Genomic DNA, 144,179 nt, shown 5'->3' with positions numbered 1-144,179 from the left:
CAAATGTCCCTTCTGAAGGCACATATTTCTGCATGGCAAGACCCCACTGTTATGAAACAATATCATGAGAGTGTGATGCCCGCAGGGGCCTCTTGTCCTCTGTAATTGCTTTTGCTGGTGTTGGCCCATGCAGCTCTCTGTGTCCTGAACAGGACCTGTAATTACCGTCTCAACCAAGGGCCCCACAAAATAAATGGCCATGCCTTCTTCTCCATAGACCTCTGAGGCCTCCCTCCCCTACCTGGTCCCTGACAGATGTCCAGGGATTCCCCTCATCCCATCCTGCCTGAGAAACAAACGGCTCCAAGCTGAAATGTGTTTTTGTTTTGTAGTTTGTTTTGCTCTGTAGAAAATGTCAGGTATTTTTAGAAGTGGCTGAGTTGGCATGCTGGTCCAGTGTGTAGGGCAGATTGCAGAGCACACAAGTCATTAAGATCTTTTAAGATGTTATAACCCAACAATCAATCCCTTCAGCCTTACTACAATATGGCATTGTTTTGATATCTGTATCATTATAGTGGGAATATTGTATTCAGCTGTAATATAATGTTGGTTGTTTTCAGATATTACACAGGATATTTTTGAGTGATGGATCAATAAAAATCCAATACCACAAGGTAATAAAAGGAGTGTGAATATATAAAGTCATGTAATTTTTATGACGTTTCTGAGATTGCATAAAACCTGCAAGTGAAACAAAATGCTGAGGAAATTCTAACAGAATGAGATGAAAGAGTAATATAGTCCTTTGGCGAAGTCCTGTGTCTCTTTAATGGTGACATCCTGGCCCGTATCTGCTGTCCATCCGTCTGTGTTAACGGCTCTTCTGTGTGTCAGTTATTCCATTGCACACAATGCTTGCCATCTGGTTTTTACATCCTATGGAATGGATTTATGTTGGAGTGTCAGGCATAAAGTCAGAGGAGGAGAAAATAAGAATGTGGTTAACCTTCACTCAGGTTAGAATGAGAAATGTTTATACTGCTGCTCCAACTCTCCTACTAACCTTTTGTCTCACTCAATTGCATTTACAAATTATTGTTATTGTCTTGCAAACCTGCAAATAAATTATTGACCGCAGTGAAGTAATTGTGTGTCGAAGAAGGATGTAGCAGTTGTTCTTGGAAGGGTTAGCATCACTGTTTGTGAGTTGAAGTGTCAGTGTGTGTGTTTGTGTGTGTGTGTGTGCATTGGCACCACTCCCTCCCTTCAAAGAGAGTGCCTGATGTAATTTCTTATCACAGGTTGACATTAGATATGGTGGATTAGCTACAACCCTGTGATCACTCTGATTGCAGCTGGCTGCTTCGGTTTATCCAGCAGAAGAAAGTGTTGAGGGTGTGGATGTGAGGTTGTGGTGCTCCAGAAAGAACATGGCACCCAAACACAGTTCGATCTGGTTGGCTTCCCACTTAATCTAGTGAGTCACACTGTCAGACCCTAACCCCCTCACCGTTCCCCTGAGACTGATACACAAAGCTGGAGACGTACTTGTGTTTACCTCCCTAGGATGTAATTAAACATTGGACCACAGGAACTGTATGATTTTTTAAATTGAACCAGGCAAGTCAGTTAAGAACATTCCTGAAGGCCTACCGGGGAACAGTGGGTTAACTGTTCAGGGACAGAATGACAGATTTTTACCTTGTCAGCTTGGGGATTCAATCCAGCAACCTTTCGGTTATTGGCCCAACGCTCTAACCACTAGGCTACCTGCTGCCCCAAACTGTGAGACAAATCTCCAGCGGGCTGTCGCCTCACCCTCCATGCTTCTTGCCACTCAGTATTTTTTAAACGTGGAGAGTTTGTTGACTGTTTATTATTATCCCATCATCATTAGCAGTATTCCTGTGTAACTATATGAGATCGTCTACAATCAAATTGTACAAGGTATACAGATACTTAAATTGTATTTACCACGGTTTATTCCTGTTCCCCAAAACCATACACATAACAATTACATTCATTTAAATAATGGTAATAACAGTAATTACAGTGTAATAACAATGTAATAACATAATTGATTCTACCAGTAGGCCTGTGTCACTCTTGTTTAAGGAACATGTGACAATAAGACCAATCTAAAGACTAAATACTAAGCATAAAACAACAGCTGACATATTAGTGGCAGGTTCTGAAAGTGAGTTAGTACTCAAATTGTTCCATTGTAATACATTATCCATTATTCTTATCAGTAATGGACAAGAAAAAGTTGTCGATTTGATATGGCGGCACTACAGTGTTTCATAATACCTGTTCCTGGTGACATGGCCCAAGGGATGCACAAGCCTGTGCGCACCAAGTAAACAGCGCTCCAGATGAGAACTTAGCCAGAGGAAAGTAGAAACAAATCCTCTGTCCCTAAGCTCGTTAGCCCACCTCTCAACAGAAACGAATTACAATACATTTTGACTTCCAAAAGAATGGGCTCCTGTTGCCCCTGGCAAAAACAATTAGAGAGTGATGGACACCTGTCCATGTCAGACAGCTTTTTTTCAATCCATCTCCAGGGCAAGCTAGTCTTCTGCTGCATCTCTGTCACTACCCTTCCTTTGTCCTTTAAAATCAAGGGAGTAAAAATCAATGGTGCTATATTGTTGCTTTGAATCCACACATAGTGTTGGGATGGTGAGTGCTTTGTGGGGTTGGATGGAGGAAGGGGGAGGGACAGTGAATCTAAGGTATCTGGATAAGATCAATATGAGAGAGAGGGAGAGGGGGGGAATAGTAAAGCTTGATGACTTCAGACACACAGGATGTAATCTTTTTGAAAAGCCCGTAGGTGGGGATTTCCTTTTGGTCCAACTCATTTCACTGTCCATACAAAAAATGTAGTGCACAGACAATAAAATGAGTAAATCATTATAGGAAAAGGATGATTGCTCCTATCTTAGTTTTGCCACTGCTCAACATCTCATTGACATTTCAGTGCACAATGAACAAATAGAGCAATGGGTTCTTTAATTATTAATCATAAACCTCATTGCAGTCTTTGTTGAAGGTAAACTGTACAGATATTTTTTAATTCAGATATATTCCTAAATTGACATTTCAGCTTGAAAGAGCAAAAGAAAAACGTTTTTAACCTCTGTAAGATAAACGGCCAGTTACTTTTTTCCACTTCTGGCTATTGAGGGGCACCACTGCAGAGGGATGGTGTCAGGGGGAAGTCAGGGTTGTGTGCTCTCTCGTTGCTTTTTGAGAAGATAACTTACCTAATCCTGAATCCCAATCAGACCTGGGTTCAAATACAATTTCAAATACCTCAATGACGTTCACATACCCTTCGAGAGTAAATATTCTATTGTTTTTTTTTTAAAGATAAGTAGTTCAATACTGAAATATATTTGGAAAATACACTTGAAAAGCATTGGCATTTATTTGGAAATACTCAAATACACTCCCATGCATTTAACCAAGGTTTTCAAAATATTATTTGAAATAAGTATTTGAAAATACTTTTAAATAGTAGGCTATTTAAAGGAAATTATTTGAAAATAATTTCAAATACTTTCAATAGAAGTAGATGTTGATACGGGCCACATTTTTTGCAAATGAAACAACAACATACTGTTAGCTATCATACTCCCAACATGAAACAGCAGCATACTGTTAGCTATCATACTGTGGCGAACCGCACTAGCATCGAATAGTCCCTGCAATATGCAAATTTTCAGAAACCAATACACGCAGTCAGTTAGGAAAGCAAAGGCTAGCTTTTTCAAACAGAAATTTGCATCCTGTAACTCTAACTCCAAAAAGTTCTGGGACACTGTAAAGTCCATGAAGAATAAGAGTACCTCCTCCCAGCTGCCCACTGCACTGAGGCTAGGACACACTGTCACCACCGATAAATCCACGATAATCGAGAATTTCAATAAGCATTTCTCTACGGCTGGCCATGTTTCCCACCTGGTTACCCCAGCCAACTGGTCCGCATCCCCTGCAGCTACGTGCCCTGCAGCTACTTGCCCAAGCCTCCCCAGCTTCTCCTTCACCTAAATCCATATAGAAGATGTTCTGAAAGAGCTGCAAAACCTGGACCCGTACAAATCAGCTGGGCTAGACAATCTGGACCCTCTCTTTCTGAAATTATCCGCCGCCATTGTTGCAACTCCTATAACCAGTCTGTTCAACCTCTCTTTCGTATCGTCCGAGATTCCTAAAGATTGGAAAGCTGCCGTGGTCATCCCCCTCTTCAAAGGGGGTGACACTCTAGACCACATATGTCAGAGTCAAGGCCCGCGGGCCACATCCGGCCCGCGAGAAGTTTTTTTACGGCCCCTGGGATGATCTTGATTTATTATTAGAACCGGCCCGCAGACCGCAGCAAGCCGGCAGCCCGCAGATCTTTTACACGCACCAATACTACATTTCCCACAATGCAACGGTGACGCACCGAGCAGTAGGCTGCTTCATTTCAATATTTATTGGCACAGCAGTCGTCAGCATCACAGTAAAATTAACTTTCAGATACCCATCAAAAATGGCAAAACGGAAGGTGGACACTGAGAACCGGGGTTTCAAACAAGGTGGGAGTCGGAGTATATGTTCACGGAGGTAGCTGGAAAACCTGTGTGTCTTCTGTGTGGAGAAAGTGTGGCGGTACTGAAAGAGTATAATCTGAGACGACATTATGAAACGAAACACGCGGACAAAAACAAGAATATGGACATGGAACAAAGGCTACAAAAGGCAGAGGAATTAAAACGAGGCCTCAAATCTCGACAGGCTCTGTTCAAAAAAGCCAAATCACAAGGTATTTCAATCCAATTATATTTTAAAAATATTTCAGTTGAGTGGATGATAGAAAATTGCTATTATTGTTTTTTTCTTTGAAGTAAATTTAGCCCACTTTTGCTAAAATAGAAAATATAGGCTACTGATGGTGCCTTGAATACCGGTTTCTTTCATTTAATGTTCATGTTATGGGGATTTTTATATAAAGGAAATTTGTCTTTTGTGTCTGTTGTAAATTAAAGATTACTGACAGAGCCATAAGAAAATATTGCTTTATTTATCTGATCATATTGGAATATATTTGTTAGGTTTTCAGTAGGTTCAATTAGGTTCACTAGACTATATGCGTCATTTAAAAATTTTTCAATGAACATTCGAACAGTCCGGCCCTCGGCTTGTAGCTAAATTTTTTATTTGGCCCTCCGTCCATTTGACTTTGACACCCCTGCTCTAGACCCAAACTGTAAGAGACCTATATCCATCCTGCCCTGCCTTTCTAAAGTCTTCAAAAGCCAAGTTAATAACAAACAGATCATTGACCATTTTGAATCCCACCGTACCTGTGCAGTCCGGTTTCCGAGCTGGTCACGGGTGCACCTCAGTAACGCTCAAGGTACTAAACAATATCATAACCACCATCAATAAAAGACAGTACTGTGCAGCCGTGTTCTTTGACCTGGCCAAGACTTTCGACTCTGTCAATCACTGTATTCTTATCAGCAGACTCAACAGCCTTGGTTTCTCAAATGACTGCCTCGCCTGGCTAACCAACTACTTCTCAGATAGAGTTCAGTGTCTCAAATCGGAGGGCCTGTTGTCTGGACCTCTAGCAGTCTCTATGGGGGCACCACAGGGTTCAATTCGCAGGCCGACTCTTTTCTCTGTCTATATCAACGATGTCTCTCTTGCTGCTGGTGATTCCTTGATTCACCTCTACGCAGACAACACCATTCTGTATACATCTGGCCCTTCCTTGGACACTGTGTTAACAAACTTCCAAACGAGCTTCAATGCGATACAACACAATCCGAGGCCTCCAACTGCTCTTAAACGCTAGTGAAATTATATGCATGCTCTTCAACCGATTGCTGCCCGCACCTGCCCGCCCAACTAGCGTCACTACTCTGGACGGTTCGGACTTAGAATATGTAGACAACTACAAATACCTAGGTGTCTCGCTAGATGTAAACTCTCCTTACAGACTCATATTAAACATCTCCAATCCATAAATAAATGTAGAATCGGCTTCCTATTTCGCAGCAAAGCCTTCACTCACGCTGCCAAGCATACCCTCGTAAAACTGACTATCCTATCGATCCTCGACTTCGGCGATGTCATTTACAAGATAGCCTCCAACACTCTACTCAGCAAACTGAATGCAGTCTATCACCATGCCATCAGTTTTGTCACCAAAGCCCCATGTACCACCCACCACTGTGACCTGAATGCTGTCGTCGGCTGGCCCTTGCTACGTATTCGCCCCAGACCCACTGGCTCCAGGTCATCTATAAGTCTTTGCTAGGTAAAGCTCCGCCTTATCTCAGCTCACTGGTCACCATAATAACACCCACCCGTAGCACACACTCCAGCAGGTATATCTCAGTGGTCTTCCCCAAAGCTAACACCTGTTTTGGCTGCCTTTCCTTACAGTTCTCTGCTGCCAATGACTGGAACGAATTGCAAAAATTGCTGATGTTGGAGACTTTTATCTCACTCACTAACTTTAAGCATCAGCTATCTGTGTAGCGTACCGATCGCTGCAGCTGTACACAGCCCATCTGTAAATAGCCCATCCAACCTCATCCCCATATTGTTTTATTTACCTTTTTTGGTCTTGTGCACACCAGCATTTCCAATATTTCTAGTTGCACATCATCATCTGCACATCTATCACTCCAGTGTTAACTTGCTAAATTGTAATTACTTCGCTACTATGGCCTACTTATTGCCTTACATCCTTATGCCATTTGCACTCACTGTATATAGACTTTTTTATTGTGTTATTGACTGACTGTTTGTTTATTCCAGGTGTTACTCTGTGTTGTTGTTTGTGTTGCCCTGCTTTGCATTATCTTGGCCAGGTCGCAGTTGTAAATGAGAACTTGTTCTCAACTGGCCTACCTGGTTAAATAAAGGTGAAATAAAAAAATAAAAAATAAAATACTCCTAGCATGAAACCACAATATACTGTTAGCAATCATACTCCTAACATGAAACAACAACATACTGTTAGCTATCATACTCCTAACACAGTACTTGGATCCTGGCCTCAAATTATTGCTGTAATATAATCATATAATCGAAAACTAAAACATAATTTCCATAACCTGCAGCTAACAATAAGCATTGCTGTGTGATATTCCGCTGTCGGCAATTACATTTTTGTAAACTTGGCAGAATTTGACTATGTTTCCACACAGTGATCATATTTCCATACAGTAAGTAGGATTACCTTGTTCCTCCATTTAATCAACTAATTCAAGCATGCTGTTGGATCATTCAGCAGTTTCTTCACATCACATCCATTAGGTCCTGCTGGAGTAAAACATCAATATGCCGTATGGACATCTTATTCCTACCAGTACATCAAAACATTATAGAGAAAGTACTTACCACAGCATTGCTTGACTCCAGAGGATCTGTCTTGTAGACTATCAAACAACCATACTAACCCATTAACTAGTCAAAGCCATTCAGACTCATGTCTTGTTCCCTCATGTCGGAAACCGATGAGTAGCGCTCCTCAGGACTTCTAATGTACAGACAATCTTGGCTAACAATGCTATTGCATATTTCCCTCTTTCTTTATTTGCCTGTTTTGTCTACTGAGATCAAATAAACAAATACATCTGTTTCCATATGCATCATGTTCTATATCCCTGTGTGCTCTCATTTCTGTTTTTAGCTTTTGTAACTTTCAAGTCTGGAGAAAGCTCTCTTCCCTTTTTTGCCAGTTCTGTTTCTTCCAGCAACAGTCTCAGAGCAATAATTATCTCTATGATAGAGGGAGTCTTAAGAAGTTCAACAAAGTTGGCAATGGGAGACTCTGTTATGCAGTAACATTGCAGATTCAATGATCATGTACAGTACATAATACAGGTTAGTTATGAGAATCCCATTATGTGGGGTTTTAGACTGGGTTTCTGTATAAGCACTTTGTGACATCTGCTGATGTAAAAAGGGCTTTATAAATATATTTGATTTGTGTTATCGCATTGTGCTAACACTTCTCCCCAAATCAGGCAAAAGTGTGTTTCGAAATATAACGTCCTTTGCTGCACACGCTAATGTTAACAATAGACAACAACTTGTTTTGTCTCTTAGACGATGGAAACATGCATTCCTCTGTCCTTTTCAACAAAGTGTTGAGATCTGCAGAGCCCCAGACTCCAGCCTCGTGGCAGCTTCATGAGAAGCTTTATTTCTAGACGTCAAACAACAGGAAGGAAAAATTGGGCCAATTCTACCTGGCAAGATGTGCAGGAGTGAAGACACACGCTCAGTAGAGTGTAAACAGAGCAAGAGGAATGGCCAGAAAGAATGTTATGAGAGAGAGGGAAATAGAGGGAGAATGGGGTCTCTCGGTGTTATAGTCCAAAACATTTCCTTAGCCCTGAGCCAGTGAGAGTGCCCTATATGCCTCCCGATGTCTAAGGCAAGGGGAGAGTAGAGAGGGGATTCAATGAGATTTACTATGTAGGTCAGCCCTTCTATCTCACAAGTAGAAAGTCTGGGATAGCGGTTCTGTGGAGCTCTCTAGCATGGAACATGTGCACCTCTGTGAATTGTTACAGTTTGCTGTTTACAGTTTAACTGGAAAGAAAAAGAGGCATAACATCACCTTACGAACAAAATGAGTGTTGGATTCAGGTCATTTAATACATTTCATTGAGTGCAGAGAAGTCAAATTACAATTCCGATTTTATTGTTTTGATATGATTTATTTGACTATTTTGAAATACAACCACACGTGGATAGAGTACAATGTCTTTAACATCATTGAGGATAACATGAAAACAGTTTAAAAAATGTATTTCAACTAAATCTACACAAGGTTATATATAACATGAAAACAAAATACATTATAAATTCATCTCATCTATAGGGAGGAAACCGTAAAAGGAATACAATAGATTACGTTAATTGAAAGCAATTATACTTTCTTTAAGCATTGCCTATAAACCTTTCCTTAAAGTTTATCTTAAAACTCCCTAGTGGATTTTATATGGTTGAACATGATTCCTAAGGTTAAAGACACATGAGGCTTGTCCTGCAACTCGTTCAGTTTTCATTTTCATGGTATTTGTAGTTAGTATAATCCGTCATTGGGAGATATTTGTTTTGTCTCCTAAAACCTCTGTGTCAAACCTTTTTCATCTCTCTAACCTCTCTGGTAGACTTCCAATATTATACCCACCCTGAGAAATACTACCATTAAAATGCAAGTATCATGGAGGCATCCAAACAGAGGCATATTTAGGGGGCGATATCTGTATATAGAGATTATTGAATCATTTATTTGGCAAATCCAATCTTGAGACTGCAGGGGACGCCTGCAAGCCGCGTGATGAGACCATGACTTAACAGGCTTAGGAAGCGATGCTGTGGAGAAGGCCTCTGCTGCTTCTCATTAGACCAGGGTATTGAGAAACGGATCTGGCTCTGAGTTCATTAGCGTACACACACCACAATTATTGTTACACATGGACCCTATAATAACCTCACCTTCACACACGGAAGTATTTATCAAGCGAAGAAGGGAAATGAATGGTCCGTCTCATATACACCTTTGATTTCAGTCCTCTGATTATGAAGGCCATTAGAAGGAAATAGTATTTTGTGCAATTAAATAAATGGTTCAGAGATAATCACCTGGACCCTTGAGCTATCTCCCATTGATGTGGGTGAAATATGCATATGGAGAAGGTGGAAGCTCTGGAGGTTACCCCCTCTAATTAAAGGAACATGTCCACAGTGAATCTGCTGTCATGGCAACCACATGATATATAGTGAATTTAATGGTCCAGTCAGAAACCTATGAAGGATTCTCATGGGTATGACATTAAATAATACAGTAGGCCTTGACAGAAACAAAAACAACAAAGAAATAGAAAACATAGATTCTCCCACCCAGGTCACACCCTGACCTAACCAAACATAGAGAATAAATAAGGATCTCTAAGGTCAGGGCGTGACATTACCCACCCCCCCCAAAGGTGCGGAGTCCGGCCGCAAACTTGAACCTATAGGGGAGGGTCCAGCTGGGCATCTACTCTTGGTGGGTGCTCCGGTGCTTGATGTAGACCCCGCCCCGCTTTAGGCTCCCCCACTTTGGTGGTGCCTCCGATGCAGGGATCGTCACCGGGAAATTCGGACCGTAGATCATCGCCGGAGGCTCTGGACTGCAGACCGCCGCTGGGGGCTCTAGACTGCAGACCGCCGCTGGGGGCTCTAGACTGCAGACCGCCGCTGGGGGCTCTAGACTGCAGACCGCCGCTGGGGGCTCTGGACTGCGGATCGCCACTGGAGTCTCCGGACTGGGGACCGCCGCTGGGGGCTCTGGACTGCAGACCGCCGCTGGGGGCTCTGGACTGCAGACAGCCGCTGGGGGCTCTGGACTGCAGACCGCCGATGGAGTCTCCGGACCGCCGACCGTTGCTGGAGGCTCCGGACTGTGGACCGTCGCTGGAGGCTCCGGACCGTCGCTGGAGGCTCCGGACTGTGGACCGTCGCTGCAGGCTCCTTGCTGTGGATCATCACTGGGCGTGACACACTGTCCTTTGTGAATATTTGTCTTACATTTCTCCTGAAACAGCTTTGTTACTAGTCTAAAATTCCACAGTAAGTTACAAGCATCAGATCTAGGCGTCCCACAACTCTCCCACACTGGTTTATTTTTCTTGTTGCAAAATTATATCAATAAATAATGCCAGCGATATCAGCGAGTGTGACAGAAATGGAAATGAGATTTGGGTTCCCGCTGCCTGCCACACATCGCTGTGGGTTGGGTCTTCCAGGAAGTTATTTTTGAAGCAAATTTGGGTCACGACTTGCAAGGTGTTATTTTTAAGTATCGTCCTGTTTAGCTAACGTCTGCGAGCTACAATAAATGTAACCGTGCTTTGCGTGATTTGCATGTATAAAGGAAAGCAGAGGAGGGAGAATCAATGTGCTCTGTTGCTCTTATCTTTCCTTCTCATGTTTCCCTGAAATGCTCCTCGTTTCTAGGACAGCGGCTGGAGCAAGCCAGACATCTCCAGTCTCGGCTAGTTTCTCTCTGTGATGGGATGAAGCATACAGTATTAAAAGCTATTCTGTACCTCTGTACTAACCCTCTCTCTCCCTGGCCTGCAGACTGAACTAGATTGGTTGACTGGATGTTTCTATTGCATTGTGCTTCACACCATCATGCTGTTATTGATTTCTAAGCTCCCTGGTGCACCTCCTGTTGTCTGCTTAATGTCGATACTCACTCTCATACTAAAACCATTGTCTGGCGCACCACACTTAAGGAGAAGGCAGCTGTATTCCATGTTATAAACTGGGTGGTTCGAGCTCTAAATGCTGATTGGTTGACAGCTGTGGTATATCAGGTATACCACGGGTATGAAAAAAACATGTATTTTTACTGCTCTAATTACATTGATAACCAATTTATAATAGCAATAAGGCATCTCGATGTGTCAATGCATCGTGCGTCGTGCCTAAGAACTTCGATGCGTCGTGCCTAAGAACTTCGATGCGTCGTGCCTAAGAACAGCCCTTAGCCGTGGTATGATGGCCATATAGCACACCTCCTCGTACCTTATTGGTTAATAATAGCATTTCATTTGGACATATTGTCTAGCACTGGTTACACATTGGTGGAGAAAATACTCCCAACCAAGGCTTGGACGTCTCATGTTTGGATTTCGGTTTCATTATGGAGTTACAGAGTCCAATTACTGACTTTTATTGGATTATGAGACTGCATTCTCAATCCTTTTGGAGGAATTATCACAGATATGTGTGAGAGAACTAAATAACATTTTGTCTGTCATACATCATAGTGGGTAATAATGAGAAAAGCACAAATTAAATGTAGTAATTGTTGGGCTTACATTATAATTTACTTCCCAAAACCCTAACTGAAAACACTGACATATTTAACAATTCAGCTCAACCTGTTCTGACATCCCTATCCAAGTCTGCCATTAGATTCTCACTGCTTATTGGCCTCATACACCACATCTTTCTATCCTAATATTTTATCCCAGTTTGTTTCTAGATGCTGTCAGACTTTACCATGGTAACACTGTTAGAGTGAAAAATGTCATCCAATCACAGTCCAAACTCGATTGGTAAATTGTAAATTCCATTTACACCGAGATCAAATATTTATAAACAGTATTGCTTTCCTATTGCCAAGAAAAATATCAAATTAGAAACCATATTGGCAAGGACTGCCAATATTTGTTTTTCATGCTATAGTAGATTTCATTTGTGGCATTTTAATTATATATTCATGAGCGTTAACAGCAGCCTTTGTTGGAGTCCCAATCCTGATGTGCATGAAGGTCTCACCTTTCTTTTACGTCATACGTTCAATAATTTGCTCACCGAATCACACACTCTCAGTTCAATGAGCATCCCTTAGGTTCAGTGAGAAAAATGTGCTCCTTGGAGCACGACTTTCAAGTTCACACAATGTTCCAACATTTCCTTGTTTTATTTTTTGCAAGCTGGAGGAACAACGATTTGTGAATTCACCAATCACAAACAGCATGTGACAGTGGATATTCCAGCACAGTGGCCAGATATGTAAAAAATCTGGGAATGATTTGCTGGCTCCTCAATGCCAAGCAGAGTGATCTGCAAGTATAATGGTTCATTTCTATCCAAAGAAGGGAACAATTTAATGAATTTAAAGAACCCATTTAGTACTAAAGCATTTGGATGGGAGCGTCCATCATTCGGCGGACTATTCCTGATGCTCTTGTCTGTTTGACCATGATGCTGCTATAGTGTTGCCTGAAATGGATCCAATTAGAATAATCTCATTGGAAGGCGAAGCGTTTTGTTGGCCATGCATGTGATTCTTTCCTAAGGCGTGAGCGTGCTCCTTATAGTCAAACAAGCTCAAGGTGAATCTCACTTCCAGTAGTGTTTCATGGTGCAGTTGAAAGTGATTCATGTTTGCTCTGGACAAGCAGTATTTCACTGAGCCCTCCTCCCACTCAATCCCTATCTGTTGAAGCTCATTAAACATCACTGTTTTCCCCATCGGCACGGGAACCGTACAGACTGCATACGTCCTGCAGGAGCCGTGTGTGTTGTGTTCCAAAGGCATCACTGTAGCTGAGGAGGCACTTCCTCAGGGCACATTGGTCTGTTTGCTGTGGCCATGAGCTGTGTGTGTGTGTGTGTGTGTGTGTGTGTGTGTGTGTGTGTGTGTGTGTGTGTGTGTGTGTGTGTGTGTGTGTGTGTGTGTGTGTGTGTGTGTGTGTGTGTGTGTGTGTGTGTGTGTGTGTGTGTGTGTGTGTGTGTGTGTGTGTGTGTGTGTGTGTGTGTGTGTGTGTGTGTGTGTGTGTGTGTGTGTGTGTGTGTGTGTGTGTGTGTGTGTGTGTGTGTGTGTGTGTGTGTATTTACTATTATTATGGGAAACTGCCCAAAGGAACAGGAGAAAGGCAGGGAGGGCAGCTATTTTTACCAGCTCGTGCTCTGCCTTGATCCTCACTCCTCCCTTCCTCCTCTCCTCCTTCCCTCCCTTCATCCTTTCCTCCTTCCTCTCCTCCTTCCCCTCCTCCTCCCTCCCATCCTCCTCCCTCCGACACCTCCTTTTTAAAGCAAGGTGTGCCCGTGCCCTGTGGTGCCATGTGCTGGCCAGGCATGCCTGCAACATCTCTCTCTCTACCCCCTGTTGTCTCTGCATCCATGTCCACTCCAGGTTTGATGTAATGCTAAAGCACCAGGTGCCAGCGTCCCTGCCTTTCCTCTTTCATTTTCCTCATCATCCAGCATGGACGGGAACATAAAAGGCTAGGGGAAACACTGTTCTACGCGATACGAGCTATTTTAGGGCAGCACTTTTAATCAGATCAAATCAAATGTTATTGGTCACATACACATGGTTAGCAGATGTTATTGCGAGTGTAGCGAAATGCTTGTGCTTCTAGTTCCGACAGTGTAGCAATACCTAACAAGTAATATAACAATTCCACCCAATACACACAAATCTAAGTAAAGGAATGGAATATACACATGTAAATATATGGATGAGCAATTACCGAGCGGCATTGGCAAGATGCAGCAGACGGTATAAAATACAGTTTATACATATGAGATGAGTAATGCAAGATATGTAAACATTATTAAAGTGGTATTATTAAAGTGACTAGCGATCCATTTACTAAAGTGGCCTCAGCAGGCTCTCTTTGTTAATGATGGCTGTTTGACAGTCTGATGGCTTTGAGATTGAATCCCTTTTTCAGTCTCTTGGTCCCAGCTTTGACGCACCTGTACTGACCTCACCTTCTGGATGGTAGTGGGGTGAACAGGCAGTTGCTCAGGTGGTTGTTGTCCTTGATGATCTTTTTAGCCTTCCTGTGACATCGGGTGGTGTAGGTGTCCTGGAGGGCAGGTTGTTTTCCCTCGGTGATGCGATGTGCAGTCTGCACCACCCTTTGAAGAGCCCTGCGGTTGTTGACGATGCAGTTGCCGTATCTGGCCGTGATACAGCATGACAGGATGCTCTCAATTGTTTTAGGTGACAAGCCAAATTTCTTCAGCCTCCTGAGGTTGAAGAGGCGGTGTTGCTGTCTGTGTAGATGGACCATTTCAGTTTGTCCGTGATGTGTACGCAGAGGAACTTAAAACTTTACACCTTCTCCACTGCTGTCCTGTCGATGTGGACAGGGGTTTGCTCCCTCTGCTGTTTCCTGAAGTCCACAATCATCTTCTTTGTTTTGTTGATGTTGAGTGAGAGGTTGTTTTCCTGACACCACACTCCGAGTGCCCTCAGCTCCTCCCTATAGGCTGTCTCGTCGTTGTTGGTAATAAAGCCTACTACTGTTGTGTTGTCTGCAAACTTGATGTTTGAGTTGGAGGCCTGCATGGCCACGCATTCATGGGTGAACAGGGAGTACAAGAGGGGGCTGAGCACGCACCCTTGTGGGGTCCCAGTGTTGAAGATCAGCGAAGTGGAGATATAGGGCAGCCCGTCAGGAAGTCCAGGACCCAATTGCACAGGGCGGGGTTGAGACCCAGGGCCTCAAGCTTAATTATGAGCTTGGAGGGTACTATGGTGTTGAATGCTGAGCTGTAGTCAATGAACAGCATTCTTACATAGGTATTCTTCTTGTCCAGATGGGATAGGACAGTGTGATGGTGATGGTGATGGCATCGTCTGTGGACCTATTGGGGCAGTACGCAAATTGAAGTGGGTCTAGGGTGACAAGTAAGGTGGAGGTGATATAATCCTTGACTAGTCTCTCAAAGCACTTCACAATGACAGAAGTGAGTGCTACGGAGCGATAGTCATTTAGTTCAGTTACCTTTACCTTCTTGGGTAGAGGAACAATGGTGGTCATCTTGAAGCATGTGGGGACAGCAGACTGGGATAGGGAGAGATTGAATATGTCCGTAAACACACCAACCAGCTGGTCTGCGAATGCTCTGAGGACATGGCTAGGGATGCCTTAGTGGCCGGCAGCCTTGCGAGGGTTAACATGTTTAAATGTCTTACTCACGTCGGCCACGGAGAAAGAGAGCTCACAGTCCTTGGTAGCGGGCCGTGCAATAGATGGTATAAAATACAGTATATACAGTTGAAGTAGGAAGTTTACATACACTTAGGTTGGAGTCATTAAAAATCGTTTTTCAACCACTCCACAAATTTCTTGTTAACAAACTATAGTTTTGGCAAGTCGGTTAGGACATCTACTTTTGTAATTGTTTACAATTGTTTACAGACAGATAATTTCACTTATAATTCACTGTATCACAATTCCAGTGGTTCAGAAGTTTACATATAGTAAGTTGACTGTGCCTTTAAACAGCTTGGACAATTCCAGAAAATTATGTCATGGCTTTAGAAGCTTCTGATAGGCTAATTGACATCCTTTGAGTCAATTGGAGGTGTACCTGTGGATGTATGTCACGCCCTGGCCATAGAGAGGTTTTTATTCTCTACTTTGGTTAGGCCAGGGTGTGACTAGGGTGGGCATTCTATGTTCATGTTTCTATGTTTTCTATTTCTTTGTGTTTGGCTAGGTATGGTTCTCAATCAGGGACAGCTGTCTATTGTTGTCTCTGATTGGGAATCATACTTAGGTAGCTTTTTTCCCTCCTTCTGTGTGTGCAGGTAGTTGGCACAACGAAGCTGTTCGGTCGTTGTATTCTTTATTGTTTTTTGTTTTTTTCTAAAAAGTTTCACTCCATTATTAAATTATGTGGAACTCAAAGAACGCTGCTCCTTGGTCTCATCCTTTGGATGACACCCGTTACAATGTATTTCAAGGCCTACCTTCAAACTCAGTGCCTCTTTGCTTGTTATCATGGGAAAATCAAAAGAAATCAGCCAAGACCTCAGAAAAAAACTGGAGACCTCCAGAAGTCTGGTTCATCCTTGGGAGCAATTTCCAAACGCCTGAAGGTACCACGTTCATCTGTACAAACAATAGTACGCAAGTATAAATACCATGGGATCTCGCAGCCGGCATACCGCTCAGGAAGGAGACGCGTTCTGTCTCCTAAAGATGAACGTACTTTGGTGCGAAAAGTGCAAATCAATCCCAGAACAACAGCAAAGGACCATGTGAAGATTCTGGAAGAAACAAGTACAAAAGTATCTATATCCACAGTCCTACATCGACATAACCTGAAAGGCCGCTCAGCACGGAAGACGCCACTGCTCAAAAACCGCCATAAAAAAGCCAGACTACGGTTTGCAACTGAACATGGGGACAAATATCATACTTTTTGGAGAAATGTCCTCTGGTCTGAGGAATCAAAAATAGAACTGTTTGGCCATAATGGCCATTGTTATGTTTGTAGGAAAAGGGGGAAACTTGCAAGCCGAAGAACACCATCCCAATCGTGTAGCACTGGGGTGGCAGCATCATGTTGTGGGGGTGCTTTGCTGCAGAAGGGACTGGTGCACCTCACAAAAATAGATGGCATCATGAGGTAGGAAATTTATGTGGGTATATTGAAGCAACATGTCAAGACATCAGTCAAGTTAAAGCTTGGTCGCAAATGGGTCTTCCAAATGGACAATGACCACAAGCATACTTCCAAAATTGTGGCAAAATGGCTTAAGGACAACAAAGTCAAGGTATTGTAGTGGCCATCGCAAAGCCCTAACGTCAATCCTATAGAACTGGGCAGAACTGAAAAAGCATGTGTAAGCAACGAGGCCCATAAACCTGACTCAGTTACACCAGCTCTGTCAGGAGGAGTGGGCCAAAAATCACCCAACTTATTGTGGGAAGCTTGTGGAAGGCTACCTGAAATGTTTGACCCAAGTTAAAGGCAATGCTACCAAATACTAATTGAGTGCATGTAAACTTCTGACCCACTGGGAATGTGATGTAAGGAATAAAAGCTGAAATAAATCCTTCTCTCTACTATTATTCTGACATTTCAGTTTCTTAAAATAAAGTGGTGATCCTAACAAACATAAAACAGGCAATTGTTACTTGGATTAAATGTCAGGAATTGAGAAAAACTGAGTTTAAATGTATTTGGCTAAAGTGTATGTAAACTTCCGACTTCAGCAGTACATATGAGATGAGTAATGCAAGATATGTAAACATTATTAAAGTGACTATTGATCATTTTATTAAAGTTTACAATGATTTCAAATCTGTATGTAGGCAGCAGCCAGCCTCTGTGTTAGTGGTTGCTGTTTAACAGTCTGATGGCCTTGAGATCGAAGCTATTTATCATGTCCTTTAATTCAGCTCAGGCTGTAACACTGTTAAGCAAATGGACGCTGTTTCTTGGCTTTTAAATAGCTTCTTGCACAGAATATGCAAAAATCCATTCATACAGTCAGTGATATATAGTCCTCATTCACATTGCAGTGCTAATGCAGGAGAGAGACATTTCTCCCCTCCTCTGCAGGAGCCAAAAGGTAGTGTGGTTGACTGAGAACTTGAGCTTAGCTTTCGCTCTCTCTCCATCTCTCTATCTGTCTCTCTCTCGCTCTCTGTCTCGTTCTCGCTCTTTCATTCATTTGCTTGACTTGGGTTTATCTATCCTATGCCTCCTTTCTCCCTCTTGCTTTATGTCTTTATTTGCTCTCCTCTTTCTCTCTCTACCAACCATGTCCTTTCTTGCAGCCCAGAAAAGAGGCAAAAACCTTGTTCTAAAGCTCTGATCTAAAGCCCTGATCTCTCTTCTACCCCATTTCAGCCCTCTCCCTGAGACTTAAAGTTATTATCTTAGAAATCTGCAGATAACGTAATGTCATTATTACCTTGATCAAACTGTTTTGGGTGTGTTTCTGAAATAAACAATGACTTGGGAATGATATGACTGAGCTTGTTCTTCAACCAGTGTATTATTTTTAGTGTTGGATGTGACAGGTATAATTATGCCGCCCATATGCTATTTTCTTATTTGTGCTTTGACGGGAGCAGAGAGGTCATTGCGCTAAATATGTTCAGTGGTTCAAGTTAACTGTGCTGTCAAGGCTACCACATGAAGACTGTGAACTTGGTGCATTACACATCATTTTCTATGTTTGTTGTTTTGCCAGCCACAGCCTGGGCCTTAATGTGGACCATTCCCTTCGACATGCTAAAGAATTGTTTATGGCTCTGAACTCACAATTACCCTACGAAAAGCAATATCGGAGCAAGCAGTTGTAACTTGACTAATCTTTTCAACTTAATATAATTTATTTGGTGGCTCCTCCATACTGCATTGCCAAGTGATCAAAATAAGTATTCTCCGATCTCCCATGGCAGCAACTTCTGCAGTGCCGTTTGCCAAACCCTCTCCCAAGCCTGGTGGCATGAGGAGTGGCAGGCAGATATTATCTAGACGGTAACAGAGGATGTCTCCACAGAGGGGAGGATGGAAAGAGAGAGAGAGAGAGAGAGAGAGAGAGAGAGAGAGGAGGGGGGGAGACTGCAGAGCTGGCATTGTGCCAAGAAATCCATCTTGTGGGCTCACAAATCAGTTTGTACCAGCGGTTCAGATTCCAGAACCTGCCTTGAAATAAAACAGCAGTAGTCATAAGGTTGGAACCCAAAGATTAGAGGGAAATTGAACACACCCAACTGAGGAAACGTAATCAACTGGTTGCTATTAGATAATGTAAAGTTTGTCTAATAAATCCTTAGCAGCTTATCCATGACATGATACTGAGATACAGTTCAATCACACATCAATGACAATCATTACCAGGTCAAGAGTTCCAGTCAATACAAAATGAATGTACCAATGTTTCTCATCCTGTGGATCTAGTGTGGTGTGGGATTCATTCAGTGGGTAGAGTACTGGACGTATTCAAGGTATGTCATAAAGTATGCTTGTTACCTGTCTGTGTGATGTTGAGATGCTATGTTCATCAAGTGTGCAGCAACCGTGGCTCAAGGCACAATAATGAGCTGTGTGATATTTGGTGGGTGGCCCTCCTGACTAAAGCTTTGTGACAGGTTGCATGCTACGTTGTAATTTCCTTGTTAAGAAACTTGAGTTCAATGTCTAACCAAATTAGATGTTTGAATATATCATGTACCATAATTAATTGGGTAGTAAATGTAATGTGTTTTAGCGAATGCGTACAGCCCACCTTGTGCTTTATACAGTGTGCAGCATGAATCACCTCTGTAACAAATAGCAATGCTGTCTAGTTCACATGTCCTTTATCAATGGACAAGCCAGTTCAAGGCATTACAACATGATTACAACGTAATAGCTGTACTATGTATGTGCGCAGTGCATTCAATGGTTCTGCATAAAAATATGATTTGTAATTCCATATTATCACACCTTTACTTCTCAGTTGTAACAAAGATAAACATGACTGGCATCACCCCTATAGATTCCGATTATTTGCCACTTTATCTACTTGTCCTTCAATCCGAGTCTCAAGATTCCTTTCCTCAATAAGATTAGTGGTAGCTAGTTCCGAAAGCACTTTCCTGCTCTTCCTGAATTAAACGTGATTGACTTATGGAAGGACCAAGCTGCCATTATCATATTTATTACTTGTGGAATTTGAATACATGCATACCAAGTTTACTTCTCCATCTCCAAGTCAGCAAGCAATTCCCCAGAGGCAAGAGGTTAGCCTCACTCCTTCTGCCTGGCTATTCTTCCCAAGAACAGACATCAAATCATTATGAATGGTAGAATAGAAGCTTTCATTGTACGTGCAGCCTACATGGAGAAGTTCCATCAGGAAAGATCAGGAACCTCATGAACAAACTGGGGTGTGAAAAAGGAGGTTGAAAGTCAGGATGGCACTAGACTGACACCTCACATGCCTTGGACTGAAGTTATTTGATTTACTCCAGCGTCCAGCAAGATACCCCCAGGGCATTGCTGCTAAACGTCCTGATTTCTTCAGGGTGGAAAATCTATAGAGATTTCTATTTTTACTTTAGTTATAAATGAAACCTGTACACAGCCCAAAGGTCAGAGCTGGCTGAGATGGAAGGGGTTTTGTGTCTCTGGCCATGGACTGTAAATCAAAACGATGATCATCTGAGATCAATTTTATAATCCATATGCAGTTAAAGTCGGCTGCTCCCTTTTGGAAATATGAAACAGGACACCGTTATACTCATAATCAACGACACACAAAATCAGATAATTAATATGACATTATTTATTACACAGCTAAAAAAAACAATATATATTTTTGTTTCGTATAAGTGGAGACCAAAATAAACAAAACTGTGACCATCCTACTGTAATCCATTGCCTGTATGTCTTTGAATAAGACACACCTTAAACAGTTTGTGTAATGTTAGTCCTGCTGGGCCTTGAGGATTTAGCGGAGAAAGGGGGACAACACCAGGAGGTTTGGTGACTTCATGAATGAAAGGATCAATTGATTGATTTGTTTAAATGCCTGGATGGTAGTTGCATGTGGATGTCTGCTGTGCCCCCAGCATGATTTACAGACACCCGTGGACAATGTTAAACAGTGCTAACACATACGCCTCACAGCTTTGACTGGGAGGAGGAAACTAGAGCCAAGCAACCTTTGGTATTTATCTAAAAGCCAATGCGTATAATTGTCCAGTAGCTACATTCCAAGAGACAATGTCACAGCACAGAGAAATCCATGGCTCCTTTAACCTCTGATGAGAACAGAGTCTATTTTTAGAGCTCTGCTGATATTTTAGAGTAAACCAGGCTCACTGAGGCATGGAGGTATAGGCTTTGTATTAGAGTGCATTAAGGAACATGTGAAGGAAGGCATATGATCATCCATATCAAAAAAGAATCCCTGCATGCAGGATTTTCTAGGTTACAGTGTTACATTGTCAGGATAAAGGGTATCATCTTTGTGATACATTTTTCATGTCTTGTCATTCTTCTTTGGTAAGGGCTTGTCAAAGAAATGATCTTGCTTGGCCGGACACTGCGTCAATTACGCCTCAGTCCATGGTTGCTCTGGAAAATAGCCGGGACTTTAGATTAGTTTGCAGCTAGAGGCAAGGAATTTTCTCTGACCAATAAATTCTCCCTCGTTGAAAATATTTTTTTTATTTTCTGATTTGGAAGGTTATTCGGCCCCAAAGCATTACCATCGTAATCCCATATCTTTTCTTTTTTTTGATTGTTCCAAAAATGTACGGTACATTTATCCTTCGGCTCTGTGTGTCCCCTTTTTTATATTGTGAGAGGCATTGACTCTGTATTGGAATGTGGAGGTTTTACTTAAGAGGACTAACCGTAAATGTCCTTCACATGGTAGATTATGTTCGCTTTTAATGATGAAAACACCTCTTCATCCCTTCCAATAAAAAATGCAGTGGTTTTGCCAATTTTGCAAGGGACAGATGATAACATAATTTGTTTCCACTCTTGCAATTATTGAGTTGACCTTGGGTGATGCCTTGTGTTATCTCCAAACTCTGCCTTAATCAAGTGACAGTGTATGAGCCTGAAGAAAGATTTCCCATGAACATCAAGCTGCTCTCCTCATCTCCATCTACTGCATACCCATACATTTAAACAAGAGCATCTGGAGCATATATACAGTACATTCGGAAAATACTCAGACCCCTTGACTTTTTCCAAATTTTGTTACGTTACAGCCTTAGTCTAAAATGTATTACATTGTTTTTTTCCCCTCATCAATCTACAAACATTACCCCATAATGGCAAAAACAGGTTTTAAAAAATTTAGCAAATTTATTAAACATAAAAAAACGAAATATTTCATTAACATAAGTATTCAGACCCTTTACTCAGCACTTTGTTGAATCACCGTTGGCAGCAATTACAGCCTTGAGTCTTCTTGCGTATGACGCTATAAGCTTGGCACACCTGTATTTGGGGAGTTTCTCCTATTTCCTCTGCAGATCCTCTCAAGCTCTGTCAGGTTGGATAGGGAGCGTCGCTGCACAGCTTAATTCAGGTCTCTCCAGTCTGAGCTTGCCACAGTCTGAGGTCCTGAGAGATCTGGAGCAGGTTTTCTCTGTACTTTGCACCGTACATCTTTCAGTCGATCCTGACTAGTCTTCAAGTCCCTGCCGCTGAAAATCATGGGATGGTGCCAGGTTTCTTCCAGACGTGATGATTGGCATTCAGGCCAAAGAGCTCAATCATGGTTCCATCAGAACAGAATCTTGTTGGTCTGAGAGTCCTTTAGATGCCCTTTGGCAAACTCCAACTGGACTGGCATGTCTTTTACTGAGGGGTGTCTTCATTGCGGCCATAAATGCCTATTTGGTGGAGCGCTGCAGAGATGGTTGTCCTTCTGGAAGATTATCCTATCTCCACAGAGGTCACTCATCTGGTTCTTGGTCACCTCTCTGACCAAGGCCCTTCTCCCCCAATTGCTCAGTTTGGCCGGGCGCCCAGCGCTAGGAAGAGTCTTGGTGGTTCCAAACTTTGTCCATTTAAGAATGATGGAGGCACTGTGTTCTTAGGGACCTTCAATGCTGCAGCAATATTTTTATACCCTTCCCCAGATCTGTGCCTCGACACAGTCTTAGAACTCTACGGACAATTCCATCGACCTCATGGCTTGGTTTTTGTTCTGACATGCACCGTCAACTGTGGGACCTTACATATACAGGTGTGTGCCTTTCCAAATCATGTCCAATCAATTGAATTTACCACAGATGGACTCCAATCAACTTGCAGAAACATCTCAAGGATGATCAATGGAAACAGGATGCGTCTGACCTCCATTTCGAGCCTCATAGCAAATGGTCTGAATACTTATGTAAATAAGATATTTCCGTTTTTTTTTTGTTTTTTTTATCCGTTTTTTTTTTCATTATGGGGTATTCTGTGTAGACTGATGAGGATTCTTTTTGTTTAATCCATTTTAGAATAACGCTGTAACGTAACAAAATGTGAAAAAAGGGAAGGGGTCTGCATACTTTCCGAATGCACTGTAGAAGTAATTCTGTAAAAAATGTAATCTCACCCACCATGACCCAATGGACACTGTGAGCCTATAGACTTACAATATAGGGGTAGGGGATTCACATAACAGATATAAAAGGGACTTTCACCTTTACCAGGCTTAGTGCTGTGGTGAACATCAGCAGAGTTAGGTCCCCTCATGTAGCAGCATGATTGATGTAGACCTGTGGAGAACTGATGCGTTCCCCCCCACCTGACATATGATGCAATTTTATTTTTTATTTTTTTATTTCACATTTATTTAACCAGGTAGGCCAGTTGAAAACAATATCTCATTTACAACTGTGAGGTGTCCAAGATAAAGCAAATCAGTGTTACAAAAAACAACACAGTTACACATGGGATAAACAAAAGTACAGTGAATAACACAATTGAAAAATCTATATACCGTGTGTGCAAATGGAGTAAGGAGGTAAAGCCGTAAATAGGCCATAGTAGCGAAGTAATGACAATTTAGCAAATTAACACTGGAGTGATAGATGTGGCGATGATGATGTGCAAGTAGACATACTGGTGTGCAAAAGAGCAAAAAAAGTAAATAAAAACAATATATGGGGATGAGGTAGGTAGTTGGATGGGCTATTTACAGATAGGCAGTGTACAGCTGCAGCGATCGGTAAGCTGCTCAGATAGCTGATGCCGATTGGCTGATATAGCCGTGGTATATCACACTGTATGCCACGGGTATGACGAAACATTTGTTTTTACTGCTCTAATTAAGTTGCTAACCAGTTTGATGGGCTACTATGGCCTAAAAAAGTAAATAAAAACAATATGGGGATGAGGTAGGTAGTTGGATGGGCTATTTACAGATGGGCAGTGCACAGCTGCAGCGATAGCTGATGCTTAAAGTTAGTGAGGGAGATAAAAGTCTCCAACTTCAGCGATTTTTGCAATTTGTTCCAGTCATTGGCAGCAGAGAACTGGAAGGAAAGGCGGCCAAAGGAGGTTTTAGCTTTGGGGATGACCAGTGAGACATACCTGCTGGAGCGCGTGCTACGGGTGGGTGTTGTTATGGTGACCAGTGAGCTGAGATAAGGTGGAGCTTTATCTAGCAAAGACTTATAGATGACCTGGAGCCAGTGGGTCTGGCGATGAATATCTAGCGAGGGTCAGCCGAAGAGAGCATACAGGTCACAGTGGTGGGTGGTACATGGGGCTTTGGTGACAAAACGGATGGCAAGGTGATAGACTGCATCCAGTTTGTTGCTGGAGTAGAGTGTTGGAGGCTATCTTGTAAATGACATCGCTGAAGTCGAGGACCAATAGGATAGTCCGTTTTACGAAGATATGTTTGGCAGTGTGAGTGAAGGAGGCTTTGATGTGAAATAGGAAGCCGATTCTAGATTTAATTCTGGATTGGAGATGTTTAATATGAGTCTGTAAGGAGAGTTACAGTCTAGCCAGACACCTAGGTATTTGTAGTTGTCCACATATTCAGTCAGAACTGTCCAGAGTAGTGATGTTAGTCGGGCGGGCGGGTACGGGCAGCGATCGGTTGAAGAGCATGCATTTAATTTCACTAGTGTTTAAGAGCAGTTGGAGGCCACTGAAGGAGTATTGTATGGCATTGAAGCTCGTTTGGAGGTTTGGTAACACAGTGTCCAAAGAAGGGCCAGATGTATACAGAATGGTGTCGTCTGCGTAGAGGTGGATAAGAGAATCACCAGCAGCAAGAGAGACATCATTGATATGTACAGAGAAAAGAGAGCCTGAGAATTGAACCCTGTGGTACCCCCATAGAGACTGTCAGAGGTCCGGACAACAGGCCCTCTGATTTGACACACTGAACTCTATCTGAGAAGTAGTTGGTGAACCAGGCGAGGCAGGCATTTGAGAAACCAGTTGAGTCTGCCAATAAGAATACGGTGATTGACAGAGCCTTGGCCAGGTCGATGAAGACGGCTGCAAAATACTGTCTTTTATCGATGGTGGTTATGATATTGTTTAGTACCTTGAGCGTTGCTGAGCTGCACCTGTGACCAGCTCGGAAACCGAATTGCACAGAGGAGAAGGTACGGTGGGATTCAAAATGGTCAGTGATCTGTTTGTTAACTTGGCCTTTGAAGACTTTAGAAAGGCAGGGCAGGATGGATATAGCTTTGTAACAGTTTGGGTCTATAGTGTCACCCCGTTTGAAGAGGGGATGACCGCTGCAGTGTTCCAATCTTTAGGAATCCCGGACAATACGAAAGAAAGGTTGAAGAGACTAGTAATAGGGGTTGCAATAATGGCTGCTGATAATTTCAGAAAGAGAGGGTCCAGATCATCTAGCCCAGCTGATTTGTACGGGTCCAGGTTTTGCAGCTCTTTCAGAACATCTGCTATCTGGATTTGGGTGAAGGAGAAGCTGGGGAGGCTTGGGCAAGTATCTGCCAGGGGTGCAAATTTCTGTTTGAAAGAGCTAGCCTTTGCTTTCCTAGCTGACTGTGTGTATTGGTTCCTGACTTCCCTAAAAAGTTGCATATCGCAGGGACTATTCGATGCTAGTGCCGTACGCCACATGTGCTGGTCGAGGGCAGTCAGGTTTGAAGTGAACCCTGGGCTATATCTGTTCATAGTTCTACATTTTTTGAAAGGGGCATGCATATTTAAGATGGTGAGGAAATTACTTTTAAAAAACAACCGGCATCCTCCCTTCCAGGATACCCAGGCCAGGTCGATTAGAAAGGCCTGCTCACATAAGTGTTTTAGGGAGCGTTTGACAGTGATGAGGGGTGGTTGTTTGACCGGGGACACATAAAGGATGCAGGCAATGAGGCAGTGATCACTGAGATCCTGACTGAAAACAGCAGAGGTGTATTTGGAGGGCAAGTTGGTCAGAATAATATCTATGGGAGTGCCCATGTTTACGGATTTAGGGTTGTACCTGGTGGGTTCCTTGATAATTTATGTGAGATTGAGGGCATCTAGCTTAGATTGTAGGATGGCTGGGGTGTTAAGCATATCCAAGTTTAGGTCACCTAACAGAATGAACTCTGAAAATAGATGGGTGGCAATCAATTCACATATGGTGTCCAGGGCACAGCTGTGAGCTGAGGGTGGTCTATAACAGGCGGCAACAGTGAGAGGCTTTTTTCTGGAGATATTCATTTTTTAAATTCGAAGCTCGAACTGTTTGGGCATTGACCTGGAAAGTATGACCGAACTTTGCAGGCTATCTCTGCAGTAGATTGCAACTCCTCCCCCTTTGCCAGTTCTATCTTGACAGAAAATGTTGTAGTTGGGGATGGAAATCTCAGAATTTTTGGTGGCCTTCCTAAGCCAGGATTCAGACAAGGCAAGGACATCAGGGTTGGCGGAGTGTGTTAAAGCAATGAGTAAAACAAACTTAGGGAGGAGGCTTCTGGTGTTATCATGCATGAAACCACCCCTTTTACAGTTACAGCAGTCAACAAATGAGAGCCTCTGGTGACAAACAGGGCCTGGGGCAACCTCTACATCACCCGAGGAACAGAGGAGGAGTAGGATGAGGGTACGGCTAAAGGCTATCAAAACTTGTCGTCTAGTGCATTGGGGACAGAGAATAAAAGGAGCAAATTTCTGGGTGTGGTAGAATAGATTCAGGGCATAATGTACAGACAGGGGTATGGTAGGGTGCGGGTACAGTGAAGGTAGATGCATTGAGTGATGATAAGAGAGGTACCTTTTTTTACCTCTATTTAACTAGGCAAGTCAGTTAAGAACAAATTCTTATTTTCAATGATGGCCTAGGAACAGTGGGTTAACTGCCTGTTCAGGGGCAGAATGGCAGATTTGCACCTTGTTAGCTTGGGGGTTTGAACTTGCAACCTACTGATTACTAGGCCAATGCTCTAACCACTAGGCTACGCTGCCGCTACGCTGAGGCATGTTGAGTGGTGCTAGGGGCTCCACAGTCAAATAAAACAATGATAACTACCCTAAACAACAGTGTACAAGGTGTATTGACATAAGAGAGACACATAAGGCGAGGCATAAAGCAATCACAGGTGTTAATTGGGAGAGCTAGCTCAGACAATAACGGGTAGGACAACAACAGTTTATCAGCTCAGACAACAACAACAGATAAAATGGCAATGAATGGGCAGAGAAGATCAGTTAACTACACACAGGGCCTGAGTTTGAGGCTGGGGCCGAGAGATAAACAAAATAAACAAAATGGAGTACCATGATTAATGAACAGTCCAGCAGGCATCAGCTATGTAACCAGGTGATCATAGGGTCCAGTGAACAGCAAAAGATGAAACAGGGAAGCCGTTGGGTAGTTGTTACACCACTAGCAAGCGGGAGACACAGCGTTCCTAAAGTTAGCAGGCCGATGCTAGCAGAAGCATCTTCACCGACGTCCGGCAAAGGCCGGTTGAGGGCACATCGGACGGAATTACGTCGGCAGACCAGTCATGATGGATCGGTGGGACTCCGTGTCAACAAAGGGTCCAGGCCAATTGGCAAAAGAGGTATTGTAACTGGAGTCATTTTGTTTGCTAGCCGGGAGATGCGCCTGGCTCAAGGTTAACTGGAGCTAGTTTCGGGAAGGTCCAGAGCTTACGGCAAGAATCCGGTGATGTAGTGGCTTCTAGTCGTGTTAGTGAAGAGTCCGGGAGGCATCAGCTCACATCCCTCACTTCCCATTCCCTAGATAGGGAACACTTCATCAAGGGAGGGGTGGTGGGATTGGAGAAGGAGAGGGGAGGTGGCATGACATCAGCTACTCTTCCTGGGATCTACATCATCATCCATGACCACCATTCACATGCATAGGCCTTAAAATGCAATGGAATCAATGCCAAGGAACGCATTCAAAGTGGGTTTAAATCCCAGGCTAATCAGCTAATTCATGCGGTTAAAGAAAGTATCCCAATTGGTGTCTTAGGATCCTCAAATGTCTTAATAGATACATAAAGATTGTTTTCTCTTTTTCCATTAACCACTTTTGCAGGGGGAAGGGTATGGGACAGGGTTGCAATCTGGTACAGTTTCTCTTTGGGAGAAACTTCCTTCCGTCAAAAGAGGCTGCCCCTGTGGAATAGAGACGAAATTAAAAACAACAAAAAACAACAGTGGCTCTTTGGGGAGTGGAGAGGAGATACTGAGCCAGGCGAGAATTCATTAGCACCCATTTGCATCTCTTAGTGTTGTAAACGGGCTATGCTAACATCGTAACATAGTTTGCAGTATATCAGTCGATATCTCTGAATTAATGGTTCACAAAAAAGTAAGGACAATTTCCTAATATTGAGTTGCAACCCCAGCTTTTGCCATCACAAACAGCCTCAATTAATCAGGGCATGGGACTCTATAAGGTGTCGAAAGCATTCCACAGGGATGCTGGCCTATGTTGACTCCAATGACTCCCACAGTTGTGTCAAGTTGGCTGGATGTCTTTTGGTTGGTATACAATTCTTGATACACACGGGAAACTGTTGAGCGTAAAAACCCAGCAGCATTGCAGTTCTTGACACAAACCGGTGTGCCTGGCACATACTACCATACCCCGTTCAAAGGCACTTAAATCTTGCCCATTCACCCTCTAAATGGCACAGATGCACAATCCATGTCTCAATTCTCTCACGGCTTAAAAAAAATCATTCTTTAACCTGTTTCCTCCCCTTAATCTACAGTGATTGAAGTGGATTTAACAAGTAACATCAATAAAGGATTTTAGCTTACACCTGGATTCATGGAAAGAGCCGGTGTCCTTAATGTTTCATACACTCAGTGTATATCCAAACAATCCGTTCCCCAGGTAGGCCGTCATTGTAAATAAGAATTTGTTCATAACTGACTTGCCTAGTTAAATAAAGGTTAAATGTAAAATGTTTAAAAAATGCAGCAATAGTATAAGCAGTATCACACAACACCTTTGAGAGGTATTTTTTTGCACACACAAACATCCACACAAAGGTAAAAACAAAAAAAAAAAAATTAAATTAGGCTAAATGTATTTATTTGAGTAATTATGAATATTTTTGAATAAGTTATGCTTTCTGGCTATAAGAGATTGCATTTTCCTGTGCCTAGTGGTGCTGAAAATACCAAGCAATGTTGGGGAAAGCAAAACTTAATGTTGTGTGCATTGTAGTGGAAATTATTTTGAAAGAGATTGATCTGTTTACCTTGAATGCACCAGGCATTATACCATCCAGTGCAGAGGAGGTTGGTGGGAGGAGCTTTAGGAAGACAGGCTCATTGTAATGGCTTGAATGGAATTAATAGAATGGAGTCAAACTTGGTTTCCATTATATGTTTGATGTACTTGATACGGTTCCATTTATTCCATTCCAGCCACGACAATGAGCCTGCCTGCCTTCCTAAAGCTCCTCCCACCAGCCTCCTCTGACACGGTGGTATATTTTACCTCTCCAAGATACAACCATGAGATTCATCATAAACAGTGATCAAATTCGGCCTTTTTGACGATAATCTTCTGACTGATCCCTTTTGATCCATTCAAGCAGCTTACGAATGCAAAACAAAACATTGGTTCCAAGTTTGGCTCTTGATTCTGATTCAGTCATTTCCCTTTTCTTTAATCAGTGCATGATAAACATGTTCCGATTTTTCGCTCCCTCTCTGATTCTCTACCATGATGAAAGCTTCATGAATAAATTGAAAAGCAGACTCAGAGTAACATCTGCTTTTGAAGTCATTGGTCCTTTAACTGCAAGGAGTGTGCACTGTTCCCCAAATAAGATATGGGAATAACAAATGACAGAGAGAGAGAGAGAGAGAGAGAGTGAGTGAGTGAGTGAGTGAGTGAGTGAGTGAGTGAGTGAGTGAGTGAGTGAGTGAGTGAGTGAGTGAGTGAGTGAGAGACAGGGTGAGAGAGAGAGTGCGAGAGAGAGAGAGAGAGAGAGAGAGAGAGAGAGAGAGAGGGAGAGAGAGAGCCAAACATTCACTAACCCTACATAGCAGTAATTGTGGAGCAATGAACATGCATCTGAACAATCACTTTTCCTCTTGCCATGACAACATCATGTTGAGAGAGGCAGTAACAAAGGACCTTTTGGAAGAGAATGCATTCATTTGATTGGATTAAAATATGCTGCCTGCATGTGGATGTGAGCATCACTAAAGGCCTGGCTGTGTTCTACTACACAGGAGGGAATGCGCTTTACTGAGCTATAACCGAACATTCAATGTGGATCAATAGGCCGAGTGGCCAATGCTGACTCGGGATGCTGACCATAAATCTCCCAGGGACACCCTCTTCCTCATTAAATTATAAAAGATCTATGAGCCGTGAAACACTGACGGTGAAGGATCCCAGCGGTGCCTAAAAATAGAGACCAACAAAAGAGATTTTCAGTCCATATTGTTACTCAAGAATCCTTTTAAGTTTGTCTACAGAGCTCATGTACATCTGTGGCGCGTCAGCTTGTCAAGAAAATGCTTACACCTCTGTGTGATGTCACGACCACGGACATATGGTGTAAGAGCGACCAGGGAACACTCGACAGGTACGTTCCTGAGGTCCGAGCTGCAGCTCAATGCTTGTTATATTCAAATTGAAAATCCACTGCAGTACATAAGTTAGGAGTGCTCGGAACTAAAACGGAAGCCATGTTGTGTCTGAAGCTTTTAAAAAAATCATGGACCTTGCACTTATGGAGATTACATTTTCATGTGGTAAAATAAAAAGAGTCCCAACACATCACCATCATAATTTTTAAAGGGGTTTGTTCCCACAAATGGAATCCTAATGCCAAAAGTTATGCCTCATACAATACCGGCTCTGGGGGAATGAACGCAAGGACAGAACGTGGCACATTGTAATGCTAGCTCACCAATCAGTGTTGACAAGGACCTGTTTCCACACTAGTGAGTTTTCAGGGCCTGTATAAATATCAGCCATCTGCGAGACCATCTGCATTAGGGTGCTATATCATGCACTAAGGCTAAGCCACCAAACATAGACAAGTTTGCTTCCATGGCGAGGTCTGCTCCCCATTTGTGATGGATGACCTGCTGCATGACCATTAGTGTCTACCTCGCAATGTTTCATCTAACTGCATTACATTTTACTATTACAGGAGCAATTAGGGTTAACTGCCTTGCTTAAGGGCACACTGACAGATTGTTCACCTAGTTTGCTCAGGGATTCCAATTGTGTCTAAATAGGACACATTTATGAATACAAAAACCGTATCCGTTTGTTTAAAATATGACAAAACTACACATGCTATAGCACATGGACAGAGTGAGACAAAGAAAGGCACTTCTTCATACCTCTCCTGGCACATTGGCTTGATGTAGATGAAGGGGAAGGGGGGGGGGGGGCATTGTTTCAAGCTATCTAGATATTGTGATGGAAATGAATGGGGGTCTTGTGCTCAGAGAGCCACTTCAGAGAGAATCAGCAGTGAGGGGAGTGGAGTGGCTGGCCTGGTGGACACTGGAGACCCCAGACCTGTGTGTTATTTAAATAGATTGTTCAGAGACAGAGGGGGGATTCATCTCAATGAGACACTTTGCTCCTTTGTTTATTTACCTCATGGGATGCACAGTCATACATTCTACATCCAGGGAAACCATGAATGGTTACATAAATATTATCTGGATGTGAACTATGCCTCATGGATAATGGACACTACAAGCCAATAGTTATGTAGACAGAAAAATGTTAGAATGTTGTGTTAAGTAGTGACATTTGTTGCAATTGTTTATAAATGCAAATATACAGTACATTGAATATATAGTACCAGTCAAAAGTTTGGACACGCCTACTCATTCAAGGGTTTTTCTTTGTTTTTAGTATTTTCAACATTGTAGAATAATAGTGAAGACATCAAACATATGAAATAACACATGGAATCATGACGTAACCTATTTTTTTCTAAACAAATCCAAATATATTTTAGATTTTTCAAAGTAGCCACCCTTTGCCTTGATGACAGCTTGGCACACTCTTGGCATTCTCTCAAACCAGCTTCACCATCACACCTCCTCCTCCATGCTTCACAGTGGGACTCACACATGTGGAGATCATCCATTCACCTTCTCTGCATCTCACAAAGACACGGCAGTTGGAACAAAAAATATCAAATTTGGACTCATCAGACCAAAGGACAGATTTTCACTGGTCTAATGTCCATTGCTCATGTTTCTTGGCCCAAGCAAGTCTCTTCTTATTATTGGTGTTCTTTGGTAGTGGTTTCTTTGCAGCAATTCGACCATGAAGGCCTGATTCATGCAGTCTCCTCTGAACAGTTGATGTTGATGTCTGTTACTTGAACTCTGTGAAGCATGTATTTGGGCTACAATTTGAGGTGCAGTTAACTGTAATGAATTTATCCTCTGCAGCAAAGGTAACTCTGGGTCTTCCTTTCCTGTGGCGGTCCTCATGAGAACCAGTTTCATCATAACACCTGATGGTTTTTGCGACTGCTCTAGAAGAAACTTTCAAAGTACTTGAAATGTTATGGATTTACTACCTTCATGTCTTAAAGTAATGATGGACTGTCGTTTCTCTTTGCTTATTTGAGCTGTTCTTGCCATAATAGGGACAGGGTATTTTACCAAATAGGGCTATCCTCTGTATACAACCCCTATCTTGTCATAACACAACTGATTGGCTCAAATGCAAAAAGAAGGAAGAAATTAACAATGCACACCTGTTAATTGAAATGCATTCCAGGTGACTACCTCATGAAGCTGGTTGAGAGAATGCCAAAAGTGTTCAAAGTTGTCATCAAGTCAAAGGGTGGCTACTTTGAACAATATAAAATAAAACATATATTTTGATTTGTTTAACACTTTTTTGGTTACTACATGATTCCATATGTGTTATTTATTCGTTTTGATGTCTTCACTATTATTCTACAATGTAGACAATAGTAAAAATGAGTAGAATGAGTGAATGAGTAGGTATGTCAAAACGTTTTACTGGTACTGTATATATTGAAAAAAAATAAGGAATTCCAGTCATTTATTATCCATTTCAATCTTTCCCAACATGTTACTTTTTCACTGCGCTGTCTCCCAATTTATTCCATACAGTATACACTATTGTAAAAAATAATGCAAGAACATTAACATTTTCTTTAAAGCACTGAAAAATAGTAACCTATTACATAAACATTTTCATGCAGACATCTGTAGGGGGAAACATTGTTAACCTTTTTTTGCACTGCTAACGAAGTGGCCACCAAGTAGCCACCTCACAGTCAGACCAGCCCAAGATGCCTTTGTGGTCATACGAGGCGATGTGAGCACTTCAGACTCTAGAGGTCTCCGTCCAGCATGCAGCAACATCCACCTATCCAGATTCTGCCCCTCACGTTCTAGTGCAGTGGACAACCGTATAGGAGAAGACCGCTCAGAGCCACGGAGACAGAGGGAACCTGAAGGATGCACGCCTCCCGAACGACAGAAAGAACGGGAACTTTGATTTGACGCGAGGCTGATAAAATTACGATAATATAGAGCTGCATTCCTTAGTGAAGGGATGCATTGACATTTCGAGTGTTCAAAAATGATGTCCTTGGTTCCCTTCTCATTGTAGATTATATTTAATGTATCTCTCCTATTTCTGATGTGCTACTTCATTGTGACTGTACACTTGGGTCACCCGCATGAATTTTAAGGCAGCCGGAGCGCATTGTTTCCAGCTTCGTTTCATGGGATTTCCAGTCGTGTCGGGTGCCGTGATGTCTGCAACATTTCGCTCTTTGTTTCTGGGTAAGTGAGTTCCCAATCGATAAGTATTTAATCGGGTTTTTGTTATGAATTATTATGATTTATATAGAGACGTTATATAAATTTGTATTGTTCACAAAACATGTACCATAGCTAACAGCGCTCTATTGTGTGTAATTTTATCCAGAATTATATCAAAATTAGCCTAAAAATTATGTAACAAACTATTCATAATTGTTTATCTCGCGTTCTTTTTGAATAGCCTAGATCACTTTGACAAATTAGCCATTTTGTCACGTAAAATCAAAAGTAAATGAGATGAGACGTAATTGCCATAAATTGGCTAATTCAAGTGAAGAATTAGTGTTAAGAAAAAAAAGTTCACTTCGTTTAAAAAAAGAAACCCTTACAATGTGAATTGAAAGCTGTGTTAATGATCATTGTACAAAGGCTACACTTCAGGCATTCACTTGACTGGTGCTGGACAAAGACTGTATGTAGTCTGAGTGTATTCTAGGCTATTCATTAGGCTATTCATTGTCTGTTAATGGCAGATTAAACACAACTGCTTCTTATCAGAAAGCACAAAGACAGGGCACGCCACATATAATCCGAATCACAAACTAATGTGCTGTGACACCGATTGGCAAACAGATATTTCTAATAGACCACGACGGGTGGTGAGCGAGCGGCTCGGCTGGTGCCCTTATGAAGAATGAGGAAGCCGGATATCGCATGCCCGCGTGTGCCGGGGTCAGAGCTCGTAAGAGTGGTGCAAAGCAAACGTTGAAGATTCTCGGGCTTGTCTCCTTTGGTTAAATTCCAAAATTCCGTCCATCGTTGTGATGGTGCATTCCATAACAATTGTTATGTCTATTGACAGTTTGTTAGCTATAGCCTTCTGTGTGTAGCCTAATGTGTCCAGCAAACTTAGACCTGTAATATACTGTGTATTTTATTTGCAATAGCACATTGGATGTTAAATTGTTAAATTGGGCCCTAAAGTCTTCTTTTGTCCAAATTCAATGCAACGTCCACAATTCTTGCAGTAACCTCACAATGTCTAAATTGCACTGAGGTTTCTAAAAATTCAGGAAATACCATAGCTAGAGCTTTCCATGTTCAAAGTACAGTAGCTATGCCCGAATGAGGTCTCAGTAGCCTGCGCTGCAAGGATGGGCGTATGAGTGAGGCAGACAAATGATGTGGGTTGCCGTCCATTGACCGACTTAAATAGTTGGACTGAGGATGGGACACGCCATAGCACTTTAAGCCACTCTGTCACTGGGATAATGAGGATCATCATATAACCACTGTGTTCATTTTCTATAGCCTATAGGCTGGGGATCACTGGGTTGGCAGTCTAGACATGCAATAATAGCTTTAGTGAACTGTATTATCAGCTATTCATTTTTTTAGCTGGTGGTGATGATGGTGGTGGTGATGATAGTGATGATGATGATGGTTATGGTGATGATGATGATGACGATGATAGTGGTGATGATGATGGTGGTGGTGGTGAGGATGATGATTATGATTGTGGTGTGGTGGTTTTGGTGGTGGTGATGTTGAGTATGATGGAATTGGTACACTATATATACAAAAGTATGTGGACACCCATTCATATTAGTGGATTTGGCTATTTCAGCCACACCCGTTGCTGACAGGTGTATAAAATCGAGCACACAGCCATGCAATCTCAATAGACGGACATTGGCAGTAGAATGGCCTTACTAAAGAGCTCAATGACTTTCAACATGGCACCGTCACAGGATGCCAGCTTTCCAACAATTCAGTTCGTAAAATTTCTTCCCTGCTAGAGCTTCCCTGGTCAACTGTGAGTGCTGTTATTGTGAAATGGAAACATCTAGGATCAACAACGGCCCAGCTGCAAAGAGGTAGGCCACACATGCTCACAGAATGGGACTGCCGAATGCTGAAGCACGTAGCGCATAAAAATCATCTGTCCTCGTTTGCAACACTCACTACCGAGTTCCAAACTGCCTCATGAAGCAACGTCAGCACAATAACTGTTCATCGGGAGCTTCATAAAATGGGTTTCCATGGAAGAGCAGCCTCACACAAGCCTAAGATCACCATGCTCAATGCCATGCATCGGCTGGAGATGTGTAAAGCTCGCTGCCATTGGAACCTGAGCAGTGGAAAGCTATTTTTCATGGTTCAGGCCCCTTAGTTCCAGGGAAGGGAAATCTTAACGCTACAGCATACAATGACTTTCTAGAGGATTCTGTGCTTCCAACTTTGTGGCAACAGTTTGTGGAAGGCCATTTTCCTGTTTCAGCATGACAATGCCCCTGCGCACAAAGCGAGGTGCATACAGAAATGGTTTGTAGAGATCAGTGTGGAAGAACTTAACTGGCCTGTACAGAGACCTAACCTCAACCCCATCAAACACCTTTGGGATGATTTGGAATTAGACTGCAATGAATTAGACTGCAGGCCAGGCCTAATCACCGAAAATCAATACCCGACCTCACTAACGCTCTTGTGGCTAAATGGAAGCAAGTCCCCGCAACAATGTTCCAAAATCTAGTGGAAAGCCTTCTGTTATAGCAGGAAAGAGAGACCAACTCCATTATTTTGGAATGATGTTCGACAAGCAGATGTCCACATACTTTTGTTCATGTTGTGTATTATTGTTTGTATTTGGCAGATTAGTGTAGTGCTGATGTTATCATCAGATGGCATACATGTAGTGGTTACATATCCCTCTGTGTGGTCTTTCATAATGTAAAACCAGGTTGAAGGACATTTCCCTTATAATTATGAACAGATCAACACAGAGGCTGAGCTAAGAGAGAAGAGCTTATTCTATTATGGAATGATCAATACTCATTAATAGAGCTCATTTCCTTTTAATTTGTCTTTGGCCTTGGAAGTCCTGAGACATTCTTAATTTAATATCTGTGGGAGATGTAATATCCAGTGTTCCCTTTATAGATAAGTACCGCAATTAAACACCACAGAAAACCTCAACTGCCTCTATCAAGGCATACATCACAAAATGAACAGCATAGTAGAAGGTCAAATAATGTGGTAAAGCCCTTAAAACTGCTGGAAGTAGAACCAGAGTAACCAAACCAAAGTAGTGGAGCTTAATGATGGATTGCCTGCCTGTCCTTCCCTCAGCAAAATATGGTATTGAATGGAAAATGTTAAATGACTGTCCATGAAGTAATAACAGATTGTAATTCACTTGACAGAAATGTAATGGGAAAAATGAGTAGCCTTTCCGTTCGAGTTATTCATTTCCAACCCCCAAACGCCCTCATTTCAAATGGAGCTTATGCGCTATGATATTTAGCAGTCTTGCATCTATGCTGCACTATTTGAGTTACATCCTCACGTCTAATCACTGTTCATCTGATCCACTATGTATGGAGATAGATACTAGGTTTAAAATGGGTTTCTGTTCCCGTTCTATATTTAGCAAGTCTCCAGGGGTGGACAAAGGATCTCTCAAATGTGGAGATGACAGGAGCCTCCAGAGCCAGAGGTTATGAAGTGACATCTCGATGTGTTTGCTCCTAAATCACACTCCCACACATACTAACCCCCCCTATCTCACACTAATACAAACACACAGCCATTTAAAAAAAATCAGATGACCATAGAAAGCATTAAGGCTGTACTTCTAGTTATTGCATATTTAGTCAGTATTCATCGAAAAGGGGCTGTATTCAATCAAATCAGATGTTATTAGTCACATGCGCCGATTACAACAGGTGTAGACCTTACAGTGAAATGCTTACTTACGAGCCCCTAACCAACAATGCAGGTTAAAAAAAAGAAATAATAATAATATTAAGAAGAAGAAGAAGAAATAAAAGTAACAAGTAGTTAAAGAGCAGCAGTAAAATAGCAATAGCGAGACTATATATAGGGGGGGGTTAGCGGTACGGAGTCAATGTGCGGGGGCACCGGTTAGTCAATGTATCAAATTTATTTATAAAGCCCTTCTTACATCAGCTGATGTCACAAAATGCTATAAAGAAACCCAGCCTAAAACCCCAAACAGCAAGCAATGTAGGTGTAAAAACACGGTGGCTAGGAAAAACTCCCTAGAAAGGCCAGAACCTAGGAAGAAACCTAGAGAGGAACCAGGCTATGAGGGGTGGCCAGTCCTCTTCTGGCTGTGCCGGGTGGAGATTATAACAGAACATGGACAAGATGTTCAAATGTTCATAGATGACCAGCACGGTCAAATAATAATAATCACAGTAACAGCACCTCAGGAGTAAATGTCAGTTGGCTTTTCATAGCCGATCATTCAGAGTATCTCTACCACTCTTGCTGTCTCTAGAGAGTTGAAAACAGCAGGTCTGGGACACGGTAGCACGTCCAGTGAACAGGTCAGGGTTCCATAGACCCAGGCAGGACAGTTGAAACTGGAGCAGCAGCATAACCAGGTGGACTGGTGACAGCAAGGAGTTATCAGAGGCATGGTCCTAGGGCTCAGGTCCTCAGAGAGAAAAAAGAGAGAAAGAAAGAGAGAGAGAGAGAGAAAGCGAGAGAGAGAGAAAAGGAGAGGGAGAGAATTAGAAAGAGCATACTTACATTCACACAGGACACCGGATAAGACAGGAGAAATACTCCAGTTATAACAGACTGACCCTAGCCCCCCGACACATAAACTACTGCAGCATAAATACTGGAGGCTAAGACAGGAGGGGTCAGGAGACACTGTGGCCCCATCCGATGATGCCCCCGGACAGGGCTAAACAGGTAGGATATAACCCCACCCATTTTACCAAAGCAAAGCCCCCACACCACTAGAGGGATATCTTCAACCACCAACTTACTATCCTGAGACAAGGCCGAGTATAGCCCACAAAGATCTCCCCCACGGCACGAACCCAAGGGGGGGCGTGACTGGAAATTATGCCAAAAAACAAGTCAACTAATCCTCCGAGGTAACTGAGGTAATATGTACATGTAGGTAGATCATTAAAGTGTCTATGCATAGATGATAACAACAGAGAGTAGCAGCAGAGTAAAAGAGGGGGGGAGCAATGCAAATAGTCTGGGTAGGCATTTGATTAGATGTTCAGGAGTCTTAGGCTTGGGGGTAAAAGCTGTTTAGAAGCCTCTTGGACCTAGACTTGGTGCTCCGGTATCACTTGCCTTACGGTAGGAGAGAGAACAGTCTATGACTAGGATGTCGTGAGTCCTTGACAATTTTTAGGGCCTTCGTCAGACACTGCCTGATATAGAGGCCCTGGATGGCTGGAAGCTTTGCCCCAGTGATGCACTGGGCTGTACGCACAACCCTCTGTAATGCCTTGCGATTGGAGGCCGAGCAGTTGCCATATCAAGTAGTGAGTGATGCAACCAGTCAGGATGCTCTCAATGGTGCAGCTGTAGAACCTTTTGAGAATCTGAGAACCCATGCCAAATGTTTTCAGTCTCCTGGGGGGGAATAGGCTTTGTCATGCCCTCTTCACAACTGCCTTGATGTGCTTGGACCGTGTTAGTTTGTTGGTGATGTGGATACCAAGGAACTTGAAGCTCTCAACCTGCTCCACGACAGCCCTGTTGATGAGAATGGGGGCGTGCTCGGTCCTCTTTTTCCTGTAGTCCACAATCATCTCCTTTGTCTTGATCACGTTGAGGGAGAGGTTGTTGTCCTGGCACCACACGGCCAGGTCTCTGAACTCCTCTCTATAGGCTGTCTCGTCGTTGTTGGTGATCAGGCCTACCATTGTTGTGTCATCGGCAACCTTAATGATGGTGTTGGAGTCGTACTTGGCCGTGCAGGATGTGACTGAACACGCACCCCTTAGGGGCCCCTGTGTTGAGGATCAGTGTGGCGGATGTGTTGTTACCTACACTTACCACCTGGGGGTGGCCCATCAGGAAGTCCAGGATCCAGTTGCAGAGGAAGGTCTTTAGTCCCAGGGTCCTTAGCTTATTGATGAGCTTTGAGGGCACTATGGTGTTGAATGCTGAGCTGTAGTCAATGAATAGCATTCTCACATAGATGCTCCTTTTGTCCAGGTGGGAAAGGACAGTGTGGAGTGCAATAGAGATTGCATCATCTGTGGATCTGTTAGGGTGGTATGCAAATCAGAGTGGGTCTAGGGTTTCTGGGATAATGGTGTTGATGTGAGCCATGACCGCCTTTTAAAGCACTTCATGGAAACAGACATGAGTGCTGCGGGTTGGTAGTAATTTAGGCAGGTTACCTTAGTGTTCTTGGGCACAGGGACTATGGTGGTCTGCTTGAAACATGTTGTTATTACAGACTCAGACAGGGAGAGGTTGAAAATGTCAGTGAAGACACTTGCCAGTTGGTCAGCGCATGCTCGCAGTACACGTCTTGGTAATCCATCTGGCCCTGCGGCATTGTGAATGTTGACCTGTTTTATGGTCTTACTCACATCGGCTATGGAGAGCGTGATCACACAGTCTTCCGGAACAGCTGGTGCTCTCATGCATGTTTCAGTGTTATTTTCCTTGAAGCGAGCATAGAAGTAGTTTAGCTCGTCTGGTAGGCTCGTGTCACTGGAAAGCTCTCGGCTGTGCTTCCCTTTGTAGTCTGAAATGACGAGAGTCAGAGCCGGTGTAGTACAATTCGATCTTAGTCCTGTATTGACGCTTTGCCTGTTTGATGGTTCTTCGGAGGGCATAGCGGGATTTCTTATAAGCTTCCGGGTTAGAGTCCCGCTCCTTAAAAGCAGCAGCTCTAGCCTTTAGCTCAATGCGGATGTTGCCTGTAATCCATGGCTTCTGGTTTGGGTATGTACGCACAGTGGTTCCTTCTTTAAAAGTTGCAGCGTACAGCGGTGCAGCTTGCATGGTGCGGTAGAATTCTATGGCACGTTATTTAAGTGTAAACCAGTGGTACCATTAATGCTAGTTAGTGCTAGTTTGACCACCAAAGAATATCTTTGAGAGGCATTTGATAGCCTTCAATAATGGCTGTACTAGAGAATGCGGGCAAGCGGGAGACCGGGGTTCAATTTCCCGACGGGGAGGAAGGAGTAGGCTGTCCTTGTAACATGTGAATTTGTTCTTAATTGATTCCATATGTGTTATTTCATAGTTGTGGTACAATGTAGAAAATAGTGAAAATAAAGAAAATCCCTGGAATGAGTAGGTGTGTCCAAACTTTTGACTGGTACTTGCTTAATTAATTAGATTCATATTATGGTGTTTTTATTCCAAGAATAACTAAAACCCTCTGGGTTTCTTTTAGGATGGAACGGAAAATAGTACAGTACTGAATCCCCATGTAGCGCACAGGGAGGAAGGAATAGGCTGTCCTTGTAAATAAGAATTTGTTCTTAACTGACTTGCCTAGTAAAATAAAGGTTACACGAAGAGCATAACATTTCTGCACTCTAATTCTAGTCTAACCAATACCCATGCGGAGATTAAGTGAAAATAAAAATCTCAATAATTTATCAAGACCAGTCCCCATGCTTGTCTCAGAGCAGTGTGAAACGGTGCTAAAAAAGTTGTAGGCTTTTGCTTCAAATCATACTGCCTCTAACTTCAATATGCTCTTCAAATAAATAAGACATGCGCAACTTTTAACAGCACATTACTCAACATTAGTGAGACTCATGTCGCCTACGGTAGGCCTACAGTATATCGAAAAATATGACGTGACTCTCCACCAATAATTACATATAAAGGATTGGAAGATTGGAGCATATTTCTGTAATTCAGTGATATTTATTCCCATAGTAATTTGTTATGAATCCATAACTAAATAAACATTATACATCTGAAAGAGTATTTTTGTAATTCTTTTATTAATGAAAGCATAAAGATGCCATTATTAGTTACATTGTTTGAACGTGCAGACTGGAACTAAGAACAGAACCCCTTCCTCCCTTCCCTATGGCTAGGTCAGTCTTCTGTGTGTGGCTCTGTGGCCCATCCCGTGCCCCCTGCCCTCGTGTCTTGCGTGCTTTCAGTGGATACAGCTCAAGAACTGCAAGGCAGTCCCATTGTGCGCCACTCCGGAGCCATGACCAATATATATTATCCTGCTAATAACAGGGTTAATAATATATCTATGAGAATTTCCAATGAGCTTTTATATCATTCTAAATTAATAATAATAATAATCGCTTTGTTTAAAAAATAACAATATTTTGGAGATTATTTTGTTTTCCAAAAACGTAAAATGAGCGAGAAAAAGGCCATTCTTGAACATGGGGTGAGATATTGTTACTAATTTGTAAATAAAGCCTGTTTGTTATTTATCAAATCAAATCAAATCAAATTTTATTTGTCACATACACATGGTTAGCAGATGTTAATGCGAGTGTAGCGAAATGCTTGTGCTTCTAGTTCCGACAATGCAGTAATAACCAACAAGTAATCTAACTAACAATTCCTAAACTACTGTCTTATACACAGTGTAAGGGGATAAAGAATATGTACATAAGGATATATGAATGAGTGATGGTACAGAGCAGCATAGGCAAGATACAGTAGATGGTATCGAGTACAGTATATACATATGAGATGAGTATGTAAACAAAGTGGCATAGTTAAAGTGGCTAGTGATACATGTATTACATAAGGATGCAGTCGATGATATAGAGTACAGTATATACGTATGCATATGAGATAAATAATGTAGGGTAAGTAACATTATATAAGGTAGCATTGTTTAAAGTGCCTAGTGATATATTTACATCATTTCCCATCAATTCCCATTATTAAAGTGGCTGGAGTTGAGTCAGTGTCAGTGTGTTGGCAGCAGCCACTCAATGTTAGTGGTGGCTGTTTAACAGTCTGATGGCCTTGAGATAGAAGCTGTTTTTCAGTCTCCCGGTCCCAGCTTTGATGCACCTGTACTGACCTCGCCTTCTGGATGATAGCGGGGTGAACAGGCAGTGGCTCGGGTAGTTGATGTCCTTGATGATCTTTATGGCCTTCCTGTAACATCGGGTGGTGTAGGTGTCCTGGAGGGCAGGTAGTTTGCCCCCGGTGATGCGTTGTGCAGACCTCACTACCCTCTGGAGAGCCTTACGGTTGAGGGCGGAGCAGTTGCCGTACCAGGCGGTGATACAGCCCGCCAGGATGCTCTCGATTGTGCATCTGTAGAAGTTTGTGAGTGCTTTTGGTGACAAGCCAAATTTTTTCAGCCTCCTGAGGTTGAAGAGGCGCTGCTGCGCCTTCTTCACAATGCTGTCTGTGTGAGTGGACCAATTCAGTTTGTCTGTGATGTGTATGCCGAGGAACTTAAAACTTGCTACTCTCTCCACTACTGTTCCATCGATGTGGATAGGGGGGTGTTCTTTCTGCTGTTTCCTGAAGTCCACAATCATCTCCTTAGTTTTGTTGACGTTGAGTGTGAGGTTATTTTCCTGACACCACACTCCGAGGGCCCTCACCTCCTCCCTGTAGGCCGTCTCGTCGTTGTTGGTAATCAAGCCTACCACTGTTGTGTCGTCCGCAAACTTGATGATTGAGTTGGAGGCATGCGTGGCCACGCAGTCGTGGGTGAACAGGGAGTACAGGAGAGGGCTCAGAACGCACCCTTGTGGGGCCCCAGTGTTGAGGATCAGCGGGGAGGAGATGTTGTTACCTACCCTCACCACCTGGGGGCGGCCCGTCATGAAGTCCAGTACCCAGTTGCACAGGGCTGGGTCGAGACCCAGGGTCTTGAGCTTGATGACGAGCTTGGAGGGTACTATGGTGTTGAATGCCGAGCTGTAGTCGATGAACAGCATTCTCACATAGGTATTCCTCTTGTCCAGATGGGTTAGGGCAGTGTGCAGTGTGGTTGAGATTGCATCGTCTGTGGACCTATTTGGCCGGTAAGCAAATTGGAGTGGGTCTAGGGTGTCAGGTAGGGTAGAGGTGATATGGTCCTTGACTAGTCTCTCAAAGCACTTCATGATGACGGAAGTGAGTGCTACGGGGCGGTAGTCGTTTAGCTCAGTTACCTTAGCTTTCTTGGGAACAGGAACAATGGTGGCCCTCTTGAAGCATATGGGAACAGCAGACTGGTATAGGGATTGATTGAATATCTCCGTAAACACACCAGCCAGCTGGTCTGCGCATGCTCTGAGGGCGCGGCTGGGGATGCCGTCTGGGCCTGCAGCCTTGCGAGGGTTAACACGTTTAAATGTTTTACTCACCTCGGCTGCAGTGAAGGAGAGTCCGCATGTTTTCGTTGCAGGCCGTGTCAGTGGCACTGTATTGTCCTCAAAGCGGGCAAAAAAGTTATTTAGTCTGCCTGGGAGCAAGACATCCTGGTCCGTGACTGGGCTGGATTTCTTCCTGTAGTCCGTGATTGACTGTAGACCCTGCCACATGCCTCTTGTGTCTGAGCCGTTGAATTGGGATTCTACTTTGTCTCTGTACTGACGCTTAGCTTGTTTGATAGCCTTACGGAGGGAATAGCTGCATTGTTTGTATTCAGTCATGTTACCAGACACCTTGCCCTGATTGAAAGCAGTGGTTCGCGCTTTCAGTTTCACGCGAATGCTGCCATCAATCCAAGGTTTCTGGTTAGGGAATGTTTTAATCGTTGCTATGGGAACGACATCTTCAACGCACGTTCTAATGAACTCGCACACCGAATCAGCGTATTCGTCAATGTTGTTATCTGACGCAATACGAAACATGTCCCAGTCCACGTGATGGAAGCAGTCTTGGAGTGTGGAGTCAGCTTGGTCGGACCAGCGTTGGACAGACCTCAGCGTGGGAGCTTCTTTTTTTAGCTTTTGTCTGTATGCAGGTATCAGCAAAATGGAGTCGTGGACAGCTTTTCCGAAAGGGGGGCGGGGCAGGGCCTTATATGCGTTGCGGAAGTTAGAGTAACAGTGATCCAAGGTTTTTCCGCCCCTGGTTTGCGCAATCGATATGCTGATAAAATTTAGGGAGTCTTGTTTTCAGATTAGCCTTGTTAAAATCCCCAACAACAATGAATGCAGCCTCCGGATAAATGGTTTCCAGTTTGCAAAGAGTTAAATAAAGTTTGTTCAGAGCCATCGATGTGTCTGCTTGGGGGGGGATATATACGGCTGTGATTATAATCGAAGAGAATTCTCTTGGTAGATAATGCGGTCTACATTTGATTGTGAGGAATTCTAAATCAGGTGAACGGAAGGCTTTGAGTTCCTGTATGTTTCTTTCATCGCACCATGCCTCGTTAGCCATAAGGCATACACCCCCACCCCTCTTCTTACCAGAAAGGTGTTTGTTTCTGTCGGCGCGATGCGTGGAGAAACCCGTTGGCTGCACCGCTTCGGATAGCGTCTCTCCAGTGAGCCATGTTTCCGTGAAGCACAGAACGTTACAGTCTCTGATGTCCATCTGGTATGCTACCCTTGCTCGGATTTCATCAACCTTGTTGTCAAGAGACTGGACATTGGCAAGAAGAATGCTAGGAAGTGGGGCACGATGTGCCCGTCTCCGTAGTCTGACCAGAAGACCGCCTCGTTTCCCTCTTTTTCGGAGTCGTTTTTTTGGGTCGCTGCATGCGATCCATTCCATTGTCCTGTTTGTAAGGCAGAACACAGGATCCGCGTTGCGAAAAACATATTCTTGGTCGTACTGATGGTGAGTTGACGCTGATCTTATATACAGTAGTTCTTCTCGGCTGTATGTAATGAAACCTAAGATGACCTGGGGTACTAATGTAAGAAATAACACGTAAAAAAACAAAAAACTGCATAGTTTCCTAGGAACGCAAAGCGAGGCGGCCATCTCTGTCGGCGCCGGAAGTACGTTGATTTATTTCTGTTTTTAGAGCCAGAGAAACCAAAAACCTAGTTATCTCATGGGTCTCCCAGTCAAGGGTATTGAACCAGCATCTGCAGCAACACAGCTTGTACTGCCATGCAGTGTCTTAGACCATTGCGCCGCAAAGGCGCTGTACAACGTCACTGGTCGGGAGTGGGCTACAGTACTACAGTAAGAGAAAAATAAGACGTTAGTGTAACAACAGTTTTAGTAAGTAATACTGAAGTCGTGCACAATTGTCAGTCTCTATTTAGGTTTATGTCGCCCATTCATTGTCAGTTAGAGACACAGTAGGACCCAAAAGCATAATCAAAGCTCTAACTGCTCCTTGCGCTGGTCTGGAGCAATGAACTGGTGACGCAGGGTACTGTACTAAACCACAAATTACCTCTAAGTCCTGCGGTGTAAACTCACAATTTTTAAAGGAGGAACCACTGTGGGGTCACTGTGGGGACGTCATCATCGATGCACTTATTGATGAAGCCAATGACTGATGTGATGTACTCCTCAATGCAATCAGAGGAATTCCGGAACATACTCCAGTCTGTGCTAACAAAACAGTCCTGTAGCTTAGCATCTGCTTCATCTGACCACTTTTTTATTGATCGTCGAGTCACTGATGCTTCCTGCTTTAATTTCTGCAATTAAGCAGGAATCAGGAGGATAGAATTATGGTCAGATTTGCCAAATGTAAGGCGAGGGAGAGCTTTGTATGCATCCCTGTGTGTGGAGTAAAGGTGGTCCAGAGTTTTTTTCCCTCTGTTTGCACATGCTGATAGAAATTTTGGTAAGACTGATTTAAGTTTCCCTGCAATCAAGTCCCCGGCCACTAGGAGCACCGCCTCTGGGTGAGCATTTTCCTGTTTGTTTATGGCCCAATACAGCTCAATGAGTGTGGTCTTAGTGCCAGCATCAGTCTGTGGTGGTATGTAGAGAGCTACAAAAAATACAGATGAAAACTTGAGGTAGATAGTGTGATCTACAGCTTATCATGAGATACTCTAACTCGGACAAGCAAAACCTATAGACTTTCTTAGATATTGTGCACAAGCTGTTATTTACAAAAATACATAGTCCGCCTCCCCTTGTCTTACAAGACGCCCCTGTTCTATCCTGCCGATACAGCGTATAACCAGCCAGCTGTATGTTTATAATGTCGTCATTCAGCCACAACTTCGTGAAGCATAAGATATTACAGTTGTGAATGTTTGTTTGGTAGTTTAATCTTCCGCATAGGTCATCGACTTTATTTTCCAAAGATTGCACGTTTGCTAGCAGAATGGAAGGCATTTGCGGTTTATTCGATTGCCTACGAATTCTCAGAAGGCACCCCGCCCCATTTCCTCCACGCAAATGACGGGGATCTGGGTGTGTTCCCGGGAAAGCAGTATGTCATTCACGTCGGGCTCGTCGGACTCGTTGAAGGAAAAAAAGTATTCTGCAAGTTTGTGATGAGTAATCCTAGTTCTGATGTCCAGAAGTTATTTTCTGTCATAAGAGACAGTAGCAGCAACATTATGTACAACATAAGTTATAAACAACGCAAAGAAACAACAAAAAAACACAATTGGATAGGAACACGTAAAACGTCAGCCTTCTTCTCCGCCGCCATCTAATCCGTATCACAGAAGTTCAGCGTTACAGCGTGATTGAAATTTAAAGATAATGTTCCCGCATTAGCAGAGACTGCATTCACTTAAACGCTGCATGCATATGTCTGCTCAATCGGAAATTACCTTTACATTTCTTTACATTGCACAATCTGTAATGCTTCAGCCCTAGATACTGATTTTCATCAACATGATTTGACATTCATTTTCCATAAAGCCTACATTTTGTTTTGGTTTTTAGGGTTGGGTTTCACTTGGCAGTTTTGAATTTGTGGGACAAAAATCACATGGTATTTAACAGGCTTGGCCTGGACTCTTGGCTGGACAGTGCTTTGGACATTCTTGTGGTGTTTGAGGGAGGAAATGATCTTGATTGTTTGACTTATTAATCCTTTTGGAAGTCGCCGTAATACAAACAGAAAGTACACTATGAATTACTTGCACCTTTGGCATCAATAGCAAAGAGAGAACAGATATGATTTGCCTCCAAGGCTGTGTTTTGCTTTGGCAAAACATTAAATAATAGTGAATCCAAATATTTCAAGCTCTTGGCTGCAGAGATACACAAAGGATGGAAGAACCTTTTAGAAGACATGTGAGCACACATCTGATGATCAGCCTATTGAGAAGATGTTCGAGCACAAAGGTCTGTCACTATTAGAACTATACACCCATATCGCTAACAAACACTGATTTGCTTTTCTTGCAGTTTTTGTGTTACTAGATTCCTATGGCATTTTTTTCTGCTGAAAGAACATTATTTAATGAATTGAGGTGCTTTTAGGAAGGTTTTTCCATCCAGAGCAAGCCTAGGGCCCGATTCAATCAGATCCGCTTTAGCCGACATCCGAATTGTGTTTGTTTTAGCAGTGTCAGAGGTGGAACTTTGTTAGAGCTGTCAAATCCACAAGCAGCTCTGTGGGTTAAGGCCAGTTGCGGATCACTGCCATTGGATGCAATGAAACCACACCTGACTAGAAGTTCCTGCATCCGCTTTACAAGTTCAAACACTCTAATTAACTTATAGGCATAAATCCCCACATCCAAATGAACATAAAAACATGCATTAGTCTAACATCAATGGTTTGACATTTTTATCAGTCATTATTTCTACCATCGATAGAGCCTACACTTTCTAACGCCATTTTGAACTTCTAATGCAGTAGGGATAATAAGGAAGGGAGTGGTTTGTGACACACAAGAGCAGCCGCTCCACGATTTGTCAGCTCATACCCCAGTTACACCTCCAACACCATCAACACATCAGCTATGTAGATCCTCCCAACTCTGGTTCACGTTGGTTAGTGCTTGATCTGATTGAATCCAGTTCCTACTTCTGTGTTTTGAATGAGAGTGACTTTAGGTGAAATAGTGCCTATTTTATACCTGTTCTTGCTCTCTCTGTGGAACATATCCACTGTGTGTATTTTTTTACACTCAAAGACATCCTCGGTACAAGTAAAGGTCATTCTGGTGGGATGAAATTGTATATTTCAGCATGACAGATTTCCTCTCTTTTTCTAAATCCTGCCTATTTTAACTCCCAGTGTCTCTCACCATCTAATTTGCATCAATACACTACATTGATGTTGGACATCAATTTCACCATTGATCAATGTTTTTTCAAAATGTATGACTCAAATACAGTATGTCTTCGTTTGAAATACGATGTAGCATTGACATGGGCCACAAACGTCTGGACAGGTAGCTTTGTGGTTAGAGGGTGGCAGGTAGCCTGGTGGTTAGAGCATTGGGTCAGTGAACAAATGTTTACTAGATCAAATCCCTGAGCTGACAAGGTAAAAATCTGTTGTTCTGCCCCTGAACAAGGCAGTTAACCCACTGTTTCTAGAATTTGTTCTTAACTGACTTGCCTAGTTAAATAAAAAACAGTACTGGATTTGTGTTGTTTTCTGACCTATGAATCTCAGCCGCTATTGAACCTTCACTGACAAAATGACTTCCAGATTCTTTTGGAATACATGAACAGGAACTGCCTAGTTCACTTTATGGCTAACTTTTGACAGATGTTCTGGAGAGGGTCAGATTCAAGTTAACTCAAGCCACCTGTATAGTACAGTAGGCTACGTTCATTCTTGAATACCAAGCTCTTCTTTCTATGTTATCTATCAAGCATTGCAGACCTTTCATTTTGGGTTCATAAATGGGGTTCAAACATAAGAGTGCCCTGCGGCTTTCTCTAATCTCTGCCGCCATGGTCATTTACGAGCAAAGGTTTGAATTTCTGCACTATTTGCTGCAGTAAATAACCATGAAAGTCAATGGAGCAAGGACAATTATTGCTTCTTTTCAGAAAGGCTTTGCCGCTAGTAAACATAAACAGTTTGATGAGGGTCTCTTTGATTGGACGCAGAGATCTGAGGGTGAACAAGACAAATACTGATGTTTTCTGCCCTGATCTACAAAGGGCATGGTGCTGCCTTGCGGTGATTCACCTCACTAAAGCCATGGTATGATATTTTTGAAATTGCAGATAGATTGTGTGTTCTATCAATTTAATTATTCGCATAATTTCTAATCCCTGTTATTTTCTCTATATTTTTTCCATCTACCCTACCATCCCTACCCTGATTGGAATAAACTAATGGATAACAATACTTCTACTGCTACTTGTAGTATTTTATCTTACATGTGCGGTACATGTACTTAAATAATTTTAGATATATTTCTAATTTCTTGTTTCTGTAAATTCACCCACAGTGGCCAATCCACCATTAATTCTGATCTTAACTCCAACCCTCTGATGTCCAGAGATGATGCCATTTTGCTATTTCCTTTTGCAACACATCCCTCCATTTTACTATTATGTCTTACAGGGATCCTGAACCTCCCTATTTGTAAAATGTTTATTGTACTTTACCCAAGAGTATAATGATATTTCCCATTGACTGATTGTGGTTTTTCAGATCACCTGGTAAATTATTGTTGCACATCAGTGCTTGACACTGTTGTACTTTATTTAACCAGGCAAGTCAGTTAAGAACAAATTCTTATTTTCAATGACGGTCTGAGAACAGTGGGTTAACTGCCTGTTCAGGGGCAGAATAACAGATTTGTACCTTGTCAGCTCGGGGGTTTGAACTCACAACCTTCTGGTTACTAGTCCAACACTCTAACCACTAGGCTACCCTGCCGCCCCATCTCCAATTGATACCTAGTGTATGGGTCAATTGATACCTAGTGTATGGGTCAATTTATACCTAGTGTATGGGTCAAGTGAATAGAGATTGATCAAAATCAACACTTCTTTTGAATAGCATTTAAAATGATTCAATTATCATCATTCATTGTTGGGATGCTATCATTCCAAGCTCACTGCTCTGTTTTGCTTCTCTCAAGCATGCTCTGCCTAAGTGAAAACTGTCAGCCAGAATAAGGCTGGCACGCTTGTCTACTCTGAGCAGAACATGATCTGTGTTCTCTCTTTGGAAACTAGGTATATCTGTTTTCAGAGAGGCTGAGTGATCCGACGCAAGTACAGGAAAATAAATAGCTTCAACCCCCCCAAAAAATCCCTGTACCAAAGGTGTCTTTCAATTTCAAGCAGCTTAGCATACTGCTTACATCAATGACACAAAAAGAATAACAAGTGCTTACCAATGTATTTTAGATGTGGTTTGCCTCCATTGAAAAGAATGGAATTGTCATTCTGTACGTTCGTTCCTTGGCTGAAATTGCCCAAACCTTTTTCTCAGAGGCTGCCGTGAGCGTTTCCTCTGTGTCAAATGCTCAAGCCTCGTGTCACCTGAACGACCATTAGCTTGAGCTGAGGTGATCACGCTGCAAGGCTGAGATGATGAGTTGTGATTTGACTGTTTTATGTTATTCGTCAAATGTGCAAGACCTTGCAAAATATGCAGGGAATTGTTGATTTTGCTCCAAAAAATCTGTAAGGATAAACTGATTATTATGTCCAAATAGAGGCTTTGATGTTCAAAATGCTTGATATGACTGAAGATCTGAATCATTTGGGAATATTGCTCTCAGAAGAATAGGTTCTCACTATAAAGCACTCCATGATAGGGATTATCAGCTAGGACAAGTTTTTCTTCGCTATTTAAGTGCTAATATTGTCACCCATCAGACTTTTCTTGATTTAATCTTGTCTTTGCATATAGTACATAATATATGTGTGAAATTTGTTTTGATTTAGAGTGGACCATTACCAAGCACCTGTATCGAAACAGGGGCAGGGGAAAGACATGTATGCACTTAAATAGCGAATGGAGGGCGCTATTCCAGTGGTGGTTCATTTTCATTCCAGTCTGTTGCAATGAGAAGCAATGTGCTTAATATTAGGAACGTTTAGAAATAAATATAGTAGGCTTAGCCTATAGAACGCTAATGGGATCATTCTCTTTTTAATAGAGGCCATGAGCTCATGGGCTCTCATGAAGGGTTTGATTCGATTTTGGATTACATTTGCATTGGTGTCAGAGGGATTAGAGGGACAATAGAGTGCTGAATACCAGACAGTTAGCAAGTTTGGTAGGTTACTGACGACCATCAGCAGCACCAGAGCTTGGAGATGCCTAATTGCCGTGACTAATGGGTCACGTGGAATTTGACTGCCGTGATGACCCATGAACGGCGGTGTGGCGGTAATACGATCACCATAACAGCCCTAACTAAGGATGGACTTCTTCTCCCACATATGACGTTAAGAAATTGATTACAGATTTTTTTTTTATATCAACCCATGATGCAAAAGCATATTTCACAAGGCAATGGCAACCCTGTTGTTTTTTCTCTCTCTCTTTGTGGAATGGGAGCCAACTGAGAGAACGGGGGAAATGTTCCACATCTGACTATTTAGACGCCTGCTGTTCCTTTCAATTTGAAACAGTCTATTAGCTCTGCTAGCAGGCCACTCCATTAGGTGTTCTGAACCCACGTGCTCCATTGTCTCACTCCATTTCCCTCTTGCTGCTCTCCCCCAAGAGTTAGTGCCAGTAATCAGCCTCCTGTTCTTCTTGCATTCATCTTCACCCCCATTGGTCGTCACCACTCCATCCGGAAAAGATCCAAAGATGGAGGGGTTTTGCAGGGGGTATTTGGTGACCAGTTATTAGTGCATTTAAAAGTAAGGAAGAAGGAATGGGTAACCTGCATGTAGCATCAACAACTTGAGCACCATTTGTCTTCTTACCGGAGTCCAAGTCCCTATTTGATTTGGAGGGGTTTTAAAATCTGAAGTTTATTCATGGTTCAATACTTTTGTTTTATGTCTGTAATTAATTGATCAATAACATAACGTCCTGTAATTCAGATAGGTTGCAATTATTTTATTTGAATCATGAAACTGGCTTTATATGATAAACACATATACTGATGCTGATTAATTTATAACTAAGGATAAATGCATTGGTCATCACGACTGCAGATCTTTTATTGCTATTCAGTACAACTAACTGTAGAATGCAATATTTAGGTCCCAAGGTAGTGGCTTGTTTTTATCTTGTACTAGAGGCGTCATGATGGATGGTATAATTATCAAGCAACAATGCCAGGCACTTGGCTGTTCATACCACAGCAAAAACATTGTAAACTTGATATTGCTGATCAATCGCTAGGCTGCCTGCAATTAAGTGTGTAATGCTGCTGATTACACTAGCCTGCAGTGTGTCACACTAACAGTGACTCAGCCTTTAGACACTGAGAGGTGAGATGCACTCAATGGAAGAAGTTTATGTTTGCATAGGAGATTAAGTCACTTATTCAAGTGCTTAGGCCAGGGGTGTCAAACTCATTTTGTCCCGGGGGCCTCATTCGGTAAGGGGGCGCTTAAAATTGGTTAGATTTCCTCGCTCCCAGAATTAGTAAAAATGTTTCCTCTATCCATCCTTTTTGGAATTTTCGATGCTCCCTGACTGTCTAGGTTTCATTTCGGTGAATATTAACGAGCTGGACAGAGTAAAGAAACTACACACTTTCAATTTGGATTTTGGAATTTTGTTTGTATTTTTTAAGTATTTTTTTTTTTACAAATAATGGAATGTATGTTTGGCACCCATGGCTTAGAGTTAGACCATGGTGAGTGTACAGTAGATTGCCCTCCCTGCTGAAAAAGCCATTTTTTCCTCCCTTCCTGTGAAACTGTTCCAGAACAGATGGCATCACCACCTTTACTTTTACGAGTCGTTAGACTTGACTTGTTGATGAAATGGAGCCTTTCCGCTTTACTGCCCATGCAGATGTGTAGCTCTATGGTTTGATGTTATCCACCCTGTAGCATGGTGCTGTGCAGCAATAGCGATGTAATACAATGCCCAAACACCTACGAGCATTACATTTACAGGCTTCAGATATTGCCTTTCCAAAGAGGGCACATTATGTTTTCCCATGACTGAGATGGCAGCAGCACCAAGACCTGTGCTCTGATAAAAGTGTAATGTGGAGTTGTTATCCTGTACGCCTGAAATACACACACACACATTAACACTCCTTCTCTCAGACACACACACACGCACACACACACACACACACACACACACACACACACACACACACACACACACACACACACACACACACACACACACACACACACACACACACACACACACACACTCCTGCCCTGGGATCGTGTGGCTCATGGTACGGTTGTGCTCCTGCGTCTGAGGATGCTTCTAATACACTGGGGAGTGGCAAATTAATGCCATCTACTTCCCTGTTCCCGGATGGACCAAGCTGCTACTTACATTTCCTGCAGATGCTACCATTTTCACTCCATTGTTTAGTCATCTTCTGCCCCTCCTGTGTCTCTTCTTGATTCTTTACCATGGTCCTCCTCCAGCCTAACTGTAGCTCACTACGCCACCAGAGAAGACACGGCTTAGGACTGTGTTTAAAATGCTTGTCATCGTTTTGTGTTTTTGTCAAAACTGTCACATTTAATGTATCCCATGTTGGTGCTGGACAGTTTGCTTCTGAATGAGATGTTCCTTTTCAAATATTTGTTCATTTCAGAGCAAAGGTTCAGTTGGGAGCAAATAGAACATGACGGGCACGGCTTGTCTTTTTTATATTAAATGTGAGGTTTTTAGCAGTACACATCATTTTATTGTCTGTGTCATTTCTGAAAGGGAAATCTGGGGTGTTAGCATTTGGCATGATTTGCCGTCTGGGTTCCAGAGTTGCTGTGGAAGAGGAATAGCAACGTTTGCAAAATCATGCTCTTAAAATAATTAAAGTTGGCAATGATGACTGTGTATTCTAGACTAGTCCAAGCTGAAATAGTACAGCAATGGGAAGTACTGTACCATCAAATGTATGCTATGTTATACATTTCTTTTAAATGGCATTGGGTTAGAATATAGAATACGAAGATGTGATTAAATGGATTGCAAATAGAGAATAAGGACATGCCTCATCTCCTTGGTTACTGGACCCAATTTAAAATTAAAATTAAAACATTTTCCCTATCTGCACTCTTGGGAAAAAAAGGTGCTATCTAGAACCTGAAAGGGTTCTTCGGCTGTCCCCATTGAAGAACGATTTTTGGTTCCAGGTAGAACTCTTTTCGGTTCCATGTAAAACCCTTTCCACTGAAGGTTCTACATAAAGCTGTGGCGGTCACAACATTTCGCCGGTGATTGTCAAGCAAATAACTGTCGGTCTCACGGTAAGTGACCATTAATTAACATTAACACATTTAGCATCTCCTGGCTTCCACACATAGCCAACAAGCCATTTTAAAAAGTCTAATAAATCCATGTAATTTAGTCTACACCTTCACAATAAGTCCATTATTTATTTTAGACAGGTCTAAAGAAGCATGATATGAAGAAAATGTAGTCTATTTCAGAAGAAAACAATGGCATACCCTGAGTTGTCCTTATGTTAGGTCCAGATGTGGCTATGCCAAATGGCTGTGGCATACACTAGTTCATTTAGCAGACAAGATTTGCTTATTATTCTGTTGCATTATTTTGTTTTATGAAGAATAGAATTGAACAAATCTGAAAAAGAATATAAATATTTTCTCCAAACGATTTGAGGAATTGCGCACATGCTATTCTGTGTTGAGCGGTTAACAAAGAAATAGGTACTCCTATATCCTTCATTTAGAGTTATGAATGTAACTTCAGTTGTTCTACAAACGTTGAGCTATATGTTTAGATTTATTTTATTTTTAACACATTGTAAAGGCTGCATGATGAGACTAATGATGATTTGAAAAAAGTTGCATGAGTTCTGGGTTGTTGTTTTTTTGCGCAGGCTGTACACACTTCAATAGTCTCTCATTCACAATTTGACAAGCACCTGATAATGACTCGAATTTCACGGCGGCATCCCCTTGGTGGCCGTAATGCACCCTAAAAAAAACTCATGCCTTTTGCGGCCCAGAGTGCTTTAGCATATTCTAAACATAGTCTGGGACAGTTGTGGGATGCGATAGATCCCAAATTAATACAACCACTAGCATCAAATAACCTTTTTTATGCATTGTGGCTGACGCAACAGATCAGAACGTTTAGCTTAAAATGTTGATAACTACTTCACATTAGAAGCGCAGCAATGTGTACATGGTAGTAGGCTATAAGCGTGAACGTTACATTAGCAGAAAAAAACATTATCAAAAGTGAACGCAAATGCAATTATGCATGTAATGCTTTTTTATAAAGGTGCATTTTTATTGTGAAAATGATCTTCCCCAAACTCATGCGCTGCTTATATATTGTTTGCTGTTTGTAAATTAAATTAACTTTAAGAAGCTATTTGGCCACTTTAGTTATGATACAAACCTTATTAAAACATATAGGCATATGGGCTAGGCTACATGAGGTGTGCGGCTATGATTCGAAAAAGTTTTTTTTTTTAAGTCATTTTTCCTTATGCTCGGCATCATTCACAAGTGATGATATATAATCCACAAGTGATTGTGTATTAGTGGCTAATATTGTCACCCATCAGATTATTCTTGATTTAATCTTGTCTTTACAAATACTAAATTATATATGTGTGACATTTGTTTTGATTTAGAATGGACCATTATCATGCACCTGTATCGAAACAGGGACAGCAGGAAAAAATACATGTCATCTATGCACTTAAATAGCGAATGGAGGACGCTTTCCCCCGTGGTTTATTTTCATGCCAGCCAGGTAGGCTATACTCCTGTTGTAAATATAAGCCATGTGCTTAACATTAGGAAAGTTGAGAAATAAATATAGTAGGCCTAGCCTATAGAAAGCTGATAGGATCCTCCTATTTTTATTAGCGGCCATCACTCTGTTTTCTCCCGAAATTGCATAGCCTTTGCATAGAAATGTTGCGCAACATGAGCTCATGGGCTCTCATGAAGTGTTTGATTAGATGTTTGAATGATTTTGCATTGATGTCGGAGTGATTAGAGGGACAATAGAGTGCTGAGTACCAGGCAGTTAGCAAGTTTGGTAGGCTACTAATTACCAGCAGCAGCATCAGAGCTTGTAATTATGCCTAATTACCGTGACTAATCGGTCACGTGGAATTTGACTGCCTCCATAACTCGTGGCGGTAATACGGTCACCGCAACTGCCCCATTCTACATGGAACCCAAAAGGGTTCCTCTATGGGGATAGCTGAATAACCCTTTTGGAACCCTTTTTCTTTCCAAAAAAAATGTAGAGGAGAAGACACTATGTACCCTATTAGCCTTTCCTCTTGGATGCACGCTTGGCATTGAACATTGTGGAAGAGCCGACTCGTCACTAGCCCTTTTGCTAATCAGGTAATTAAGTCTAACCTGTCGTAGTGCGGCACTGGGCTGAGTGTAGGGCCGAGAACTCATCTGCAGTCTCAGCAAACACCAAGCGTCTCATGCCCCCTGGCTGAAAACAGAAGGCCTGTTTGGTGGGATTCACTCCCCATCCATCCCCCTTCCACTCCTCCCTTCTTCTGTGGCCATCCCTCTCCAATGTGACCCTCACTCATCGCTTCAGATCACAAGCAGAGTCAGGCCACATTGAAGCCTTTGGTGTCCAGCTAGTAGCTTCATAGAATCACGTTGTCCATTATTGATGCTTGTGCGCTTCCTGGTTGGCGATGGGATATGAAACAGTACATGGTCTTATAGTGTTGCTTCAGAGTGTTGACTGCTACTGCTGACCTGACCTGATTATAACATGGTGCAGCAGCAGCGTTTTCCTGTCCTGGCGCCTCGGCCGTTTGTGGAGTATTTACCATGTTTCCTTTAGTCCATGAGTTATTCATGCCACCAAAAGCTCCTCCTCAGGGAGGGGACCTTGTGCTGCAGCAGTGTGGATGGAGGGATCCTACTGCAGCTGGAGGTAGCGTGGTGCGAGGGTGCTTGTTTCTACTTTACCTCCCTCTCATATGACGCTCATAAATTAAACAAGGCCCACCTCTCCTTCACCTGCTCACTCATTACTAGATAATCCTGTGTGTTAGTGTATGTGTACAGTATGTCTATGTGTGTGTGTGTGTGTGCATGCGTACGTGTGCATCATGTGTTTGTTTAGATTGCATCTTCCTAGTGTGTTATGGGGATGTCTGTTAAAACATGTAAATTCATTCACCTCAAGGCTGTTTTGCTTATTCCCAGGCTAACGTTGATTGTTTAAAATCATTATTAGTGACATCAGTTAGCATGCTTTTTCCTCCTCTATAGCTTATTACTGCTGTGTCATGTACAGAATTAGAGCCTAAGTTAATGTGTTTAAAGGCAGTGATAATGGCAAGGCTTACGGCTGCTCGGAAAGGGATTACTGGACATCGTTTTCTGTCTTCAAATAGCTGGTTTATCCGTCAGATTACTTTCTTCTTCTCTGGTAATGAATCACTGGTGTTGCCTGACAGACAGCATGAAAGAAAACGTCTCACTCTGCGGAGAAGGAAGACTGCTGCTCATTAGCGCTGGAAAGGTATACTGCACCGCACAGTGCAGAGAGAGAGAGGAGACGTCCTGGAAGATTTGCTTGAAGTCTCTGAAGTCTCCACTTTCACGGCCAGTTGGCTAATGATTGATCAGAAACATTTGAGAAGCGATCCATATGTGATTTGTAATGATAGTGTTTGTGTGGACGTACAGGAATGCCCTCATGCATATACTAAAGCAATTGTACATGAGAGGGTGTGCTAAATGACTTTTTTTTAGCATGGCTGTGCTGCAGATATAGGTACGAGGCAGAGCAGAGTACAGTAGCTCAGCACAGCCGTGCTAAAAAAGTAGGTTTGCACAACCTCGAGTGTAAAATTGCTTTTCTCCAATGGGTTACCAATGAAATAAAACACATTATTTTGATCAATGTATTCATAGGCTATGTAATGGTTTTCTTCTGGGGAAAGAGAGGCAGACCAAAATGCAGCATGGTTAGTTTTGTACCTCTTTAATAAAGATGAAAACAAGAAACAGTACAAAACAAGAAACAGTACAAAACAAGAAACAGTACAAAACAAGAAACAGTACAAAACAAGAAACAGTACAAAACAAGAAACAGTACAAAACAAGAAACAGTACAAAACAAGAAACAGTACAAAACAAGAAACAGTACAAAACAAGAAACAGCCCTATCTTGTGCAGACAAACAAAGAGACAGGAACAATCACCCACACGAGACCTAAAGAATATGGCTGCCTAAATATGGTTCCCAATCAGAGACAACGATAAACACCTGCCTCTGATTGAGAACCACTCTTGGCAACCATAGACTTACCTAGAGTACTACTCTAACCACAATACCATAACTACAAACAACCCCAGACAAAACAAACCACATAATTCCCCATGTCACACCCTGGCCTCACTAAAATACTAACGAAAACCCAGAATACTAAGGCCAGGGCGTGACAGGCTACTATTTTATCTCTCAATGAAAATATTGGCCTAGTCCCGACACATTCTATAGGATAGGTTGCCAGAGACGTGACACAGTCGTTAAGTCTTTTTGTTCTATATGGGCGCAACCCAGTCATTCATTCTAAATGTTCCATTGCCTTGCTGTCTGGCAACACTCTTATCCCTTGCTTGCTAGCTATCCAACTACGGCTAACACAGTCATGTTAAACCGTGCAGCTAGAATAATAGCAAAGTAGCTGCATTTCATTTGACTAGTTTTTCAATTGATTTTTCATTGTATATACAGTATCCATAAAAATGCTCATTATGCTGATTCATGGTTTCGTACTGGCTGAGAAAAGATGTCCGTCTCGTCCTGACACGTTAATTCTCAATATGACAGTGGATTTCAAATTTCAATATTGAAGCAATGTTGCAAATGTCGAGAGACAGACAACAACATTTGTACAAACCCCTGTTGTTGCACACCAAATGTTAGGCTAGAAGCAAGGGGAAATAATGTCTAGATGTTTTTTACAGTGGAGATCAAGTTAATTCATTGGCTGACTGACCTGATGGACACTGGATGCACATGAAATTCTCAGGTGGAACAGAAAACAAGATGCCCATTTTTGCATCATAGCGTTATGTGTTTTTTAGTATGGCTTATGATGCATCTCAACTAATCACAATGCTTGTTTTGACCAACCCGTTGTAGAAAGTAGATGGATGTACATGTATAAAACAACATGTTCAGTTGATTCTGTTTTGTAGAGAAAAGTCTATCAAGTCTATCAAATGGCAGTCCCTTTGTTTAGGGTTTCCACATCCTCTCCAGTTCTGAGAACAAACCCACTAAAGGGTGACTTATTGTGTGTCAAGATCCATCTGCAGATCACGTGACCGGATCAATAGCCAGAAACCACTCCTGCGAGCGATTGGCGCCTGTGAGGCAGCTGGATTGGGGGGTATCAGTTACAGGTCACCTGGAGGGTAAACTGACAAGACCTTACGAAAGTGCCCTGTGAGCAATGGCCGAACGCGTCTGCTCTGTCATTGGCCGAGCGGAGTGACACCAGATCCAGAAGGAGACGTGCTTGACAGCACAGCAGCATGTTGAAGGATAAGTAATTCCCTCCCTTGCAGACATAATCCTTTCCTCCAAATGCACTGCTTACAGGACCTTTATAAAGACATTAGACTGGAGAAATGACTCCGTATTCAATATGCAACCCACGTAGCATGGCAGGATGAGACAGTGGTTTCTTACTTCCCTTGTTAGAGGAAATGTATTGAGTGTGCACCCTGAGGACTCACATCCCAATGTAATGCTGTCTGATGTTGCAGGCAGTGGCACTCTGCTTATGGCTGGAGCTGCACTGTGTTGTGTGTTTCAGGAGGCTAGCTAACGAGTGCTCACCAATAGCCCACGGTAACTGCACTGGTTGTTGGATTGTCTTGAGCATGCTTTATCTGAAGGCATGTCAATAGCTCCGGTATACCCCAGCCTATTCATCAACTAACTAATTAGCACCATTTTGTAATGAGGTTTTTGTCTGGTCTCCGTTACCTCTGAGGAGAAGCCATACAGTTTGAGGGTGCATCAGTGGTTAATGAAGAGGGTTTATTCTAGCACTGCACTATCAGTATGACCCAGTTGCCTCACTAGTATGTCACTCTCATTCTATCTCCCATCCTCTCCTTCAGACCATCCTCCCACCAAGCTAAACACCTCCTGCAATTGATTTCACAGAACATTTGTGCAGGAGGGAGGGGGAAGGCAGTTAACATTTGTGCAGGAGGTGGTGGGCCAGTTAACACATCCTGTCTTGGGGGCGGACATTTTGATTTATCACGCCATGCATCATCTTTGGAATGCATTAGCATGCCTGGCCAATGGCGAGGCTACATGGGTTTTCAAAACCACCATTATTTCAACTTAGATCTTTCAGCAGCACGGTATTGAGATCTGTTAAAGTAATACAGTATATCTTCCCTACATGTATCATTCTTTTCACTGACGTATTCTAATTGGATTAGGGAGAAATAAGCAATGATGCCTTTTTATACATCCCAAATGTCTCCCTGTGTGCCGTTTGAATGGAACTGAAGGATGAATGTTTCACTCAGCTGACCCTACCAGACCATTCATCTTAATGTTTAGAGTGTAGCCACCACATACTCTCAGCCTTGGTGGACTACAAGTCATCATAGCCAGTATCTCTGTGTGTTGTGCAGCAACAGAAACACTACACACGCAGAGCCATAGTCCATCAATCTATGGGACACTGTCATTTCTTTCCACCTGTATTGTTTTTGTTTCACGCCTCACCCCTCCCTCATCTTTCAACGACCTGTTTTTACTGTCCTTTACCACTCTCTGAGTAATGGAACTGGCGATGTACGTCTAGAGCATCATGGACATGTAGCCACTGCAGGGTGTGAGGGTTAAGGGTACGGGCTATGTACGGCTAGAGCATCATGAACATGTAGCCACTGCAGGGTGTGATGGTTAAGGATACTGGCTATGTACGGCTAGAGCATCATGGACATGTAGCCACTGCAGGGTGTGATGGATGACCACTCAACCATGTGCATCCTGCTCACCAGAGGCAGCTTATAAATTATGCTCTGAAGTAGGGTTGGGTCTGGGGTAGACGAGGGGTTAAGTTGGGTTGGGTTGGGTTGGGTTGGCTGCAGTGTGTGTGTGTGTGTGTGTGTGTGTGTGTGTGTGTGTGTGTGTGTGTGTGTGTGTGTGTATGCGTGCGTGTGCGTGTGTGTGTGTGTGTGTGTGTGTGGGTGTGTGCACGCTGGGCCACAGTGGAGGGAGGCAGCACGACTCATCCATCATGTTTCCCCTTGGCCTATGGTGCCCTCAGAGGAGTGCGGCGCTGTCACGGTGACATTGGGCTCATTTTCGACCAGAAAAATGTAGAGTACACAACAAACGCCGCAGCCCACACACCCCAGCTCCACCTGAACCGCCTCAGACACCACATTAATAATCCCTGTCTTAGTGGGTCTGGTTCTCAGTCTCTTCTTTGTGGCTGCATGTCCGCCGGGACAGATTGCTAATCAGAGATGTGTGAGGGTCTCCTTTGTCCTCCGTTTAGACACCGCTTCAGGTGAGCTGTCCGCCGTTTAGACACCGCTTCAGGTGGGCTGTCCACCGTTTAGACACCGCTTCAGGTGGGCTGTCCGCCGTTTAGACACCGCTTCAGGTGAGCTGTCCACCGTTTAGACACCGCTTCAGGTGAGCTGTCCGCCGTTTAGACACCGCTTCAGGTGAGCTGTCCACCGTTTAGACACCGCTTCAGGTGGGCTGTCCGCCGTTTAGACACCGCTTCAGGTGATCTGTCCACCGTTTAGACACCGCTTCAGGTGATCTGTCCACCGTTTAGACACCGCTTCAGATGGGCTGTCCGCCGTTTAGACACCGCTTCAGGTGAGCTGTCCGCCGTTTAGACACCGCTTCAGGTGGGCTGTCCACCGTTTAGACACCGCTTCAGGTGGGCTGTCCGCCGTTTAGACACCGCTTCAGGTGAGCTGTCCACCGTTTAGACACCGCTTCAGGTGGGCTGTCCGCCGTTTAGACACCGCTTCAGGTGATCTGTCCACCGTTTAGACACCGCTTCAGGTGAGCTACTCCCTCAGATAACCTTGGGCCTGACTGAGAAAGGCTGAGGAGGGAGGACAGGATTAGGGTTGTTTATGAACACGGCACATTCCCCCCTTGTCTCCCCCTCACCCCCCTGCTTGCAAATGTAACGGGTGAGTCAGCATGAGCTATCCAATCAATCTGTTTATGCTCGCCTCTGAGGGGACAATGTGAGCGCAGTGCTGCCTGCCGACTGACTGCTGCTTCGTGACTCAGTAGCTTGCCAGTCCCTCCCCAACCTCAGTATGTGTGTGTATATGTGTGCTTGTGTGTATATGTGTGCTTGCGTGCATACATGTGTGCGTATTTGTATGTTTGCATTCTGGGTGTATCTGTGTGTGTGTGTGGGAGAGAACATAACTTCCATCAGAAGCTGCTGTACCAGGAGAGAGAGATAGATAGTTGTCAAGGTCAGGTGACATGTTGGGTAATGAATATACAATTCACTCGTCCCCGGGAGAGAGGGAACGGAGAGACGAGGAAGATGGAGAGGTGTGTGTATAGGAGGAAGGAAGTGAACACTACCTGGTCCCAGGCTTTATGGAGAGTGGTGTTGGGTCTGTTACCCTCTCTGTGACTGTTACTCTTCTACGTCACTGGGCCTGTCATATACAGTATCTCCGGTTCTTGTACCACTCCATGGACAACCTTTGAAGTGGGCCCTGCTAGGATAAACAACCCCCCTCCCCAGCTCCCCCTCTGCCATTATGGAATGCCAGTCACCACATTTTAAGGTCATTCCTACAGAAACAGCACATCACACTGCTATCATCCATCTCCTGCATTTCTGGATGGGACGTATATGGGGGTAAGGTGTTGGTCGGTGGACAAAGGAAGGGAAGCGGGGATGAATTCACAGCACGTTTGCCCTGCCACTGCCCCGTGGCTGTAGTTATTTACAGTCCCTCATCGTCCCTACCCCCATCCCGCCTCACACACATACACATACTGTACGTACACAGACACATACACACACACATACTGACGAACACACACACATACTGACGAACACACATACATTGGCACACAGTAACCAGTCCCCAATCAGACGATTTTACAGTAACGTATACGCTATCCCCATCCAACTGACGTGAAATAACAGCACACCAATCCCAGTCCCTACTGAAGTGACACACGCGTCAACAGAGTGAAACAATGTCCTTCACTGTCCCAAGTCAGCATGTTCCTCTCTGTTCTGTTCTTTTGTTTTGAAACGGACAGATCTGTTTCCAACAGCATGGTTCATTTAGAAGATGCTTGTGCATGGTGATTGATTGTTCCCTTGTCACCAGAAATCCATTGTCATCCATCGTCTTCATCACTGACCTCATTCCTCCATTTGCCTTTAGCTCCCGGTCCAGTGACCTCAGGTTTCATTGAAGTGAGGATAAATGTGTACGCATGTTATTAATTGTGTTCTGTATTAAACAGAACCCATGGCAGTATTGTATTTCATACGGCCCCAGGAATAACTTCAACTGACTTCCTTCCTTCGTATGAATCAATAGTATGGGCCCTAAGAAATGTTATGCGATTCAGTTTACAAAGGATATGAGTTCTTGAATACACCAACCGTAGCCATAATGGACATCCCACTGCAGATAAAATGTTGCTGTTCCCGCTTTTGTAGCTGTTGTGGATGCCGCATACTTTTGTTTTCAGTGAAAGTGGATTCCTTTAAATTCAGTGTTCGCTGCACCAGAGGCTTTTGATGTGTACAAGTATCTTGCTCTTTTACCTGACATAGCTGAGAGGGTTTGTACTGTACTGTATTGCATCTTATCCTACTGTAGCCTGTCACCGTGAAGCTATTTTGAATAGCACATTTCAATAATTCTGTCACTGGAAAACTCGAGTCTTTCTCTGCTGCATGGCATAAGTCCTCGACTTCCCCTAATCCCTATTATGGTTGAGAAGCGAAGGTCATTGTCAAAGTGGATGAGTGATTCAGTTAATCCACTTGTTTAGTGAATCCGATTTACCTCATTTTCCAATCTAAGAAACAATGTTCCAGTACAAAGACATAAAAATGATAGTAGTGCAGAAAGGAGGCCCAGGCTCAAAAGAATTATGTTATCTGGCTGCATTATCTGCACCCCTTCTCCTGTGTGTCCTAGTTATAGCAACCCAGTGGATTTTAAATGAATATATTCAAAGCTATCTGTGTCATGCATGTGAGACAGACAGACAGACAGACAGACAGACAGACAGACAGACAGACAGACAGACAGACAGACAGACAGACAGACAGACAGACAGACAGACAGACAGACAGACAGACAGAGAGACTTTTGGGGTGGCAGGTAGCCTAGTGGTTAGAGTGTTGGGCCAGTAACAAGAAGGTTGCTAGATCAAATCCCTGAGCTGACAAGGTAAAAATCTGCCCCTGAACAAGGCAGTTAACCCACTGTTCCTAGGCTGTTGTTGTAAATAAGAATTTGTTCTTAACTGACTTGCATAGTTACATTTTTAAAAATAAGTCAAGCTCATAATCATCAGGGGGGCAACACCTAATGTCTGGTTCTGTGTAAATTGCCTGACAACCTGATGTTTCTGGATTCTACTGACCTGCTGGGGGTGCCTTAAACAGTAGACATCTAAAAACCATGTCAGTCTTCTCTCGCTGATATGGTTGTTTTGCTATGTTATGGTTCTTCTCTTGCCACATGTTGTTCTCTTGATTATAGTGTTGCAGGTCTTTTGGACTCCATCGGTGGTGCCGTATGAGTGTGTTTGATTCGGATGTGGTGTGAGAGGAAGGCTAGTTGCTGGCTGTATCAGAGAGAGTTCACCAGTGGAGGCTACTGAGGGGAGGACGGCTCATAATAATGGCTGGAATGGAGTCAATGAAATGGTATCAACCACATCAACCACGTCTTTGATGTGTTTGATGCCATGTTATTGACTCCATTCCAGCCATTATTTTGAGCCGTCCTCCCCTCAGCAGCCTCCACTAGAGTTCACCATTAAAATACCTTTCTCTTTCTTTCTTATCTGTTGTTCTCAATCTCACATGTCCTCGACTGACAGCCGAGATACTTTGTTTTCTGCCCTGCCTCTGGAGATTGTGTAAAGCACAGTCATCTCACTGGGGGTATCACGTAAACTGCCGAAGTTCATTCCCTTTCTCTATGTATTTTTTTCTCTCTTCTTCTCCACCACCCAGGGTTTCCTCCTGTCAGTTTCAAACGCAGAATGGAACTCACTAATCAAGCTCAGTCCTCTGAACTCTAGTTGACTCCAGCTCATTTGAGGGGGAAAAAGAAATAAAGAAAGTGAAGTCCTTGGTCTTCCAGAAATCCTGGTTGGTGGATTTCTGACTTCTTGCTTATTCCCTCCTGATTCCAGGTATCCTGGTTGGTGGATTTCTGATTTCTTGCTTATTCCCTCCTGATTCCAGGTATCCTGGTTGGTGGATTTCTGATTTCTTGCTTATTCCATCATGATTCTGGGAATCCTGGTTGGTGGATTTCTGATTTCTTGCTTATTCCATCATGATTCTGGGAATCCTGGTTGGTGGATTTCTGATTTCTTGCTTATTCCCTCCTGATTCCGGGAATCCTGGTTGGTGTATTTCTGATTTCTTGCTTATTCCCTCCTGATTCTGGGAATCCTGGTTGGTGGATTTCTGATTTCTTGCTTATTCCATCATGATTCCGGGAATCCTGGTTGGTGGATTTCTGATTTCTTGCTTATTCCCTCCTGATTCCGGGAATCCTGGTTGGTGTATTTCTGATTTCTTGCTTATTCCCTCCTGATTCTGGGAATCCTGGTTGGTGGATTTCTGATTTCTTGCTTATTCCATCATGATTCCGGGAATCCTGGTTGGTGGATTTCTGATTTCTTGCTTATTCCATCATGATTCCGGGAATCCTGGTTGGTGGATTTCTGATTTCTTGCTTATTCCATCATGATTCCGGGAATCCTGGTTGGTGGATTTCTGATTTCTTGCTTATTCCCTCCTGATTCCGGGAATCCTGGTTGGTGTATTTCTGATTTCTTGCTTATTCCCTCCTGATTCTGGGAATCCTGGTTGGTGGATTTCTGATTTCTTGCTTATTCCATCATGATTCCGGGAATCCTGGTTGGTGGATTTCTGATTTCTTGCTTATTCCATCATGATTCCGGGAATCCTGGTTGGTGGATTTCTGATTTCTTGCTTATTCCATCATGATTCCGGGAATCCTGGTTGGTGGATTTCTGATTTCTTGCTTATTCCCTCCTGATTCTGGGAATCCTCCAACTGGGATTTTGTGAAAACCAGGGAATTGATTGATTGTTCCTGGAATTTTGCAACCCTCAGCATACCCAATCTAAATACTTCATGATCCACATCCTTTAGATGACTCTTTAGCGGGGAAGTTATTTTCCCGCACTCATTAACACTCTTTCTCTCTCGCTGGGGTTTAACAAATCCCACGGTCGCATCCGTCATAATTAAGTCCTAAATGAGTTATTGCCTAGCATTTCATTAGGAAAAGGTGGACGCCAGCAACAACTTAATTACATGTCATTCCCCCACTTTATTATTTTCTGAAGGACCATTTGTAATGATGAAGAGATAGAGAGGGAACTGTCTAGTGGGGGAGAGAGAGATGATGCTTATCACTTTAGTTCTCATGGCACCAGCCAAATGTTGCCTTGTGGGGAGACGTAGTTCAGAGCACCCTCTCGCAGACTCTGCGTGATCGCTGTGTGCTACACTGGGATGTACGTGCTAATGAAATGCTACAGATGTAGGATCTTAATTTGAGACATTTTGCTACAGCAGGAAAATAATCCTGCAGCAACAGGACATCTGAATTATTATGTGGATTATAATTAATAGATTATTTTTTTATTTAGGCAAATCAGTTAAGAACAAATTCTTATTTATGATGACAGCCTACCAGGGAAAAGTGGGTTAACTGCCTTGTTCAGTGGTAGAACACAGATTTGTACCTAGTCAGCTCCAGGATTCCATCCAGAAACCTTTCGCTTACTGGCCCAACACTCTAACCACTAGGCTACCCGCCGCCCCAGGGGTTGATACATTTTTTGTAAGGAAAAATAAAGTCCGAAATGACAAACTTTAGAAGTCTTTTTAAAACTCGAATACACTTCAAGTTTTCATTTCCTGCTTTCCAGGAAAATTCTCATTAACAAACGAGTGATCAAAAGGAAGATCCTACATCTGTTCTTAACAGCCCTTAATGGATTAACTGTTAAAATGCATTGTCTGCCTGCCCATTTCTTTGTGTTAGTTCACTGTTAACAGCCTGGGTGACCTCATTCAGTCTGTCTTATTTAAATTCCCTTTGATCCTCACTCGTACTAACCATCTCAGGTACATCAGGGATGGCTGGGAGTTTGAGTTCCTAAAGTAGTGAGATAGTGAGAAATTCCAACCCCTGGGGGATTATTTAAAAGTAGCTTTTTTTCTAATGATGTGTTCCAGAGCTGTTATGCTATAGGTCTGGTCACACCATTTTTATATTCCTTTTTCTTTACCTTCAAGTAACTCACCAAGCAGCCAGACTGTCTCAGTCCTCCTCTAGACTGCATGATCAGTGTCTGCTTGGAGACCTACCTGCCCATTCAAATGATCTCCTTGGAGCTTGGGCGCAATGACCCATTTGAGCAGGAGACACTCCCCTATTACTCTGAAATTGAACTTGGCACACCTCAGCTAGTCCTGATGGCCACAGGCAGGGCAGGCCTCCTCTCATTGGTACAGTAAATTGCTTTTAAGAGTGTTCATCTGCACTAAATGAGTCTATCTGGGCACTTGAGCTGTTTCACCTGCTTTCCAATCATTTACAGCCTCTATTTGGTTTAGTCTCTATTTACAAAAGAGATTGTCACAAAGTTCTGTAAGGTTTGCCAGGGAAAATTCAAGGAGGTAAACTAATAAATAAAGTAGCATTTCTCCTGATTCAGGCTAATAAGAAAAATACTCTGCATCAGAATTTCAGGGACTGAGAGAACCATTGATAGTCTATAGGACACATTTATTTAACATTTTTTTAACTAGGCAAGTCAGTAAAGAACAAATTCTTATTTTACAATGACGGCCGACCTTGGCTAAACCCTCCCGTAACCCGACCCGGACGACGCTGGGCCAATTGTGCGCCACCCTATGTAAATGCCAATCACAGCCGGTTGTGATCCAGCCAGGGATCAAACCAGGGTCTGTAGTGACGCATCCAGCACAGAGATGCATTGTCTTAGACCGCTACGCCACTCGGGAGCCCAATAACTAATAGACAAAGGCTCCCACACTGTTTTATGATGTTTCTTCCTATCCTGTTCTCTGGAGGAAAGGGAGGGAGAGGGATTGAAGCTGGCTCAGCCTGAGGTGTGTGCTAAGTGCTCTGTCACTGTTTCATGAGGACAGGAGGAGATCAGCTGAGGCTCCAAACATAGTTAGAATCTTCACTCTCATCAGAGAGGACCATACACCTCCTCCATCTCTCTCATCCCCTCTTTCCCTCTCTTTTTATCTCTCCATCTCTGTCTTTCTAGCTCTCGCTATCTCTCTCTCTCTCTTAATTAATAATTTTCTCTCTAGCTCTTTCTCTAATAAGAAGTATTATTATACTGTACCAAGAAATACTGTTATTATTCCTGTAAGTGTAATTCCTGTTATTATGAAACCAATGTCATAAATAATATAATGGAGATATGCATTTGCACATGTACATGAACTCAGCAAAAAAAGAAACATCCTCTCACTGTCAACTGCGTTTATTTTCAGCAAACTTAACATGTGTAAACATTTGTATGAACATAAGATTCAACAAATGAGACATAAACTGAACAAGTTCCACAGACATGTGACTATGAGAAATGGAATAATGTGTCCCGGAACAAAGGGTGTGGTCAAAATCAAAAGTAACAGTCAGTATCTGGTGTGGCCACCAGCTGCTTTAAGTACTGCAGTGCATCTCCTCCTCATGGACTGCACCAGATTTGCCAGTTCTTGCTGTGAGATGTTACCCAACTTTTCCACCAATGCACCTGCAAGTTCCCGGTCATTTCTGGGTGGAATGGCCTTAGCCCTCACCCTCCGATCCAACAGGCTCTTCGCTGGCCATGGCAGAACACTGACATTCCTATCTTGCAAGAAATCACGCACAGAACGAGCAGTATGGCAGTCATGTCAGGATGAGCCTGCAGGAAGGGTACCACATGAGGGAGGAGGATGTCTTCCCTGTAATGCACAGCGTTGAGATTGCCTGAAATTACAACAAGCTCAGTCCGATGATGCTGTGACACACCGCCCCAGACCATGACAGACCCTCCACCTCCAAATCGATCCCGCTCCATAGTACAGGACTGGCAAAAAGTGCTCTTCACTGTCGTGGTTTTGTCTCACCAGGGGTGCAGGTGTTGTTACACGTGGTCTGCCACTGTGAGGACGATCAGCTGTCCGCCCTGTCTCTCTGTAGCGCTGTCTTAGGCATCTCACAGTACGGACATTGAAATGTATTTCCCTGGCCACATCTGCAGTCCTCATGCCTCCTTGCAGCATGCCTAAGGCACATTCATACAGAAGGACCCTGGGCATCTTTCTTTTGGTGTTTTTCAGAGTCAGTAGAAAGGCCTCTTTAGTGTCCGAAGTTTTCCTAATTGTGACCTTAATTGCCTACCCTCTGTAAGCTGTTAGTGTCTTAACGACCATTCCACAGGTGCATGCATGTTCATTAATTGTTTATGGTTCATTGAACAAGCATGGGAAACAGTGTTTAAACCCTTTACAATGGATTTTTACAGATTATCTTTGAAGGACAGGGTCCTGAAAAAGGGACGTTTATTTTTTTGCTGAGTTGATATGTTTGTGAATCAACTCATATTAGCTTCTCTCTGTCACATTCTGATGAGTTGCTCTCTGTTTCTGGTCATTGTAACGATGGCGTGGTACATGAGAAAGACCCATTAAGGGGCCTCCCGGGTGGCGCAGTGGTTAACTTCTTGCGTCGAGCAATCCCGGATCCGGGATCCTATTTATAGCCTCAAGCTCATTAGCATAACGCAATGTTAACTATTCTTGAAAATCGCAAATGAAATGAAATAAATATATTTGCTCTCAAGCTTAGACTTTTGTTAACCTCTTGAAACTCTAGGGGCGCTATATCATTTTTGGATAAAAAGACGTTCCCGTTTTAAGCGCAATATTTTGTCACAAAAATATGCTCGACTATGCATATAATTGGTAGCTTTGGAAAGAAAACACTCTGACGTTTCCAGAACTGCAAAGATATTTTCTGTGCGTGCCCTAGAACGTGAGCTACAGGCAAAACCAAGATGAAATGAGCAGGATTTTTGAGGCTCCGTTTTCCATTGTCTCCTTATATGGCTGTGAATGCGAGAGGAATGAGTCTGCCCTTTCTGTCGTTTCCCCAAGGTGTCTGCAGCATTGTGATGTATTTGTAGGCATATCATTGGAAGATTGACCATAAGAGACCACATTTACCAGGTGTCCGCCCGGTGTCCTGCGCCGAAATTGGTGCGCAAAAGTCAGCTGCAAGTATTTTTCCATGGAATTCAGAGAAGAAAGCAGGCTTCCACGAACGATATATCAATGAAGAGATATGTGAAAAAACACCTTGAGGATTGATTCCAAACAACGTTTGCCATGTTTCGGTCGATATTATGGAGTTAATTCGGAAAAAGTTTGACGTTGTTGGTGACTGAATTTTCGGTTCGTTTCAGTAGCCAAATGTGATGTACAAAACGGAGCGATTTCTCCTACACAAAGATACTTTCAGGAAAAACTGAACATTTGCTATGTAACTGAGAGTCTCCTCATTGAAAACATCCGAAGCTCTTCAAAGGTAAATGATTTTATTTATTTGGTTATCTGGTTTTTGTGAAAATGTTGCGTGCTAAATGCTACTCAAAATGCTAAGCTAGCTTAGCATACTCTTACACAAATTAGTGAATAGCGATGGTTCAAAAGCATATTTTGAAAATCTGAGATGACAGTGTTGTTAAGAAAAGGCTAAGCTTTAGAGCAGGCGCATTATTTTCATTTTATTACAGGTTTTTTTCATAGCCAAACGTGAACAAAACGGAGCGATTTGTCCTACACAAATAATATTTTTGGGAAAAACTGAACATTTGCTATCTAACTGAGAGTCTCCTCATTGAAAACATCTGAAGTTCTTCAAAGGTAAATTATTTTATTTGAATTATTTCTTGTTTTTGTGAAAATGTTGCTGGCTGAATTCTAGGCTTATAGCTATGTTAGCAATCAATACTCTTACACAAATGCTTGTTTAGCTATGGTTGAAAAGCATATTTTGAAAATCTGAGATGACAGTGTTCTTAACAAAAGTCTAAGCTTGAGAGCAAATATATTTATTTCATTTCATTTGCGATTTTCATGAATAGTTAACGTTGCGTTATGCTAATGAGCTTGAGGCTATAAATAGAATCCCGGATCCGGGATTGCGCGACGCAACAGGTTAACAACACTGTCATCTCAGATTTTCAAAATATGCTTTTCAACCATAGCTGAACAAGCATTTGTGTAAGAGTATTGATAGCTAGCATAGCTATAAGCCTAGAATTCAGCCAGCAACATTTTCATTAGCATAACGTAACGTTAACTATTTATGAAAATCGCAAATGAAATGAAATGAATGTGCTAGCTCTCAAGCTTAGCCTTTTCTTAACAACACTGTCATCTCAGATTTTCAAAATGTGCTTTTGAACCATAGCAAAACAAGCATTTGTGTAAGAGTATTGATAGCTAGCGTAGCATTTAGCGGGCAACATTTGCACAAAAACCAGAAAAGGATTCAAATAAAATCATTTACCTCTGAAGAACTTTGGATGTTTTCAATGAGGAGACTCTCAATTACATAGCAAATGTTCAGTTTTTCCTGAAAGATTCTTTGTGTAGGAGAAATCGCTTCGTTTTGTACATCACGTTTGGGTACAAAAACCCCCAGAAAATTCATCAAGAAGTCATCAAAACGGCGAACTGTTTTCCAAATTAACTCCATAATATTGACTGAAACACGGCAAACGCTGTTTAGAATCAATCCTCAAGGTGTTTTTCATATATCTCTTCATTGATATATCGTTCGTCACAAATACGTCACAATGCTGCAGACACCTTGGGGAAACGATAGATCGGGCAGGCTCATTCCTTGCGCATTCACAGCCATATAAGGAGACAATGAAAAACAGAGCCTCAAAAATCCTGCTCATTTCCTGTTTGAAGTTTCATCTTGGTTTCGCCTGTAGCATCAGTTCTGGGGCACTCACAGGCAATATCTTTGCAATTTTGGAAACGTCATAGTGTTCTCTTTCCAAAGCTGTCAATTATATGCATAGTCGAGCATCTTTTTGTGACAAAATATTGTGCTTAAAACGGGCACGTTTTTTTTATCCAATAATGAAATAGCGCCCCCATAGATGTAAGAGGTTAAGGGCGCTGTACTGCAGCGCCAGCTGTGCCATCAGAGTCCCTAGGTTTGCACCCAGGGACTCTCTCAGGCTAAATATTAGAAATCTAAAAAACATGTCTGACAGTCTTCAGTCTCTTAAAGGCTGACATGATTGTTTTTCCATGCCATGGTGTAGAGTGGCAAGTATCCTAATGGTTTGAGCGCTGGTTTTGAAATGTCACTAGTTTGAAGACCATACACCTCCTCTATCTCTCTTTCCCTTTCCCTCTCTCTATCGCCTCCCAGGTGGCGCAGTGGTTAAGGGCGCTGTACTGCAGCGCCAGCTGCGCCACCAGAGACTCTGGGTTCGCGCCCAGGCTTGTAACCGGCCACGACCGGGAGGTCCGTGGGGCGACGCACAATTGGCCTAGCGTCGTCCGGGTTAGGGAGGGTTTGGCCGGTAGGGAAATCCTTGTCTCATTGCACACCAGTGACTCCTGTGGCGGGCAGGGCGCAGTGCACGCTAACCAAGGTTGCCAGGTGCACGGTGTTTCCTCCGAAACATTGGTGCGGCTGGCTTCCGGGTTGGATGCGCGCTGTGTAAAGAAGCAGTGCGGCTTGGTTGGGTTGTGTATCGGAGGACGCATGACTTTCAACTTTCGTCTCTCCCGAGCCCGTACGGGAGTTGTAGCGATGAGACAAGATAGTAGCTACTAAACAATTGGATACCATGAAATTGGGGAGAAAAAGGGGTAAAAAATAAAGCAGATGTTAATGCGCGTGTAGCGAAATGCTTGTATAGCTGCTATTCGCTAATCACAACAAAGCTGTTGGAAACACTGAACATGAAGTAAATGAGTGTCTCAAGACAATCTACAGTGTCTCTCCCAATGTGAATCCTCTGGCTGGTAATCAACATTTCACACTGCTGGATGTTCCCAGTGCTTAAACAGGTCTGTCTGTCTTACTCAGCTCAAACTATCTATACTATCCTCTGTGACAGCTGAAATTTAATGTGAATCCCCATGAGCTCCAAATACTGGAGTTACTTTGACACAATTGTGACAATTACAACTAAACTGAACAAGAATATACATTTTACATTCAACAATTACAAAGACGGTTCTGGGTGGGCCTGGGAAGCCAAAATGATTTTTTTCCCACAAAAGGGCTTCATTACAGACATAAATATTCTCAGCACCGCCTCAGAAGATCCCGCAGGTGAAGAAGCTGTATGTGGAAGACCTGGGCTGGCGTGGTTACAGCACAGTTGGATGTGAGCACAGTTGGATGTACTGCGAAATTCTCTAAAACAACATAAAAATGTACAAAAATAGATTTCACCTTTATTTAACCAGGTACCCTAGTTAAGAACAAGTTCTTATTTACAACTGTGACCTGGCCAAGATAAAGCAAAGCAGTGCGACAAAAACAACAACACAGAGTTAGTTACACATGGGATAAGCAAACGTACAGTCAATAACACAATAGAAAAATATATGTACAGTGTGTGCAAATGTAGTAAGATTACGGAGGTAAGGCAATAAATAGGCCATGGTGGCAAAATAATTACAATTTAGCATTAACACTGGAGTGATAGATGTGCAGATGATAATGTGCAAGTAGAGATACTGGGTTACAAAAGAGCAACAAATAAATAACAATATGGGGATGAGGTAGTTGTGCTATTTACAGATGGGCTGTGTACAGGTACAGTGATCGGTAAGCTGCTCTGACAGCTGATGATTAAAGTTAGTGAGGGAGATATGTCTCCAGCTCCAGTGATTTTTGCAATTTGTTCCAGTCATTGGCAGCAGAGAACTGTAAGGAAAGACAGCTAAAGCAGGTGTTGGCTTTGGGGATGACCAGTGAAATATACCTGCTGGAGTGCGTGCTACGGTGAGCGTTGCTATGGTGACCTGTGAGCTGTGATAAGGCAGGGCTTTACCTAGCAAAGAGTTATAGATGACCTGGAGCCAGTGGGTTTGGCGACGAATATGTAGCGAGGGCCAGCCAACGAGAGCATGCAGATCGCAGTGGTGGGTAGTATATGGGGCTTTGGTGACAAAACAGATGGCACTGTGATAGACTACATCCAATTTGCTGAGTAGAGTGTTGGAGGCTATATTGAAATGACATTGCCGAAGTCAAGGATTGGTAGGATCGTCAGTTTTACGAGGGTATGTTTGGCAGCATGAGTGAAGGAGGCTTTGTTGCGAAATAGGAACCCGAGTCTAAATTAAATTTTGGATTGGAGATGCTTAATGTGAGTCTGGAAGGAGAGTTGACAGTCTAACCAGACACCTAGGTATTTGTGGTTGTCCAAATAAGTTAGAACCATCCAGAGTAGTGATGCTCGGCGGCAGAAATGAACATTAGGATATCTGGAAACGCTCCCTCAAAACTGTGACATCTGTGGCATTGTGTTGTGTGACAAAACTGCACATTTTAAAGTGGCCTTTTATTGTCCCTAGCACAAGGTGCACCTATGTTATGATCATGCTGATTAATCAGCTTCTTGATATGTCACAACTGTCAGGTGGATGGAGTATCTTCGCGACTGAGAAATGCTCACTAACAGGGATGTAAACAGATTTGTGCACAAAATTAGAGAGAAATACGCTTTTTGTGTTTACGAAATATTTCTGGGATTTTTTTCCTCAGCTCATTAAACATGGGACCAACACTATACATTTTGTGTTTATATTTTTGATCAGCGTAATATGCCACTTGCAGTCATAAATGGATGGATCTTTATTTATTATTCACATGAACCTCATAAAAGACTCATTCAGTATAACATTTGGCTCCAGTGAACATTTCTATTTTCTACCATGATATTTTTTTCACATTCTTTGGTCTGTTCCATGGACATGGTTAGAAATAAAGCCTTCACAGAGCCACCCTGTTCTGGTGTTATAGGGTGGGGAGTTAGTTTGTGAGTCTGCATCCACCAATCCCTATGACTGTCTGGTTACAGTAAACGGGAGGCCTGGGTTCTTGGGATCTGGTTTCATAGTGCGGTTTGGACTCCAGATGTCCACAGATGCATAGGCATAGGCGGGTCCCTGCTCCCAGATGTGAGAAAGCTTGGCACGACACATACTGTTTTCTCCTTGGTATGATACAGTGTGGATGCCTCACCATCCTCAGCCTCAGTCCTACAGTACACCCAGCCCCAGCAGTGCAGTCAGCAGCAAGATGCCAGAGCGACCAAACACTGATTACATTACTAAACTCTTTCACTCCTCCTCTCTTCCTCACCATAGCCTGCTCTTTACAACAGAGCACTCTTAAAAATAAAGCAGTTGTCTGAAAAGAAAGCAACACCAGTTAGTCTAAATTGTGCTTTTTTTCTACATGTTTAGTACAGTAAACAAGCTTTGCTGAATGTAATGACAGAAAAGTTGTTAGCTAGCTAATTACGCCAATTAGCAATCATTGTTTTGATTACGTCTCTTCCTGATCATTTATTATAATGACATTCAGTTGCTCTGTGATTATAATTATCACCCCAAGTGTGTTTTCCAGTGGTCCTGATTGCCTTGGTCCCATTTCATTTGGAGAGCAGACCATGGATGAGCTGAGGCCTCACAGATCATCATGTGATTGAGAGTCCCTGATCAATGAGGGAACAGGGAAAATGTCTACTGTCTCCATCCATCACACCCCCATATCCCAAGATGACTGAGTCTCTCGGCCTCAGATAGCTCATCCTATGTTTATGTGCTTGGCTAAGGAAATATCATCCTGATAGGGGTCAACCGGATGGTCTCTCCACCTGACCCTATGGACCCATGTGACCAAGCCCCCTGCTGAAATAATGAAGGAGGGCCTGTTAGCGTGACGGGGAGCACCCATGTGTCCCTCAGGCTGATTAAAACATGATGCTCTGTATTTACTGCCACAAGCCAAGGAGGCGCAACACAGGGGGCTCTAAACTCCCACACCCCATCGCATTACTGCCTTGTGGGGGGTTGAGCTAAGGACCAAGATGGCTGCTGCTTCTCTCCACCTCTGAAGGTGTATTTATATTGATCCCCATTAGTTTCTGACAAGGCAGCAGCTACTATTCCTGGGGTCCAGCAACATTAAGGCAGTTATATACAATTTAAAATACTACTATGACACTTTTCACAACACATTGTGTTCCCTCAGGCCACCACTCTATTACCACATACAGTATCTGCCATACAAAATCCATGTGTACATGTGTGTAGACTGTGTGTCTTATCATATGTATCTGTGTCTGTGGCTGTGTGTGTGTGTCTCTTCACAGTCCTCTCTGTTCCATAAGGTGTATTTTTATGTTTTCTTTAAAATCTGATTCTACTGCTTGTATCAGTTACCTGATGTGGAATAGAGTCCATGTACTGTAGCCATGGTTCTATGTAGTACTGTGTGCCTCCCATAATCTGTTATTGACTTGGGGATTGTGAAGAGACCTCTGGTGGCATGTCTTGTGGGGTATGCATGGGTTTCTGAGCTGTGTGCTATTAGTTTAAACAGAGATCTCGGTGCATTCAGCATGTCAACACTTCTTACAAAAACAAGTAATGATGAAGTCAATCTCTCCTCCACTTTGTGCCATGCAAGATCTACATGCATGTTATTAATGTTAGCTCTCCGTGTACCCCCAAGGGCCAGCCATGCTGCCCTGTTCTGGGCCAATTGTCATTTTCCAAGGTCCCTCTTTGTGGCACCTGAACACATGACTGAAAAGTAGTCAAGGTGCGACAAAACGAGGGTGACAAAACCTGCCTTGTTGATGGTGTTGTTAAAAAGGCAGACTTCTCCCCATCTTAGCTACTGTTGTATCAATATGTTTTGACCATGACAGTTTACAATCCAGGGTTACTCCAAGCAGTTTAGTCACCTCAACTTGCTCAATTTCCACATTATTTACGTATTACAAGATTTAGTTAAGGTTTAGGGTTTAGTGAATGATTGGTCCCCAATACAATGCTTTTAGTTAAAAAAATATTTAGGACTAATTTATTCCTTGCCACCCATTCTGAAACTAATTCAAACTCTTTGTTAAGTGTTGCAGGGATTTCACTTGCTGTAGTAGCTGTTGAGTATAGTGTTGAGTCATCCACATATATTGACACACTGGCTTTACTCAAAGCATGTCTTTGGTAAAGACTGAGAAAAGTAAGTGGCCTAGACACCTGCCCTAAAATGCCAAAAGCCGCACTGAAATCTAACAAAAACGATCCCACAATCTATTTATCATCAATTTCTCTCAGCCAATCATCAGTCATTTCTGTAAGTGCTGTGCTTGTTGAATGTCCTTCCCTATAAGCGTGCTGAAAGTATGTTTACAGTAAAATAGCACTGTATCTGGTCAAACACAATTTTCCCAAAGGTTTACTGAGGGTTGGTAACAGGCTGATTTGTCAGCTATTTGAGCCAGTAAAGGGGGCTTTACCATTCTTGGGTAGCGGAATGACTTTTGCTTTCCTCCAGGCCTGATGGCACACACTTTCTAGCAGGATTAGATTGAAGATATGGCAAATAGGATATGGCAATATCATTCGCTATTATCCTCAGTCATTTTCCATCCAAGTTGTCAGACCCCAGAGGCTTGTCATTGTTGATAGACAACAATACTTTTGTCACTTCTTCCACAATCACTTTATGGAATTCTAAATTACAATGATTGTCTTTCACAATTCGATCAGTTATACGTGGATGTGTAGTGTCAGCGTTTATTGCTGGCATGTCATGGTTAAGTTTGCTAATCTTGCCAATGAAAAATCATTAAAGTAATTGGCAATATCAGTGGGTTTTGTGATGAATGAGCCATCTGGTTTTAGGAATTTTTAAATTCCTCATCAATCCAAGGGGATTTAACAGTTTTACAGTTATTTTCTTAATGGTTGTATGCGTAGAAGTAAATGAAATAAGCAATTTCATAAATGTGTCAAGTGCGACGTTTGGTTGCTCCTCATTACACACCATATTCTTTACATCAACAACATAGGAATCACTACAAAACTTATTGTATGACCACTTATACACTATATTAGGCCCAGCCTTTGGAACTTTGGTTTTCCTAGATATGGCTACTATTTTGTGATCACTGCATGATCAATACATGTTGATGACTTCAATCCTGTGCTGTTTGTACTGTAACTACCCTGGTAGGTTGACTGATAACCTCAACCAGGTTGCAGGCACTGGTTACAGTTGAAACAGTGGGCAGCTTGATGAAAGCCAGTCAATATTTAAATCACCCAGAAAATACACCTCTCTGTTGATACGTTATCCAGATACTGACTGTTAGGACTTGGTGTCAACCCTGGCAGAGTGGTGTCTAGGATTGGTGATGGTGAGTGTTTTTGTATCGTGAGATGTATGGTTAGTGTGTCTGTCTGTGTGTGTGCACTAGTTTGTGTGTGTGTGTGTGTGTGTGTGTGTGTGTGTGTGTGTGCGTGTGCGTGTGTGTGTGTGTGTGTGTGTGTGTGTGTGTGTGTGTGTGTGTGTGTGTGTGTGTGTGTGTGTGGGTGTGGGTGTGTGTGTGTGCCTGCCTCCCTGCCTGTGTGTGCTTGTGTGTGTATACTCACTGTGTCACTGCAGCTGAAGGCTTGTCACTGATAGTGGCCCTGCTGTGAAGTGAAGGTCACTGTACTCTGTGGCTTTCATCTGGCTCTCTCCGAGGGACACCTCTGTGCATGTCAGCTAATGAGACAGGGGAGAGAGAGGTAGGAGGGGGAGAGAGAGAGAGAGGTAGGAGGGGGAGAGAGAGAGGGGTAGGAGGGGGAGAGAGGGAGAGGTAGGAGAGGGAGAGAGGGAGAGTTAGGAGGGGGAGAGAGAGAGAGGTAGGAGGGGGAGAGAGAGAGAGGTAGGAGGGGGAGAGAGAGAGAGGTAGGAGGGGGAGAGAGAGAGGTAGGAGGGGGAGAGAGGGAGAGGAAGGGAAGAAGTAGTCAGGGGTGCGGTAGAGATTACTGCAACAAACAAGAAGATGGAAAGAAGAGTGGGTGCAGAAATTTGGGAGTCATATGGAGTGTGGTTGCAGAGTGAAGGCCTATCCAAGGCACAGTGGGAGAGGCCTCCTGCAGTCTCACCTACCATGGCTCACAGCACTGCTTCTATCCCACCGAGCCTGCTGCTCTCTCACTGCACACTCCTACAGCAGGGAGAGAGAGAGAGCTCCCAGACATCGTCAGGAATGATGGATTGGGGGTGGGGGTGCACTGCAGTGGATATGACAGATGGAACATGCATTATTTTCCCGGTGGGTTTGGCTTGGGCTAAAATGTATACCGCGAGCACAGTATGGAAAAGCCTCCAGTCTGTAGGATGTTTTAGTGGTTGTTTTTTACCACTGAATCACAACCAGCAATTCATACGGTATGAATTACGTCATGTCAGGGGCAGCAAGAAAGAGGTTGGCAGACAGACAACAGTTTACACAGCCATAGACGGTTGTTAGGTAGGCAGGAGGTTTGGATATAGGCACTGTTTTAGAAATCTGGTCGAGTGTGCTAACTCAGTCAGCACACACAGACCAGGCAGATCTTGGCTTCAACGTGTGCCTAAAACTGACATTGGTTACAGGACTATATCCCAGATTTAGGCTTCAACATGTACATAAGGTCAGTCTCCATGGCAGAAACACAGTTTGGCTGCCCTAATGTTGATACATGACTCATCAGCCCTGTGACATCATTACACAAGCTTAGCCCCTGCTGTCATTCATTTACATACAGTATGCATATGGAACTCCAGCCACAATCCACCATTTCCATTTAATTTTCCTCATGTTATGTGTGGTTTGTTTAACAGCTTAATTTACATAGTCATTAATGGACAAAACCCTCAAGCTGGTCACACGTCAATTCCCAATGCTTTCATAACATTTTACTTTGTGCATAAATCAATAGGCTTGACCATAATTCCCATGACTAGTTAAAAATAGTTCTAAACGCCCTCCATTAAAGGATGTCAGTTGTGATGTGCATGTACACTGTATATAGCAGTAGATATAGCTCTCTTCATTCATTTAAAATGAGCCCGTTATGACTCACTGGAACCACAGTGGAGACTGGAGTCTTATTGTACACTGAAATGGAACCTGTTGGACAATGTATGCAGAGCATATACAGTGGATAAGGCCTAATCATAGCAAGGAATAGTGTTGTACCAATTTCAATTTACAGAAATACTCATAATAAACATTGATAAAGGATACAATTGTTACGCATGGAACTTTAGATAAACTTCTCCTTAACCAGTTGCGACGAGCAAACCTGTATCCGGGAGCGTAATCATAGCCTCAAACGCATTAGCATAACGCAACGGACATAAATACTCCTAGAAACTTTTCCTATTCATGAAAATCGCAAATGAAACGAAATAAATATATTCAAACACAAGCTTAGCCTTTTGTTAACAACACTGTCATCTCATTTTTCCCAAATATGCGTTACAGCCAAGCATATTTTATGCTAGACATGTCAGGACCCGGTTTCGAACCTGGGTCTCCGGAGTGAGAAACAGTCACTTAACCAACTGAGCCACGAATAGACAGCAGAACCCAGAAGATGAGGCAGACACAGCAGTACTTAAGACGGTGAATTTAATAAAGAAAAAATCCTAAAATACAAAAATGGCAAATCCAAAAGGTGGAAGGTAAAACACAAAAGAACTCAAAAGAAACTCACCAAAAATAAACAAAAACAAAAAAACAGAATACCACAAGAACGTCACCCGGAATCGACAAGAGCACACAGAACACTAGGGCAGGGTGCTAACATACAAACACAGAGCACAGAACAGAGGGAAACTAAGGGTTTAAATACACTCAGGGGAAACGAGACACAGGTGCAAATAATAATGGGGAACAAGGGAAAAACATAAGGACAAAAAGCACAATGGGGGCATCTAGTGACCAACAACTGGAACAACCCTGGCCAAATCCTGACAGAATCCCCCCCCTAGGAACGACTCCTGACATTCCCACCAGCTCTCTCAGGGTGGAGGACCCTGAACTGACGAATGAGGTCAGGGTCCAGGATGTCTTTGGCAGGAACCCAGGAGCGCTCCTCAGGACCGTAGCCTTCCCAGTCCACCAGATACTGCCAGGACCGCTGCACCCGGCGGGAATCCAGTATCCGGTGGACGGTATAAGCCGGCTGGCCTCCAATGACACGAGGCGGAGGGGGAGGTCTGTCTGCCGGGACAAGGGGAGAAAAAACAACAGGTTTTAACAAAGACACATGAAATGTGGGATTAATCTTAAGGGATCTGGGTAAGTGTAGGCGATAAGAAACTGGGTTAACTCTCCTGGCAACCTTGAAGGGACCGATGTATTTTTGGGACAGCTTGCGAGACTCCACCCGTAGAGGTAAGTCTCTTGTGGAGAGCCAGACTCTCTGGCCGGGGCGCAGGGTAGGCCCGGGACGGCGACGTCTGTTGGCTTGTTGTTGATACCTCTGTGAGGAACGCATCAGATTAAGACGGGTCTTCCTCCACATAAGCCGACAGCGTCTGACGAACCTCAAGGCTGAAGGCACTCTGACTTCTGCCTCCTGGTCCGGGAACAATGGAGGAGCATAGCCAAACTGACACTCGTGCGGGGACATACCAGTGGAGGAGGAGCGCAAGGTGTTGTGCGCGTATTCGGCCCAAACAATAAAGGATGACCATGTGGACGGGTTGTCACGAGTCATACATCGGAGGGTGGTTTCCAGCTCTTGATTCATCCTCTCTGTTTGGCCGTTGGACTCCGGATGGTACCCTGAAGATAGACTGGCAGAAGCCCCCATGAGTTGGCAGAAGGCCTTCCAAAACCTTGAGGCGAACTGGGGACCTCTGTCAGAAACCACATCTTGAGGAATGCCGAAGACTCGGAACACATGATTAATTACCAACTCAGCCGTTTCCTTGGCAGAAGGTAACTTAGTCAGAGGGACGAACCTGGCCGCCTTTGAAAACCTGTCGATTATGACTAGGATAGTAGTATTGCCATGGGATGGAGGAAGTCCAGTAATAAAGTCCAATGAGATATGGGACCAGGGTCTGTGGGGAACAGGTAAAGGGTGAAGGAGTCCTTGAGGGCGGAGGTGAGAAGATTTGCCCTGGCAGCACACGGGGCAGGCATTGACGAAAGTGGCAACGTCTTCTCTTATGGTAGGCCACCAGAACTTACGCTGGATGAACTCCAAGGTGCGACCTACGCCCGGATGACAGGTGAGGCGAGAGGAGTGCCCCCACAGAAGGACCTGAGTCCTCACTGCCTTGGGGACAAACAACCGATTGGCAGGGCCTCCTTTAGGGTCCGGTTCGCTAGCTTGAGCACGTCTCACGGTATCCTCAACTTGCCACGAGATCGGAGCCACAATCTTAGCAGCAGGAAGGACAGTCATGTCCGTGTCATCTCGAATGGCAGGAGCGTAGACTCGGGACAGGGCATCCGGTTTGAGATTCTTCGACCCGGGCCGATAGGTGAGGATAAACTGGAATCGATTGAAGAAAAGAGACCATCTAGCTTGTCTAGAGTTCAATCGCTTCGCCTGCTGGATATACTCCAGATTTTTGTGGTCCGTAAGCACTTGAAACGGGTGAGAAGCCCCCTCGAGCCAGTGTCTCCATTCCTTCAATGCCATCTTAACCGCTAGGAGTTCACGATCCCCCACATCGTAGTTCCTCTCAGTCGGGGTAAGCCGGTGTGAGAAGAAAGCGCACGGATGAAGCTTCTTGTCTTCACCCCTCTGAGACAGGACAGCTCCAACACCAACCTCTGATGCGTCTACCTCCACCACAAATGGTTCATCCGTAGTCGGTAGTATCAGGATGGGAGCAGAGAGGATGCGCTGCTTGAGTCCTTGGAAGGCCGTCTCAGCTTCTCTTCCCCAAAAAAACCTTGCATTGCCACCTTTGGTTAAAGCTGAGAGAGGAGCTGCCACCAAACTGAAGTTCTTGATGAACTTGCGGTAAAAGTTTGTGAAGCCCAGGAAACGCTGAACATCCTTAACGGATTTGGGGTGGGCCAATCCGCTACCGCCCTACCTTCCTAGGGTCCATTTGGATTCGACCGGGTTCCACTACAAATCCCAGGAATTGTACTCGGGATGAATGGAATTCACATTTTCCGGCTTAACGTACAGATGGCTGTCCAGGAGGCGTTTGAGTACTTGTCTGACATGCTTAGTGTGTTCTTGAAGGGAGCTCGAAAAGATGAGGATGTCATCCAAGTAAACGAACACAAATATGTTAAGCATATCCCTAAGCACATCGTTTATGAGCGCTTGGAACACCGCTGGGGCGTTGGTCAGGCCGAAGGGCATCACCAAGTATTCATAGTGACCAGTAGGCGTGTTGAAAGCGGTCTTCCACTCGTCACCAGGTCTGATCCGCACAAGATGGTATGCGTTCCGCAGGTCAAGCTTAGTGAAAACAACTGCTTCCTGGAGCAGCTCGAAGGCTGTGGCCATAAGGGGTAGCGGGTAACGGTTACGGACGGTTATGTCATTGAGTCCCCGGTAGTCGATGCAAGGACGTAACCCACCGTCTTTCTTGGCCACAAAGAAAAACCCTGCTCCCGCCGGGGAGGTTGATGGACGCATGAGGCCTGCTTCCAGAGAGTCCTTGATGTAGGTATCCATAGCAGCTCGTTCGGGTGGAGATAGGGAAAAGATCCGACCCCTGGGGGGCAAGTGCCCGGAAACAGGTCGATGGGGCAATCGTAAGATCTATGGGGTGGTAGCATGGTGGCCCTCTGTTTGCTAAACACCAGTTTGAGGTCATGGTAACACTCGGGAACTCGGGTCAGGTCGATGGATTCTAAAGACTCGGGAGTAGAACTCTGGGAATTCTGGAAAATACAAGTAGCTTGGCACGTAGGACCCCACTGCTTGATAGTGCCCACAGACCAGTCGATGTGAGGGTTATGGCTGTGAAGCCAGGGGTATCCAAGGACGAGAGGGAACTCGGAACAGGAGATCAAATGAAAGTTCATCAATTCCTGGTGTTGCGAAACTGAAAGTCTCAAGGAGGTAGTGACATGAGTGACAAGTCCAGATCCCAAAGGGCTTCCATCCAATGTAGTAACCCTCATGGGGTCACTTAGAAGTTCAGAGGGAACGCCATTCTCCTTCGCCCAGACACCATCCATGAAGTTACCTGCGGCTCCAGAGTCTACCAAGGCTTGAAGGTGAAGCTTGTGGTTGTCCCAGGAGAGGGTGACTGGAATGAGCAGACGGGAGTTGGACGGATGGGAGGAGGTTATGTTTCCCGTTACAGTTCCCCCGGTCTGTACGGGACAGAGCGTTTCCCTGGAGCCCGGGACACGTGGAACGGAAATGGCCCGGTTTGCCGCAATATAGACAGCGTCGCTCCCTCATCCGGCGGTCTCTCTCAGCCTGGGAGATGCGTCCAATCTGCATGGGTTCCGGTGGAGCCAGTGATGATAAAGGTGGGGACTCGGAGCTGGGACTGATAGGAGCTAGAGGTCTACGGTTGAGTTCTCTCTCTCTCAGACGCTGGTCAATGCGTGAGGCCAACTTGATCAGGGACTCGAGATTGTCCGGTGGTTCCCGAGTGGCCAGTTCATCTTGGATAGTGTCGGAAAGGCCTTTCAGAAAGCACACCGTGAGCGCCTCGTTGTTCCAGCCACTCGCTGCTGCCACCGTGCGGAACTGGATGGCATAGTCCGTCACGCTGCGCCAACCTTGATGGAGAGTCAGGAGCTGTTTGGCTGAGTCAGAACCACTGCTTGGGCCTTGAAACACTCGTTTGAATTCCTCAGCAAAGGCAGAGTAGCTGGCACAGCAGGAACTATGGGCATCCCACACAGCAGTAGCCCAGGCCAGGGCTTTTTCCGACAGCAGGGTGATGATATATGCGATCTTAGACCGGTCGGTGGGAAACGACGAGGGTTGCAGCTCAAAGGAGAGAGAACATTGAGTGAGAAACCCTTTACAAGCACTTGGATCACCTGAGAACCGTTGGGGAGGTGGAAGACGAGGTTCAGCCAGGGGGTTAACTGCCATGGGTACGTGAACTTGAGGTACTGGGACGGGAACTGTTGCCGGGGTAAGTCGATCAGATATTTGCTTAATGGAAGTCAGCATCTCCGACAGAAGATGAGAATGTCTAGCCATTAAGGCCTCTTGCTGAACCAGGGCGGCTTCGTGGCGTTGGACAGTCTCCTGGTGGTGGGACAGCGTGGCAAAAAGGTCCTGGGAACTGGCTGCCTCTGGGTTCATTTTTGGCTCTGTGTTTCTGTCAGGACCCGGTTTCGAACCTGGGTCTCCGGAGTGAGAAACAGTCACTTAACCAACTGAGCCACGAATAGACAGCAGAACCCAGAAGATGAGGCAGACACAGCAGTACTTAAGACGGTGAATTTAATAAAGAAAAAATCCTAAAATACAAAAATGGCAAATCCAAAAGGTGGAAGGTAAAACACAAAAGAACTCAAAAGAAACTCACCAAAAATAAACAAAAACAAAAAAACAGAATACCACAAGAACGTCACCCGGAATCGACAAGAGCACACAGAACACTAGGGCAGGGTGCTAACATACAAACACAGAGCACAGAACAGAGGGAAACTAAGGGTTTAAATACACTCAGGGGAAACGAGACACAGGTGCAAATAATAATGGGGAACAAGGGAAAAACATAAGGACAAAAAGCACAATGGGGGCATCTAGTGACCAACAACTGGAACAACCCTGGCCAAATCCTGACAAGACAAGCATTTGTGTAAGTTTGAGCATAATGCTATGCTATGCTCTGCTGGCAGCAGGCAACATTTTCACGAAAATAAGAAAAGCAACCAAATTAAATAATTTACCTTTGAAGAACTTCAGATGCTTTCACTCAGGAGACTCCCAGTTAGATAGCAAATGTTCCATTTTTCCAAAAAGGTTATTTTTGTTGGCGAAAACGCTCCTGTTTCTTCACCATGCTTGGCTGAGAAATCGAACAAAAAATGCTACAACTATAACGCCAAAATTTTCTAAATTAGCAAAATTTTCAAAATTTTCTAAATAAGCATAGTCGAGCATCTTTTCGTGACAAAAAATCTTGTTAAAAACCTCTTGAAACTCCCCATCCCGGATCCGGGATCATGACTAAAGCCTCAGGCTCATTAGCATAACGCAACGTTAACGATTTCTGAAAATCGCAAATAAAATGAAAATAATGCGCCTGCTCTCAAGCTTAGCCTTTTCTTAACAACACTGTCATCTCAGATTTTCAAAATATGCTTTTGAACCATAGCAATTGACTAATTTGTGTAAGAGTATGCTAAGCTAGCTTAGCATTTTGAGTAGCATTTAGCACGCAACATTTTCACAAAAACCAGATAACCAAATAAATAAAATCATTTACCTTTGAAGAGCATCGGATGTTTTCAATGAGGAGACTCTCAGTTACATACCAAATGCGCAGTTTTTCCTGAAAGCGTCTGTGTGTAGGAGAAATCGCTCCGTTTTGTACATCACATTTGGCTACCGAAACGAACCGAAAATTCAGTCACCTACAACGTCAAACTTTTTCCGAATTAACTCCATAATATCGACCGAAACATGGCAAACGTTGTTTGGAATCAATCCTCAAGGTGTTTTTTCACATATCTCTTCATTGATATATCGTTCGTGGAAGCCTGCATTCTTCTCTGAATTCTGTGGAAAAATACTTGCAGCTGACTTTTGCGCACCAATTTCGGCGCAGGACACCGGGCGGACACCTGGTAAATGTGGTCTCTTATGGTCAATCTTCCAATGATATGCCTACAAATACGTCACAATGCTGCAGACACCTTGGGGAAACGACAGAAAGGGCAGACTTACTCCTCTCGCATTCACAGCCATATAAGGAGACAATGGAAAACAGAGCCTCAAAAATCCTGCTCATTTCCTGGATGCCGTCTCATCTTGGTTTTGCCTGAAGCTCACGTTCTAGGGCACGCACAGAAAATATCTTTGCAGTTCTGGAAACGTCAGTGTTTTCTTTCCAAAGCTACCAATTATATGCATAGTCGAGCATCTTTTTGTGACAAAATATCTTGTTTAAAACGGGAACGTTTTTCATCCAAAAATGAAATTAGGCCCCTAGAGTTTCAACAGGTTAAAACGGGAACGTTTTTCATCCAAAAATTAAAATATCGCCTCTAAATCCAACTGGTTAATGCAACCGCTGTGTAAGATTTTTTTTAAACCATGCTATAATCTGAGTACTGCGTTCAGAGACCAAAACAAGCCATACGGATATCCGCCATGTTGTCAGTCCAATTGCGTAATGGCTTGTGGTCAAAACCTGTCAGGTTTTGGCTCTGATTCCCCCATCATCGAACAAGTCTCTGAAACCACCGTCACCTCATTTGTTCCTTCCCATCCGTCGCTCCCAGTCACAAACAACACTACCATTTTACTGGGCCAATTAAAAGGCAGTGACATTCAAGCATGGGAGACGGAGTGACATTAAGATTAATTTCTGATAAAAACCCAGTGACATTACTCTGCTGATCAGCCGGCGAGCACATAGGCACGCTTGTACCTACTGGCCAGGAGCACTGTTACAGCATACAAATCCACTGCTGGGGACCCGTTCTCAATATGAAGCCCTTCGAATGTCATTAGACATTTTTATTCCATGCTTTTGGCAATTAAGCTGCTTTTCATAAAGTGAAAGGGAGGGATGGTCTCTTGTGCTTACCTCAGCAGCGATTATTATTCAGTATGGTTTGATATACCGAGCAGGCGAGTCTCTCTCTCTCTCTCTTTCTCTCTCTCTCATCCACATTCATGTAGAAATCCGTCCCCCTTTGTGTTTGAGTGACAGGGGACCAAGCTTGTCATGAAGGACATCTAGGGGAGGAAGGACATTGTGGCTAGAAGGTTGCGCTATGGAGTCTGTAGCACTTCGCTAAGGGCAGCCTTACAGCTCCAGTTGCCTCCGTACTCATGTGTGTGTGTATGTTTGTGCATGCGTGCGTGTGTGTGAGCGTACGTGTGTGTGCGCCCTCCTAAAACCCTACTCCATGCAAATATCCACTGCTCATTAAATCATACAGGGCATTTCTCCTTCTCATCTAAACCAGACCCATAATCAGCATGCACTCCCACCCTGAACCTCCCCAACTACTGTATGTCTGCATTAAGAACCATGCACACATCTCAGACAGAATGAACTCCTGCACCTGCCTGACCTCCCCTCCACCCCCTACTAGAGGAGTCTCTCGCGCAGAGCAACTTGTGTCGCAGCACATCACTAGAATGCAGGTGGGGCTAATAGAAATATTAGAGTGAGAAAGATGGTGAAGGTTTTTTTCTGAGTTGACCAGATTAGACCAAACTAATCCGCCCGACGATTGGGAATATAAATTGTGCGCAGAGCCTGTGTGATTGACCATGGTGGGATAAATAAGCTTGGAGCAGAGCAGGCCGGTCTGAAACAGATCCTGCTAACTCCAGCGCCGCCTGGCTCGCCTCTACTCAAATATGCTGGCTAGCTGCTCCAGCTGAAGACATGGACCGGGCCACTGCATGGCATCTGGGCCAGAACCGAAGCTGATTGAATCAGTTCTTGTTTATTGGATGCCTGGGAGAATATTGTTATTGCCCTGGCTTTGGCCCATCCATGCATGGCAAGTGCATTATTCCCCTCCAACAAACAGTCGCCTTGCAGTTTGTGTTGTAGTGTGTGTTCTGTGTGTGCACTGTGGGCTTGTCCACATCAAGGCAAAAGGGGTGGGTGGAGAAGGTTTGGAGGAAGAAACGGTTGAAGGATGTGGGTTGAGATGAATTGAAGAAAGAACGAACTGCAGGCTCCTGAAAACATTCCCTCACACTTTTCCCCCCAGAACCCTCCACTCTACCCTACCTGCATCACCCCCAATGCAGCAAAGAAGCCAGACAGGGATGGTGAATCTGGTTTGAGATGGTCATGTTCCACACAAAGGGAGTAGTATGAGAGTGAAGTGTACCACCACTAGTGATACAGTGCCTCTTAGACTGGGATGGGTGGATGGCAGTCAGACAGACAGCATGACAAAGTCTCTTTATACTGTCTCACTTTGTCTGCCTCCAGAACTCACTCTAGTTCTGAATAGGAGGATGCTACAGTTCACTGTTTGACACAATCGTCTTTGAAAGCTACGTTGGACAATGATAGGATGCCAAATCGTTGTGTTATAGGCTTTAGTACATATTCTCTGTGATGTTTTATATGACCAGATGATGATGGGATCAGGCTCTCACCGGTTCACTGTGTTGTGAAGTCATGACACCACGATGTACTCATCACACCCAGAAAGCAAAGCCCACAGTCTGCTGCTGTGGGATAGGGCTTATCTGGCACGGACATGGTCAAATGCAGAATTATATCAAATGGATGCCATGTTGTTATTATGTTTTACGAATATGGAGTACTTGAGTCTAGATATGTGTGTGATGCTGCATGACGCAGGGCGGCATATAAATGGCATATAAATCAACTCCTGCCCCTTGAACTCAAGTCAGCTCACAGAAACATAAAGGACATACAGTCCCAGATCAGCAGTCGTTTGTCCCTTTTAGAACAGATAATATTCTATTCTAACGTGGTTGCTGCCCTTCAAAAACATGTCAACGGTATTATTTGGGGTAATGGTTTTCATTTTCCTGCTTGAAATCCGATTTGTCAGCAGGGGACAGAGAAAAAGTAGTCATTTTCAGATAAATTTGAGATCCACTTTTTATTTATTTGTTAGGAGGGTAAAAATGGGAGAGGAGGAGAGAAAGAATTGCTTCACTGAGTGAGCAGAACGTTCTGTATAGTGTGGCGCATAGTGAGGCTGTTCTTAACCTCTGTGTAGGATCCAAACGCCAAAGAGCCAAACGTCTTTCATTAATCTTGAGACAAAGTCCCTGCATCAGCAGAACCGCAGACTCCACGGCCGAGTGAGGATCATAACGAAAACTTTGAGAAGAAATACAGCAAGAACCCCACCCGCCTCAACAGTAGCTATCCCTCCTCTGCTCCTTGCTCCCTTTTTAATTAAGAAGAAGAAATTACCCTAAGGGTTGATGCATAAGAGACAAACACTTAGCATGTCTGGCCTTATATAAGATTCTACATTCTGTTGCCTAAAATAAATCAATTTATTCAGACCTCCAGGGTACACTTTTTCATGGCTAAAAGGGTCCTGTGTTGATTCTAGTTTAGCTGCCACACCACTTAAGCACTCATCTAGGGCTGTGTGGCTGTATTTAAACGAAGGAATAGGAGGTATGAATTTATATAACATACCAAGAGAGGGAGGAAAGGGGTAAGACGGCTTGACAAGAGAGAAGAGGGAGAAAGCTCTAATTTCAGTCTCTGAAAAAGCAAAAATGTAAGCTTTTGCCAAATGCTAAATTAATATCTAGAGTCCTCTGACATATCCTCAGATACTGTACCTTCTTGCACATGAATCATAATTGATACCCATTTGAAATTAGAGAGAGATAGAGGAGAAGGAGAGAGAGGGAGAAGGAGAGAGAGAGAGTGGGTAGGGAGGCTGTGTTCCTTTGTGTTGCTCACTCTGTCTCCCGTGGTGATGTCATAGGGGATCAAGTCAGGGAGGCTGATGATTCACACAGATAGATGAGGAAGCCAATAGGGACAGGGGAAGACCCAGGAGAGATAGGAGACAGGAGAGGAGTGGATAGCAGCAGCAGCTCCCTCCCTGCCACATGAAGGGAGCCAGTTGATTAGGAGGAGGAGAATAATAACCTTAGCCTGCATGTGTATTGTGTCAAGGCTGGCTGAGTTTAATAGGGGACTCACAGCAGGTAAACCACAACTAACTAAACTCACACTGCATCACTAGGAGCACATGTTCAACCACAGAACTATCATGTCCTGTGCCAGGTTTACCCCATTGTTCTGCTTTTGTTATTGTTTGTGTTTGCAGTGCTGGGTATTTTGTCATCTAAGTGGTTCGCTCTCTACTGGCTGAACTGTCTCCGGAATGTATTACGTCTGTTCAGTAGGTCCAGTGTCTTTTTAATGGCTCTTTTAATTAACTAACTGTAAAATGTTAGTCTCGTCAGAGAGGATGCCCAAGCATGCCATTTAGCCCAGGGTAATTAGATCAACCTCTTGTTGCCCAAGCAAACACAGATTAAACATTTCGTATGAATTAAATAGGACTTTCTTTACTCGAGCATAGCGCAGGGCAGCAGCCAGCGAAGCTGCCACAATTCTTTCAGCAGTAACATAGCTGAAATGTCATGGGGATATGGAGTGTGTTTGGCGTTGGGTTGTGAGTGTGGCCAACCAGCTACATGTCAGAGGGAACAGGGATGGATCCTGGAGCAGTGTCTGGAAAATAGTATGCTACATTACCTCGCTCAGGAGGGCCTTTGTGAACAACCAATGAAAGCAGACCCTTAATCACTCACACACACCCTCTGCCCTGAACACGCACACACTCACACTCATACTCACACACACACAGTCTGAACACATGAACTGGGTGAGACAGAGAAACAGGGACACGTGGCACGTTTAGCAGAGTCCTCCGCTGGCCAACAGAAAATCACCTCCAAGCTGGAAAAACAAGCCTTGTGCAGTTTGTTTGTTTTTTCTCTTTCTTCCCCAGTCCCCTAACCACAGTCAAACACCCTCCAAGTTGCTCAAATTCTCTGTGCTGAGCACATCCTATGTCCTGGACAACTGGAACATGGACTTTATACCACATTGCTGTAAAACATTCAAATTTGAGGGAAAGGCATGAGTTATCGTATATTTATTGCATTTCATTTGACTTACAAGTCTTACATGTTACACAGACAGTAGTTGCAGACAGGGGTATTAATGTGTCATTTTAAAAACTCAACTATGCAATTATAATAAACTCTAAGATATAATTAGTAACTCCAGCAATTGTGGTTCTGTGTCAGTTATTTTCACTCTTTTCACATGATCCATATAAACTCCTGGATTAGACAGGGATGTTTCTAGTCCTCGCTTTCTCCCATAATGTTGCAGTTTGCGCTCATTTTCTTTGGCACCATCGGTTGCCACTTTCCACCCCATGGCTTACTTTACTGTATCGCACAACTTTATTTCACACAAAAACACAACGTAAGGTGACAAACCCCTTTTAGACAGAATCTAATTTCATTACATTCATCAGCGCTCCCATCTAACTGAAAAGTCTGAATCAGGGTCGATCAATTATTTTGTCTGAAGGAAATTCGGAGTGCATTCTTGATGTGTCTGGAAAGAACTCCTGAGACTACGGCGACGAATCAGAGAGACTGTAGGTCTGCCCTTTACCCTGTTGTCGCATTGAGCCCACGCCCTGCTCTGAGCACTGAGCTGAGCTCTCAGCCTTGGCCCAACGAGCCCCGCATCTCGTTTAATCAGGCTTTGGGGAGTGAAATATGGGCCTGGCAAGCCTGCTGCACCAAAGTCCCATTCATCTGGTTTCAATCTCCTCTCCTCCCTCGGATGTGGCCGCATGGGAATTCCTTATCTGGCTGACGGGCCGGGAGGGGCCACCCCGCACTGAGACTGAATGGGCTGAGCAGCCCAAAGGCCAGCCTTATTTATTGGGGGAGTGTGTGAGAGCTGTGAAGCTTTTGCCACATATGGATGCATGGGGACCTCTGCTCTGCTTTGCTGCTGACCCCTAGTGATGGGAGAAGGTTTTTGGCCTTTCCTGGAGCTCCATCTTTAAAGGGCTTTTTAGGCATGTTGTTAACTGGTGCTGTAAGATACCTGGTTGCATCACATGCATTATTTTAGTGGATATCTAGTATATGGCACATTACAAATGGACAAAGTACAGTAATGATTCTAAATAGTTTACTATTGATAGGCTGCTCTATTAGGCCTACTGAAATGCTGTATTGTTTTCGTATGCCAGCATTTAGTAAGTAAAGAGATGCCTGTACTTTATATGTGAGTGATTGTGTATTCTGTGTACTCATGAGACAGTGTGTGTATGTGTGTCTAGCAGGCACTCACTGTCAGTCTGCTCCATTGGACCTGAGTAGCCAGCAGCACAGATGGTAACCTGGGCCATTAGTGATCCTCTGAGCATAAATGGGACCTTTCCTGGAAGCTCTGGCTCCTGTTTGCCCTCCACAGCAACAGGAGCACTTTGTCTTTGTCAGATACCTCACAAATCAACACATTTCACAAGCCGTGAAAGTTGCCATGGCACCTCTTCACCTCAGGGGATATCAAATCAAATCAAGCTTTATTTCTACAGCACATTTCAGACATGGAATGCAGCACAATGTGCTTCACAGGAAAAAACAATGAAAAACAATGAAAATAAAAATGTGTATATTTACTACACAACCAACATAAGAAGATAAAAAAAATAAAGAATAACAATAAAAACTGAAAGATTAAAAAGCACCCTAAGGAAAAGCAAAGCTAAAAAGGTGTGTTTTAAGATCTGTTTTAAATATGTCCACAGTTTCGGCCCCCTTCAGGGACAGGCTATTCCAGAGGCTGTGGGCATAGTAACTAAAATCTGCCTCCCCATGCCTCTTGGTCCTAGGCTTTGGGATAGTTAAAAGGCAAGTTCCAGAGGACTTGAGGGACCTACTGGGTACATAACTTAAAAGCATGTCTGACATGTATTGGGGTGCACAATCGTGGATTAATTTAAAAAACAATTGAAGAATCTTAAAATTAATTATAAAACTCACAGGCAGCCAATGCAGAGACCTTAAAACTAGTGTAATGTGTGCTCTCTGTCTTGGTCAGTACCCAGGATACAGTGGAGGCTGGTGGGAGGAGCTATAGGAGGACGGGCTCATTGTAATGGGTGGAATGATATAAATGGAACGGTATCATACACATCAAAGATATGGAAACCACGTTTGACTCCGTTCCATGTATACCATTCCAGCCATTACAATGAGCCCGTCCTCCTATAGCTCCTCCCACCAGCCTCCACTGCCGTGCTGCAACATTCTGTATGTTTTACAGTTGACCAATGGCTCTCTTGGGTAGACCAGACAGGAGAACATTACAGTAGTCATGTGTGACTCAAGCCTGCTTGTAATAAAAGCCTGAATGAGTCTCTCTGTATCAGCCTGAGAGAGAAATGGCCGCACCTTGGCAATGTTCCTCACGGCGGTAAAAAGCTATTTTGGTTACGTGTGCGATTCAAAATTGAGTTCAAAATCTAAAATAGCACCTAGGTTTTTTACCTGGTGTTTTGTCTTTATTGGCCTTGAATTAAAATATGCGGGCAGATTATTTCTCTGTGCTTTAGCTAAAACAATAAGTACCTCGATCTTGTCTTGATTTAGCTGGAGAAAGTTGTGAGCCATCCAAGTATTTAAATCACTAATACAGTCTAATAATATATCAAGTTGTGTAGCAAACTCATCACGTGGAGGAAAGCTCGTATAGGTTTGCCTTGGTAGGATTTATCAGGCCATCAATGTCGAGAAGAGCACTCTCAAATTATTCTGATTATTAGTCATCAAGTTAGAAAAATGGAGATGGGTCCCTCGACGTGCCCTTCCCAGTCATCAGACAGGATGGATAGGGTGACTCCACTCACATGCAGCAACAGCAGCATCCTGTATACACTTCTGGTTTCATGTGTCGTGTATTTGTTATGTTCTGCTTAGTCGATCAAGTAAAAGGATGAATCAGATGCATACCATAATTCTGGATACAGTGCGAATATGTTACTCTTGCTGGCGAGCCAGCAGACTCGGATGAAGGGGAGGGAGTTAGTGTCCCGTCTGTTTTCAATTAGCTTGTTAAATGTACAACATGGAACTCACTCTGCTCTGTTGTTGTTCAGATCCTATTCTTCCATGGACAACAGCCCAGCTCTTCAGTGCCTTTGCTCAGATACGCTCCGTCTCACACTGGGTGAACTCAAGGGCTTCGACAGTGACAAACAGTGGCAGTGGACAAACTAATGGAATTAAATGTGTTGAGAGGAGAGGGACCAGGAAAGTATCAGCAACATACTCAGGCCACAAAATGTAGCATGTCCAAACCCAGGCCGTTTTAGACCATCTAAAGTCATGTTTTAGCATTAGCATGTCCAAACCCAGGCCATTGTACACCATCTAAAGCCATGCTTTAGCGTTAGCATGTCCAAACCCAGGCCGTTTTACACCATCTAAAGCCATGCTTTAGCGTTAGCATGTCCAAACCCAGGCCGTTTTACACCATCTAAAGCCATGCTTTAGCGTTAGCATGTCCAAACCCAGGCCGTTTTACACCATCTAAAGCCATGCTTTAGCGTTAGCATGTCCAAACCCAGGCCGTTTTACACCATATAAAGTCATGTTTTAGCGTTAGCATGTCCAAACCCAGGCCGTTTTACACCATCTAAAGCCATGCTTTAGCGTTAGTATGTTCAAACCCAGGCCGTTTTACACCATCTAAAGCCATGCTTTAGCGTTATCATGTCCAAACCCAGGCCGTTTTACACCATCTAGAGCCACAATTTAGTACAGCTCTAAATATAGTCCAGGCTTTGATGTTGTTTTGAAACAGCACTGTTTTCACGTACCACCACTAACCTTTGTATATACTCGTGTGTTTTATTGTCTTACTTGTAAAAGGAGTTAGAGAGACTCCTTTAAAACATCATCATCGAAATATTGAATTGCATTTAATAAAAGTTAATGGTACAATACAAATGCAGACAGCATTTGATGTTTTTTATTGGTCGTACTGTATGCTGATATAGAGCATCCATCACCACAGAGACTGGGCAACCACCATGCATTCCACTTCTTGGTCATCCACCTCGTCAACTCTATTTTCCACCTAATTGACATAAAAAATTGCAGATTGCTGCTAAATGGACTTGGCAGCACCGTAGCATATTATTGATCTTCGGAGGTCAATGCACAAGTCCAGGCAGCACCGACAATGTGAGCGGAGTTCACCAGCAGACAGCCACAAATGGAGATTAGATTCATAAATAACAGGGAAATAAACATTGTCCATTTTGTGTCCTGGATAATGGAGAGACTTGCACACAGGTGCCTGTTGTTCCAGGTGAAGTAGTATACAAAAAGGTTATTGATATGGGTACTGTGGCAATTCTGTTTGATCTCAGTGCTTCTCTATCTGTCTGTCCATAGCATAATTTAGTTTCTATCACACCAATACCCAACATGACAGCTCCTGTTTATCAGCAGCAGGTGAGGCAGTAATAAACAGTTCTTTAATTCATAAGGCCAGCTTCCAATTTGACTGCACCATCTGTTTTGATGGCAGGGTCAAGCCGAGCCTGAACCCCATGGAGGCACATGTATGACTGTTTTTCTTTTTCTAGGTATCGTTTCTTGTTTCTTCTCAAGCTAACTGTTACAGTATATATTTCCTTTCTGTTTACACAATCCTGGAAAATAACCTTTCTGTTTGCCAAGAAAAATAACTTAATACCACTCAAAGCGAAACATAGGTCAGGCTCAGAAAACAATAGTTTTGCTGAATTCTTGGAGAAACTTTCCAAGTGCTTGATAAAAATAAATGTTTTCCTAATAGAGGTAAATTCATATTTTCTATGAAAATACATGTCATTTCTTAACAGGATGTAGAATTGTTTTCTTTGAATATCACGAATTGCTGAGTCTTTCAATTATTGCCATTGTTTTTCATCCTCACTTATTGTTTACACAACCACCTCACTGGACAAATGATTTTCAGCAAAGTTTTCTAATGTTTTTATGGAAACGGCAAAAAGTGGTCTATTCTAGCCTGTTTGGAAATGTCTAACCTTGTCAAGGGATTTCAGTCCCCTGTCCATGAAATATGGATACTCTGCACTGTACTCGGTGGGGGTGGGGCATTGGAGGCTAGTAAAGTTTGTGCAGGGGCGTGTGTGTGTGTGCATGTCTCTCTGTCTTAGTGTGAACACACACCACAACCACATGTGAAGCAAACACAGAGAGAGAGAGAGAGAGAGAGAGAGAGAGAGAGAGAGAGAGAGATGACCAGCACATTAGTCAAATCTTTTTGAGGAGTAAGTCTACACCTCTCTCTCTTTCTATCATTCTCTGTCCTGGGAAGAGAGAACTATGCACATATTGTATGTAGACACTCTGGTCATGCGTAGCAAAGCGAATGCACACACATGCTGGTTTATTTTGGAGCGGCCAGATGTGGGGAGGATATATTGCCACAGCAAAGCAGAGGGTCTTTCTCCAAGCCCCACAATGCAGCTGACGCATGTAATCTTGCGCAAGCCAGACCATTTGATATTTGGGAGGCTTGTTTATTTAGAACACATCATGGAAATGGGAGGTCCTTTACATGGTATTATTTCAACCTGAAAATAACCCCTTAAAAGGTTTAACACCATACAGACTTCGGCGATTATCCTGTGAGGGAGCCTGGAGTCTCTTAAAATGCATTGGCATAATTAAAATGTAAATGGAGAACATCCATTCCAAATGATGAATTGGGTTTGAATTAAAACTCAACCAATGACTTTCAGTGGTGTCTTTGTGTTTGGGCCCTTTTAAGTCCTGTGCCTCTCTTTCCACTCTATCATATGTTGGAGCTGTGGTTTTACTGAGCCACATAAAGATAAAGGGAGGAAGGAGGAAGTGGGGCAGCGGTGGCTGCTTACTGGAACGTCTCGAGTACCACATGTGGTACACTCTGGAGCCCTGGTCGTTTAAGCTAACGGCTAAGCGGCTGATGGAACATCCATAGGATCTTGGATAACACCCGTGCATACAGTATGATTGGAATTTGGAAGATGTAAGCAGGTTTTAGTGACTTGGCGTTCCTTTGGGAAAAGTTGTAATTAGCTTTTTTTTGCTGAGAGAGTTTATCGAAAACTTTTGGGGAATTAAAAGCCCTTGGCATGAAACCAATTTAGCATCTATTTTGGGATTCTGTCAGTGGGATGGCGTCCATTTTTCGCTTGATGTGACATAGATGACAAGCCCCCGAAATAGATGCTAATGAAGGCAACAAGCGAGCTTGAGGTGAAAACGTACCACAGTGTCCTACATTCTTCAGACCGTAGTAGAATTTCATCTCCCATTCCGTATTTCCCATAGGCCCTCTCCCTTTACCTGTTCCTCTCTTCCAGGTCCAACAGATGATCCTGGAAGTGATTCCATTCCTTCTTTGCACTCGCCTGCTCCAGCCAGGCTCTTAGGAATCCATCATTGCAGACGAGTGCAGACACGACAGGGCCCTCATTTTAAACGTTTTTCCTTTCAAGCCCCGGCTCTCTCTCTCCATGCTTGAAGTGGCCCTGATCTTTAATAGTGCTGCAAGTGGCATGGAGAAAAGTTCCATGTCAGCAGGAGGGGTGTTGGTCACCGAGCGCAATGCAGGGAAGGATTATGGGTACTTTATCCCTCCAAAAAGCAGCCTCCAGTTAGAGAAAACACAGCCCTCTTTGATTCCACAGGAGGAAAATATTCATGACTTGGACCAAGAATTAGGGAGTGCCCGCGACACGTGCAATTTAATGTTTGGGCATGATCTCTACGTTTAAAAAGATTTACCCCCTTCAGAAGAACTAATTAAAAAGAGCCTGTATAAGAGGCAGTATAAATAAAGGAGTCTCTTTGAGAGCTCTGACGAGGGTTGTTTTTGTAGCCTGTCAGTTTGTACTACCGTCTCAGAGCATGGCTCTTGTCTGGGGAGCCATCAGAGATGTGAGGATTTCAGTGTTTCATGCCTTCCGTCTCTCTGGAAAGCCTCAGAGATGGCAGTAAAAGAGAGAGCATATGCTTTACCTCCCTCTGTGCCCATCTCTGTGATAACTCTGTTTCCCTGCGAAGAAAGCACCAATATACTGTATTTACCATTTGTATAGCCACTGCAACAGGAGGTCAACAAACCCACTGTGATGCAGTGTTCATTTCATTGATCTTTCTAAAAACCCAAGCTGCACCTCTGGCTGTGACCTCTGAATATTTCAATGTTTTCCATCATCTGAATGTTTCTCCAGCCCAACTAAAACCAGCTGTATGTCAGCTGTCACTTCTGATGCACTTCATACATATTGGTCAGAACATAGAGAAAAGCCAAATACAGTGCACCTGGTAACCTAGGAGGCTATTGTCTATGTCCCAGCCCAGTGTTCTCTGAGTAGTTCTCCCCTCTGTTCTCTCCTCCTGCCAGTGGAGCCTGTCAGTGGCGCAAGCTAAAACGTTTAGTATAGAGTGGCAGTGCTGAGAGATGAATGCTGCAGGCCTCTCTCCCTGTCTGGACCCATACCTTGTGTGGAGCAGCTGGTAACTCCTATGCAATTTGAAACTCCATATGCCCCACAACTGCTATACTCTAATTCACATGTCTGCACAGAGGCATTGATTTACCGTCAACATGAGATAGCCTTGTTTTTCCGTTATGCATATAGAGGAGTATGGAAGGGCATTTCTGAGACAGCATATGTTCACATAAAGCATGCAGCACACATATACTGTTCACTCTCACACACAGATGCACTCTTATTACAAAGACAAATACTGTACATATTCTCTAAAGGACTCTAAAGGAGTTAGTTCTGCATCCTCCACTTTTCCCCACTGCTTGTTCCTATAGCTAAGGTAAGATTAAAGCTCATTGTGGCCTTTTCCTCCTCTTCTTTTTCCTCCACTGATCTCTTCAGTCTTAAGAGCCAGAGGTCAGGAGCTTTAGCGGTGCTGAGGCCCCAACCAAGCCAATGTGCTGATGGGATGTGGAGCTTGACTTTGGTAAATGTGAAAGATCTGGGACCGCTGCCTGCCTGCATCCCACTGGCTGCTCTATAATAAGATTGTACCATTCTGTGGGGAGGTGGATTTACTGGAGCACAACTCCCCCTAGGGCATTTTTATAGAAATTGGATCCTCCACTACAGTCACCCCAGCTCTCCCTCATTCGCTCTGTCTCTCACTCTTTCTGTCTCGCTCTGTTTCTCTGTCTTTCTCTCTGTTCCTCTCTCTGTTCCTCTCTCTGTTCCTTTCTCTGTCTCTCTGTCTCTCTGTTTCTGTCTCTGTTTCTCTTATCTCTCTGTCTCTCTCTGTTTCCCTGTCTCTTTGTCTCTGTCTCACTGTCTCTCTCTGTTTCTCTGTCTCTTTGTCTCTCTGTCTTGCTGTCTCTGTCTCTCTCTGTTTCTCTGTCTCTCTCTCTGTTTCCCTGTCTCTTTGTCTCTCTGTCTCGCTGTCTCTCTGTCTCTCTCTGTTTCCCTGTCTCTGTCTCTTTGTCTCTCTGTCTTGCTGTCTCTGTCTCTCTCTGTATCTCTGTCTCGCTCTGTTTCTGTCTCTCTGTCTCTCTCTCTGTCTCTCTCGGTCTCTCTCTCTCTCTCTTTGTCTCTCTCTGTCTCTCTGTCTCTCTCTGTCTCTGTCTCCCTGTCTCTCTCTCTGTTTCTCTGTCTCTCTGTTTCTGTCTCTCTGTCTCTCTCTGTTTCGGTCTCTCTGTCTCTCTCTCTGTCTTTCTTTAGCCCTTTTCTTTGCAAGCTCCATCAAAAATGACAATGTGCAGCCACGTTGATCACAGTCCAGAGAGTAGAGGAAATTAGGGGGGGGGGGGTGTCTAGTCAGAGCCAGAAGTTATTAATAACATAGTTATCTTATCGCAAAATACCTCTTTGACTTACGGCTCTCAGTTTAGATGGCCTCCTTAACATGGCATTTCCCAGGGCCCTATGGAATGTCAAGAAGATGTGAATGAATAGATGCCTCGTGATCAGACATGGGTTCAAGTACCTGTGTATTAGAGTATCTGGTATTTAAAATACTTTTTTTGTGTATTTGACTATTTTCAAATACACAGCCCAAAACAAGTAATTGTATTTGATTACTTGAATGGTTATTTGTAAAAAAAAAAAAAAAATAGTATTGTATTTCAAATACATTGACTCAAATATACTCCCATGCAATTAACCCAGAAATTTGAAAATAGTATTTGAAAAAATTATTTGAAAATATTGTAACATAATTTCCAAGTGGATTTTCAAATATTTTAAAATATTCAACCACACCACTGGGCAAAGACATCAATTCAACATCTATTCCACATTGGTTCAACGTAATTTCATTGAAATTATGTGGAAATAACGTTGATTCAACCAGTGTGTGCCCAGTGTGACTTTTCTTTATAAATATATTTGAATACTTACTTTGAATGTATGTGAAAGTATTCGAGATATTTGAAATAGTATTTGAACCAAGGTCTGCTCATGATGGAACATGTTTCGAGTTTTGTCATGCCTGACTGTAGGTAATGTCTTAGACTATTTACAATGTCACAAGTATGCATAGTAATTCAACCATTTTTTTGCTTCTGTTGCCAGAAAGCTGGTTAGCAAGCTGCCCACCAGTTCTAGTTTGTATGGAAACGACCAAGTCAAACAGTATTATGCCAAGTTTTTATTTTGCAAAGGTAGCAGCCGCCAAAGGAGCAATTATGCTAGCAGAGCTTAAATGCGCCAAAGCCACAGGCCTGGATAATATTCCAGCAAGGTTTCTTAGAGATTCTGCTGAGCAAATTGCCCCTTGCATTACGCATATCGTTAATCTCTCTCTTGAACAAGGCATCTTTACCAAGGACATGAAACAAGCTAAAGTTATACCTCTGTATAAGAAGGGGATAAAGTCTGACCCTGGAAATTGTAGGCCTGTATCTATCCTCATTATTACATTAAAGATCCTGGAGAGAGTTGTACATGAACAAATGTATGAATATGCCAAACTAAGTCTAATGTATGATTTTCAGTTGGGATTTAGAAAAACATACTCCACTGATACTTTACCTGACTGACTTCCTCAGGAAAGAGTTTGATGAGAGAAATCTTTGTGGAATGGTACCCCCTCATCCTGGGGGGGAGCATGGCCAATAAAGTGCTAGGGAAGGTTCATTCCGGGACCAAGTTTCTGGCTAGAAAGTCCAAGCAGCTTGATAAGGACTCCGTGAGAGTGCTAGCCACTGACCTGATTCAATTCCATTTTGATTACGCAAATACTTCCTGGTTTGGGGTCTTGTCTAATCTTCTGAAGGGGAAGCACCAGATTGCCCAGAATGAGCTGATCAGGACAGTATTGAAGGTGAGTCCACGTACTCACATAGGCAGGAGCTGCTTTCAGGAACTCAACTGGCTGCCTATTGAGGCTAGGGTGTCCCAGATTAGACTGAGTCTGGTTTCCAGGTGTATTTATGGTTCTGCACCCAGATATCTGACTGATTACCTTCCCCATGTTAGGGATGTACAAAACCACAGCACCAGATCAGGTGTTGCTAATTTGTGCTTAAACAAATTCAGGAGTAAATGCTGGGAAAGGTACTGTCTTGTATACTGGAGCCTCAGGGTGGAATGCCTTAAAAATAAAGTTAAAAACTGTTTGATGTCTTCAGTGCCCATTTGAATGTACCCGACGATGTAACTGCAATGATGAGATAGATGTTGTTCTTCTTTGTTTTTACGCTTTATTATCTCGCTGCCATACTCTGTCTCTTGTCTCAAGAGGACCACAGTGGATATTTGTGTGTCATCCTCAATGATTTTACTGATGTGCGTGTATGACTTCTTCAAGTTTTATTTGTACTTGTTCTTTTAAATGGTTGAATTAATTCACTCAATTAAAGTATGCTGAAACATCCCACTATATTAAAACCATTGAAAGCCAATGTCATAAAACTACAGACTACTGGATGTTCCTATACAGAGTCACCATAGTCTGCTGTGACACCCCGGTATGCCGCATACTGGGCATCTCACAAATGCTGGTTCCCATTGGTCCAAACTGCCACAGCTGTGCACACTGTGAATGAGGCCAATCCAAATTTGAGTGCAAATAGATTTCAAGGCAGGCTTATTTTGGACCACTTTGTTATCCATTCCACAGCACAAAATCCCCTCTCCAAGACCATAAACTGTGATGTAAAAGCTGACTGTAATGTCACTATAAAGACATTGACATCTTTGTCATGTTGTTGGCTGAAAGTTAGATAATTTCATATGTCGTAAATCTATTGACAGGTGATGAAGTACAGCCTACTTCCAAACCCAAACTGTCTTTATTGGCTCATCGTGCTTGATGGAAGGTTGTTGAGAGTTGGCAAAAGGAGTGAACGATATACAGCACAGTTAATTGCACATACAACACACAAACTTCCATATACCCCCTTTGATAACTAGCCCTACTTGTATTGCTCAAATGCAATACTCTCCCCTGCCTGTTAGTCCTCTGTCAAAGAGAGGGAGCAGGGAGGCGTGGGCGGGCTGGCGGTGGAGAGGTGAGCCTACTAGCTGTTATCAGGCCAAGCACACAGAGCAGGGAGTTCAGCCCTGGGGTGACGAGTGTGGGGCACTGATTAGACAGCACGGCTTAAACAGGCCTTGTCTAGCAGCGGGTACTGGGCTCCCAACGGAATATCACCGGGCCCCAACACTCACACTCTCTCGGACACACACACTCCAGCCAACCTCCTCTTACCTCCTCCTCCTTAAAGTGATTAGGAGCTATGCTGAGAGGATACCCAGTGTCCTCTGTGCTGGCTGGATCCTTCTCTTCTAGGCTTCTCTCCATAACTTCCATCCAAAGTAATATCTGTGGGGAGCCCACAAGATGAATGGCTCTGCAAATGCTGCATTAAAAAGTCATGAACGGGGACACCTTCGGGGGTGCTGGGAGCTCCTTGGCTGGGAAGAGGTGGCCCTTTTTTCTGCTGAGTAGTGATTTGAGCAGAGCAGGGGAGCGCAAGAGCAGTAGGAGGACCTCAGTAATGTGTCCTGTCAACAGGGTCGTATTCAGCGAACTGAGGGCCCTGATGTACTGTACTATGGCTTCCTCTCCTGTGTTGCTGGGTGCCAGTCAGTGAGTGCATCTGGGGTTGTGTCTAAGTGGTGACTCAGATGGATGTGAGTGATTGGCGTGGAGCCCAGGGTTATTGCAGCAGGGAAATGTGAAGTGAAGGAAACTTAAAGAGCTGCACACAAAGTTCACAGAGTAATGATGTCATCACTGTGAGTCAGTCAACCAAATCTGAATAAGCGGTTTACAGTTAGGATACCTTCCTCCCCGTACCAAATCAAATCAAATTTGATTTGTCACGTGCTGAATACAACTGGTGTAGACTTTACCATGAACTGCTGGCTTACGACTCGTAAGTTGTCACCCATCTCCAACGGCACCATCTTTAACACAAACTTACACCAAGTCACATGTTTTATAGGGCAGACCAGCGACCATTCTCATTGGCGCTGACAGCTCATACGTGTGCTGTTCCTGAGGGGGTGGCAACTGAATAAGAAGAAAGGTGCCTATGACTGATGCATTGACCACATTAGGTGATCCATGGAACATTGACAACGTCATCGAGGGTGATAGGGCACAAAAGCATTCTTTCAACGAGTCGCTGTCTGTTGAATCACTCAAGCCCAGACATAACTCACTCTGGGCTAGGCAACAGGCCATACAGTGTTTGTGTAAGTATGTATACCACACTGTATATTTAGTGATTTTTTGAAACACTCAGCACCTAATCAGCAACATACCACAGAGTAATGAAAAGGAGATAATATAATGTTTACATGACCAGGATTTATGGCATCCGAACAAGCATTTGGATAACTTTATTTAAAGCTATTTGAAGCCAGGCTCTTAGCCCGCTCTCTGCAGTGACTAAATTAAATGTGATAGTTAGGTTAATGCTGAGGCACCAAAAATATCTCTCGCATTTGAGCGAGTAAACCCAGTGGGGGTGTGGAGCCTGTGCATTGTTTTCCCTATGCCGTGTCTACCAGGTGGAAGGAGTCGTATGTCCCCTTGGCCCCCCTACGGCCCCCCTAAGCTTCATCCCTCTGCAAATCCCCCCGACGCCTCTCCCTAATTCCCCTCAAGCCAGTGGGGCTGTCCAGCATCCTCCAATAAATTAGCCCAGCGGCCCCCGCTGCGTAATAGGCCCTAACAGTCTGGCTTCTGGACAGGGGCCGAGTCACAAGCCCCATGTATGCTACTGACTGAACCTAGTTTAACCCATACCCTGTCCTACAGCAAAGAACCTGACAGCAAGGTCGGCTTGGGAGATATTGACTGGTTATAGTCTTTGTCTCATTGTGGTTTGGATGGTTTTTATTGTTTTATTCTGTTTCTTGTACATATTATGTCCTAGTAATTCTGATTCTGTTTCCTATCTCACTAGGTTTTTTTACTCCAGCTATATTCTGCCTGTGGCTGCTGTCTGGCGGTGTATCTGGTTCTAGTTGTCTGACAGTGTCTCTGTTCTCTCTCTCTCCAGCGCTGCTGAGCCTCCTGACGGCTGGCGCCCAGACAGAAATGAAGAGAGTTGTTGGAGACAACGCCACCCTGCCGTGCCACCATCAGTTCTGGCAGTCCAACGCGCAGTTGCTCGACATCGAGTGGCTACTGCAGAAGCCCAACTCCAAGCAGAGAGTGGTGAGGAAGCTGCTCTCTCTCTTTCTCTCTCTCCTGTCTTTCTTTGTCATTGTCTCTCTTTCCTTCCTTCCTTCTCTCTCTCTTTCTTCTCACTCCTTTTCTCTATACCCCCCCAATATCTTTGTTGCAACCAATATGGTATCATTTGAATAGCTTTTTCAAAGGCACACTTACACAACACAATGTTCCTCCAATTTGTTTCCTTCCCATCTCAACCGTTTTCTACTTCCTGCAGTTTACTCTTACTCTCTCCCAATTCCTCTATCCTCTATTTATTTAATCTGCTCAGGGTTTTTTTCATAGGCTTTTTCAGATTCCCTGAAGTATTACAATGTCGACAGAGATACAGTAGTAAACAAATGACTGTGGCTGAACGTCCACCAGAGACACAGTTAATAAATAAAGCCTATACATCCTACCAGCTGTGAAAATAGAATACCTAGACCTTCCAGTCCCTGACAATTGAATTAGACCATATCAATACTGCCAGCTCTTAATAGGATAAAAATGGATCCATCCTATCACCTACCTTGAATCATTTACACGAGTCTAAAAACAGCCCTAATCTAATTACTTGTGTTGTAGCTCTCAGAAGATGTTAGAGTATCAGTTTCTGTTTTGATTTGTTCCTGTTTTTTCTTTCTGATAACAGTAAGACCATGGCATCTCAACAGTACTCGTCAGAACAAAGAGATTTCTTCTCTCTTTGGAAGTCATTCGTTAACACACTGATCTGTTGATTAGCAGTGAGAGATTTGGTTCCACAAGAAAATGGAGACAGGACAAAGGGGAGGAGGGAGAGAAGGGAGGCAGGAGAGAAGGGAGGAGCGAGAGAAGGGAGGAGGGAGAGAAGGGATGCAGGAGAGCAGGGAGGAGCGAGAGAAGGGAGGAGCGAGAGAAGGGAGGAGGGAGAGAAGGGAGGCAGGAGAGAATGGAGGAGCGAGAGAAGGGAGGAGGGAGAGAAGGAAGGCAGGAGAGAAGGGAGGAGCGAGAGAAGGGAGGAGCGAGAGAAGGGAGGAGGGAAAGAAGGGAGGCGGGTGAGAAGGGCAGCGGGTGAGAAAGGAAGAAGGGAGTAGGGAAAGAAGGGAGAAGGGAAGAAGGGAGTAGGGGGAGAAGGGAGGAGGGAGAGAAGGGGAGAAGAGAGTAGGGAAAGAAGGGAGAAGTGACGAAGGAAGTAGGGAGAGAAGGGAGGTGGGAGAGAAGGGAGGAGGGAGAGAAGGGGAGAAGAGAGTAGGGAAAGAAGGGAGAAGGGAAGAAGGGAGGTGGGAGAGAAGGGAGGTGGGAGAGAAGGGAGGAGAGAGAGAAGGGGAGAAGAGAGTAGGGACAGAAGGGAGAAGGGATGAAGGGAGTAGGGAGAGAAGGGAGGAGGGAGAGAAGGGAGGAGAGAGAGAAGGGAGTAGGGAGAGAAGGGAGGAGGGAGGAGGGGGAGGAGGGAGCAGGGAGAGAAAGGAAGAAAATGGAAAACAAATGTAACACTTTTATTCCTCTGAAGGGACTGGCACATTGCATTGACTATTTAACGGGGAGATAACATTGAAGGCACCATTAATTAAAATCAAATGTCTGATAATTTGGTTAGGAATGAGACTGTGCCTGTGGCGGAATGAATAACTAATTATTTTATTTCCACTGAAAGGCCGTGTTGAAATGGAAAAGAGCAGCTTGTCAACATTTAGCCTCTGTTGCCGAGCGTACAGGCTACATGTGTCAGGAGCACCGAGGGGAGAGAAAGCCTGAGCAAGGGCAGAGTTCACTTGTGCTAACCTGGGGATGCGTATGCTAATGATAATGGTGGTAACCACCCATAGGCCCATATACTGAGGCCCTTCACAGACACAGAAACAAACAAAAATTTGACCAACTGGGGACATTTTGTTAGTCCCCACCAGGGTTGGGGAGTAACAGATTACAAAAATCTAGTAGCTGTAATCCGTTACATTACAGCAAAAATACCAGCAATAATAAAGTAATCAGATTACAGATACTTTTGAAAAACTAGATGATTACTTCGAGGATTACTTTTAAATTCAGAAATTTGGGAACAAAAATCTTTGACACTTCTCGGTTTTCTCAATGACATTCAAATCAGTTTGTTCACCTGAGTGAGTCTGACCACAAGTCAGAGACCACTATGATGACACACCAAATGTGGTTTATGGATTGTGGGAAAAGAGCAGGAATAGGCTTTTGTAGGCTACAGCCAAGCTGTGTCTTCCAATGGTGTGACTGCTGTCGACATCCAAAGATTATCCAACTTGAATAAACACTTGGAGGTAAGGATGACAGCAGTGTTGTAGTCTACGGCAATACGGATATCACTTATTATTGATATCTACATAGCGCATTGATGTAAATCACACTGCTACTCTCTGATTTAGCTATTTGAGCTTTACAGATTGTGATTGTTATGGATGGCTGTTCACAGTTCAGAGTGAAAGAAAAGCAGCCAACGGGTGCTCAGCATATTTGGGCACTCCTTGGAAAATCATTTCAGGTGAAGCTCGTTGAAGGAATGCCAAGAGTTTGCAAAGCTGTCATCAAGGCAAAGGGTGGCTACATTGAAGAATCTCAAATATATTTTGATTTGTTTAACACTTTTTTGGTTACCACATGATTCCATATGTGTTATGTCATAGTTTTGATGTCTTCACTATTATTCTACAGTGTAGAAAATAGTACAAATAAGGTAAAACCCTTGAATGAGTAGGTGTGTCCAAACTTTTGATTGGTACTGTCTATTAAGGTAAAGATATAATTTAATGTAGTGGAAAGGGATGGGTTAGAAGAAACCAACATAACCAACCCATAAAGTAAAATGTAACATCTTATAGGGCCAGCTATGTAAACTTTAACATGGATTTATCCTGCAATAGATGTCGTTCAATTGGTAACATATATTTTTGTATTTTTCTAATGCCTCTTAAGGGGAAAGTAATCTAAAAGTAACAGAATGTAATCAGATAATGTTACTGAGTTTGGGTAATCAAAAAGTTACATTACTGATTACAATTTTGGACAGCTATTTAGTAACTGTAGCGAATTACATTTAGAAAGTCACCTACCCAACCTTGATCCCCAAAAGGTCAAATGCTATTTCTAGGGGGTTTAGGGTTAAGGGTAGAATTAGTGTTAGAATTAGATTCAGGGTTATATTTAGGGTTCGGGTTAAGATTAGGTTTTGTGGTTAGGGTTAGGGTAAGGGTTAGAGTTAGGGTTAGGGGAAATTATTTTGAATAGGACAGAATTTTGTCTCCACACGGTTAGTTGTACAAGACTGTGTGTGTGTGTGTTTGTGTGTGTGTATACTGTAAATGGCCAGTTGTCACCTGCAAGCACAGCAGGTAAACCCAGCTCCTGTGGCACTGATGTGCTGTGGCAACAGCATTTAGCAGTCACCATCTGCAGGCTCTCAGTTGCCCTGAGTAATAGGCTGCTGTGACAGCTGTGTTTGATAGTGTTGTTGTAGTGTGTGTGTGTGTTTACAAGGGAGAGAGAAAAAAGACAAAGACAGGGTACATGTCTGTAATGTATGTGTATGTGTCTTTATGAGCAAGCAGTGTCCAATGCATGTGTAAATCCAGATACAGATCTGATGTCTTTACATATGTCTCTGCATTACAGCTCTCTCAGTGTGTCTCATTGTCTCTCTCCCCAACCCAGATCATTACGTTTTTCGGTGGCCAGGTGTACACCAATGAGGTGACCAGCGAGGCCAGTCGTCTGTCTTTCGCAGGGGACTACCTAAAGGGAGACGCCTCCCTGCTCCTCAGTGACCTACAGCTGACGGACTCTGGAGAGTACTACTGCAAGGTCAAAACGGGGGGAAAGTACCACTGGAGCCAGGTTAACCTCATAGTGCTGGGTGAGTCTGCTCTCCAGCTCTGTCTCTCACACACGCTAATCAATAGGGAATTAGCAGGCACATTTCCTCTCTCATGCTAACTGATCTAATGATTCAATTTGATTTAGACGGAGTGATTCGATTTAGATTTTTTTGTTTGGCCTTGTTTCTCTGTTGCGAGGGTCTCTGAGATGTGTGGTTGTTGAGGCATATACAGTAGAAGTAACATATCATATATAATATACTAAACTCAGAAAAAAAAGAAACGTCCCTTTCTCAGGACCTTGTCTTTCAAAGATAATTCATAAAAATCCAAATAACTTCACAGATCTTCATTGTAAAGGGTTTAAACACTGTTTCCCATGCTTGTTCAATGAACCATAAATAATTAATGAACATCCACCTGCGGAATGGTCTTTAAGACACTAACAGCTTACAGACAGCAGGCAATTAAGGTCACAGTTATGAAAACTTAGGACACTAAAGAGGCCTTTCTACTGACTCTGAAACACACCAAAAGAAAGATGCCCAGGGTCCCTGCTCATCTGCATGAACGTGCCTAAGGCATGCTTCAAGGAGCCATGAGGACTGCAGATGTAGCCAGGGCAATAAATTGCAATGTCCGTACTGTGAGATGCCTAAGACAGCGCTACAGGTAGACAGGGCGGACAGCTGATCTTTCTCGCAGCGGCAGACTACGTATAACAACACATGCACAGGATTGGTACATCCGAACATCACACCTGCAGGACAGGTACAGGATGGCAACAACAACTGCCCGAGTTACACCAGGAATGCACCATCCCTCCATCAGTGCTCAGGCTGTCCACAATAGGCTGAGAGAGGCTGGACTGAGGGCTTGTAGGCCTGTTGTAAGGCAAGTCCCCACCAGACATCACCGGCAACAACGTCGCCTATGGGCACAAACCCACCGTCGCTGGACCAAACAGGACTGGCAAAAAGTGCTCTTCACAGACGAGTTGCGGTTTTGTCTCACCAGGGGTGATGGTTCGCGTTTTTTGTCGAAGGAAGGAGCGTTACACCGAAGCCTGTACTCTGGAGCGGGATCGATTTGGAGGTGGAGGGTCTGTCATGTTCTGGGGCGGTGTGTCACAGTATCATCGGACGGAGCTTGTTGTCATTTCAGACAATCTCAACGCTGTGCGGTACAGGGAAGACATCCTCCTCCCTCATGTGGTATCCTTCCTGCAGGCTCATCCTGACATGACCCTCATCCTGACATGACCCCCAGCATGATAATGCCACCAGCCATACTGCTTGTTCTGAGGGCTAGGGCCATTCCCCACAGAAATGTCCGGGATCTTGCAGGTGCCTTGGTGGAATAGTGGGGTAACATCTCACATCAAGAACTGGCAAATCTGGTGAGGTTCATGAGGAGGAGATGCACTGCAGTACTTAATGCAGCTGGTGTTAAGTTTGCTGAAAATAAACGCAGTTGACAGTGAGAGGCCGTTTCTTTTTTTGCTGAGTTCATGTCTAGAAATGACATTGGGAATTGACCTCGTCAGCTTGAAACAGATGATGCAGAATTTAGTTGTTAAAGCGGAAGTTCACCCATTTTTACAAGTGGCCTTATTTTCACTTTTTCCGTGCTTGTAGTTGACACCCCAAACCATTTTTCATATTTTGTTTTGTTACAGAGAAAATTGATTGTTACATTTTGCTGAGTCAAATGCAGTATGAAAATGTGTTTAAGCAGGTTATAAAATGCTCCAAATCCACTTATATTACATCAGAATCTCATTCTGGATAACACCTCTGTACTCAATTTCAGAAAATGTTTTCCACTGTCCCATAAATCCATATTTGCATATTTTTGTTGTTGTTAACAGCATCATTCAAACATGGATTTATTGCATGGTGGAAAGACAATCCCAAATTGAGTGCAGAAACATTATCCAGAATGAGATTCTAGTGTAATATGAGGTGGTTTGGAGTGTTTTCGAGCATTTTATAACATGTTTTAAACACATTTTCATAATGCATTGTAGTCTATGGCAAGTGATGACTGTGACAAACAATTTTCTCTGTAACAAAACACTTTTTAAAAAACTGTTTGGGAGGGGGTCAGCTACAAGCACAGAAAGAGTGAAAATGTGTGAACTTCCCCTTTAAACATTCGGAAAAAAAGTTGCTACCATGATAAGAAAATACTTTTTCTGTCATTATATGGCAGACAAGCTCTTTATGATGATTTAATATGTGTTATATCTGTTTTTAATGATTAAACACCAGACAGAGTTCTGAGCCGTAATTCAGCTCTCATAAGTATGATGGCAAAGCCAGTTGGGCTGCTTTAGCAGAGGCAAAGACGCCATTGTTGTTTTATTCTCTGTTCGGTTTAGTTTCTTCATTGCCCCAATACACAGAGGCTTGGCGGATCTATTTTAAATGGTTTCATTTTAACTGTCTCTGTGGTAAATGTGTCTCTGTATATCATCGAATAGACAAACAGCTTTGAAGGACAGACATGCAAATGGAGAGCAGCAATACCACAAAGCCGTCTAGTAGTCCAATGGGGGAAGTGAGATCATTCTCAATGTCAGAAACTATGCAATTTATTAAAACATCATGGGAGATTAGTTCAACCGGCGGCTATTGGTTCTTTAATGGAACAGTCTCTTAATCCTTTCTCTCTTTTCTCTCTTTTCTCTCTCTCCTCCATAAAGACATTTCATTGAGTTAACGCTTAGATTTTTACAAATTGCCATCAGCTTTGCAGTGACACTTTCGATTTTGAGAGACGAACATTTGCATTTTTCTTTCGCAGTCCCAATGTTAATATAATGGGTTGGCAGAGGAGCTGGCTGCTGGCTGGGTCTGGGCCTGGGCCTCTGTGTCAGTGTGTGTCCTCGCTCTGGCTGCTCCTGTTGCAGAGAGTGCGGCCTAACTGGCCCTGACAGAGCTGTGAGATGAACGGCAGAATCCCCGGCGCTCTCCTCAGCCCCCTTATTATACCCCTTACTGAGTGTGTGAGCAGCATGTTCACCAGGCCGGTTAGACTGGAAGGGAAGGGATGGAGGGAAAGGATGGACGGATGGAAGGAGGAAGAGATTGAGGAATGGGTTGAGGGATAGAGGGATGGGTTGAGGGATGGAGGGAGAGATATAGGGAGGACTGGAGCAGCTGCTGTGAAGCAGCCATAGAGCTTAGAGCAGGGCTGGCCATCTAGTGACCTCCAGGAGCACTATGCTGTCTGTGTGGGTGGACCATTTCAGTTTGTCCGTGATGTGTACGCCACTACTGTCCCGTCGATGTGGATAGGGGGGTGCTCCCTCTGCTTTTTCCTGAAGTCCACGATCATCTCCTTTGTTTTGTTGATGTTGAGTGTGAGGTTATTTTCCTGACACCACACTCCGAGTGCCATCACCTCCTCCCTGTAAGCTGTCTCGTCGTTGTTGGTAATCAAGCCAAACTTGATGATTGATTTGGAGGCGTGCATGGCCACACACAGCGCTCTCTCCTGACCTGTCTCTGTTTGCAGGCTTTCAAAACCAACTCACAGTCACTTATTGATCTTGGCCTGGGCCTTTAATACTACTCTTAATCACAGAATTGGCTTCCATGAGAAACAAACAAGCTATTGTTACACTCAATAATCTTTTTTGTAATAATTCACATTTACACATGCTGCTACAGTATGTCATACTCTGGGCTAAACAGCATATTATATGAATGAATCATTATCCATATTAGGTACCATCCTGTTTTCTTTTTTGTATAATAGTGTTATTTGTCATGTTATGTAACTACTGTTCTGTTGTTTCTACAGTGAAGCCCTCTAAGCCACGATGCTGGATGGACGGCAGGCTGTTAGAGGGCAGTGACGTTAAACTGAGCTGCAAATCCAGTGACGGCTCAGACCCTATCAAATACAATTGGGGGAGGGTGCTGGATAAGGGAAAGAGTGTTGGGAAACTCCCCCTACTGGCACTGAGAGGTAAGTAGATTGTCCACAAGTACACATGTGTATGTGTAACACGGGTCCCCTAAATAGGATATTACATAGTATAGGTTACTTTGATGCTAGTGTTTCCCAGAAGAAATTTGATCCCCAAACACCTAAATTCCGGTCTGCCTCCGAAACAGCAAAATGTAATGGAGAGTCAATACAACACGACAAAACTTCCTCCATTCTTCATCCACTTCAAGACCAGGGTTCCCCAACTGGTGGCCGAATTTGGCCAGCAGGCGATTTTATTTGGCACCCCAAGTTTAAAAAAATCTATATATAAACATGTAAAAAAATGGGGACATAAATGACTGTAAAAACACCAGCAAATCAGCTCCAAGCGATATTTATTTAGAACATTTGTCCAAAAGTATTCCCACGCATAATAGAGGGATATATGTGATCGTATACAAATGTAAGCAAGGTTTTATATCTGTTTGGGCTTCTTGCGGTAAATTTGCATTCTAAAAATTATTAGTAATTATGCTCCCGAACCCGAACCCGAACAACAAGCCTTCATTACATTTCATTTTTACCACCTATTTTCCCCACTCAACTCGCATTAGCCACGGCACGTGCCAATGCCAAAAGCCTAGAAGTTAATGATCTCCATTAAACAACACCTGTACAGTCTAATTAGTTTTCAGTGGGCGATAAAACGAATCGTCATGGGCCATTATTTATTGGTAGTGGTGAATGGTAATATTACGTGGCTGTTGTGACGGGATGACTAAACGACTCTTAACCCAGTCCAGCTCAATCGTTCTCTCAGACGAACTCTTTTAACTCCCCCTAAATTCCCCCAGTGTCTATGGGCCCGCACTTCAATCACCAGAGCTACCCTTGAGTCTGAGTATACTCAATCTCTCAGAGGCCAAGATCAACATTTGCGAGTTCATCTCCTGCTCTGTCCCACAAAGTGTGATACATCAGAGCTGACACACTATTACAGACAGGAATGGTTAGCCCAAAACAGACCTGAGTCAGATCCAACGAGGCTCAACACTCATCAATACAATTCACCTCAATACTAGATTATCATAGAATGGAGTGGATCAGAGCTAAGTAGACTTTGATATGAAGTACAGTACATCACTGCAAGGATTTACTACATGCTGTTAATCAAATTACTCTTCAAGGTCATGCTAACTGTAATTGTAATGTAAATACATGTACAAACTGCACCACAGACAAATTAAATCAAATTGTGTTGGTCACATACACATGGTTAGCAGATGTTAATGCAAGTGTAGCGAAATGCTTGTGCTTCGAGTTCCGACCGTGCAGTAATATCTAGAATATGTACATATAAATTATATGGATGAGTGATGGCCGTGCGGCATAGGCAAGATGCAGTAGATGGTATAGAGTACAGTATATACATATGAGATGAGTAATGTATGGTATGTAAACATTATATAAAGTGGCATTGTTTAAAGTGACTAGTACATTTATTATATCACATTTTTAATTATTAAAGTGGCTAGAGATTGAGTCAGTATGTTGGCAGCAGCCACTCAATGTTAGTGATGGCTGTTTAACAGTCTGATGGCCTTGAGATAAAAGCTGTTTTTCAGTCTCTCTGTCCCAGCTTTGATGCACCTGTACTGACCTCACCTTCTGGATGATAGCGGGGTGAACAGGCAGTGGCTCGGTTGGTTGTTGTCCTTGATGATCGCTTTGGCCTTCCTGTGACACCAGATGGTGTAGGTGTCCTGGAGGGCAGGTAGTTTGCCTCCGGTGATGCATTGTCCAGACCTCACTACCCTCTGCACAGCTTTGCGGTTGTGGGCGGAGCAGTTGCCGTACCAGGAGGTGATACAGCCCGACAGGATGCTCTCGATTGTGCATCTGTAAAAGTTTGAGGGTATTTTTGGTGACAAGCCAAATTTCTTCAGTCTCCTGAGGTTGAAGAGGCGCTGTTGTGCCTTCTTCACTACGCTGTCTGTGTGGGTGGACCATTTCAGTTTGTCCGTGATGTGTACACCACTACTGTCCCGTCGATGTGGATAGGGGGTGCTCCCTCTGCTTTTTCCTTAAGTCCACGATCATCTCCTTTGTTTTGTTGATGTTGAGTGTGAGGTTATTTTCCTGACACCACACTCCGAGTGCCATCACCTCCTCCCTGTAGGCTGTCTCGTCGTTGTTGGTAATCCAGCCAAACTTGATGATTGATTTGGAGGCGTGCATGGCCACACAGTCATGGGTGAACAGGGTGTACAGGAGAGGGCTGAGAACGCACCCTTGTGGGGCCCCAGTGTTGAGGATCAGTGAGGTGGAGATGTTGTTTCCTACGATGAACAGCATTCTTACATAGGTATTCCTCTTGTCCATATGTGTTAGGGCAGTGTGCAGTTTGATTGCGATTGCGATAGTCGTTTAGGTCAGTTACCTTAGCTTTCTCGGGAACTGGAACAATGGCGGCCCTCTTGAAGCATGTGGGAACAGCAGACTGGGATAGGGATTGATTGAATATGTCAGTAAACACACCAGCCAGCTGGTCTGCGCATGCTCTGAGGACGGGGCTAGGGTTGCCGAGGGTTAACACGTTTAAATGTTTTACTCATGTTGGCCGCGGTGAAGGAGTCCTCAAAGCGAGCAAAGAAGTTGTTTAATTTGTCTGGGAGAAAGTTGCCATGTCCGCGACGGGGCTGGTTTTCTTTTTGTAATCCGTGATTGTAGACCCTGCCACATACGTCTCATGTCTGAACCGTTGAATTGTGACTCTACTTTGTCTCTATACTGACGCTTAGCTTGTTTGATTGCCTTGTGGAGGGAATAGCTACACTGTTTTGTATTCGGTCATGTTTCTGGTCGCCTTGCCATGATTGAAAGCAGTGGCTCGCGCTTTCAGTTTTGTGCGAATGCTGCCATCAATCCACGGTTTCTGTTTGGGGAAGGTTTTAATTGTCACCGTGGGTACAACATCACCGATGCACTTGCTAATAAACTATATCACCGAATCAGCATATACATCAATGTTGTTGTCTGAGGCTATCCGGTCCTCTCAGATTTCCCTGGTTGAGCAGGTTCTTAAATCACAGCCTATCTATCTCTCCTACAGATCTGAAGAATCCAGAGATCGTCACCCTGCGGAACCTGACGAAGGACAGTACGGGTTTCTACAAGTGCACCGCCAGCAATGATGTGGGCGAGGAGAACTGCATCATCGAGGTCACCATGCAGTGTGAGTAGCAAAAGCTGCTCTCCCACTCCGCACCACACCGTGCTACAATGGTGATGAATGACTGTAGTTTCCAACAGCACCTGAAAATTGGTTTCCCCTCCCTCCCTCCCCTCTGCCTCAGTAAACCAACACTGGGGACGTTACCGTTTAAACATTGGCCATTGGTCATCAGCTTCACCCAAACAGCCATGTTTCAATGTCACAGTAATAGAATTCCAGAAAGGCACAGGAATTGTAGGGTCACAACAGGGTAAACTGTTGGGAACATGATTTATAAGTTAACACAGCAACAGAAATGGTTTGATACCATTTTGTTAGATTCATAGCTTTGTAGGGGACTGAACACATAATACACACAACACCAGCAAAATCTATGATCTACAAATTTACAGGATTTACCTATCAGGACTAAACCATTATTTTCAAATGGATTGTTTATGTGAGAAGCATCAATATTTGCATGTGTGCACAGTACGGTATGCATACTGTATGTGCAGGTGCATTTGTGGTGGTTTTTCTCTGCCCTTCTGATGTCACAGATGTGTGGTGTTCCACAGATGTTCGAGGGATGGGTGTGCTGGCAGGTGCCGTGGTGGGCGTCTCCTTTGGTGTTCTCCTCATCATCCTAATCATCTGGCTCGTCTTCCGCAAGAAGGAGAAGAAGAAGTATGAGGAGGAGGAGACTCCCAACGAGATCAGGTCATTTATTTTTCTTCTGGTTCCTCTCTCTTCTTCTTCTTCTGTTCTTCTTTTGCTCCTTTTCTGTCTAACTAAAGTACTAAAGCAAATCACTTCTGTGCATGTGTATGTACACATGCAAGTGTGTGTCTGTAATAAATCCCTCATTGTTAAGCGTAGTATTGATTGGTTTCTGAGAGCCTTCTTTTCACACCTCTCTGCTCCCGTGCCCAGAGCTTCTCTCCTTTCCAGAGCAGGCCTTAGAAGGCGGCAGGGCCTAGGTGTGGATTGAGGCCGTGTTGATCTACAGTAAACTGGGGCCTCCAGGCTGCTAATGGCACGGCTAGTTACAACAGCAAAAAACAAATGTCACAGCTTGGAGGCTATGTCGCTGCTTATTTGCCAGTGTTCAGATGAATAATGCAGCTTGGTTGGGGATGACTGTGTAGTAAATAATGCAGACTACGGGGAGGTGTTTCCTGTTTACATGCCATGTTTAGCCACTGAGCGGGCAGGAATGGATGGAGCTCGCAGGCTAGGTGATGTAGTTTTCTGAAGTGGGCTCGGTGACGGTGGTGCCAATGTAATGTGGTGGATTTAGACCCAGACGAATTAGACTATATTTAGTTAGACACTGTGTCAGACCCAGATGATAATGCAGTGCAGTGGAGCATCACCAAACCCTTTCCCTGATTGTACAAGACAGTTTTCTCCACTGGCTCTCCTCAGAAAGGCTGTAGAGTTTGTCAAAGTTTATGTTTGTCTCTGTGTGCATGCTTGAAGTCACAACTGGTCAAATCTAAGTAGTTCTTTGTTGTTTTTGCTGTGTGTCTCCATACAGGGAGGATGCAGAGGCTCCCAAGGCCAAGCTGGTGAAGCCCAACTCCCTGTCCTCATCCCGCTCTGGCAGCTCCCGCTCCGGGGCCTCCTCAACACAGTCCATGGTGCACAACACCGCACCCCGCGGGCACCGCCCTCGCCTCCCAGCCATTGCTGCCCTTAAGGAGAACGGACAGCCCCCTGACTTCCCTCAGTCCCCCCCAGCCTACACCACAGTGGTACCACCCAGCAAGACCCCTGAGCCCCCGGCACCACCAAATACAACATCAACTCCAGGAACCAGATCTCTGGGCCCACTCCCCCAACTCTCATGGTCCCTGCCCAGAACAAGGCCTTTCAAACTGTGTAGGAAGTAGAAGAGAGTCCATCCTGGCTGTGTTGAAACATAAGACCCACCCCTCCCCCTACCCCTTCAAAGACACAAACTCTTCTGTTAAACAACGAAATGCAACTAGTAAAAGGATGTAATTAAAATAATAAATAATAGAAATCCCAAAACTTTTAATGAATGCATACTTAAAAAGGGAAAATAAGAAATGCTTGCCCCCTACTGAATAAAAAACAACTAAACTAAACTAAAAACCTGAGACAGAACATTTCTGTTTATGTCTCTCGGCTAAAGAACTTATTTTTACACTTTTCTTTCAACTTTGAAGGCATGGGAAGCAGTGAGCGAGCACAGCGCTGTGTGCGGTGAGGTGGAAGGAAAACCAGAGTGGAGCTTTTATTTATTTATCAAATCAAAAGGACGGGAGGAGTGCAGAGAAAAAGGAAGAAAGAAGGGATGGGATGAGAAAAGAGAGATCCAAAGTCAGAGCCAGGTGCCGACGGAGGGATGAGGGCATGAAATACTGAGAGGGAGCAAGCCTCTTTATTTTGGCCTTGTGGTGTCTCTGACTCATCCAACCACACCAATCCAAGCAGGCAGACACATTGGAGCTTCCTGCTACAAACCACACACCCAAAAACACTCCTAGCCCTCTGACAGATAGCCGACTGTTTTCCTTGTGAGGAGAGAAACCGTTAGATCACCCCTCCAAACCACAGCCGGCCGGTGGCACCTTATTTGAGGACGGGCTCATAGAAATAGCTGGCATGGAATAAATGAAATGGTATCGAACACATCAAACACATGGGGAATTTCTCAATATGCATACCACCGTACTCTAGACTCTCATGCTCCGAGTGATGTTCTCTCAAGTACGTTCTTGTGAGGACGAGAGAGTGGCGAACACATAAAACATTATACTTGAGAAGCACTCCCACTCCCCCTACTGTATTACCTCACACTGCATCTCCCCAATCACTGAACCTTTTCCAGCCAGGACAATGGCAACAATAGACGCAGCAAGATATACATAAAACAAATGTTTTACCTAATAATTATCAACTAGATATATGTGAATCGTAGTACTCTAGTTAGCCACATAGTTTAACAGGCAAAAATTACCTAAAACGAATGTTATGCAAGGTAGATGTTCCAATTATTCGTGGCTAGCTAGCTAGCCCTATGAAATTACTATGGATTTACCCATTCACTGAACCTTCTTCCAGCCAAGACAATGGCAATAGAGATTAAACAAGACATACACAAAGCAAATGTTTTACTTCATAACTATCAGCTAGCTATATGTGAATCGTAATAATGTAGCTAACCACATAGTTTAACAGGCATGTCAATTCTTTGTGGGTCACTAGCTAACAATCTTCGTGGCTATCTGGCGAGCTAACAGTAGTAGCTAACCAGTTTGCCCTATTGACTTATTATGGGCTTGCATTCTACAATACGTAGGCAGGAAAACATGCCAAAAATAACACAGCATGTATTTATTAACCTATCCAGATAAAATATTGTAGTCATGCAACATATGAGATGAGAATAGGCAACATTTCTTTCTGAAGTCGGAATGTAATTTTCTCTCGATTCAGCTCAAATAGTGGATTTCAAGAAATGTTGTGTCATTTTTTACGTGGTTGCGTCATATTTCTTTGCATCATTTCTGTTGAAGCTTGCATCGATGCACGCTTCCAACTATGTACAAACTCATTCGAGAAGTGCCCTCTGTGCCCCATTTCGCATAGTTTGATTTGGACTCATACTCCGACTCTCCCCTTCTCCAATTCGCGTGCTCGGAGCATGGTAGTATGTATTTTGAGAAACACCAATGCTTTCCATGTGTTTGATACTATTCAATTCACTCCATTCCAGCCACTATTAGGAGTCGTTCCCCCCTATCAGCAGCCTCCTGTGCTGCAGACGGTCTGTGATGCTTTACGGTCTCCACGACAACATCTAAGACACACCATGTTCCATGGTCCTGACCCCATTCAGAGAACAGCTCATCTGCTTTTCTCAACAGGAGAAACTTTAGCCACATTCATAGGATGTATCACTGACATGGTAGCTTGAGTTCTGCTGAAACGTTTATTTTTCTCCCCACATCCTCTCTCTCAGCTCTGTGGATATTCTACATCAGTGATCGGCAATTCTGGCCTCCCGGGTCTGTAGTGGTGTCACACTTTTCCCCCATCCCTAGCAAACACAGCTGATTAAACTAATTGCGTGTAAACTGAAGATCATGATTAGTTGGTTATTGGAGTCAGGTGTGTTGGCTGGGGCTGGGGAAAAAGTGTGAGGACTGGAGTTATCATCCCATACAGTATGTAAACTCCTCCCCAAATTAACATATGGGTGAATTAGGTGTTAAAGTACAGTACATAGAGATACATGACTGAATATACTGGATAAGAATAGCTTTAAGACAAGGGGGCATAGTATCTCTTCTATTTCTATTTTACTCCCCCCACCTGGGTATGTCTGGACAGGTTGTGCAGGGTAACACAGTTTCAAATAAATCAATCAAATTGATTTATAAAGCCCTGCTTACATCAGCTGATGTCACAATGTGCTGTACAGAAACCCAGCCTAAAACCCCAAACAGCAAGCAATGCAGGTGTAGAAGCACGGTAGCTAGGAAAATCTCCCTAGAAAGGCCAGAAACTAGGAAGAAACCTAGAGAGGAACCAGGCTATGAGGGGTGGCCAGTCCTCTTCTGGCTGTGCCGGGTGGAGATTATAACAGAACATGGCCAAGATGTTCAAATGTTCATAGATGACAAGCAGGGTCAAATAATAATAATCACAGTGGTTGTCGAGAGTGCAACAGGTCAGCACCTCAGGAGTAAATGTCAGTTGGCTTTTCATAGCCGTTCATTCAGAGCATCTCTACCGTTCCTGCTGTCTCTAGAGAGTTGAAAACGGCAGGTCTGGGACAGGTAGCACGTCTGGTGAACAGGTCAGAGTTCCATAGCCGCAGGCAGAACAGTTGAAACTGGAGCAGCAGCACGACCAGGTGGACTGGGGCCAGCAAAGAGTCATTGGGCCAGGTAGTCCTGGGGCATGGTCATAGGGCCCAGGTCCTCCGAGAGAGAGGGAGAGAAAGAAAGAGAGAAAGAAAGAAAGAAAGAGAGAAAGAAAGAAAGAAAGAAAGAAAGAGAGAAAGAAAGAAAGAAAGATAGAAAGAAAGAAAGAAAGAAAGAAAGAAAGAGAGAGAGAGAGAATTAGAGAGAGCATACTTCAATTCACACAGGACACCGGATAAGACAGGAGAAATACTCCAGATATAACAGATTGACCCTAGCCCCCGACACATAAACTACTGCAGCATAAATACTGGAGGCTGAGACAGGAGGGGTCGGGAGACACTGTGGCCCCGTCCGATGAAACCCCCAGACAGGGCCAGACAGGCAGGATATAACCCCACACACTTTGCCAAAGCAAAGCCCCCACACCACTAGAGGGATATCTTCAACCACCAACTTACCCTCTTGAGACAAGGCCGAGTATAGCCCATAGAGATCTCCCCCACGGCGCAACCCAAGGGGGGGGCGCCAACCCGGACAGGAAGATCACATCAGTGACTCAACCCACTCAAGTGACGGTTGTGTCTCAGCCTGAAGAAGTGCCACCAATCCCCAGGATGGGTCATCATTGCTTTTTTAAACTATTTTATTTACCTCCACTGTTTAGCAATGTTACTGAAACCAAAGCCTGTCAAAAACACCATGAATGTGTGTTGAACAAAGATGGTCATTACAAGTATTTGCTGAATGGAAGGAAGTCAAAGATCGGTACAGAGGCACATATTACCTTGAAGTTAATCCCCCAAATACTGTGGATGAGGGAATGGAGGAAGGAGTATGACTTTAGTGACTTGTATTGTACAGTGTGCATGGTTCCACCCATGGAAGGTACTCTTCTTGGATCCACAACAACAGAGTGGCACTCAATTACTGTCTCATTGTGTTTATGGCTGCTTAGTACGTTGGCCAGGCTTTGGCATCAGCCATCCCATTTGTTGTACAGTGTAGTTTGAATGAAAGTTTAGAAAAAAAGGACAAGTAGGCAATTTAGTGTGCCTTTGCAATCCCTATCCCCTTTGACGGTTTCTTTCTCTGTCCTTATCGTGAATGCACAAGTGGTTTGAGTTATCTGTGTTGATTCAGCTTTGGGAATCTACAGCCAAACTAGAGGGGCATAAGCCAAACATGTGTGATTATATGTAACCCAATCACAATGCAGAGTGTACATCTCCTTAACGAGACAATGATCTATGCCAATGGAGTAATGTACATTATGTAGTCATAGTATTGTACATACAGATAGATATATGCACATGATGTCATTTAATTTAATAGACAAGGTGGTGGTGGTGTTGCTGGTGGTGTTAAGATGTCCAACGAGGAAAGAAATGCCTTTTCAAAGAGAACAAGATGGTTTGTATTGGGCCAGGGAAGCTGATGTGTTTTAGTTCGATACAGGCCTTCAGGGCCTCTCCCACACATTCTCATGTTAGCCGCTCATTCAAAGGAGTAGGATAGGGGGACCAGCCAGGCATATCCTATCTGAATGGATAAGGCATCAGTGCAAACACAGTGTTTATTTTAGTTTCTGTGACAGTATAGTATATGCCTATTATTGAATTCAATTCAGTTTCACAGGCAGCAATCTTGTTTTTGCTAGTGCTAGTGGTGTCTCGAGACAATGCCTGTCCATAATTCATACTCATCTAGTCCTCTGGAAGCCGCTCGCATACTATCTGCCTGGTAATGCTGTCTTTTAATATAGCCATGCACTGGTGTATTTGTGTATTGACAGCTTCCCATCACACACACACACACCACACAGTACACAGTGAACCGAAAGCCGAAATAGTCAGACTTGTTATTTCTGTTCCTTTAGAATAAATTTGATGGAGGGAATGGCGGCGAGCATTATGACTGACTGATGGTCCTGCCCATCAAAGGGAGCACAAAAATAACCATTGCATAGCCCAGGAGACAATAAACACACACACACAAACAGTGCTATGTGTCTTATCATTCTGAAAAACAGATGCTCTTACACAGTTTTCAAGGGAACCTGAGAGAGTAGTGGGAGAGGAGGGGACGTATAACTAGATTAAAATCGAGCCAGAGCTCTAGGCTCCTCCATTTAAATTCCCTCCACTGCCTACAGGAGCAGCCCGGTGGAGGATAGAATACTTTGTCTTAAATTCCTCCGGCTTTTTGATTTGCCTTCCAGCAACTGGAGGTCTCAGGTGGCAAATTCCCCAGTTTACGAGCCCTCACGTTGCTTCTCCTCATCTGTGCCAGCTTTGTGGACTGTCAAACCTACTTCTCCAAATGAATCCTGATAGGCTTTTGTCTGAGCAGTCGGGAATTTAAACTAGGCTTTCTTTCCACCCCAGATTTGCAACACACTCAAAAATGGTTCTTAAAGTGGCACCACTCTAATGTTATCAGCATTCAAACGTAAGTGAAATGATTCATGATTCTGATTATCCTGCATTATATTATATGAATATGAATCTCATGTAGACACCATGTTTGTGTTCTTTAGCAGTTTTTGGGACAAGCAGTCCAGCATGACAGATTGAAGCTCAGACTGTGTTTGGCCAGCCTCTGGTACAGGAACATGATGCATTGTGACAATTTGAAAGTGGAGGGGTGGAAGTCCATCACAGAAAGGAGGAACGCTAAGGGAGCTGCATGTCAAAGGTCATCGAGCAGATGAGGGGAATGCTTTGCTTTGATGTAAACTTATACCTGTATTTGGCTAAAATCATGTTATTGTAAATATATATCACAGAATGTTTTATGAAGCTTTATTTTGTTTTCTGTTTTGGTTCTTCTGAATCCATGTACCTTTCACTTTTGTGTGCTGTGCTCATCGTGGGTGAGGGTTGGGGGATGGGGGTTTGGCTTTGTAACGACCTTGTCTGCATGTCAGACAGACAGCTCAGCACGGCATGATAAAAGGAAATATAAACCTCTCTTTACTTTTCACTCATCTGTCATCTTCTTCACAGTCGCTTCTCTTTGGTTTTTTAAAGCGGTACAGTTTGTTTGACAAAAACAATCCATGTAAATATCACAAGTAAAAAATGTATATTTTTACGACTTCTGAGTTATTACTATTTCCTTTGCAAATAAAATATACAATGACAAGTTATATGGCTTTTTTTGCTTCAATCATGGCAAATGCTAGCAGTGAAACTGACATTCGATAGCAGCTGCCTCTCATGTGTGTGACATTGTAATGTTATTATACTGGTGACTCAAGGTGAGAGAGCGAGGGACCACATTTCTCTGTGTTGCTAATAGGGCTCATGATCTCCAGTTTCCCAGTGATAGAATGGTAATCGACGGCAGTAGCAGAGGCTTCACCCTAAGTGCTACTCTCCAGGCCCATGGATGTGACAGTTATGCCTATTGCAGGAAGATCCAAGATATCTATTGACCTGTCAGCCTTTTATTGACTGACATTTATCATTTTCCCTCAGAAAATGTCTTCCTATGTTAACAATTTATTGAACTGCCAAAATGAAGTATATATGTCTAACGGATCCATAGATAATGGGTGAATTTTATATATTTTTCAAGGAACACAGGTATCGTACAAAAATATGTCTGTTAACAAATCACGACAAACAGTGATTATGGAATATATTCCTCAAGTAAATGGTAAGAGATATAAAAGTGAATGTACTGTAGATATGAGAGCAATAAAATGGGTATTGGTTTGGCTACATACCACATATTAGACTGTGTTATCTGACATCTGCTTGTTGCTGATCCTATTTGTTTAAACATTAGCATAATTCCAGAGCCCCTCATGCATATCCAACAAGATTGATTCAGATTTTCAAGCCGACATCACATTTCTCTACTCTGCTCCATGCCTCTGTGCTCTTTGATTCCACAGGATTAACAGTGTGTGATGACACTCACACACCCCATCAGACACAGTAGAACATATGTACACATTATGTAAACACATGTACGCATACATACACATACACACTTCAGCATCAAAACCAAATTATCTGGCGTGAAAATCAATAACACAAGCACTGGCCATTGTATGTCTCTCATTTTAGAAAAATGTAATGGAAAATGAAAAAGGCGATTCCAGTCCTAGTGTGGAATACTATAATGGATTACCACGGGAATAGAAAACACAATGTTACTCTAATGGGTTCTAACATAACTATGATAAAGATGAGTCCTTGTGTCTTTATCTCGATTTTGCCATGGAAAAATGTTATCAAACCTTATTTGGCTGTTGAATAAGATTTGATTACATTTTCTTATGGCAAAAAAAATCTGATTAAGATATTCGTCATCGAGATAAGGACACAATGACTCAAATGTATCATATTTATGTTAGAACCGATTAAAGTAACATTGTGTTTTCTATTCCTGTGGTAATCTTGAAAGTTAATGTATGTAGATTGCCATGGTACATAATTGGAGCACCGAAAATATGTTTCTGTTAATCAGTTATAGAATTGTGCCTCCTGGTGTTGATTGAAGATCTCAGTGAAAACTGCTCCATCTGTGATGATGCTGCTGGACCCTAATGTGATAACAGCCATGCGCATTTTAAACCAAGAAATCAGCCAATAACATAAATGAGCCACTTGATCAGTTTATCACAAATCCTCAAGGTGATTAGTGACCACATATTACTATGTAGACTACAGTATGGTGGTGGTGGGAATTGGAATGGAAACAGTGACGGCATGACTAGCTTTGGTTGTGGCTCCCTCTGGTGGTCCATAATATGGCCACCTCCAGAGGTATCATGGCTGTCACAAACCACGTTTCCATCCAACCATTTCATGCAGTTGAATTACCTGCCGCATGAAAAAAGTCACGACCGAGCTTATCGAAACATGAAATGCCTGTACAATTTTATAATAGAATGGCATTGATAAGAGCATGATGATATAGGCCTAGTATGTACCCACTGGGCACACACATATACTTTGACAACCCACATGCAACTATCATGGTCATGTATCTATCTGGACCAGAATATCTTCTTCCTAAAGGACAATTGGTAGCCATCTGCCATCTGCCCATTGATTCCCATCTAAAATGGTAGCTGCTGTGTTGGGGAATGATCAGAATTAGTTGGGTAACATAGATAGGATGTTTTATTTTCATGATATGCTTATGAGTTATTTCTCATAAGAATGTATTTTGTTGTACTATAGTGGTGGCCATTGGCAGTTATCTGTTCTCTGTCAGGACTAAGTTGCTTGGGCCGCAGAGAGGGGAGAGGTCAAGGTGTCATCATGTGTAAACATATCTTTTGCTCCACTGTGTCTGCATGCCAGTCACTCCCTACTTTTCCCATCGGGGAGAGGAGGATGGCAGTGTCTGGAATCATTCTATGCTCCCTCTATCTTAACCTATAGCCTCACTCTCCTCTCCGTGAGCTTGTCCAGGATTGGTTGTATTTAGAATTGGTTGTATCTAAATGACAATTTGTTATATATCATAGGGTGGGGGTAATGTCTTGGTACCATTTTGTACCAAGGACAAAATAAGAGCTTTGTTTAGGAGACCAAACTGAACGGTAATTTATAGCCAACTCTGTCTGGCTAGGGGATACTTCTCTCTGAAGTAAAGTCTTTCTTTGTGTAAGTTCCATGGACCTGTGGATTGTCATGTCGTCTAGGGGGGGGGGGTGGATCTTAGCTATAAAGGATCCCATTTGCCATTATGTTGGGACTCTCAACTCTTCATTAGAGATACTGAACTGTTGAAAGTCAAAATGCTATTGCAATGTAGAAGGGACTCTCAGAGAATTAATTGATAGACACTGAATTGATCTGAGAGTCACAGGGTTGTGATAGAGCTCATATAATTAAAGATGGACTTTGATAACTAACTCTGACTTGTGTGTGTGGTTTGCTCCCATGATTTGGTAAATAGAGGAAATTTCCACGACAGCTGCTGTATAGAAAACAAAGCCTCGCTCACCAGGGTTATAGCTCTGTATAAAAGCCAAAAAGGTGGCGAAATAAGACTATTGAGCAATTGATACATTTGTCTGAAGGTTGTGTCAAACTTAACACACACATCGTAGACTTTTAACGATGTCTGTCTGCCTCTCAGTTCTCTCAGTGATTCTCAGTGGATAATGGGTATTGCACTGTGACCCGCATCTCAAGCACATTTCACTGTCTGACGACTACACTAATTACAGCGCTGCCATAAAGTCAAATGTAGAGGTTAATAGGATGCTATTTTTAACATCCACTTGGCATTATAATTCCCTTTTTAAATCAAGAGTCCCCAACTCCCCCTTCATCCAGATGAACTGTGCAGACAACATTCCAGTGTGAAGACACTCAATTGCTCACAATTTACTCCTTGATACTATTCTTCTTGTTTTTGCCCTGCTCATAGTGCTAAAAGGCAGATAATTACTTGACTTATTCCTTTTAGCTCTTAGTGGAGTAATGTGCATCAATGGTGCATCTCCAGCTAACTTTGTTCTGGGTAGTTTTCATGACCTTATTCCAGGTGGTTCCTGCCTTATCTCTTCCTCATTCGTCCTTCTCCTTGGCTTCTTTGGGTGGCCAACATTCCTTTTGACCTGTGTGTGAACTGCACAATATCGGGGAATCTTTACCAGCTACAAAAGTTTTGTTTCCCAAGTTCTTTTGGGCAAAGGGATTGCCCATGGGACTTTTAGGAGCCATTGGTCAAACATAAATGTGCTTTAATTAAGCCATTGGCGTTAGGCTTCATCTGTGAGATTCTAATTAATTCACAAAACCTTATTGATGCTAAACAAAAAAGTAGAGCACTTGTTACATTAAGATCTATAAATTAAATAAAAACATTGTTTGTGTCCCCTAATTATACATTAAAGCAGTGAATAAAATATCCTAATGTGGCAGAGTGCAGAAAGGTAAGAGTAGGCCTAGGCCAAATTGGCATGCCATGCGGATTCATAATCAAATTATTCTGGGCCCTTAAGACTTGTATTTGGCAGATGCTGAGCTGACTCCATGCAGTTCAATGGAGGAGAGCTAATTGAATACAAGTGATGACCAGGCTATCCGCCCACAGTAAAGTAATTGATCTGAGACTCCTCAGGAAAACTACAAAAATCAGCAGAGCTGTGAGGATTACACTATTAGTGACAGACTGCAGAATTCTGTATGAGAAGTCTTCTATTTTCTAACCATAGGCTAGTCTATGACAGATAACATACAGTTTGTCATGTGAGGTACCGCATGGGTTGATTCTGGGTGTATGTACAGATGTCGGATCTTCATTTGATCACGCTGTTGCAGGAGAGCTTTCCTGCAAACTTGTAGTATATTTGAAGTTTAAAAAGGCTTCTGAAGTTTGTAATTTCCACTTTGAAATTTCAGTCCATTTATTATAATCCACAAAATAATTCACATTTCCTGTTGTTGCAGGATTATTTTCCTGCTGTTGCAAACTGGCTCAAATTAAAATCCTACATCTGTTGGTCCACCCATGCTCACAAACTGGACAAAGCAAACCCTTGGAGAGTGAGGGTCATGCTGACTAGCCAATCAGGGCCTGAAAAGACAGCATGGGTAGCTCATATACAGGGTGAGGTGAATGGGGACAGTCAGATTGGCTAAGGCTAGGAGCTGATAGCAATTTCTTACTTGAGGGAGAGAAGAGGTGAGGATGGGTGAGAGCTTGACAAACAATCAACGCGCACACTGGAAAAATGTCCTAAAGCAGCCAATTTGATTCCATGAAATTTCAACACTACAGTAAGATTGGGGTGAGTCCCAGAAGTGTCGTGAAATCCAATATGTTGCTTTCGAATTAGCTAGCCTTGCATGAGGACGAAAACGCAAGTAGAATTAAAAACTAGCAGTGTTTCAATCTTCTCGATTTTGCATTTCAGATAATGGGATAATTATGAGTACAGGGGCATCTTCCATCCCTGGATTGAGGTACATTTTCTAGCCAAATCCCGCGTTCATTAACATGGTGCAAACATAATGGGTGAGAAGCATTTAGACCTGAGGGGATTCAGATGTATTTAGAGTCATTGGCTGAATCTCAGGTCGAAACATAAAGGAAAGTCTGTGGTAGCCTACTTTATGTCAAGTTTGGGGTGACAGACAGCATCAGGTCAAGCAAATAAGAATTGTTTAAATAAACATTCATTTACATTTTCAAAGTTCTAACGAAATCAACATTATTTGAAACAGGGACTCATCAGTTACATTTAACAAACAAACAAATAATTTTCACTCTACAAAGACGCGCGGTCCTCTATAATGATTGTGTCTCATAATTTGGAATAAGTGGTTGCTCGAATCCAGTGAAGCGTTTTGTGTGACGCGTGGCACCAACTGCGCCTCAGTGTCCCAATTATACTTTTCGGCGGGGAGTAGAGCGTATAGGATGCTGTGACAAGGCGCTTGGGTGGAGGGGGACCACAATATAAAAGCGACAGTACCAAAACTCGTTTTTATTAGTCCTTTATAGTGCGATAGGCTTGTCTCTCGAAGTGCGCCCTCGTCATCAGTAGGCTGTTCGTAAACACAGTGTGCATGTGTTGCGATAAACATCATGGCCTTAGGACACTTCATGCCGCAACTGAGGCTGGAGGAGTCGGCTGAGGAGGGTTTGTTCAAGAGCGTCTCCTTCCCTCTTTCAGCAAGGACAAAACCAACGTGGGAAAACAACCTCCAACCTTCCCCTAGTGACAGAAAACAACACAGGTAGCCTAGTTTTGATTCCGTAGAACACTGAAAACCTGAGGTTTCCAAACATGCATGGTATTGTGAGTGAAGAGCCGAACATGTGATAATCTAATATTTAGTTGGATTTTGAGGTTGGCTTTGTTTTAAGTTATTGGAAAAGGTTGCATAATTGTGCTGCATTTGGCCTACATTGCACTATGTGATAAACTGTGGATATAGGGTAGAGTGGGGTAAGTTTAGCCAAAGTAAAGGTTGAGCCACCCCTTGTTTGTAGGAAACCATACACACTACTTCACAGGAGCACCATTTCAAAGTAAAACATTTTTAAAATCAAAATGTGTTTTTTGGCAGAAATGCCTTCTGTGTCACGCCCTGGTCTAAGTATTTTGTGTTTTCTTCATTTATTTGGTCAGGCCAGGGTGTGGCATGGTTTTTGTATGTGGTGTGTTTTTGTATTGTTTTTTTTCACATGTATTGGGATGATAGCTTAGTGGGGTGTTCTAGGGGTATCTATGGCTGTCTGAAGTGGTTCTCAGAGGCAGGTGTTTATCGTTATCTCTGATTGGGAACCATATTTAGGCAGCCATATTTTTTGAGTGTTTCATGGGTGATTGTCCTTTTGTCCCTGTTCTTTGTTAGTTTACACAAGTATAGGCTGTTTCAGTTTTCGTTACATTTGTTGTTTTTGTAATTGTTTTGTTTATTAAACATGTATCGCAATCTACACGCCGCATTTTGGTCCGACTCACCTTCGCCTATAGAAAATCGTAACATTCTGGAACATGTTAACTTTCATATGCCTTGATAAACTTCTATTCCATACATAAATATGATTAAAATTGTACAATTACGAGCCTAGTTGGTTTAGCCACGGAAAAAGTAAGGAACCTTCCCGCTAGCCATGATTTGCTAAGATAATTGATGGGCTGGACTTGACGGGAGATGAGTTTTGATTGGTCTGCCATGTAGCATGTTTCTGTCTATAATGTAAGCTGTTCAGTATGTGTTGACAGTGCTTACTACCGCACCATGTTTGAAAGATATCACGTTAACGTTAGCCATCGGGAACTACAAAAGATTTGCTACTTTGCTCAACAACATTGATGCCCTGAATTTAGCAGGCGCTATCAACAGATCAGTTGGAAAAAGCGATGGGCTAATTTCTGCACACGCCACGGTCAGTGTGAACCGGAGTGACTTGAGACAACGCTGGCCAATCAAGAGGTAGCTACAAACAAGAGTCAAATGGTTCCAATCTAGCGTTAAGGGTTTATCCATGTATATGGGTAAGAGTCTGTTAGTTAGTTAGCAAACGTTAGCTTGCTGTTTCGCTAGCTAACGTTACGTGCATGATCTGTGTAGTAATATTATTAGCTAGCTAACATTGAAGGAATTTGTTTGCTTTAGCTACCTGCAGAGTCATTCTACAGCTATGAAAATGTTTGTATTGGTAGTAGTATGAGTTGGGATTATGCCGGTTCATTGTTTAGCTAGCTAGCTACCTAGCTAGCTACATGTCTAAACAAAAGACTCCACTTCGGACAGATTATTACGTGACCCATCAAATTAGCCAGATGTGTCTGGGTGTGATTACGGCCATGACACAAGTGTGTCAGGTAAGAATCATCTAATATTGATGAAATATTCATAAAATATTTTTATCTGGACACTGTTTTTGATATTGCTACTACTACTATGCAAGTAACCATTTCACTGTACCGTTTACACCTTCTGTATGATGTGCATGTGACAAACATCTCTTTTATTTGATATAGCTTGTTTACCACAGTGGTAACCACAATCCTTGCAAAATATGAGTGGGGCTAACACGGAACCCAAACCGGCTGTGCGCGTGCACCATCGTGCGCTATCGTGCATACATTTATTTTGTCCCCCTACACGATCACGACACGCAGGTTAAAATATCAAAACAAACTGAGAACCAATTACATTAATTTGGGGACAGGTCGAAAAGCATTAAACATGTATGGCAATTTAGCTAGTTAGCTTACACTTGCTAACTAATTTGTCCTATTTAGCTAGCTTGCTGTTGCTAGCTAATTTGTCCTGGGATATAAACATTGAGTTGTTATTTTACCTGAAATGCACAAGGTCCTCTACTCCGACAATTAATCCACACATAAAACAGCCAACCAAATAATTTCTAGTCATCTCTCCTCCTTCCAGGCCTTTTCATCTTTGAACTTATATGGTGATCGGCATCTAAACTTTCATAGTATTACCACTACGACCGGCAAAACAGTTTGTCTTTCAAATCACCCACGTGGGTATAACCACTGAGGAGATGGCACGTGGGTACCTGCGTCTATAAACCAATGAGGAGATGGGAGAGGCAGGACTTTCAGCGCAATCTGCGTCAGAAATAGAAAGGAGTTCCATTTTAGCCCTTGGCATCACAGACGCTCGTTGGTACGCGTGAGCAGTGTTGGTGCAATAATTGAATAACATGGATTTCTGGTCAGCATGTAAGGCTTAAAGTGTGAACGATGCTGAATGGGTGTAGACAAAGAAGAGCTCTACAGTAGGTGTACCAAAATATTCAAGGGCCATTTTCTCAAAAGTGGGGTTACAAGTTGATCAACTTTCAAAGCAGAATTACTTTCCCATTGTTCCTCAACTGCAGTGTATGATACACCATTTTTTTTACGCTGAGTCTCTGCTTTTATTCAATGTGAGGCAATGTGGTAAACACAAGCAACATCAAATAATATCTAAGTTCATTTGTCACATGCACAGGATACAGAAGTTGTAAACGGTACAGTGAAATGGTTACTTGCATAGTAGTAGTAGTAGCAATATCAAAAACAGTGTCCAGATCAAAATATGGTATAAATATTTCATCATTATTAGATCATTCTTACCTGACACATGTGAAGGATGTTTGTATCTAAACCAAAGTACTGTAGATTATTTTAAGATTGTTTTATACATCAGTTTGGGTCTGTATAAGCTGCAATAAATATGAGGTCCTAAACTTAACATGAAAGGTCATCCTTGCATCTGTGTGGGCTAATATAGTCCAAATGTTTGCCTTAGGGTAAGTTGAGCCAATGGCTACAAATGATTACATTTAGTCTGTTTTATGCATAATATGCATAGTATTTGTGCAATGAGTCATTTATATGAGCATTTTTATTATTACAGAGCAGATATCATCGTGCCTAAAAAGGAGCAGAGATCCAGCCCCCCTTGAGGTTGTTGAAAGGGCAACCAAGGAAGTGAGAGAAAGAAAGGTCCATTCGAACAGCAGCAAGGGATGAAACATTTTACTGAATGACACTGAAGAGGTAAATTGGCAAACAAGAAAATGAATGTACCTGTGTGAAAGAGAGCCTATGATAGAGTAGCAGAGGCACACAAGGTCTTATCTGATGACATGGAGCCTGAGCTTGATAAAACATATATCAAGTATATCACCTTTCAGTTTCATGAGCTTAGTAGCCTCAAATGCGGAGAACTAGCCTACGAATTAGTACATCGAAACAGCATCCCTGTCCCAGACCATGAATTCAATTGACTTACCAGCACCATCTCCCACTGTCACAGGACACCACCAACTGGAAGGACGTCTTCGAATGGACTTACCCCAAGGCGGCTCAACTTACCCTGTCCCTATGCTCAACTTATCCCATACCTGGGGTATTCTGTGCAAAGAGACCACTTTTTTTGTACAAGCTATGTTTTCAAAACTGTTATACGTTTATGAATTCTGATTATTTCCAGAGATACACTACATCCTAAAATATGTAGATATCTTTGTTAGACTTTATTTCCCTTGACATAGTGATGCTGAATGTAATAAATGGCTCAACATACCCCACTCTCCCCTATATATATTCCATCAATCAGAAATATCAATAAATTATTCTTAACCTTTTACTGCAGTGGGCTAAATCAGGGTCACACAGCATTTCTCAGTAGTCTTAAACAAATCTACTTTGGGCTTAGAAAAAAATGGCCCCTGTACCATGTCAGATATAGAGTTGAAATGTATTACATTTTTGAGTTTGCATCCCAATATTGCAATGTTATATGTACATCAAATTGTATTTGTCACATGTGCCAAACCCACAGGTGTAGACCTTACTGTGAAATCCACAGGTGTAGACCTTAACCAGCAATGCAGTTCAAGAAAGGATGAATAAAATATTTACTGAATAAACTAAAGTAAAAAAATAAATAAAATAAAGTAACACAATAAAAGAACACTAACGAGGCTATATACAGGGGGTACCGGTAACGAGTCAATGTGCGGGAGTACAGGTTAGTCGAGGTAATTTTTACATGTACAGTTGAAGTCGGAAGTTTACATACACCTTAGCCAAAAATATTTAAATTCTGTTTTTCACAATTCCTGACATTTAATCATAGTAAAAATTCCCCGTCTTCGGTCAGTTAGGATCAGCCTTTATTTCTTCTTTACAAACACTCAATTAGTATTTGGTAGCATTGCCTTTAAATTGATTAACTTGGGTCAAACGTTTCAGGTAGCCTTCCACAAGCTTCCCACAATAAGTTGAGGGTAATTTTGGCCCATTCCTCCTAACAGAGCTGGTGTAACTGAGTCAGATTTGTAGGCCTCCTTGCTCGCACACGCTTTTTCAGTTCTGCCCACAAATGTCCTATAGGATTGAGGTCAGGGCTTTGTGATGGCCACTTCAATACCTTGACTTTTGTTGCCCTCAAGCCATTTTGCCACAACTTTGGAAGTATTCTTGGGGTCATTGTCCATTTGGAAGACCCATTTGCGACCAAACTTTAACTTCCTGAATGATGTCTTGAGATGTTGCTTCAATATATCCACATAATATTCCTTCCTCATGACGCCATCTATTTTGTGAACTGCACCAGTCCCTCCTGCAGCAAAGCACCCCCACAACATCATGCTGCCACCCCGTTCTTCACGGTTGGGATGGTGTTCTTCGGCTTGCAAGCCTTTCCCTTTTTCCTCCAAACATAACGAATGTCATTATGGCCAAACAGTTCTATTTTTGTTTCATCAGATCAGAGGACATTTCTCCAAAAAGTACGATCTTTGTCCCCATGTGCAGTTGCAAACCATAGTCTGGCTTTTTTTATGATAGTTTTGGAGCAGTGGCTTCTTCCTTGCTGAGCGGCCTTTCAGGTTATGTCGATATAGGACTCGTTTTACTGTGGATATAGATACTTTTTGTACCTGTTTCCTCCAGCATCTTCACAAGGTCCTTTGCTGCTGTTCTGGGATTGATTTGCACTTTTCGCACCAAAGTATGAACCCGTCTCCTTCCTGAGCGGTATGATGGCTGCGTGGTCCCATGGTGTTTATCCTTGTGTACTGTTGTTTGTACAGATGAACGTGGTACCATCAGGCATTTGTACATTTCTCCCAAGGATGAATCAGACTTGTGAGGTCTACAATGAGGTCTTGGCTGATTTCTTTTGATTTCCCCATGATGTCAAGCGAAGAGGCACTGAGTTTGAAGGTAGGCCTTGAAATACATCCACAGGTACACCTCCAATTGACTCAAATGATCAGAAGCTTCTAAAGTCATGACTTAATTTTCTGGAATTTTCCAAGCTCTTTAAAGGCACAGTCAACTTTGTATGTAAACTTCTGACCCACTGGAATTGTGATACAGTGAAATAATCTGTCTATAAACAATTGTTGGAAAAATTACTTGTGTCATGCACAAAGTAGATGTCCTAACCGACTTGCCAAAACTATAGTTTGTTAACAAGACATTTGTGGAGTGGTTGAAAAAAACAGTTTTAATGACTCCAACCTAAGTGTATGTAAACTTCTGACTTCAGCTGTGGGTATGGGTAAAGTGACTATGCATAGATAATAGACAGTGTAAAAACAAATGGAGTGAGGGGGTGTCAATGTAAATAGTCTGGGTGGCTATTTGATTAATTGTTTAGCAGTCTTATGGCTTGGGGGTAGAAGCTGTTAAGGAGCCTTTTGGTCCTAGACTTGGCGTTCCGGTACCACTTGCCGTGCGGTCGCAGAGAGAACAGTCTATGCCTTGGGTTGACTGGAGTCTTTGACAATTTTTTGGGGCCTTCCTCTGACACCACCTATTATATAGATCCTGGATGTCAGGAAGCTTACCCCCAGTGATTTACTGGGCCGTACGCACAACCCTCTGTACAGCCTTACGGTCAGATGCCGAGCAGTTGCATACTAGGCGGTGATGCAACTGGTCAGGATGCTCTCGATGGTGCAGATGTAGAACTTTTTTGAGTATCTGGGGACACATGCCAAATCTTTTCAGTCTCCTGAGGGGGAAAAGGTGTTGGCGTGCCCTCTTCACGACTGTCTGGGTGTGTTTGGACCATGAAGACTGAAATATAACAAAGCAGTTTGACATAGAAACACCAGATTTTTAGCAGTTTTTAACAATGTTATTGATTATGAAATAATGAAAAATAGTAATAGCATTCCACCCATGAGGCCACTAGGTCATTTGACTACAGCAAAGGGTTTTAATTATATTGGGTCAATTTAGATGTATGAGTATGTAGGCCTACAGAATGCATTATTACAAGAATAATAAAGGACAGCACAGGAGGTTGGTTGCACTTTAATTGGGGAGGACTGGCTCGTAATGACTGGAACAGAATAAGTGCAATGGTATCAAATACTTCAAACACATGGTTTGATGCCATTCCATTTGCTCTGTTTCAGCCATTATTAGGAGCTGTCCTCCCCTCAGCAGCCTCCACTGATAGACAGGTAAAGGTTAGTTTAACCTTCACACTAAGGATATGACCATATCAAGTAGGCTTCTTGTGTGCTGCATCATGGCACTTTTATCTCTTGTAACTAGGCCTATATTGTATTTCAACTCTTTGGCAAATTTTAAGGATGAACTTAAATCCCTGACATCAGTCCTCTCAGGATCTTGACAGAAGTTGACTATAAGGCCCTCACTTCCTGTCTCTGAAATCCTTGGAATAAATACATCTAAAAAATTCTAAAATGTCCTGCTCTATGCTCTTCTTTCCTAGAATAAATGACCATATAGGTACTGTAGCAGAGGTTATTCCAATGGCACCTCCAATGGCACCTTACCAGTATATAAAGCTTTACAGGCCACTTACTTCTAGGTTTGCAAAGGGAGGGTATATTACTGGAAACTTTCAAGTATACCAGTAAACTACCAGAATGTTTGTATCTTTCAAGTATTTTATGTAATCAATCACAAGACATCTAGTGAAACCTTTGGGTACTTCAGATTATCACAGGTTTGTGTAATTATCTCTGGCCCTCTCTATGGCCTTATCAAATGTAAAATATATGAAATAATTAAATAAGCTGATGGGAAAAAAGTGTATTGACAAAGCTGTAAAACATTATCCTAGATATAAATCATCAACTTAGTGAATACCATCTGTGTTTAATATGAGGGTTTCAGAATGAAATAGCCTTTATATATTTTTTACAGATTTGTATTTATTTTGCTATGTCAACATGTGTTTTCTGTCAGAGTTTTGCTGTCAAACTGGTGGCAATTGTTGGACAAGTTACAAAGATAATTGAAAATAATGCCATTGTTGATTAGGTTTTTTTCTTCATTTATTTAGGCTATTTTCTTGAATCATATCGTCTATCTATTAGAAACTCATGGGCAATATGGACACAGACTATAACAAATGAATACTGTATATGAAGTTATTCAAGTATAAATTACCCAAAGTTACGATAGATTGCCATAGATCTTCTGTTAATTACTGAAGATTCCGGTAACTTTGGTAAATTACCAGTAGCTTTGCAACCCTAGTTACTTCATACAGATTGTGATTACTTTCTCACTGTCTGTAATGTAGGATGTTATCGTTGTAAACATTTATGTGGGGAGAGAGGTTTTAAGTCTGGATTTATTTGTAAATGTTTTCATATGGATAAAACACCACATAACCTATGATGTAGCTGCTGCTTTAGATACACGTTTGATAACACTGCAAAGTAAATGCAGGCCATAAACAGGCGTTGCAAAGACGATGGAGATGTTTTAAAACATTAATCATGCTAAAGCAGTAAAGTCATTGATAGGCCAGAGATGGATGGGAATTCCATACTCGCTCAGGTCCCTCTCTTTATCCAGTTGCACCAAGTACCAGACTATAGCGTATTTAGCACTTGATGAACAATTAACACCATGGTATAGCAAGATTTCTTTATCAGAAGTAATACAGTATGTCTCTGGAATTGCAGTCGGGTGCTTGCTAAATGGTGTCTAATATTACTGGCAGTGGTGGTTAGCAGGGTGGTGGTCTCTGGATAACCTAACTATGAAGAATCCCTCCCTCTCTGTGGCCACGTATCACACCTCTAGGCCTACTGCAACCAGTCTGTCTGTCCGCTGACTCTCAGAGCAAAAATGATGTATGACAACTGTGTCACAGCCCAATTGCACAGCCCTGTGTTACTGTGCTAAAAGGCATCATTCTAATAGGAATACTAAAGAAAAAGCTTCTGCTGAAAAATAGGGTCCCTCTGTGGCCATCCAGTTGTCCTTCATACTCACTCAGACATGCGTAGACATTCGTGTTGCACAGATACAGAATGTATGAGTAACCAGATGTGTGATGTTTTACAGGGGACCTTCTTGAGCTATAGTTCTGTTGTCACTATAACCCATTTACTAGATGGATGTTTAATTGTCCCCGTAACACCAGGTTGAACCAGCCTTTGCCAGGACGAGATGGTGTCATTGTTTTACTACAGAAGACTGTGCATGTCATGGCACAGTGACGGACATCACCTGCTAGAGCCACAGTGGGAAAGTGCTTGTCAGTTGTCAGGCTTCTGTACTCCTCTCTGTGTTAACAGGAAACATTTGAGTGTCATGTCAGTTTAAACTGTAGCCACAGACGACAAATGGCAAACCTTTCTGCAGTTATTCTGGATATAAAATTAAATTAAAAGGGTGTCGTCCTCCTGACCTCCTTTTGGCTTACAGTTCTAGTGGATTTCTGCTTGCTTTTTTGGCATTCCAAGCTTTGACCTTTCTTCTTCTATTTGATTGGTTTAACAGACCTGTTGACCATAAGACAGACTGTCAAATACATGTAAATAACTGGATGAGATTAGTTAAATGCGATAAGGCAGGTTGGGGTAGAAGGAGTACATGATAACAACAGTGAGAGAATAGATCATCCTTCCCATACATTGACTATGTTTATATGCACACTAATAATTTTGATATTAAATGGATTATGGCAGTAGGCCGAGTATGGCATTAGTCATATAAACACCTTACTCTGCTTATCTTAATCGGCAAAAGGTCATAATCGAAGTAAGCATTCGCCGATTAAAACACCTGGTTTTCTGAGCAATCCTTCAAATGATTAGGACGTGAGCACCTTAATCGGCGTTTCAGAGGAGTATTTGATTTGCACGTGCTAGCACCAGCCGAGAGCCTCTCTCTTTAGCGTGAAGTTAGTTCAGAACAACAAAGTATGCATCTTAGAAATTATTTTCACATACAAACATTATGTCTGAACTCAGAATCAAATAGGCTTCCCAAAAATAACATGGTCGCTGTGGTAGAAAGTTTATTTTGATTTGCGATTTTCTGCATTTATCAAAGTCCCATCAGGTAGCCTGATTTCAGATGTGGGAAATCGTTCTTCTTGCAACACTTGTAATAGTTTTAATCAAACTAATATATTAATCTATTATGTAACCGTGTGATTGAATCACTCATTGATGCACTCATTGATGCACCATTACTGTGGCCATCCAGTGGGTGTGTCCATCATCTCTCCACTGCTCTGCTTGGTCGTCAGTTTCCAGCTCGCTGATTCATATGCTATAGGGAAGCAGTAATAAAGAACTCATCTGGCTCTGCCATCTAACACTACTCTACTCCTGGCTCCCATCCAGATGGATGAATATGTATGCATTCTTTATTCCAGCGGCTCATTTAGAATGGGTGGAATCAAGAGTTACTGCAGTCAAGGGTGATGTAATGACTGGTGTGGATGCTGAAGATGTGCAGTATAATGTGCTGTAATCCATTAAGTTTTAGGCCTTCATAAGTTTTATAGTCTGCTAATATTATTCTCCTCTTTTCCTCTACTATTAGTTACTGCTTTGTCTTATTGTAGGTAGTCATGGAAGATATAATGATAGTATACTGTGTGCATTATTTACATTTTCCAGCATGCTTGCTGATATGTGGACTATATTTAGACTAGAGCAATTTATATTCATGGCAGCTTGATACGTTTCCAGACAGCTCAGTTCCCTCTGAAACAGCAAGAGGCTGATTGGAAAGATGAAATCTTGTTCCCAAAGCGCACACAATAATAGAAATGATAATCTCTCACAAATACCCACCATCTCCCCTTTGACCATCCATCCTCTCTCCATCCCTCATTCAAGCCCCCTGTTCATTATGCTGGATGCCATCAATCATTTCTAGCATATACTGTATGGTCCTCACTCAGCTCTGTCCCTGTTTATATCGTAGTCTGCTAGCCTGATGTTTATATCGTAGTCTGTTTGTTAGACCAAATTTTATAGTGTAGTTTGTTAGCCTGATGTTTATATCGTAGTCTGTTAGCCTGATGTTTATATCGTAGTCTGTTAGCCTGATGTTTATATCGTTAGTCTGTTAGCCTGATGTTTATATCGTAGTCTGCTAGCCTGATGTTTATATCGTAGTTTGTTAGCCTGATGTTTATATCGTAATCTGTTTGACCGAATTGTATAGTGTAGTTTGCTAGCCTGATGTTTGTATCGTAGTCTGTAGTTTGTTAGCCTGATGTTTATATCGTAGTCTGTAGTTTGTTAGCCTGATGTTTATATTGTAGTTTGTTAGCCTGATATTTGTATCGTAGTTTGTTAGCCTGGTGTTTATAGTGTATTCTGTAGTTTGTTAGCTTGATGTGTATATGGTAGTTTGTTAGCCTGATGTGCATTTTATACATACTGCAAGTGGATTGTGTACTCTGTCTATATATTCTGCTTGTTTATTGGATGTCTGTATATTTTGTTTATTGTGGCAGCACCATTTTACCATGTCAAATTCCTGTACATGCAAATGTATTTGGCGAATGAAGGTGTCACGTTCTGACCTTAGTTCCTTTGTTTTGTCTTTATTTTAGTATGGTCAGGGCGTGAGTTGGGGTGGGCAGTCCGTTTGTTTTTCTATGTTGGTTTCTGTGTTCGGCCTAGTATGGTTCGTTAGGCAGGTGTCGTTAGTTGTCTCTGAGAATCATACTTAGGTAGCCTTTTCCCACCTGTGTTTCGTGGGTGTTTATTTTCTGTCTTTGTGTACGTCGCCAGACAGGACTGTTTCGGTTTTCGTTCATTCACATTGTTTTTTGTATTTCAGTGTTCAGTTTGATTCATTAAATATTACATCATGAACGCTTACCACGCTGCGAATTGGTCCTCCGATCCTTCTCGCTACTTCTCAGAAGAGGAGGACGAGATCCATTAAAGAAACACCCACCAACCAAAGACCAAGCAGCGTGGTATCGGGCAGCAGCGATCTCCGGACTCCTGGTCATGGGAGGAGATAATTGACGGCAAGGGACCCCGGGCACAGGCTGGGGAATATCGCCGCCCCAAGGCAGAGCTGGAGGCAGCGATATGAGGAGGCAGCACGGCGACAGGCACGAGAGGCACCCCCAAAACGTTTTTGGGGGGCGGCACACGGGGATTGGGGCAGAGTCAGGTTGGAGATCTGAGCCCACTCCTCATGCTTATCGGAAGAAGCGCAGTACTGGTCAGGCACCGTATTATGCGGTCAAACGCACTGTCGCCAGTATGCGCTCATAGCCCGGTGGGCTATAGTCCAGCCCCCCACAAGTACCAAGCGAGAGTAGGCATCCAGCCAGGGCGTGTTGTGCCAGCCCAGCGTGTTTGGTCTCCAATACGTTGTTTCGGTCTAGGGTATCCTGCACCGGCGCTGCGTGCTGTGTCTCCAAGGCACTGGGAGGGTGCAGTGCGTTCTATGCTTGCGCTCCGCCCGTGCCGGGCGAATGTGGGTATTGAACCAAAGGGAGAGGTGCGAGTGGTATGCACCAGAGCTCCAGTGTTTACCCACAGCCCGGTTCAATCTGTGCCTGCACTCGGGAGGGCTAAAGGGCTAAAGTGGGCATACAGCCTGGAGGAGTGGTGCTAAGGCTGGGCACCAGAGCTCCAATGCTCCCCCACAGCCCGGTCCATCCAGTGCCTCCTCCATGCACCAGGCCTCCTGTAGGTCTCCCCAGCCTGGTGGGCCCTGTGGCAGCCCCACGCACCAGGCTCTCTCTCGGTCTCCTCCCTACAGGTGCTCCCGCCTGTCCGGCGCTGCCGGAGTCGTCCTTCACTCCGGCGCCGCCGGAGTCTCTCGTCCATTCGGGGCCCGTGGCTTGGGTCCCCAGTCCGAGGGTTGCCGTTTTTAAGACGCCACTTAGGCGGATAAAGAGGCGGAGAAAAACTATGGTGAAGTGGGGCCCACGTCCCGCGCCAGAGATCCGTTACAGAAGGTGATTCTGAGTGCCTTGAAGAAGGAGTAGCGATTGCAGTGCCATCCGGCTCACTGAAGGTACAGGGTGGCGTGTACCTGTCAGGTGAGCCGGCAGCGATGACCCCCATTGTATTTTAGCTGTATGGTGTTTTTGATTTAAACACCATAGGCTTATCAAACAACCTTAATGTGGTACGTCAATGAAAAGGTCAGCAAAGTGGAAGTTTTCCCAACGTCTTCTTTAGTTGGCTAAGGACTAGGCCAATGGCCTTTCTCCCAAGGAACAGTTCCCACCTCTAGTTTCTCTCTGTTGACATGCCTCCTAATGAGGACAATCAAAACTGTGCTAGGAGATGAGGCAAATTGGAGCCTTGGTAAAATGATCTAGTGCACCAGTTATCTCTGATTATCTCAATCCACTGCCTAGATCAATGCAGCCTGGCATATTTGACATCTATTTTCAAAAGCAAGGGGACACACACTCCCTCATGCCAAGTGAGCACGGGGATTTTTACTTACTGGGAAAAAATTACCTATCCTATATTTTCATGGACATTTTCATTATGTGAGAGTGAAGTGAGATGAGACGGAGTAGGCTTTTTGGATGCTTTTTCATTTTATTTTTTGTACCAAATGGAA

At 43.2% G+C, this 144,179-nt stretch overlaps 1 pseudogene; it reads left to right on the top strand.

Annotated features, from left to right (window-relative positions):
- Positions 1–33,532: 33,532 nt before the first annotated feature.
- Positions 33,533–125,519, top strand: LOC135553018 (CXADR-like membrane protein; annotated as a pseudogene).
- The last annotated feature ends 18,660 nt before the right edge of the window (positions 125,520–144,179 follow it).

The sequence above is a fragment of the Oncorhynchus masou genome, chromosome 13 (assembly GCF_036934945.1).
Source record: "Oncorhynchus masou masou isolate Uvic2021 chromosome 13, UVic_Omas_1.1, whole genome shotgun sequence".
NCBI classification, from domain to species: Eukaryota; Metazoa; Chordata; class Actinopteri; order Salmoniformes; family Salmonidae; genus Oncorhynchus; species Oncorhynchus masou.
Note: the sequence above shows the minus strand (reverse complement) of the source record. Positions and strands in the feature narration are given on the sequence as shown.